Genomic DNA, 144,179 nt, shown 5'->3' with positions numbered 1-144,179 from the left:
TACCCCAGCAAAGAATTCTTCCAGAAAAAGAAAGTAGCAGCATAAATACAAATTTTACAGGTACTATAATTTGTAGAAGAAAACTCCCAGAAAGAACCTCCAGAATTTGCATCCTTTCAAGTAGGAAGATAGGGTTATTATTATAGGAGTGCAGAAGATAGGTATTTCTCATGAACAGATAAGAATACTGGGTAACACATGCCACCTGTTACATCCTTCAGTAATATACAATGACTAATTGAGCATTGTTTCTCATTTCATATGGCTGCTGCAATGTTCTTTGTTAGCTTCATTAGGTTATGAGAATTAAACACTTGTAAATAAATGCAGTAGGTTTCAATCCTCATTTCTTACTTCTCATAACACTCATTTAGATTCCAGATGAAAAATTTTCCATTAGTCATGAGAAGTAATAGGCTTATAAATTCATTAATTTTGGATAGGCTTTTTTTTTCCTAGTGAGTTAATAAACACAGTTTTCAGTTAGCTTCCTTTCTTTAAGTAGATAGGAAAGAGCTGGCTCCATTACATTTTGTCTCAATTTAATCCCTCACTGTTATGAGAAGTGGAAAATGCAATTAAATGCACTTCTGAAACCTTTCCCTAGAGTGCTGTTTACAATATTGCCTACATTAAGTAGTCCATGTGAGGTGACGCATCTGCTCTTCCATGCTGATGCTGGCCTTAAGAAACTTTAAAATCCCCCATTTTTTTGTCAAATAATAGGACCTCCCTCCCAAATAAACAGTAAAAACAGCCTCCACCCTTTAGTATAAAAAGATGCTTATCAAAAAGTGGTGATGTCATACATGGATTCCTGATGGATTTACAACAAACCACTGCCAAATGAGGCTGTATTTTTGTTCTCCCATTGTTTTCTCCCTTCCACATTACTGAGGGCTATAAACTTCCAGGGGACTTTAGCTGACCCCATACAAATTTCATATGCTTGCAATATTTCCTATCTATTTTTTCCTTCTACGCAACAAAAAGAAAGCTGTTAACTTTGGCATTAGGTATGCTCCAAATATGTTATTGCTTCATGCAAAGTGTGTCCAGATAAACAAGGTGGGATAAAGATGTAACCCTCTGCATCTGTATACTTCTGCTTCCAAGGTCATCATCTAAGCTCAGTTTTTAGTGGGGGAAAAAAATAGGATTTTTAATGATTGACTCATCTGAACTGTTCGAAGACTTGTAGCTTAGGATGAGTTACAACTATTTATTGAGGAGCTACCCTCTTAAATTGTCCTCTGTTTACAACCATGCAGTTAAGGATCCAAAATCACTAGTTGCTTTTTAAAATCTTGATCTTTTAATTGAAGACTGACATAAAATGGGTTTGGTGTTACACTGAGGTAAATATCCATTGCTCGAATAACTTTGCTAACACCAGAGGAAGTGAGAATGATCACAATAATAAATTACTACATACAATTAGTAAGGTTAAGAAAAAGAAAAAACACTCACCAGTAAAGCATCACAAATTATCTAGTACACTGCTTTTAAATTTTTACAAGAATTTTCATAAAGAGCTCCTAAAAAGAAAAATTCTAGGACAACAAGTGCTCTTACAGACTGGCAAATTATCTATAAATAGGAAACAAAGTACAGGAATACACATGCAGTTTCCAGAATGATGACATATATAAGGAACTTTACTTGACACCTGGCCTAGCATCTCCACAACCTGAAATAATCTTGAATATTCTGGGAAAAGTAAAACAAAGAAAAGGGGTGTAAAAGTTGCATATGACAAAAAATAATTTCAAAACTTGGGTATAAAATTTAAAATGAAGAATTAAAGAAGATTTCATAATACATGGGGAAGTAGGTAGCAAAATACCAAATGAAACTCAACATCAGTGAGAAGAAGGCACCTCGTGGAAAAGTATAGCCATAAAAATATCTTTGTAGTTGCAAGCTCTAAGTTTGCTATTAATACTCAGAAAAGCATAACGGTGTCGCAGTATATCACTCCCAAAAATATCAACCCAGTAGTCAGGAATAGTGTGGAAAAATGGTGGAACACAAAGAATTATGAGGGAAGGGATTGGAAACAAAGTAGAAGTTTTACAGTCATTATGCTATTGTATAAATCTGTGGTAAGTCCCCATCAATGAATACTGCATGAAATTCTTGCTGCTCTCTCTCAGAAACTTACAGAGAAATGGGAAAAGATACAAATAATGGAGATAACTTATTGGCAGAGGTTAGGAAGAGTAGGTGTTTTCTGCTTAGAAAAAAAAGCAAGTGATGGGGTAGGTATCAGTTAAATCAGGCATGGCAAGGAAAAATGACTAAGGCATGACTATTCACTGCTCTTCACAATACAAAACCAGAAGAGCACCTACTGGTACCATCATGCAGAGTTTAACACAGAGAAACAAACTTTCACAAGGAGGACAGTTAAGCTGTAGAGCTTATTAGAGGAGAGGGTGATGGAAATTGTAGCACAAGAACTTACCAAATAAGAATGAGTACATAATGGAAGAAGCCAAAAACAGTGATCAAAACTGAATTTCTGACTTAGTCTCTGTTTTTATCTGGAAAGTATAAAAATACACAAAAGAAGAATATTAGCTGGTTTCTTATACACTTTTCCCAAACTGGCCATCGCTTGAGTCAAGATACTGGGCTTCCCAGGTTCAGGTCCCAGTTAGTATAGTCATTCCCATGTCCTTAAAACTTAAGGTAAAATATTTAGAATTTAAGTGATATTTAACAATAGTTAAGACCAACAGTAAGACCTGGTATATTATTTAACAATTATACTCTCAGTCTCTTCATCCAAATGAAGTTTTTACCTCATTCTGGTTCACTGGCTAGGGAAAATTCACTCAGAGAAAAAAGTTGTCATAGCTTATGAATCAAAAATTTAATTTCGTACTGTAAGAGGAAGTCCTTTCTTGAAAAAGATGTATTTACTCTGAAATGTTAGGACTACATTTTCAACAAGATTTCTTTACTCCAATCTTTAAATTGTTAGGGCAAACACATTTCTCTGGCTACAGCTTGTTTTGTAGCCAAAAGTGGAATGAGGAAAGAAATAGAAAATTTAAAATTGTTCTATTTTGTACTGCAGGTTTCTAGTTTTGATGACAAAAATCTTAAAGTTGAATGTTTTCTATACCATGACAACTTACTTTCCTGAAGGTGTAATTTTAAGGCATAACCAAAGTTGTACAAATCAGTGTTCTTTGCTATGTTGCTCTCTTTCGAACATATATTTGAATCAAATAACAAGAATTTTTGAATTTAAATTAGTTCAAGTTGCAATCATGTGGAATCTCATACTGGCTTCCAGAAAGAGAGCTAGTAGTCATTCCTTTAATTTATTTTTTTTAATTATTTTTTATTTTTTTTACGGTATAGGAATACACGTGCCTGGTCTCCCAGACATTTATTATCTGCTTGTATTTAGCTTGTTTGGGCTAGGTTACCAAGCAACTTGTATAGTCTACTAGATAGACTTTTTATAGATTCAGGGTCACAGAGAGATATTTAATCCCTGACTCTTACAAGAAGTGGTTAAAAGCTATTAAACTCATTTCTGAGGTCCTTCATATAAGATGGAAGGAGATGGAGGATTTTTTAAACAGTCTGAGAGAGTGAAGCTTCTTATCTAGTAGTATGCAAATATGAAAGAGAAGAAAAATAAAACTGTACATATTTTCTCCCTGAAGGGACCCATATGCACAAAATTTCTGCCTTGGAATAGCTGTGTAAAGTTCATTTTTGCTCTTTTTTCTGGCATGTCGTATCCTTTGATCCATGAAATGTAACAGGGCATTAGGAAGACTGTTCAGGAGGAAGGTTTCTGTGAACCTTTAAGTGTGTTTTCAGGTTTTTCTGCTTTTCAGCCCAGACCACTTATATGTGTGAGTCTCTTCTGGTCCTAAGAGAGAAGAAGAAAAAATTACTTAGTATGACAATGCCAAAAATTTTAAAACATTTTTGTCTTCTCCTAAATTTCAAATGTCATTTCTGTGTTATATGTTGCAATATTTTGAATGTGGCTGGAGTACAAGTCTTCACAACAGCAAGTTAGTACTGTCTCATACACTGGATGGGAAATGGCACCTCAAAAGGCACCCTCACAAGGAAAGAAAACTGTACAATTTTAAGCTAGTGCAAACATAAGATCAGTTGGAAACTCTCAGAAAAAATAATTTTGGGTGGGCAGAAAATGAAAACACAGCAGGGTCATCTATCCTCCTGGCACTTGAGAAATACCTTGCAATATACAGTTCAATTCTCTTCCAATTGTTCAGCTGTCTACATCATTAACCCTGGAGCCAAGAAAGTAAACAGACCAGCAGTTCTAAGACTGCCATTCAACACCATGAGGAATTCAGACTCATGTCCTTACAATTATCTCCACTGCTGATGATTTGGAAGAGGAATGTTTTTACAAGTTTGGGTTGCTAGGACTTGAAGGAAGGATGATTGGCGGCCTTTACCTTGTTAGATTGGACTGTTTTCAGTTTTGTTCCTTTGCTAGCAACTCTTGCATCTACATTTGATTGCTTTGATATTAGTTTTATTTTCTTAGCAGTCTAAAAGCAGGCAGTTTGTTTTGCTTCCATTTCTGTGTATCTTTGTGCCAACTACCTTTTGATTTTCTTTGGTTTCCCTGTTTTTATCACAAGGTAAAATGATGATAAAAGTACGTTTATTGCTGTACAGAAAGAGGAAGCCTATAACATAGCTTTTGCCACAGGAAACATTGTTTGAAGAAGGATTAATTGACTCAATCTGTCAACATTTTGGCAGTAAAAAAAAAAAAAAAAGAGCAAAGAGCACCTCATCATTCCTACATAATAAGAGACCAGACAGACACATTTGTTTGGGATCAAGAGATCCTGGATGCAGATATTTACTCTACAGTTTGCAATTGTCTATTGAACAAGAAATCATACACCAATTGTTTCACGTCTAATTCTGGCATTATTCCTACAAATAAGGTTAAATATGTTCTAGGAATGTTTGTCACATCATCACCTTGTCACTCTGTACAAATTGTTCAATCTTCTGTTAATGAATGAATTCTTTGTACGGCTAGTGGGAAATCATGAAAAGGTTAAGGAGGAGGAAAGGAAAGATAAAACAAACACCACCCTGCTTTCCTTGCTACACAGTCACATATTTTGTTTGGTGTGTGGATGTTTCCTCCTCCCTCTGCCTGCATTAGCCTGCAGCCCGACTGTTAAGGCAGTTTCCTGAAGCATGAAAGTGTCAGCCTTGAGACTCAATTTTCCCATTCCCACGGGACTATTGTAACCCCTTGGTACTTAAACAGGATAAATCAACCTTTTCGGTGATGTTTAAAAAACTGTGGCAACTGCAAACAGATTCTGTGTGGAACTCAGTCTCACACACCGTACAGCATTCCCAGCAAAGCCCTACAAGGCACTAAGGCAGAACGGTATCTTGTTTCTGGATTCCTGTCTCAGGAAGGTGTTACAAATACAGGCATACATATAGTTTACACATACTTACCTTGAATAATTTAATGTAAAAAATAAGGTACCTCCACAATCAGGCAGGGGCTGAGACAGATATTGCAGGATCTGCAGTCTGGGTTTTGATGCATAGTTCTTCAACCAAATCAGTTTAAAGCTTGGATTCACTGCAGCTAACATTAGCTGGTTAAATTGTTGGCGTTTACTTTTCACAATTAGTGGGGAAAGGTAGGTAAGCCCCTCTAGAACAGTAATTAATTTCATTCAAAATTAAGCAGGGTGAATTGTCTTCTGGAAGCACTCATTTACCTACACTAGCTAGAGGAAGCAAATATATCTCAGCTTAGAAGCCTTGGATTTTGATGGATAAAATTAAGAGATAAGACCCCCCCTAGAAAATAAAGTTCTTTGGATTAGGAATAAACCAATAAAATGTATATTTTAAAAAGTACATAAACTTGATGAGAACATGAAAATTTTCACCATCTCAACATTTTGAGGCTCTGAAGACTTCTTGGCAGGTTGGAGCTCATTCTAGTCTGTGAACATCTAATGCAGATCAAAAGTTTAAATCCAGAAATACAGTCATAAAGAAAATTCCCATTTAATTTTTCAGCTAAGAAAAAATGTTTTTGCAAACTATTTCAAATTAATTTATTTTGATATCTATATTTATGTTTTATAGGTGTGCCAAGCCCTAAGCTTTTCACATGAGAATTTCTGGATTTCCAAGTTTCTGAATGTGGAGAGGTTCAGAAGTGTGAAGGCTCTCATAAAAGTGGTCTTTCCCACTTAGGTAGTGGGAGATGGAGGGTTGCGTGCCTGGCTAATGTGCATTGTGGTACACCTGGAGGTCCTGATTTAGTGTCCGCTAAGCCTCCCACAAAATCATTCTGGATTTCTTCTCTGTCACATTCAGGCTACACGGAGTCTGTTAGAGAGAAGAATGTTCTCAAAATATTTACCTCAAATGGCAGAGACATTGCACAAGCATGCCTGTGTGACTACGGCAGTTTAGATACAGCTATAAAATATCACAAGGGATATGCTCATCTTATCTTCCAGTTTTTAAGTGCTTGTTTCACTTCTACTTTTCATCTCTTCTTCCTTTGAATTATTTGCAACAATCTCCTCCCAGTTTCACTACCTTCATTTCTTTGCACTTTGTAAAGATCATTCATAATTCTTTTGCTTGTGCTTTCACTTTTCTTCTGACTCGAGCATTTTTACTAACTGCTGCCTACCACAGAGGCTGCTAAACAGACACTATTAGTGCCAGATGGCAGAAAATTGAGGAATGATGTGAAATGCATGGAATCCATTATTCTATCCTGCCCATGATTTTCCAGTGAACTTGACTAGAGCTTCAAGCAACAAAAATGCTGTGATTATCATTACTGCTTTATTATGGAAAAAGGATTTCTGGCGCTCTGTAAAATGTTTTCTTGACTAAGCTGTTACCCACACTTAAAAACTCAAATTCTCTTTCTGCACAGTTCTGCGGGTATTATAGGATATAATTTTTAACCTCAATCAGTTAATTTTCACTACCATTTTGAATTGCCCAGTATGGATTGCAAGACGTAAGAAGCTATTTCCTATCTGATGCCACTTTGAGGTAAGTGATCATCACAAGTAGTTGTTTCATATTTATATTCTTGATAGTGAAATCGTCTAACAGTGTAGCACTTAACTCCCACACTACGGCAAATTGGAGAAAAATAAAGGAGAAAAAAGCTAAGACCTTTCTTCCAAACCAGTATGAATGAGGGTTAAAATATACCACATCTCGCAGTACCTGACTTTTGGGTTTGTTAATGGAATCTAACCTCATCTCTCACACTGAACTTCACTCAGCCAGTGAAGGTATATGAGGGGGATGCAATTTCTCAGTTGCTTTAAATCAGCTTAAGAGCAAGTAGTCTTACCCTCCTGCCCTTGGTTATTGTCTCCAACAGCACTTCTTATACTGGTGCTAGCACTCGTGAGATTACACTGTTAGCTGAACAAGGACCTGATCTAGTGGCAAATTTAACACACACACACACACACATATACGGAGGTGTATGGGTAAGTTTCATAGTGATAATCTTCAGATGGGTTGGTTGTCTTATCTGGCTGACTGCATAGAATCATAGAATCATAGAACAGTTAGGGCTGGAAAGGACCTTAAGATCATCTAGTTCCAAACCCCCTGCCGTAGGCAGGGACACCTCAGAGGAAACCATGCCACCCAAGTCTCTGTCCAACCTGGCCTTGAACACTGCGAGGGATGGAGGATTCACAACTTCCCCAGGTGTCCTGGGTTCCGCAGTAGCAGTCATGTTTTTCCTTTGTGTTAACTGGTACAGTGCTGTGTTTTGACTTCCAGTTTGAGAACAGTGTTGGTGAAGCCGATGTTCTCGGTTGTTGCTAAGTGATGTTTACCCTGACCAAGGACTCTGTGAGGCTCATGCTCTGCCAGGGAGGAGGGGAGGCTGTGAGGAAGCAGAGACGGGGCGCCTGACCCGGGCTAGCCGGGGAGGTATTCCATACCACAGCACGTCATGCCCGGGGTGAGGGGTAACTGGGAGTGACCCGGAAGGACAGGGGTTTCCGGGTGGAGCTCGTTTCTCTTGGCCGGTGGTATCGTATTCTCTTCCCTTGTTATTTTCCCTTATCATTGTTGTAGCTGATAGTAGCGGTGGTGATTTGTTGCTGGACTGTTTTTGTCTCAACCCGTAGGAGTTGCACTCTCTCGATCCTCCTCCCCGTTCCTCCGGGAGCGGGGAAGGGGAGAGCCCCGGTGCGGGGAGGCAGGGGGGGAGACGGACACGGACCTCGATTGTTGTCAGCTCGGCACCACTCACTGGGAGTGAGTGAACAAGCTACCTGACTGGGTTTAAACCACGACAGTTCTTTTTGGCGCCCAACGTGGGGCACGAAGGGTTGAGATAAGAACAGATCTGACTGGATTGATAGTCACTCGTCACAATGCTGATTTATTGGCTCTCAAGGTTGTTCCTCTTGATCTCACAGTTTCAGTATATGATATCTCACGTCCATCCGGTACTTGCTGTATTAGTGTTTTTCAAGTATGGGGCTTGGGCTAAGGTTTTTATCCCATTGTACTTTATGGTAATGACTTGTAATACAATAGAATCATTGATCATGAAATTGATCTGGCTTATGTTCCCAGTGTGGTCACCACCTTTATACTTTGGGAGGTATATGATGGAGGTGCTTAGCAATTACACATCTTTTTTCTCCTTCTCAGGTGCTCAACCTGGGAAGGAGACATCCTTTTACCCTCCTAGTCGTCCCCCCAGACCATTTACATTTGAGAGTTTTGAATTTTTTGAATGGCCTTTTAATGCTGTTGAGACTTGTTTGCTGATGGTGATGGGAATCACCATGCTAACACGCATACAGAGTGTGTTTTACCCACTACTGATTTCAAGAGTTAAGCAGATTCAGGTTTGGGTCTTGTCTGGGGTCAAACGACGATGTAGGAGGACCGAGAGATTTTCCCTGAGGCTGGACAGCCATGAGTGGCAGGGTGTGTGGGATAGTATGGGCAAGTATCTAGGTCAGTGGGCCCCTCCAGTACTTTGGAATTTCACTACTGAACAACTGCAAAATCCAGAAGAATTAGTAAAACACTTAAATGAGGTGTGTGGTCATTCTGGCCATACCAGAGATGGACAAATCATGGCAACGTGCTGGGGCTTGGCCTATGCTTACAGGGCCTTGTTCAACACTATCCAGCACCTTCAAAAGGAAAAGAATGTCGGCGGATCTGAGGGCAAAGCAACAGTCGCTACTCAAACTTTGGCTGCAATGAACAGCACAGCTGTCCCAGTGGCAAGTACAGCAGCTGCTCAAACTTCAACTGCAACAGATAGCGCGGTTACCCCAGCTCCAAGCACAGTAGCTACACCACCCCCAGTAACAAGTACAGTTGCTACTCAAACCACAGTGATAATCACTGCAGCCAAACCAGAGGACCAATTCGTACCAATATCAGTTGCCCCTGTACGCAAGAGAACAAGCAAAAAGGAGGCAAAAAGGGTGAAGCGAGATGAAGAACCAATGAATTCACCACCCGGTCCAGAATCTGATCAGGAGTCATCATCACATGACGAAGAAGAAGAAGAAGAGGTAACTTCTCGACCTCGGACCTCAACCGAGCTGCGGAATATGCGAAAAGATTTTACCCGTCAACCAGGGGAGCACATCATCACCTGGTTACTCCGATGCTGGGACAATGGGGCTGATGGTCACGAACTAGAAGGTACAGAAGCCAAGCAGCTGGGATCACTTGCTAGAGAAGGGGGAATTGACAAAGCAATTGCAAGAGAGAAAAAGTCCCTCAGCCTTTGGAGGAGGCTCTTGGCAGCTGTGAAAGAAAGGTTTCCGTACAAGGACGATGTTACGAGTCGTTCGGCCAAGTGGAATACTATAGACAAAGGCATCCAGTCTCTGAGGGAATCGGCCATCGTGGAGATGATCTATCACATCAAGCCGAATAACGGGGATACACCTATAGATCCAGATGAAGTTGAATGTACACGACCCATGTGGCGAAAACTTACACGGAATGCACCGTCATCATATGCCCATTCATTGGCAACAGTAACCTGGAATGACATAGTACCACTAACAGTGGATGAAATGGTTCATAAACTCCGAGAGTTCGAAGACAATCTCACCCCTTCCATCATCTCAGCTGTGAAAAAACTGTCCCAGGACATCGAACAATTGAAGGACAATCTATCTGATTTATCCGGCTCCTCACGTGTACCAACACACGTCTCAGCTATTAACAAAAGGCGTCCTATTGTTCAAGAGAGGAGATACAGGAGGTATACGCCACGGGGTACCCTATGGTTTTACCTGCTGGATCACGGAGAAGACATGACAAAGTGGGATGGAAAACCTACTTCAGCTTTGGAGGAACGGGTGAGTGAACTGAAGAGGGGAGCAAGGGCCAAGACTGATCGTCCCATGAGAGCTACGGCTTCAGTCTCTGGTGATCAGTTTCCCAGATGGAGTGGAAGAGCTGATTTTACTCCAGCTCCTGTGATAAAGAAGAATAATCCCTTTCAACACGACTTAAGTGTCCAATGCTGTGACGACTGTTAGAGGGGCCCTGCCTCCAGCCAGGTGGAGGTAGGGGACAATCGGATTTACTGGACTGTGTGGATCAGATGGCCTGGCACATCAGTCCCACAGAAGTATAAGGCTCTAGTAGATACCGGTGCACAGTGTACCCTGATGCCATCAAGCTGTCAAGGGGTGGAACCCATCTATATTTCTGGAGTAACAGGAGGATCCCAAGAGTTGACTGTGCTGGAGGCTGAAATCAGCCTGACTGGGAGGGAATGGCAAAAGCACCCTATTGTGACTGGTCCAGAGGCTCCATGCATTCTCGGCATAGACTACCTCAAGAGAGGGTACTTCAAAGACCCAAAAGGGTACCGGTGGGCTTTTGGTATTGCTGCTTTGGAGACTGAGGAAATTGAGCAGCTGTCCACCTTGCCTGGTCTCTCAGAAGATCCCTCTGCTGTGGGGTTGCTGAAAGTTGAAGAACAACAAGTGCCAATTGCGACCACAACAGTGCACCGGCGGCAATATCGCACCAACCGAGACTCCCTGATTCCCATCCATCAGCTGATCCGTAGACTGGAGAGTCAGGGGGTGATCAGCAGGACCCGCTCACCCTTCAATAGCCCCATATGGCCAGTGCGAAAGTCTAATGGAGAATGGAGACTAACAGTAGACTATCGTGGCCTGAATGAAGTCACACCACCATTGAGTGCTGCCGTACCGGACATGCTAGAACTTCAGTATGAACTAGAGTCAAAGGCAGCCAAGTGGTATGCCACGATTGATATTGCCAATGCATTTTTCTCAATCCCTTTGGCAGCAGAGTGCAGGCCACAGTTTGCTTTTACTTGGAGGGGTGTCCAGTTCACTTGGAACCGACTGCCCCAGGGGTGGAAACACAGCCCTACCATCTGCCATGGACTGATCCAGACTGCACTGGAACAGGGGCAAGCTCCAGAACACCTGCAATACATTGATGACATTATTGTGTGGGGCGATACAGCGGAAGAAGTCTTTGAGAAAGGGAGGAAAATAATCCAAATCCTGCTGAAAGCCGGTTTTGCCATAAAACGGAGTAAGGTCAAGGGACCTGCACAGGAGATTCAATTTTTGGGAATAAAATGGCAAGATGGACGTAGACAGATCCCCACAGATGTGATCAACAAGATAACAGCAATGTCTCCGCCAACTAATAAGAAAGAAACGCAAGCTTTCTTGGGTGCAGTGGGGTTCTGGAGAATGCACATCCCAAATTACAGTTCGATTGTAAGCCCTCTCTATCATGTGACCCGGAAGAAGAATGATTTTAAATGGGGCCCTGAGCAGCAACAAGCCTTTGAGCAAATTAAACGCGAGATAGTTCATGCAGTAGCCCTTGGACCAGTCCGGACCGGACCAGATGTAAAAAATGTACTGTACACTGCAGCTGGGGAGAACGGTCCTACCTGGAGCCTCTGGCAGAAAGCTCCAGGGGAGACTCGAGGTCGACCCCTCGGCTTTTGGAGTCGGGGATATAAAGGATCTGAGGCCAGCTATACCCCAACTGAGAAAGAAATACTGGCAGCCTATGAAGGGGTTCGAGCTGCTTCGGAAGTGATTGGCACTGAAGCACAGCTCCTCCTGGCACCCCGGTTGCCCGTGCTGGGCTGGATGTTCAAAGGCAGGGTCTCCTCTACACATCATGCAACCGATGCTACATGGAGTAAATGGGCTGCACTAATTACACAACGAACTCGAATAGGAAATCCCAGTCGTCCAGGCATTCTAGAAGTCATCATGGACTGGCCAGAGGGCAAAGATTTCGGAATGTCACCAGAGGAGGAGGTGATGCGCGCTGAAGAGGCCCCACCATATAATAAACTGTCAGAAAGTGAAAAGCAGTATGCCTTGTTTACTGATGGCTCTTGCCGTATTGTGGGAAAACATCGGAGATGGAAGGCAGCTGTATGGAGTCCTGGACGACAAGTTGCAGAAACTGCTGACGGAGAGGGTGAATCGAGTCAGTTTGCCGAGGTGAAAGCCATCCAGCTGGCCCTGGACAATCCTGAACGAGAAAAGTGGCCAGTACTTTATCTCTATACTGACTCATGGATGGTGGCAAATGCCCTGTGGGGGTGGTTGAAGCAGTGGAAGCAGAGCAACTGGCAACGCAGAGGTAAACCCATCTGGGCTGCTGCACTGTGGAAAGATATTGCTGCCAGGGTGCAGAACCTGGTGGTGAAGGTACGTCATGTAGATGCCCATGTACCCAAGAGTCGGGCCACTGAGGAACACCAGAACAACCAACAAGTGGATAAAGCGGCTAAGATTGAAGTGGCTCAGATGGACTTAGATTGGCAACGTAAAGGTGAATTATTTTTGGCCCGGTGGGCCCATGACACTTCAGGCCATCAGGGCAGAGATGCAACATATAGATGGGCCCGTGACCGAGGGGTGGACTTAACAATGGACACTATTGCCCAGGTTATTCATGAGTGTGAAACATGTGCTGCAATTAAACAAGCCAAGCGGTTAAAGCCTCTTTGGTATGGAGGACGATGGTTGAAGTATAAATATGGGGAGGCCTGGCAGATTGACTATATCACACTGCCACCAACCCGCCAAGGCAAGCGCCATGTGCTTACCATGGTGGAAGCAACCACCGGGTGGCTGGAAACATACGCCGTGCCCCATGCCACTGCCCGGAACACCATCCTGGGCCTTGAGAAACAAATTTTGTGGCGACACGGCACCCCAGAGAGAATTGAGTCAGACAATGGGACTCATTTCCGGAATAACCTTATAGATATTTGGGCCAAAGAGCATGGCACTGAGTGGGTATATCACATCCCCTACCATGCACCAGCCTCTGGGAAAATCGAACGGTACAATGGGCTGTTAAAAACTACACTGAGAGCGATGGGTGGGGGAACTTTCAAGCATTGGGATACACACTTACCAAAGGCCACCTGGTTGGTCAACACCAGAGGATCTGCCAACAGGGCTGGCCCAGCCCAGTCAGAACTGTTACATATTGTAGAGGGGGACAAAGTTCCCGTGGTGCATATGAAGAATTTGTTGGGAAAGACAGTCTGGGTAATTCCTGCTTCAGGTAAAGGCAAACCCACTCGTGGGATTGCTTTTGCTCAGGGACCTGGATATACTTGGTGGGTAATGCGGGAAGATGGGGAAGTCCGATGTATACCTCAAGGGGATTTGATTTTAGGGGAAAACAGCCAGTGAACTCAATTGTATGCTGTTGCCTGCTGTGTAATGCTTTTATAGCCCATCAACTAGATGTCTCCAGGTCACCAGCGACTGGCCCTGACTTCCCTCCAGCCATCATCCCAACAGAGAATGAACTTTGAACATCATGGACCGAATGGACTCGGCAGCATTATAGGGATTGGTCCATGCACTAAGAAAATGATTTTTCCTCTTGGTCTGTATGTATATGGATGTATATATGTGGGAGAGCGATGGTGTATTGAAAAATGTGGGATCTGAGCACGACGTGAATGGTATGGAATAAGGGGTGGATAATGTCCTGGGTTCCGCAGTAGCAGTCATGTTTTTCCTTTGTGTTAACTGGTACAGTGCTGTGTTTTGACTTCCAGTTTGAGAACAGTGTTGGTGAAGCCGATGTTCTCGGTTGTTACTAAGTGATGTTTACCCTGACCAAGGACTCTGTGAGGCTCATGCTCTGCCAGGGAGGAGGGGAGGCTGTGAGGAAGCAGAGACGGGGCGCCTGACCCGGGCTAGCCGGGGAGGTATTCCATACCACAGCACGTCATGCCCGGGGTGAGGGGTAACTGGGAGTGACCCGGAAGGACAGGGGTTTCCGGGTGGAGCTCGTTTCTCTTGGCCGGTGGTATCGTATTCTCTTCCCTTGTTATTTTCCCTTATCATTGTTGTAGCTGATAGTAGCGGTGGTGATTTGTTGCTGGACTGTTTTTGTCTCAACCCGTAGGAGTTGCACTCTCTCGATCCTCCTCCCCGTTCCTCCGGGAGCGGGGAAGGGGAGAGCCCCGGTGCGGGGAGGCAGGGGGGGGGAGACGGACACGGACCTCGATTGTTGTCAGCTCGGCACCACTCACTGGGAGTGAGTGAACAAGCTACCTGACTGGGTTTAAACCACGACACCAGGCAACCCATTCCAGTGCCTCACCACCCTAACAATAAAGAACTTCTTCCTTATATCCAATCTAAACTTCCCCTGTTTAAGTTTTAACCCACTACCTCTTGTCCTATCACTACAGTCCCTAGTGAAGAGTCCATTCCCAGCAGCCTTGTAGACTCCCTTCAGATACTGGAAGGCTGCTATGAGGTCTCCACACAGCCTTCTCTTCTCCAGGCTGAACAGCCCCAACTTCCTCAGCCTGTCTTCATACGGGAGGTGCTCCAGTCCCCTGATCATCCTGGTGGCCCTCCTCTGGACTTGTTCCAACAGTTCCATGTCCTTTTTATGTTGAGGACACCAGAACTACACAGTGCTCCAAGTGAGGTCTCACGAGAGCAGAGTAGAGGGGCAGGATCACCTCCCTCAACCTGCTGGTCACGCTCCTCTTGATGCAGCCCAGGATATGGTTGGCTTTCCGGGCATAAATACTAGGGCTCATTTAAGAAAATGATTAAGAATGATGAAGCAAAAGAAAACTGCCCTTGATTGTCACAGAACAGAAATCAACATTGCACACTCAGTTATTCCATGAATATACAACAATTATAGCTATCACTGCTAGCTACCTTGATAATAAATCCTGTACCATCTTCTAGTACCGAGTCCTATGTAGTACGCAGCATTTAGATAGTTAAACTGGAAAACTATGGTTTAGAGCAAAAAGGTGATATTGTCTTCTTTCTACTTACTTACCAGGTTCAGTAATTCTCTTTTCACTGTTACCATAATTTTTGAGGAAAAATTGAAGGTTTTCAGTCAAAGAATGCAAAAGAAAGTGACAGCAAGATAGAATTTGCCCTAAAGATCTCTTGGTTCAGTGAAAGAATTATTATTCTTTTAGTGTGTATTTAAGAAATTAAGACAAGAAGACCTTTGCATAAAAGCCATCTTAATGAAACCAGTTATTTATTTCTGTGAATGAGTGGTATACCACATTAACACCAAAAAATAATTCTGTACATTATCAGTAATAGAAGTCTTTTTTTTTTCTTTTGTGCTTAGTCATAGAATCATTTAGGTTGGAAAATAATTTTACGATCTTTGGGTCCAACCTAACACTACAAGTCCACCACTAAACTATGTCTCTAAGACCCACATATACACATATTTTAAATACCTTCAGGTATGGTGACTCAACCACTTCCCTGAGCAGCCTGCTCCAATGCTTGACAAACTTTGTGGGGAAGTATTTTTTTCTAGTACCTAATATAAACTTCCCCTAATGCAACTCGAAGGCATTTCCTCTTCTTTCATTGGTCATTACTTGAGAGAGACTTGAGAAAGACAGACAGCCACCTTGCTCCAATCTTCTTTGAGGTAGTTGTAGAGAGTGACAAGGTCTCCCTGAGTCTTCTTTTCTCCAGACTAAACCCCAGTTCCCTCAGCTGCTCCTTATGAGACTTGTTCTCAAGACCCTTCACCAGCTTTGTTGTCCTTCTCTGGACCTACTCCAGCACCTCAATGTCTCTCTTGTACTGTGGAGCCCAGAACTGAACACAGTATTCGAGGTGATGACTAACCAGTGAAAAGTACAGGGGGACTATTACTTCCCTGGCCCTGCTAGCCACACTGTTTCTGACACATGCCAGGGTGCCATTGTCTTTCTTGGCTGCCTAGGCACACTGTTGGCTCATGTTCAGCCAGCCATCAGTCAGCACCCTCAAGCCCTTTTCCGCTGAATATTTTTTCCAGGCACTCTTCCCAAAGCCTGGAGCATTGCATGGGGTTGTTGTGGCCCAAGTGCAGGACCAGGTACTTTGCCTTGTTGAACCTCGTACAGGTGGCCTTGGCCCATCAGTCCAGCCTGTTCAAATCAGCCTTCCTACCTTCCAGCAGATCAACACTCCCACCCAGCTTAGTGTCATCTACAGACTTATACTTGGGAATAAATTCTAGCAGAAATGCAAATGCACATGCTGATTACAGCTAATTCCATGCATATAGATGTGCATATATACACACATACATGTACATACACATACCTGTATATGAGTTTTCAGTTCAATCAACTTGGCTAAAATAGAGGGTCTACCAGCTTTCAGGTCAAACATGGAGTTATTCCTAGACTGGGTCAGTTTCAAAAGAAAGTGAGAAGCAGGGTGTTTTTATTTCACTATATTTCTTTATCCACTGGTAAGTATTCCAATACTTGCCCATCTATAACCTTATCTTTTCTTTACAGAGCATGCTGTAAGGCCTGTAATTTATTACAGTATTATTTTCTAGACACAGTAAGTTATATTAGTCATCTCTTTCACCTGTGAAAGATCATTCAGAAGGTGAAAGACCTTAGAGATATGGCAAACATTATTCTAACAAATGGTGAGGAACAGCACAGTATAAATCGTGTTTGTGGGCTGGATGAAATGTTCAGTGATGAGTCTAAACATCATATATAAGAAGGGAAATTTTGTGAAACACCAAACTTCACTCCACAGGCAAAGTCTTTTCAGGTAACCTTTTGTGTCCAGTCTTGTAACTGTTCAATCTATTCTTGGCCAAAGTAATGTCTTCATGGTAACCATATTGCACATTAAATTATTTGCATCTTTCTGTCTATATATACAGTTTTGTCTGCCAACCTGTAATACTTCTAGGTTTTGCTGTTTAGTGATTATTGCCATAAAAGTAAGAAAAAGTAGTGTTGTATTAGTATGACAAATGGAGCAATTGATTGTCAATCACTTCATGGCTTCTGGTCATTTTCAGGAAAGAAAATAACAAAACTGGTGCACATAGTATGACTATTCTATATTCATACATTATACATATGATACAAATGCATAATGTAAAGTATATTATAGGGGATTTTGAATGTAAATGTGCATTCTGGTGGAAATGCAGCTCCACCAAAATCAACAACCAGTTCAGATATGTATTTAGGGAAATATTTATTAACAGCAACTCAATATTCTACTCAAAATACACATCAAATGTCATAGGGAGATATGACTGTAGCAGTTGTGTAGGTCCTGTTCCTATTGCCCCTATCCTACATATTATTTTGTGGACGTTTCTGACATGATTTAACTCTATGACAATTTATTCATCACCTGGAGAATTCCCAATTTCACCCTAGCAAGTTAAAAAGTAAAAAAAAAAACCAAAAAACAAACCTGCAATTTTTTTCTTAATTTTATCCATACACTCTAGGCTGAAGTCAGAAGTGAAAAACTGACTTAATAGATTTCTTTGGGTTATATCAGACATTCATATTTCATCATATTCTTTGTAGAAATAACTACAGTATTTAACTTCTTTTTAGTTGTATCTTAAGGTTGATTGTCATGTGCACTGTAAATATTTTTATTTCTCTGTGGAGACTTCTAATTCTTTGATAGGAATTTAAAAAATGAATCTTTGTCAACAAACCAAACCAAGGCTGGCATCTTGGAGCTGTGTGCTTTTCTTTCTGGGAAAAGACTACCTTCCTTATGATGAAATAGGGTCTTTTATGTTTAAGCTGTATGTTGAAAGAATTGGCTGCCAGTCATGAGTTTTCAGGTATAAGCACGATTCTCAATCAGTTTTCAAGTGATGTCAAAAAGTAAAATTTTAAAGATGTGGGGTTTTTCATGTCTTCTGGGAACAAGTCAATATTTTCCCCATGAAATACATTCTTTATGAATAATGCAATTTTACCTAAATTACAGTTGCTCCTTAAAGTTTCACCAGTTTATGTGGTGATGAAGACTCTTTCTTACCTTAGATGAGACCTGTTGATGAATATGAGGATCTGAAAAGGAATGGGAAGGAAATCAAGAGGAACCACTCTGAAGAAAATTTTGTTTCCTCACAAATCACTGGAACTAATGAAGTCTGTTGTGGTTTTTTTTTTGCCATTACCTGTCTCATGACTGATTATATTTGATGCCTAAAAAGCTGGTAGCTCTGATGAAAACCCTTCCTTTTGTTGGGGTGTTTATCTCTTCTATGTCTTGATACGTTATAGACTCAGGTGTCTAATGTGTGCTCATGTTGCTGTTTTACTCTCAACTAAGGTACCTTCATTGCTACCAATTTGCCTATTTGCAGAAAACCTGCATAATTTAATAGCCTGAGACCTCTACTCTTTTGTTAAATGTCACTGAAAAGAGCTGATTTTAAAGGCTCTTGGGCCAGAGAGCAAGAAACTCTCTCACACAAGCACACTTGAACATGGACATAAACTTCATTTCCATAGGAAAGCAGACAAGGAATACTACTGGCAAAATGTGGTGTTATAAGTCCAATCTATTGCAAAATCCCACAGCCGAAACACATATCAAATGAGGAAAAGGAATTCTTAAGAACTGATTGCATCTACTGAAAATTTCTCAGTGTTCATTTCCATTAACTACAAATGAATACTTGCTGTATTCTACAGTTTTTCTTGATGAGGTAGACTTGAGGAAGTTCTCATCTGTAATTTCTGTATCTGTTGTTGAGACTTACTCATGTTTGCCATTTGCCCTTTTCTAGTGCTGATGAGATCAAAGGCTTTATTAGCTGCATTACCTTGCTGATGAACTTGTCAAGCTTATTATTTGCAAAGACTCTGTATTTTTGCTTATCTTGCTTTTGCTACTTGAAAAAAAACCTTGGCATCATTTTGAAAAACCATAGTAATAATATTTTATTAAAGTAAAAGATTTCTGTGTAGGGATTTGTTCTTAGATGTTATTATGCTGTCATTCAATCACAGTCCCATTTCATTTCATTTCATTTCATGTCATTTCATTATTTCATTTAATTTCATTATTCCATTATTTCATTCATTAAAAACTATTATAATAGAAGCAAATGTAAAATGCATTCTGTATGTTTACAGTATTAGGCTGACACTTTCAAATCCTCAAGGCCTATTTCATGAACTGCGATATACACCCTACTAATTAACTTGATTCATCTGCTTTCAAAGCAATCCTCCCTCACTTGAGGGAGCTTTCACTGTCCAGGTTTGTAGCACTAGAGTAAATTATTTCCTCACTGTTCTGTTGTGCTTCAAGCATGCTAAAGTCTGCTTCCACACAGAACCTGGATTCAGTGAATGCCTACTGTTTGAATGAGCTGATTCTTTTGTTCCTTTTTATCATTCACATACAGGCACAGAGGGGTCTCTCTTGATGAAGTAGGCTCTTTAATGCAGAGGTTTAGTTGAGATAACCCACGTATTCAAGGCTATGCCCTTTGGAGAAGTCCTTCAGACTGTTTAATGAAGCAAAGAACTGGGAAAGTACTTTGTTCTTTCAGCTTCTTATCCATTCTTCAAAACCACAGTGTTTAACAACAAACTAATGAATCCGGTTTATTGGATGGAAATACACTGCTTTTCATTACAGATGTTTTAACAAATAGTATCAATTAACAAAATGTTACAGCAACTCAGGAGTGTAAGAAACTGATTTCCAATTACAAAATTGCACTTGTGCAAATGTCTATTGGATGTTGATAACTGTGTTGATATAACCTTTAAAGGGAAATTCTACACTGGCTGTGTGAAAGTAAAGTGAGATGGACTAGAAATAATAACACATTTACCTGAAAGGTTAAAGACTTGGAGATTGTTAGTCTTAAAGTTATATTATTGGAACACTTTTGAAGGAAAGCAGCTTTGGTGCATTGAAAACAGAAAAAGAGACATTCTGAATGCGTTTTAAAATTCTAGCATGAGAAAAAAACATAAGGTTCACCAGGTAAACACTTATTTTTTCAATATTTGGAAAAGGTTGTGAAGAAAAACTCTAGTCAAGCAAAATATAAGAGTTATATTCTAACCTATACATAGCATACTAAGTAGATGGTATTAGAGCTGGTTATTTCACTTCAGGAGTTTATTCTCTGTGTTTTTAGCAAAAATAATGTAGTTACTAGATTAATAGCATGGTATTTGTATTGATAAATCAGAGATTTATTTCAGTACTTCCATCTGAAGATATTTGAAGTTATTTGTGTACCTATGCATGTGCATGTAACTAACTATACATGCACATCTTATTTTCTCAGTAGACTGCAGCAGCTCCATCACTGTCTCTGGCTGTTGGTCAATTTGGCTATTAGCTTCCTTTGCTCTCAGCCTTTCATTTCTTATCTACCACTGATATGCAGGAAGATGGCTTTGAGGAGTTAATCAATGACTGTGAAATGATTAAATATATCTTATGTGCTTTTTTCTTTTCCCTTTTTTTAAAAAAAAACAACATGGAAATACCATGACTTAGTTACCAGGAGGGAAACTTTCAGATTCTGATAGTCTGTCTAGAATATTATCTTCTCTTTGATCATCAGAAATCTGCAGAATGTTTACAATACAATTTGTTTGAATGGACAAATATTGAAGAGTATTATTGACTTCTGGATTATATCCAAAGAAGTTACTGTAGAATCTTGGTGAATTTTAGACAATGACTGTATAAAGCTCAACTTATTGTCATAGCAGTAATGTTAACCCACAAGCCTGATCAAATTTATTTTCTATTTTCAAGCATCCCAATGGTTAGGTTTTCAGATGAGTTACTGAAGATGTGATCCATCTCACTGAACCTTATATATCTAAAAAGTAGACAGATACTTCCGAACAAGTCATCCAGACTCTCTTTAAAACTGATAAAGAACAGACAAAACAAAAAACTAAACCAAACGAAACCAAACAATAATTTTCTCTGCTTTGAGATAATTATTCATTGCACTTACAAGTAAATATTTAAAATATATCACATAGATCGTGCCCTAAAAATGCTTCTTCATTTTCATTGGCTATAGTGGATGCTCAGACAACTAGCTTAGGTGTTGACATTTAAACTGTAGATCCCTAGAAATATACCAACTTAAATACACACTAGAAGTCTGATAACATTAGAGAGTGGACAAATAATTTCTTTCCTCCATGGGGTAATTCTGAGAAAAAGGAGACCTGTATATAAGAAAATAAAGTTTATTTTAGTTAAAGAGGATTTGGATTCTGAAACTATCATCAAAAAAGTATTTAATGATGGAATATGAGATATGCATGTACTCAATTTTTATGTATAATATGAAAGCAAAGTAAGAAAAAAAGAAAATATCAGTCTGTTGTTACATGATCTGCATTCTGTAAGTTACTGCTTTTTGCTCTAAATCTTTTCAACTTTCATACTAACAAATGCTATTCTTAATGAAAGTAATCTTTATTCAGCATATAATAAACACATATTTGATCCTCAGTCTGAGATAATCATTCAGCAGCATGTATTTAAATAGAGACTGTTTCAGAGAAAAAAACCCTGTGTGCACAGAATTAATGACTTACACTGCCTTCACAGACAGGCCAAAACACTAATGCAGATGGTGCATCTTTAGATCCACTAATTCAATTAATTTCATATAGCCACATACCATAACTCAGATTTGAGCTTTTTATATATTTTTTAATAACTAACTTTATGCTTTAATTTTGTCTTAGTATTTTCGAGTGAGCTGTACAAAATGTCAGAGTATCAGAAATGTTCTTCTGTCCTGATGATACTTCTTTGACTGATTTAGAGCACGAACTTCACTAGAAGTCTGTAATCACACCTCCAAGTCATAGCTTGAGTGTTCCACCTTTGATCACTTTCAGTAACGTCAAGTAAAATCATTGCAATGTGTCTTTTTGTTAATTGTTTCATTTTCATTTATTTTCTGAGCTTTTGTAAAGCTACAAAACATTACTCCCCTGGTTGGCATATTGATATATGATTTGGGCTGGCAGTTAGACTACTTCTCTCTGCTAAAAGTAAGGCACCTAGTCCATGTTAGTAATCAAAGCTCCTTCTTCTGCCAACAGAAAGAGAAATTGCTTCCCACCATAGATTCATCCCAGCAATCTTAGGCACTTATTATTAAATGGAGCAAATCTTTCACCTTTAAATGTGTCTCTGCTTGTGTTGATAATGGAACCTAAATGACTAGCTCAGACTTGAAAAACTAGCATTGTTTCCCACTCCATGCAATTATTTAAACTGTACTTTAAACAAAAGATAGCTTATTTGTTACTTTCTCGTATCTTTTCACCCCAGTTCTTCTTTGTTGTTCCAAACTGGCAGACTATTAAATTCTTTGCCTCCAGATCAAAGCCCACCTCCCTGGTAACTATGCAATGCAGCTCTATTTAAGCTAAATTGAATAATAGTAACATTACAAAAATTACAGATTATGTATGTGAAAAATAATATTTTAGACTAAACTATGCATTCCAATACTCATGAGAGTTTAACCACCTTTTCATTCTGTTTTACTTAATTTTTTTTAGTCAACCTAATTTTCACTGTCTTTTTCCTCATATGAACATAACTGTTTAACAAACCAGAACAAAGTTAAATTGTACTAAGGAAGAGTTAACATAAAATTTTGGCAACGACCTTAGAAATACAGCACTCAAAAGTGTAATAGTGTTATATCCTTTAAAATAATGTATTTGAGTTTTCAATTTTTCATGGCATTTGACAATACTGCTAAGTGATTGATTCTAAAATATGTGTTTTGACAAAAGTAATTAAAGTGTGGACATTTTGAGTTATTCTGATATTTGAAACTAAAGATTGTCTGTGTTATTACTTCTCATCCATCAATTGTTTCATTCACAGTGACCTTAAAGTTACTCTGGCACAGTCACCTTGAAGATGAATTCTAAAACTTTGGTTAGCAGGCAGTTTTTGTTGTTTTTTTTTGCCTCTGCTACACTTTTGGCAGGTAAGCTAATATGGAGACATTACTCTTTTAGAGGATTTTAGAAAAATCTGGCAGAGATTTGATTCCTTAAGGAAAGGTAACGTCCCTGAAGGGTAGAAAGGAAACAAACTAGGAAAAATAGACTCTGGATTTCTTTAGAAAACAATACCTAGATGCTTTCTCAAGTAAAAAAAATTTTGGCAAACATAAAATCTGAGTACTATATCTAACTGCCTTCAGTTCATATTACATATTAATTGCCTGCAGAGTTCTCTTTTTCCTTTCTGTTCCAACGTGTTAGCCTGTTTTTGTGTGTTCTATTTATTTTTGCTTTGTTACAGGAATGCCTTCTAAAAATGAGTACATTTTGTATTTTTGTTCAGACATGTTAAGGATGTGGGCCAATTTATTCCTGTGGGAATTAATCCAATAGTTGAGATCTTCCTGTAGAAAACTATCTATCTGGAATTTTTTTTCACCTGAACTCTCAAGGTTCCTCTTGACCACGTAGCCCTTATGGGTCCTTGATGAAGCCTCATTCAAAATGCTTGCTAACAAATATTTTAACATGTTTTCCCTACATTTCAATATGTAATACGGTTTACTCAGTGTAAATTGCATCAGCTCAACTTGAAGGAACTAGAGGATGGTTCATAAGGTGGATTCATTCTTCAGTTTAGTCTTCACTCTGCCTTCTTCATAACAGTCTCCCCACACTTACAGGTATATAATTTCCTCTGCTTGCAATGTCTGCGATGTTACGCAGACATAGTCATTTTTGTTAAAACATGGAAATCTGTGCCCTGGAATATGTTGTGTGAGCCATTAGTTTACATGGAGATGTTTATAGGGATACTATGCATGAGGAAAGGACATCTACGTCATTGTTAGTTTAAAAAAAAATCATTGCATTGAAATTTGTTTCAGGTGTTTTACTGAAGTTGTTGTGAACTTTCTAAACCAAGTCTAATGTCAGTATTTGCCATTTCAGATAAAATAGATGCCTTTATTAATATATATCTATATAATAAAAGAAAAAGTGTAAAGAAACCCATATATTTTCATAATCCTACTTAAAATCTTAAAGGTCTTTTCCAACCTAGATAACTCTATGATTCTACGATTCTAAGAAATGTAATTAAAGATGAAATTTTGGGCAAACATGGAGAAAAAGAAATATAATTAATCATTCTATGATTCTATGATCATATGCCCTGAAAGAAAGTTTTGTTCTGTCTTTGTAAAGTCATAGATTAATGGGGTGAAAAACAGGTTTTCTTCTCCCGGTCGCCCATGCATTAAATTAGAGTTTATTTAACCATTTTGAAACATGATATATCATGATACCACTAAAAAGTGGGAAATTATGCATTTAGACTGAAAAGATTTGTTTTCCCAAGACCTCTGTTACATAACAAAGCTTTTGAAAAAAATCTGAAGCATTTATACTTCAAAAACTCCCACTTCTAGAGACTGTGATTGAACTTGTTGGCTTTGACAGCCTATGACCTTGAAAGGTGCTTGTCTTATCCTCCACCATGCTATTTCTGTTCCACAAGTCCTCTTCTAAAATGTGTTCTTTCTGAATGAAAAGTAATTTTAAGCACTTCACATCTTCAGCAGAGATCTGGTATTTTGTCATTTCAGCATGTCACATTGTTAAGCTACCTAATGCAATGGATCAAAATGATTCAACACTAGCTTCTGTGTTTATATTTATCCTGACGTACAACATATTAAAGCTAAATGGCAATTAAAATTCTCAGCCAATAGCTATCTTGCTAATGATTATAAATATAAAAGATATCTCATTTGGGTTGGATTATCTGTGTATTGTGTCAGCAGAACAATGGATGTAGGCACTGAAAATTGGTTCAGGTCTGACAATATTTATTACTACAGCACCATTCAAACCTAGTTAGGTTTCTTAAAGGTGTGTTTGCATCTTAATGCAGTATAGCCATTCTTTGCAAAGCAAGCTTGAGTTCTTCTGGGAGTCTGGAACTGAGAGAATTGGGAACAGCACATTTACCAGATGTGCTGGAATGAAGGTGGTGGAGCCAGAGTCTGCTCAGTAGTATCATGTGACAGGACAAGAGGCAAATGACACAAATCAAAGCACACAAGGTTCAATATGAACACAGGAAAACACATTTTTACTGTGTGAGACATCAAAACCAGGAACAGGTGGCTCAGAGTGGTAGTGGAATCTACATCCTTGGAGATATTCAAAGGCTGTCTGGACATGGTGCTGAGTAACCTACTATATCTGACCCTTCTTGAGCAGGGACAGGGGTGAACTAAGTGATCTCAAGAGGTTCTTTCTGACCTGAGCAATTCTGTGTTTCAGTGATTTTGTGTAAATAATCCAAAAGGTGAGTGGTAGCAGAGCACATGTATGCTGCTGAATAATCTGATAGGTGACAACACAGCTCAGATGAGCCAGTTTGAGTCAACAATCTTATTTCTAGCCTCCACCATCAGCACAAGTTCCAGGATTCATAGAAGGGCTTTGCAGAGCTCAGTAAATTCTAGTTTCTAAACAAAAATATCTGCTCATAATACCTTCTTCTTTTCTAGAAATCCAACTGTCAAAGTGGTTCCAATACTGAGGATTTCCCAACCTTTCTGGTACCTCAATAAATTGAGAGCCAATGCACTATGTATATGTATCAACCTTGTTCAGGGTCTAAGGATCTGCCAGTTTACAGCAAAACTGATCTTTCTCTTCAGGTCATCTTTTCATGCCTGTATTCTACAGCAGTACTCCAAGCAAGGCCAACTAACTGCCTTCTTTCCCTAGGGGTCCATAGTTCAGAATTCACATGTGCTCATCTGCTTCAATAATTTCTTGAGAACTTCTAGACAATTTAACAATTACACAGCAAGATATTGTTTACATCAATGTAAAAGACTTGTTTTATACTATTGCTATATTTCTAAGACTGTCTAAACTATTTCTAGATACATTCCTTAAGGCCTCTGCTATGTTATAAGTCTATGGTCTTGTCTGAAGTTTTTATAATAAATTTTAAGATTTTAAGTAAAATTTCTCAGATATATTCTTGCATTCTCATATACCTTATGTTTATTCTGAACAAACCTTCAAAATATGATAGTCTTTAAGACCACTTTTTAAATATACAGGGAGCAGAACTAAAATTCAACAAGCAATATATACCGTTCAACATTACTTTTTTCTGTGTTCATTTCCAGTGTGTAACAGCTATGCATTTTCTTTTTCTTTTAGCTTTTATAGAATAAAATAAAGGCAAATAACAAGCAAAGACTTATTTATTTATTTATGTGAGTGGGTTATTTTCAGCCAGGGTATCCCTTGAACTCTATGCCTGCAGAAATTTTCACACAATAAATTGATGTCCCTATCTGAGCTTGGGGAAGCCATGGAGAACTAAACAACTAATGAAATATTCCTAAAAAATTTTGTGACTTTTTACTCCTTCGTTCTCAGAATGCCTCATGTCAACTATAGCTCCATGTAAACTATAAGAGAATGAATAATTATTATAAAATAAGCACACTTGTCAGCTCTCTGAAATGTTCATCCACATTTTTGTGTTCACAGAAGTGGAAGGGTCCCTTGCAACACCTCCTTTTAGCTGACCACATATGAAGACATATGGGGAGAGTCACAGAGAGATGCTGCTATGGAGCGCTGTAGTCCCATGTCAGCTTGCAAACTGCTTTGAGCAAACAATTATATGTAAAGCAGATACATTGGTGGGAAAGGTTTGGATGAAGCAGACATTTCTGCATAGATTCATCTTAAATGGCTTTGTAGCTATGCCTCATCCGTGGGACATAGGACCATTCCTTCTTTACCTACCCACCTCAGAAAGAAGGGAACACACATTTAGTGGGTCCTCTGCTCTGGAAAGGCAGAAGCTGTCATAGAAAGATTATTTCATAATGTAGCTGTATCTTGCTAAAAATAGGTAGTTCGAAACAGAGAAACTTTATCATAGATACCTGGGCTGTAATGTCAGTGTGGTATTGCCTTTTCATTAGTGATTCTTTCAGTCATCATTTAGAGGCATTTCACTGCTTTTACCATTGATGAAAAAAGATCTGAGAATTTAAATAATGTTTATCTAAGTTTTTCAGTTGATGTCCCTCATAAACAAGGCACAATGAAGTCCTGGTATCTTATTAGCTGTTTGGGTTTTATGTGTATAATTTTAAGCTTTTAAACTATTTTTATTTATTGATCATTCTGTGTATATTTAACTACATCATCACTACATAATTTTTCAGAACTGCTAAAAAAAGTGGGATATAATTAAATATAAAAAAAGAATTTGAATGAGCATTTAGATCACATTCATGCTATCCTAAGACCAGTTCTGACTGTGAAAGTACAAACACTTCAAACAAAAATGTTCAATGCTATAGAATCATAGAATGGTTAGGGTTGGAAAGGACCTTAAGATCATCTAGTTCCAACACCCTACGTCCCATGCTAGGGAAGTCTTGTACTAGACCATGTCTCCCAAGGTTCTGTCCAACCTGGTCTTGAACGCTGCCAGGGATGGAGCATTTATCACTTCTTTGGGCAATCTGTGCCAGTGCCTTACAACCCTCACAACAAAGAACTTTCTTATACCTAACCTAAACTTCCCCTGTTTAAGTTTATACCCATTCCCTCTTGTCCTATCACTACATTCCCTGATGAAGAGACCCTCTCCAGCATCCTTGTAGGTCCCTTTCAGATACTAGGAGGCTGCTATGAGGTCTCCACGCAGCCTCCTCTTCTCCAGGTTAAATAGCCCCAATTGATGAGCAGTGCCATCTGCAGCAAGGGAAAATGAAATGTATATTGTATAGCTATGTGCAATCCTTTTCGTTTATGAATATCCTTGAAAGGATGCCCCAAGATAAGACACAAGTATGCCTCAATTCTAGATTATATCAACTACAGTTTTCTGAACCAAGAAGTTTACACTTCAGATTGAGTGCTTTTATTTGTAAAATAAAAGCTTTAAAATAATAATTACAAGATTTAGAGTACTAGAAAACACAAACATGTCCTGAAAAGCTACCTCAATACACCTCCATCAGAAGCAATGGGAAGCTCCTGATGTTTCCTAGTGACCCTGGAAAATGAACTGCTCTGCTATACTCTCAGTCAGGCAAACTAAAAAAAGGCTGTTGGACATTCCTAAATCCTTTCTTTATGTGGTTAGCAGATGCTTTATAAATTACATTCACTGTCTCTGAACATCAGAAAAATATTTGTCAAGATAAGCAACACTTTTCTTTGTGATACAGAACAGCAAGTGGTTACAAACATTTTAATTAACGCCATCCTTTCTGCCAATTCTGCCAGCTGCAGGGTTCATCCATTTCATCTCTAACCACTAAAATGAGAAAACTTGAAAAACTTATTGGTAAATGTCTCTGCAGTAAAGAAAGAACAGGTTGTCCTTGAAATAATTTACTGCAATACTCTTGAATTATCAGCAGTTTCTTTCTATACTCGACCAGTATGCTTAGTCTCTCATAATCATACCTGTGTGTACCCTCTTCTACTTTCAGTTTCTTAATACATTAAAGGAGGTTTATAGGTGCCATCTATAGTGCTTTACAAAACCAGCTAACTCCAGATTTCTTCTATAAGCACTTTCCTTAGGATGACAGTGCTCATGAGTTCCACAGTTTAACAAACGTAGTTATCTCCAACAACCACAGTTTTAGACAATTTTAACAATCAGATACATACTTGTGTCATGCAAAAAAACAAAAAGAAGTTTTACTTTGAGAACTTTTACTTTGTCTGTGTGGTTTTGCAACACTTCCAAACTCTTTCTCATTCTGAAAATGCCTTTAACTTTTCTAACAAGCTTAGACAGTGGGGAAAAAAAAAAAATAAATTCAGACTATGCCAGCCCTAAATCACATTTCCTGTAACACAAGTTTCTTGGTCTCAAACAAATGTTAACAAGCCCCTTAGGTTAACAGCACATAAACATTTCTTATCTAAAATGATTAAATGTCTGATTCACCCCTCAAAATGTAGAATCTTCTTCTGAGACTGGAATGTCTCAAAAAATCACCTTTTCTTTTTAAATAAGTGTCAATATACAAATATGGTATAGATGCTGTCTGTTGGTCACAACAGTTAAAAGTCCATGTTAAAAAAACACATGTTAAACACACAAAACCGCAATCAACAACTGTCAGTAAAAAGAAAACAGCTTCTCCAGGTGTGCAATTTAAATGGTAAGACAAAGGCCTTTTTAAACATGCATATTTGGTGCAGTCCCCTGCACATTCCATATTATACACCTACCATTACCCAGACCCATTAGAGAATATTCCAGCCACCTCCTTGCCTACGCAACTGACACATGACCTTTGGGCACAGATACCTTCTTTTTCAGGCCCACAGTTCATAAAGGTATGCAGTTTTGCTTCATACATAAAGAACTTGCTGCCTCAGAAAGAAATATAATCTGTGTTAATGAGAGCCAAAAAAAAATAAATAAATATATAGAGAGGATTAGGAAAAGTTATGGACATCAGGCACATCAGTAGCCGTTAAACACAGTGAATGAAATGCAATCTGCCTCCCCAAGTTCCAGGAAACTGGGAGTTTTTAATGGGAAAGGATCACTCTATACCTGTTCTAAATTCTTTTCTTTCAGCACAAGAAACTGAAAAGTATTGGAGACAGAATGTTCACGCAAATGTACTTTTGAATTGATGTATTAGAGAAATTCATACATTTTACTTATAAACCAGTTTTCAAAGACCCATAATAAATACCAAATGGCATAAAACATAATAAAAGATCCCTTGAATCCCCCAAAGGAGTACTATCTCATGATTCCACTGGATCTTAATTCTTTCTTGCCAGAAAATGAAACAATCTGTAGAGGTCTACATCAGGATAGGAAGGAAGTTCAAATATGTCCCATGTTAGTCAAAGATTTGACAGTTACCTTCCACTGTTATTACCCCACAGACCAGAGTTTTCTTCCATTTTTGCAAGTTGTCCTCCTCTTCAACTGGATAGTCTGTCATGCTGATTGATGGCTGTTAAACTGTATTAATTAACATTTCCTATATTAATTTCTTTCTTTCATTTCCAATTTTCCTTTGATTTTAATGCAGTAGCTATCTGAGTACGCATGCTCAGGAATTCACTAGAAGTGGTCATGCTCCAACCTGGAGCATTGTCATTTCCCATTTCCCTCTTCTTCTAACTAAGAAACTCCAGAACCTGTCTTACTGATTTATAGTTAGTCCACTCAAAATGTGACCATCACTAGTCTAACTGAAACTGCTATGAATCATAAAATAGTTAGGGTTGGAAAGGACCTTAAGATCATCTAGTTCCAACCCCCCTGCCGTGGGCAGGGACACCTTATGCTAAGTCTTCCAATGCGATGTTTTCTGTGATCGTGCTAAAGATCCTATGTCAAATCTTTCCTGACACAACCACCCCCACCCCAAATCCAAAGTACCACAGGAACAAGATTCGTAACCTTGATTCCAGGGCCACTCAGTTCAAATGTTCTATATAAATTTTAATAATTCACATCGAAGGTACTCAATTAAATCTTTTTTCTTTTTTTCTCCTGACTTACTTCCTGAATTTGTAGGTATGTCAGAAGCGTAAGGAAATGATACCTTGAACTTCTTGATAGCTTGAATGGGGATCCCGGATATTAGACTTTAAATATCAAGTTTCCGAAGTAATGCCACACACCATCTTCATTTCTTCAAGACAGCACTCAGTAATTCAGATCCTCACATGGCATGTCTGTGTGATTTCTTCAGAGAAGGAATGTGATTTCCTCAGAGACTCCACTTGCCTTTATTCCAAATTTGCTTATATTCATGAATTGAAAATATTTATGTACATATTCAAGGAAAACACAATCTATCTTCTCTCTTCAGTATCCCTTATCCATCATTGTCTCTCAGGATTTAAAGCAGTTTCAAAGTAAGGAAAAAAGAGGACAAAATGGAATAATTAAAATAATACACTCATATAGTCTAGTACTCATTTACTTTTCTGCATGTAGGAAGAATCTACATTTTCAGAGTTTGCCAAGTAGAAGATACAGATCTAAATTTTTCTTTGAATAGCATTTTAGTTAACAAATAGATGCTTAGTGGTGGAAATTTAAGTTAACCTGGAGGTTCTAAGCAAATATTTGGTAATTCTACTGTGCTTAACGCCTAATACAACAGACTCCACATAAGCAGTAATCTTGAAAAAAGGGTCTTTGGGTACAAAGAATTATTAAGCTACGTTTATAGATTTTTGTAAGTCCACATTATGCTGTTAAGCTTTTGAAAAACTGAAATGAACAGAATTTATTTTGTTAAAAAGGATTGCATTTTGTGAACCACCTGTTCACACATTGAAAAAGATATTATGCAGCAATTGCCTTCAGAAATTCAGGTCATATGGTCAGCCCCTGAATTAATTATTTGATCAAGACTGATTGGGGTGAGACCAAATAATTACTCATTAGCATTCAGCACCACTGTGGTGCTGCATTTTGCAGGCTACAGTGTATGCTGTCCTTTTACATTTTACTCAGTATCTTTTTTGGGTTACACCACATTGTTTGGCATGACTTGGAAATGAAATTAGAAACAGGAAAATAGAAGTTTGGAGAATAAAGCAGACATGACTTTCTATAGAAAAATGTGCCTTACACAGTTTTGCTTATTGAATGATCAAACTGCCTATGAACTGTTTCTATAAATCTGCCACATACTGGTCTCTCTGGGAAGCCAGTAGGAATTCTGGGCATAGAGAGTTTGCAGCATTATTCAAAAATTTGTTCAAGTTCTTCGAAACTGGTGAATCTAGTGTTCTACATTTAAGTGATGCATTTTGTAACGGGTTGAACTGTAGAGTAATATTTCCTCTTACCCTGTAGGCTTGTAACATTTTTTTGTGTGAGCAGTATTGTATTTCAGTAGTCATGCCATTTAGCACTGCATGGTGTAGCATTCACATTCTTGGACGTGTGAAAGAAGAATCGACAGCTCTAGCTGTCCCCAGATCTGTTTTGGCTATTGTACTTCATCAGGCTGTGCTATATATATATATATATATACAAAGCTACACTATAAGAAGCAAAATGGCATCTTGAAAGAATGATACACTGAATGTCCATGAAGGTCCTGTATGTTTTGTAGAAGACGATACACTAGATTTAAGCTGCAATGTTCTTCAAACTTGTGTCTATAGTGTTATGCCTAAACTAGTTAAATAAGTACACCCAGGAATCCAGTCTCACAATGATGCCAAATGGAGCAAAACAGCTGCACCCATGCTGCTAAACTACTTGCTCTCCAAAACAAGGTGTCTACACTAGGAATGTGCCTAATGGCACCTTAGGCCTCTGTGCTCCAGACCTTTGTTGGAGATTTGTTTTGGAGAATTCTGGATGGCATGAACCACAGCAATGCCAAATTCAAAAAATTTAACCACATAGACACTAACATTCCAGAGTCTGTGAAAGTTAAGTGGCCTTAGCTCTAATACAGACGTAAGTGTGTTTTCTTACAATAAGGAACCAGAAAATAATAAGTACAGATCAACTAAATTCATGGGAATAATGGTAAAATTTTGCATTGCCTGAACTCCAAAAAAAAAACTTTAACCATTAAAGTACCTTTTTTTACAATGTTCTACACTCTATCACCAATGCCAAGAAATTGCAGTCTCATTATTTATTAAAACTCTGATTGTAAAACATTATTTATTTCCCTACAGGTTCCAAAAGAACTTTGAGAAGGACTGTACATACATGTTTGTGTTTTCAAAAGCAAAACAGAATACTCTCTAGACCATTAATTCTTGACATATCCCTGGCTCGATCTGAAAGGTGTCATCTGCAGCAATCCACACACTTAAGTGCATCTGGCAGAGGCAGAATCCAAATTATTCAAAATTACTAACATCGTTTCAGAAGTCAAATGATAAAAGTTTTTATTTTAGACAAGTTTTGTTAAGGAATCTGGCTGAGTTTCTCCTCTTGGCAACAACTAACTGGTCATGGGGATGCACTGCTAAATTCACCACACATTTCAAGACCCTGAACCTGAAAAGCACTTCAGCATTCCTTACTTTATGGATTCTACATGGTTTGAGCACCATCAAAATAATAAAATCTGCTTGTGCTCCACTTTCTCTTTTCTGTAGTCAGTCTGAAGCACTGTGATGCTGGGGAAAGAGCCCTTTCCTTCTGGAAAGAATCATGACCTTCCACTTTGATTTCCTCTACAACTCAGAGTCTTTCTGCATTAGCTTGTCTTCTCTGATCTTGCACAAAAGTAATTCTCTCCTACCTTTGCTACAGAAGTCTACTGATCAACTGTAAGATGCTACTATTCCTTATGTGTACCCATCAGCCTCTCTGTTTATACCCCTCTCATAGCTTTTGTGGATTTTGGCAGCTTCTTGTTCTTTTGCAAAAAATTATTTTCAGAGATCTCATCTGAAAAATACATACAGGGTTCTGTATTGATCATTTTGGTATGCCCTTAGCTGATGTTACATAATCCCCAGCTCTGGATAGAGTTAAGAAGTTGGACTCCTGCAGTCTGCCTCAGAGACAGACAAACAGAGTTACAGTGCCTGTAGCCTGGCTGGAGCTACAGATCCCAAACCCATTGCAAAATTTCCAGGTTCTGAGCCCTAGTTTTGCAGCAGAAAGTCTGGAAGTGCTGGAACCTCTCACCTAAACTGGGTTTCATGAAGGCTTTCAGAAACCCTGCTGGTTTATGGGGCATCATTTTTAATAAGTTCAGGAAATTCCAGAGGAGTAGAATACTACTAATGCAGCACCAACGTCTTTGGAATTGCCTAACCAGCTACAGCTCAGTCATTCTGGCAGCATCCCAGGCCAAGTAGTAAGGAAAAAAAAATATCTATTTAACTGATTTACTGGTCTATTTAACTATTAACTGATACAAATTAAGACAAGATGTATTAATAATAGCTGTCAACAAGATTTTGAAAAAAAACCCACTGTGAGTCTTGGTGTCAGGTTTTAGAGAGATTAAAAGTTTGAGAAATGAAGTTAGATGAATGGAGGTAATATACGTGGTTTTGTAAGACATTTGAAAGTGTACAGTTTGAGATACTGTACTTCATAAAATAGCCTGATTAAAAATAGTGAGATGTAAGCCAACTAACATATTTACCATAAAGTAGCTAACAATAGTAAGCTGTCATCAGTCCAGGAAAGTTTTATATTGCACATGCATGTGGTAACAAACTTCATGCTTTTCTTAAGTAGTGTTAGTAGTGTATATTATTTACTTTCCTCCTTGTGCACCATGAGTCTGATTCAGAAATATATGCTGAGTTAAAGAGCATGAGAAGTCTCATCAAACCCAACTAGATTCCCAATGATAGGCTAAAGTACTTAACATTTAAACTGTTCAAATTACTAGAAGTAAATGCACGATTAAGAGTTTTGCAGAACCGGGGGCCTGCACACTTTTATCTTGGAGCATTTGGATATGACTGCCATGAGTAAAATATTCTGACTAATCATGTTATTCTCTGACAATTCATTATAGCCTTACTGTTAGCTGAATGTCTTTTTCCTCTTGACAAGTCTCCTGGGAAGCTGAGATGAAGTTAGTTTTTCATCATTATCTCAAGTCTATCTTTTCAAATGCTTTTATTATAGTGATTTTGGAAGTAAGCATATTAAGACAGAGATATTACAGAACTGCTGTACAAAAGAGTATTGTCAAATACCATGTAAGTGAATTTAGGTCTTGTCACAAATATCTCAGATATAATTTAGGACTAAATAAAAAGAAGTAAATCAGTTCTTGAGCCTTAAGGCACCTTTCAATAATAATACTAATAAATCAGAATGATAGCATAAAAGAGCCACTGACTTTTCCTGTTAATCAAATAAGATCAGAACCAAGTTATCATTCCAGCAGAAAAAGCAAAATTTAATTAGCTTATCTAACAGTGTCATTTAGTGAATCAAAAGCTTTGAAAGGTCAATGAATTTTGCCCTTATCATCTCATTATCTTCCATCACTAACAAGATATCATTAAGCAACTTCATGAGAGCAGTTAATGTAGCAGCAGCAAGCAGCACTGATATAATTTAAAGGGAAATTCCAGGCTGTTTTTAAAAAATGATTTTTATTTTTCATTCACAGACATTTCCTAAAGGCCATGGGAAAAAGGAAAACTAATACAGTCTTTTAAAATAATTTCCATATTTCATTTCTGGAAAATGTCAATAGAAAATTTTTATCATCCTTGTTCATACACACACATCACCACAAAATATGTCTGCCAGAATATACACAACAATACACATGCTTCATTCTAATACCAGAAGTAGAAGTAAAACCTCCAGAATTTATACATTATGAGCTGTCTCAACAAAATCAGTGCAGACCAGTGACAAGTGGTATTACTTAGTGGAGGAGGCAACTGGTGCTGTTCAACATCTTTGCTGTCAACCTAGATAATAGGATTGAGTGAGCCCTCAGCACGTTTGCAGATGATACCAAGCTGTGTGGTGCAGACAACATGCTGGAGGAAAAGGATGCCATCCAGGACCTTGATATGCTTGAGACGTGGGCCAATGCCAGGCTCATGAAGTTCAAGCAAGCCAAGTGCAAGGTCCTACACTTGGGTCAGGGGAAAACCAAACACAAATACGGGCTGGATAGAGACTGGATTGAGAGCAGCCCTGAGGAGAAGGACTTGGGAGTGATAGTGAGCAAGCAGCTCAGCATGACCCAGCAATGGGCACTTGCAGCCCAGAAAGTTAGCCATATGCTGGGTTGCATCAAAATGAGTGCAGCCAGAAGGTCCAGGGAGGTGATTCTCTCCTACTAAGCTCTTATGAAACTCCACTTGGAGTGCTGTGGCCAGCTCTGGGCCCCCAACACAAGAGGGACATGGACCCGTTAGAGTGCATACAGAGGAAGGCCATAAAGATGATCTGAGGGCTGGAGAACCTCTCCTACGAAGACAGGCTAAAGGAGTAGGGCTTGTTCAGCCTGGAGAAGAGAAGGCTCCAGAAAAATCTTAAAGCAGCCTTCCAGTACTTCAAGGGGGCCTATAAGAAATATGGAGAGGCACTTTTTACAAGGGCATGTAGTGATAGGGCAAGGGTGAATGGCTTTAAAATGCAAAAGGGTAGATTTAGATTAGCTATGAGAACGAAATTCTTCACTGTGTGGGTTGTAAGGCACTGGAACAGGTACCCAGAAATGGCTGCCCCATTTCTGGAAGCTTTCCAGGCCTAGTTGGATGGGTTTTGAGCAACCTGGTTTAATGGAAGGTGTCCCTGCCTGTGGCAGAAGGGTTGTAGATGATCTTGGAAGGTCTTTTCCAGCTCAAAATATTCTATTATTCCATGGAAACTATTTTAGAGGTCCTTGTCCCTCCCTTGCTCAGGCAAGCTCACCTCCTACTATGCATTACCTTACTATACAGCACCACACAGCCTGTTCTTTAAATGGGATCAGTCAAACCACCAGGGTTGAAAAAAAAACTACTGTGCACACCAAAGGTCATTTCATTGGTCTGCTTTAGAGTACAGATGTACAAACAGCTGAATGAATACATCTGAGAAGGCAGCAACCTGTGGTGAGGCAAAAGGCTGTGGTGGGGACTTTTCACTACAGATTTGCCTTCAGAGCAATTCTAACGAGGAACTGCATCCTGGAAAGTAATTTCATGGAGTTACATTGAACACTGCTGTGAGGCAAATAGTAGAGCATTAGTTAAAATAATTTGTTTACATTCTCTAAAATCAATGGGAATTTAAGATTTTCTCTTCTAAAAACACAGAGGGAAGGCAAATTAACTTGCTAAGGTTATCTCCATCAGATTGTGATCATTTTAACATAAGTCAATTCTGGACCCTAAACTACCTACTGCTGTCCCACTGAGAGGTCATCACAGTTTCTGAAAATACATGCTCTTAGCTGAAAAACCATATATGCTCACAGCTGAGACGCTTTCCCCCTTTTGTCCCCCCTTTATTTATTAGGCCTATCTGGTTTAAATTGATTTTGCTATCCTTTTCTTCAAAGAAGGCTAAAAAAAGACTAAGGGAATTCAAATATCTTACACTATGCTGCAACACAGTTTATATGGCAATCCTTCATTGTGAAAGGATGCAGGCTTTACAAAATCAGAAGTCTTAGCTACAATGGAAGTTCTCTCTTAAAAAAAAACAAGGTGAGCAGTTTTAGACTAGATAAGAACTTCTTAGATAGGAAACCAAATACCCTGGCTGATAGCAGCAGATGTCTGAGTCTCTGAGACAGATGAGGCAGAGAAGAGTGAGTAAACTTTCCTCTTGATCCAATTCCATGCTGTTGTTGCCACAGCCATCTCTGCTCACTTCCCATGTCCATTCCCCAGGAAGATTTCTCCTCTTAACCAGCCTTTCACAGTCCCTACACCCCGTAGAAAATGAAAACCATGCCTATTTCTGCAGGTGTGGGAGCAAGCGGCTTTCTTGCTAGCTTTGTGCTCTAGTAACCACTGCTGCTTCACCACCTGCTGCTCTTCTTTCTTGTCTCCAAGCAGCTGTAAGTAAAGCCACTGCATTCAGTTCACATTCCAAGTTTTATTTAGCAGCCACTAAGGCTAAAAAGAAAATCTTCTAATGAAAACTGAGATTCTGCAGTCATTGCAACAGTACTAGACTTATAACTTATCTGTATGAATTGGATCCATCCAAGGGTCTTGGATAAACCATGGTGAGAGGGAACTCAGCAAGAGGAAAAACAGATGATTGGAAATTTTATTTTTCTTTTGTTGAGAAATGATTATTTGCTGAAAATGCAAGACAAGTTTTCACAGGGAGATAAGCAGACAGCTCACTGCAGCTGTGTTCCAGCTGGGAATCCAAGCAATGTTAGAGCTTTGGATTCAGCCCTTTTGCTACCTAGCAGCCTGGGAGATGTGGTGCTTTTAGCCACTCTTCAGTCCATCAGTTTCCCACCCCAACCACCTATCACTGCAATACTACCAGGAATAGGCAAGAATGTAAGCTATGGGGATTTATGAGGTGAGATTTAGCCCTTTTATTACTTAGAGGTCAGAAATAGCTGAATGCCACTGGGCTACAATAAGAACTTTTCTAATAGTTAAACATTAAAAGGTTAATCACAAGACTACAAATCCATAGGGTCTAGGTTGATAACTTTAGGAATTTTAATAGAGAAATTGTGTGAGAAAGTCCATTTAAAAGCATTTATTACTAGTATGCATAAAAGAAATTAAACATGGGGTTTTCATGAATGTTTTTACCATCTCTGCCACTCAAAATGTAGTAATATCTGTGTTCACAGCGTAAAGGAGTCTCAGGGCTACAGTTGCAAGCCACAACACATATTTTTTCCTATGTCATTTTGTGCCTAATCTCACGAATAACAGAAGTAAAAGCTGAAATCCCATTTTACTAAGATGAATGTAAAATGCCATTTGAACACATGAACTTGTTTGTTTGCATAAGCAATTGATAATGCAGTAAAAGAAAGAAATGAAAACACAAGTTATTGAACTAAAGAATTATAGAGTCTAGAAGAGATGATGAGAGATCTCTCAACTGTGCAAGTTCTTTTGACAAAACAGATGGAAATACTTGTATCAATTATCTACTGATTATTGCTCACTGAATAGACATTAGTGGCATAGACCATAGCAGCCCAAAAGGAAGTATAATGATCAATTGTGACAATAATCCACAAATTAAAGTTCTCTAACAGTATGCATTTACTTGATAGACTGCAAGGGATTTGAAAGAGTGTTGCATTCTATCGTGCCAATGATCCATGGATTAAGGGATCACATTTATATAGCACACTGTAATAGCTTTGAGGGAGCCATTAGGGTCTATCATGTCAATGATCCGTGAATAATGAGAGTTGTTGGAGCAGTATCTTTCAGTCCATGCTGCAGTGTTTCAAGAATGTACCAACATGGTTTAGGGTTTAGCAAGTGTAATACACCTTGTGTAGCATTTCTTATACTTGTATTTACACAATGAATAATCACAGCATAGAAAGCAAAAGGAAGGAGTGCTGCTTGAAGGGGAAAATAATGTTTTATTTTCCTTCAGTGCCTGAGATCAGTTTCTGTCAGCAATAGTTTCTTATTCCCTGCTTGGTGCTAATTCACATAGCGTTCATAATATCACTATAAATCAAAAGCATGTAGGCTAGAAGCAGCCTTTGCAACATGTCAATAATCAAGGATGCCATCAAGGTAGAATCAACAGTTTGAGGGGTTAGGTAGCCTTCTAATAATGACTTAAATGTGGAGTATTCAGTGTTATGTGAAACCCATTTTGTTTTAGTTTTAAATATTACAATATTGTAATTGTAGGTGTAACAAACTTTCTGACCAAGTCTTCCCCAAAATATCTTGTCTGCAAAAAGTCATAATCAGCTTTAAAATAAGTCTTAGCACAAACACAAACTCTTCCCATAGGTGTCAAAATCTTGGAAAACTTCAAAGTTCATAATTTTGAGCATGGCTGAAGGAATGTGAGAAAGAAAAACTTTATACATTAAGAATATTTTCTGAAATGTCTATACTAATGTGATTCAGTGCACAGTTTATGTAGATGTTCATCTTAAGATTCATCCATCCGAAGTTGCCTCTTCCTTGGCAGTTACCTCCTACTGCTAAGGATCTCCTCAAGGACAAAGGGAACTCTTGGCCTTAAGAACATGTAAGTTGGGAGGAGGGAGACATGCTCTGTCATGCATAGCTTGACAACATCTGTCATATTTCTCTGATTGCCTGTCCCAGTGCCTATGGAAGCTTTTGGGAAAGAAGAGACATCTTTTCTGCAGGATACGGAAAGGGGACAGGAGGAAGGAGCTGTAGCCAGTATTCCCATTCCAGCTTGTTGCCACATCCAACATTTTTGGCAAGAAGAGAATGAGACGAAACATTTCCTGCTTTGGTTAATGCCTTTGCAGGCTACTGCAGTCTGGTTGCAGTCATGTACAGGCAGCTACACCCCACTAGATCATAACACTGGGAGCCAGCCACTGCATCTGCTAAGTTTGGACCAGACTTTGAGGGTAACTTTTTCAGACAGTGTGTAAGAAAATTTGAGTAGAGATCAAACAAAATGTAACACAAGTGTTGGCAAATTCACCAGCACAGCATATAGTGAGTCCTATCCCTGAGTCTTAGTTAAAGCTCCATTCAGAACAGTGGAAATGCTCCTGTTCCCATCAGAGAGTGTTTTTTCCAGATGGAAAATGATAGTTACAGCTCCAGAGGAGCTTGGCTTCTTTTACAGTCAGGAGTGGGAAACAGGAGATAACTTCAGCCAGTCCTCCTGGTGGACAGCCCATGTACTCTTTGCCAATAGCTGCAAAAGCAAAATTATACCTCTGGTTAACAACTGCCTCACTTTTCTCCCTCATCTTTGAGGCTTGATTTTTCATTCTATCTAGGGCAGATGGACCAGATGTAGTGGTATCACTATATGCGCTAAAGCTAATGAACTTCATGCAGAGCTGAGAATTTGGCCAGGTGACAGCTTCATACAAGGATCTGATTTCCCTTCACACCACAGCACACCTTTTTTTCCCCTTCTCTTTCCTATTTAAATGGAAGGGCATCGCAGCCAATGCCTTAAAATGCTGTTAAAATAAGCCCTGGTCTAGTGCTACCCAAAGTAACGCAAATGAAGTATATGACTTTATATGTGTCAAAGAATAAGAAAGACTTAAATAATTTAGCAATATTTAGAATGGCTTTTTGTTATCAAATCACATATTCATTTTCCTTTTTCAAATTATTTCTGCTGCTGAAATAGCAACCTTTCTCTTCAGTCTTTCTCTGCTTTGCCAGTTTGATCTTAAGTAAAGCCACAGCACTGAATCTGTGCTACTACAGATCGTTTCCATGGTTAGGACTGTGTAGCCATAAATACAGGATTGTGAATGCATTGCACTACCAAGCTGAGATGTGGGGTAATGAGGGAGAACAATCCTATTCAGACACTAGTATTTTTAGCAATATCAGTGTAGATTATTACAAGCAGAGAAAATTGCTCTTTGTGCAGGTATTCTGATTTTAAAGAAACTTAATTTGAGAATTTCAGAAAACCTTGAAAAAGATGCTGATCTTTGGCCACAGCTGTCAGCATAAGATTACATCCCAAAATACAGGGAACATGTGTATGAAGAGTACTGAAGTGCATTTTCAAATGTGGAAAAGGCAAAGAGGGAATTCAGAGAAACCTCAGCCTGCGTTGTCAGTTGTCACCTAGCCTCGTGGTTCAAGTGTAGAAGCTAGAACCAGCAACAGAACTGGGCTCTTTCAAAAACATGGGCAGGAATACATTTTAGCTTCCAAGGTCATTAGATGGAAAGCTTGAAATTTGTGTCATGGTGTGCAGGATTCCTTATAACTTCAGAAGAGAATCCAAAGTGACTGGTTCACTTGAGCACCTGAAATGAAAACACAACTGGATGAAATATAGAAACAGTCCACAGAGGAGAAAATGTCACTAGGTCCTCAATTTTTCTACTGAAGGGTCCTTACAACTAGGCTGGAATTAGACTTCCTACATTTTCTATAGATGAACACAATATCATCACTTTTTTTTTTCCAGGAGTGAGTGGGATTTTGCCAAAGAGAGGGAATGCTGGGTCAAAATTCATTCACACTGGAAGGGAGTTGAAGCTAGGTCACCTGCTGGTTGTGTCAGTGTGCTGTGCTACCGTGGAAAAGTTAAAAGGGGAATGAAATTTATCTTGTGAACAAAATGCTCCTGGGGTTATGCTTAAAGCATGACAAATGAAGCAGGGGATTTAGGCAGAGAAATCATTTCCTGATCTTGACTAAGCTTAGTCAACAGGATATTTGAACTAAAGTTTTGTCTGTATGCTTGCATACAGAATTGCATGTGTCTGGAAGATTTAAGGTCCAAAGAGGCTTACCTGGTGAAAATAGAAAGAGAGCTGAGTTATGGGGATCATTCATTTGGATTCAGATGTATTGGTAATTCACAGGGACCAAACTGAATCAGTTCCTGGATCCTCTTTAACATTCCATCCTTCCAGTTCTTGCTTTTTTAAGACAATAATGATACAAATGCATTCTTGCCTTTTAAGTAGAAAGTGTTGAAAATTATTCAGAGGGAAAAAGAATAAGATCTACTAATCACCAGCAAAAACCTCAAGATTCTGGTCCAGAAATGCTAAGACAAACAAACAAACAAACAAAAGTACTAAAAGAGAAAGATATCCTAAAAGTAATAACAAAAAAGGAAAAAGAAAAAAAAATGCAACTAGAAGTTGTATTTAATGAATGAGACAATACTGAGGAAATAGAAATAAGTCTTATAAAGTGATGTAGGTCTGCCAGCCTATTGATGGTTATTATTATTCAATCTATTTTAAAGCATTTAATTTTACATAACTTCAATTCCACATTAACATCTGAATAGCGTCTGTGCATATACTATAGCAGCAATTCATTCCAGTTAGACTTTTTTTGCAGAAATAAGACACAATACCCATGCAAATTATTGCGAAATAATGGGATTACCTCAACCAGTGTACAGGAAGTAGGTGCGGTGTGTTCATGGTGGTCAAAACATGGAAGAGGTCATTCATGTCAGCTGTCACTTCCCCTGCCCTCTTATTCCCTGTCATGCAGTTCTGCAATATAAAAACGTGCCACCAGAAACTGACAAAGGATGTGTATGTCAGTCTGTGTGTGGTGGGGGTGAGAGTAGAAGGTGTGCTTAGTCGAAGCACTCTATCTTGTTCCTTACCTCTGAAGTTTTACTGTGCCATCTGCAGTTACTATGGAAAGCTAAAAGTAGCAGGAGCTAGAAGTTTGACATGGATTGCTTGTAGATGAGTGATTTATAGTAGAGTGCTGAGTCACCTTAAGATGAGAAATTTAAGATTTTGTTTATATTAAAAGGTAAAAATGACATGACTTCACCCTCCATGAGAATTGAGGAGGTGATAGCAGTCATCTGTGTTCAGGTTTGCTGTAGATGAATGTGAGGCTAATAGCCATTTGCCTGTTAGATAAAAATAAAGAGTTGCAAAGGCACAGTTGAGAAAGAAAATTAATTCCTTCCTTTGGAGTTTCATCACTAGAAGGTGGCCTCTGGACAGCAGCTACATGTAATCAGACTTTTGCTTGCTACAGTTTGTGACACTTGCTTTTTGTCTTTTCTCTGTGGAAAGGAGTTTGGCTTATTGTTCTCTATAAACAGAATTTAAGTAGCAGAAGACTGCAGTTTGACTCTCCTTTTGCTTCTGTACTCCAGGCTAAAAAAAACATTCCTTCAGCTTCTCTTATTTTGCGCTCTGGCACCCTAACTGTCCGTAAGTATCCCTTCTCCAGACTCTGTCCAGGTTGTTGATATCTGTTCTGTCCCAGAACTGAATAGAACATTGCAGGCATGCCAAGTAGAGGTTAATTAGCTCCTATCTTAGGCTGCTGATTCTTCCTAATGCAGCTAATATGCAGATAGACTTTACAATATTCTATTAGACACACAGGACTTTAAAATTATTTGATAGGATGTTTTACAAGGCTAGGCTAATAAAGGACAAGGTGCAGTAGATGACAATTGAGAAGAAACTTGGTCTAATTGAGACAGTTTCATGAAATTGTTCAACTAAAAGGTTTGAACTGGGACAGGAGAGAAACCCTTTCTTGGTTGAAATACAGGCAATAAATGTGATGGTTTTGTCCTAAAACTGTTTTCCCATTTCTCATCCTCATTTCAACACTTTTCCAGCTGGATTTGGATTTTCTTGGTTTAATTTCTTAGTTGCATGGGTTTTCTTTTACTGTTTACCAGAAAAATCCGTATTCTGGAAATGCAAGAGTTTTGAGGTGGATATACAAGAACTGTATAACACTGTAGCCTTTTAGCATTTCTAGTGTAGAACATTCTTGTCATTATTCTAAGAGTCTAGAATATGACTGGATTGATGTGATATAAAAAAAAATAAAGGCTGGAAAGTTTAACAAATAATTGCAATTAAAAACCTTAAAATACTATGCATGCAGATTCTCTCTGGTCTTCCATTGCAATTCCTTTTAATTCATCAGGTAATGTTCCATAAAAATTAAAGGTTGCACAACAGTAAAAGAATTATGGCTCATTGCATAGAAAAATGAGCAGGGAGTACAGTTTCTTGATTGGTTAATAATAACAAAACATTAAGTTTCCCAAGGTCTTTGTCAACTCTGAAAGTACCTGCTATTGTATAATATCTGTTTATAAAAATGTACTTTCAATATGTACTCTGAAAGAAAGAGTATACAAAATGTGGATTTCCTGTTTCAACAAGGCTACCTAAAGTTCAGTTGTACTTAAGCAGTGTAGTGTGTCTCTTTTGTATTAAGTTCAACAAGTACAAGACAAACACAGAACCAAACTTGGCAACTGTTTCTCAAGTGTGCAATCCCTCTTCCTGGAGAAATTTCAGTGACATATAACTCCAAAAGGTAACTTCTATGAAAAATTCAATATTCCCCTGAGTATATGCTGTAGATGACAGCACGTAACCCTGAACATTTCCATCTGTATAATAATTCTAGTAGTAAGTAAATGAGCATAAAGCTCTTGAAGTCACCAAAATTTGTCTGAATTTGGTATTTTGGAGAATAAAAGATTGGGGAGAAACTTTTTGAAGCAAGAGACTACCATAATAAATCTCTTTCCTTTTATTTCCTTGATCTGTTAGATGAACGGCAAATTATTCGCAGACTAAATACTTTTCTTGCTAAAAAGGTATTTGTAGTTTCACTACAATTACTAACAAAATGGAATTATGTCCTACTGAACAGTTTTAGACAGGAAAAATTGGTTTGTAAAATGGAAGAAAGGGTAGTGGAGGGATGTCACCTCTTCACTACCCTTACTGCCCCCAATGGCCTACTAGTGACAGATTCATGCAAGACGCAGGCAGTTTAAGGTCCTGTTGATGACAGTGGTCTTTCTGAAAAGTCATTACTTATTAAAAGAAACAGTTACTGGAAGGAGCATATCCCACTTCTCACATATATTATGGTATTGGCTAATTGTCATACTATTTATATGCTTTTCCAGGTGAGCTGACAAAGCAGCAGCTGTCACTCATCTTCTCCTTGGGGAGAAAAAAATTATGAGAATGAAATGAGAGAACAACAATTGCAATGTAATAGGGAAAAAGAAAGTAAGTGAGAGCAAAGGAAGAAAAGCGAGTGAAGAGGCTTTTGATTCAACACTTTATTTTCCATGGCTAAAATGTATGTTTTTATAATCACTCATTTTCAGTTTTCCATAAGTATGACTTTATCTTTTCTGCACTGTATTGCCTTCTTAGCCAAGCTTATCACCATGATAGGAGATTACTTCATACGGCTTATAGGTGGCAGAGTGAAAGGAAGAGATGAATGTGATATCTGTCACTTATTTGGCACAAGATTCTCTTTGTTAAATCTAAGACTGTCTGTCCTGGGCTCAGCAGTAGCAGTCATTTTTCTCCTTCTTGGTAGCCAGTGCAGTGCTGTGTTTTGACTTTCGGCCTGATGTTTTGGTTTGACCAAGGACTTCGTGAGCCTCATGCTCTGCCAGGGAGGAGGGGAAGCCAGGAGGAAGCAGAGACAGGACACCTGACCCAAACTGACCAAAGAGGTATTCCATACCACAGCACGTCATGCCCAGGAGGTAACTGATAGTTACCCAGAAGGGCTGGGAGACTAGAGGGTTGGAGGAGGTATGGGTTGGTGCTTGGTCGGGCTGGGGGGGGGCGAGTTATCGGTTGGCTGGTGGTGAGGTGATATATTCTCTTCCTTTGTTATTTCCTTTATCATTGTTATTATTGGTGGTAGCAGCAGTGATCTGTGTTATACCTTAGTTACTAAACTGTTTTTATCTCAACCCGTGGGAGTTGCATTCTTTTTGATTCTCCTCTCCGTCCCTCTGGGAGTAGGGGGAGGAAAAGAAGGGGGGAAGTGAGTGAACAAGTTGCCTGACTAGGTTTAAACCATGACACTGTCCCACTGTGAGTGCTTAGAAAACAGTGGGCATCATTCCAAAAGAAAAGAACAGCACCCCCCAAGTCCTTTTACTGCAGATAATGGGGAACCCTGCCACCACAGATGACAATGCCCTATTTCAAATGCTGCACAGATATACCTGAACGTTGGCCTAATGATAAAGAACCTGCTTTAGATGAAGACTTAAAATTTCTAGATATCTAAAAATTCCAAATACTCTGAAATCTAAACTTTGGAAGTTATTTCACTTGAACAAGCTAGAGTGATATTCAGGGACAGGACAAGACTCAGGTTCGTAATTACTATGACTCAGGAATTTGGGCCACACATTTCAAGATATGAATATAAAACTGAAATATATAATAGATAGTTTGGATACAAGTATCCTGCAATGGAAATGTATGCCTTTAACTGTGAAAAGAAAGATGTCTTGCTTATTTTTAAGTCTATAAGGAGCTGTAGGGAAAAGTTTTGATGCAAGACTGTTTCTTCAGGTAAAATTTAATTTGGGATTGTTACGGATAGTTATGCATGAGCACCAAGCGAATACATTAATTTATCCTTGCACCAATAGGGAAAAAAATCACAGCAGACCAGTAAATATAAAGCCCGGAGGTGAGAAAGAAGCGTATCAACCATGAAATTGTGTTAATTCAATAATTAAAGTGAGACTCAGTTCCTATGTAGGCTCAGGTTGAGTAGCAAGTATGTGACAAAACAGCTGGGAATGACAGCCCATTACACTTGTATAAACCATCAGGAGAAAAGAGTTCCAGTAAATTGAACATTTTATGAACACTACAGCATATTTAGCCCTGGACCTGATATAATCTCATTAATCAAAGCAATACACTGGGAGTGAAATTTCCACCTGAGTTTAGTTTTGAGAAAGAGGCAGTGAGAAGTGGGAGTGCCTTGTCTTTGTTCCCAGACACTACACCAGAGCCAGGCTTTGTAGTTCTCTTCCCAGAAAGGGAATGAAAACAGTGCTGTAGGGGAAAATTAATTACTATCAGGGACATTCCAGCTGGAAATCTGTGTAGCTACAAAATCAACACATTTCAAGGAGTCAACTGTTTCCTGATGATCATGTTAGTTTCCCTTATGCTTTAATGGTTTCAAAACTTCTATGGAGAAGCAAGTTCCTATTAGGGCTAAGTGGAATAGAGTATTCAATTTTGCATTTTTAAATTTTCATTCTTTTTCCACGTGCAATCCCAGAGATGTGCAAGAAAGACTCACAGGCAAAACCAGGAGTCCAGTGACTGGAATCTTCATCTATAATTTGGAATTACTTCATGTCTCCACTTCCAATGTAAACCACCTGCTGAAACAGGCAGGTTTCCATTTACTATCATTTATTAAAAAAAACACAAATAGATGTTTTTGAGAGAGATTAAAGCAACCCACAGAGGTAGATACGATTTATGTTCTCCACTGAAATGTATTGTAGCAGAAGCAAAGAAGGTAGCGAACATCCCAAAAGATTGTCTTGGCCATTACTGTTTCTTGTCAACGTAAATTCTCTCCTTCACCTGAGAAGGCGTCCAAATAGAAGGCTTTTAGTTTTCTCAGCTCATAAATATTCTGATTAAGGAAACATCTCATTAAGAAGTTCCCAATCAGTTCCTGTTTCTTGTGTTCTTGGACAAAACCCTTCAAAATGTAATCAGCAATAAGATTAGATCTACAGCTACCCTATTACAAGAATATTACAGAATGTACACCCATGCTACTTTTTTTCTGTCTCTACACAACCATTTTCAATAACTGTTAGATATCTAGGTATACATAGAGAGTTGCTTTATATTCATTATTTGTATTCATTGTAAAAAATCAAAACAACTCTAGCATTTTAAAAATTGAAGCAAATGTGACCTTACAGTTACACACAGTTGGAAATTATTGCAGCTTGCTTTACAAGCTCCTTCAATATTTTTATACAACAGTGGGCTCACAATTTACACAATACCATTCAAGGTGAAACTGAATCTCACTCAATTTCACAATAAGACACCTAAGAAATAAAAGCTATATTACAGAAGGGGTAACTGAAGCATGGATACACAGAATACACTTAGAATAAGTCTTTCATTTCCTGATACTGTGCTTCCACAAATAGTTATATCCACCTTCTACTTATTCAATTTTAAAATATATATTTGTGAATACTTACACTATTTATATATACTCACATTCTAATTCAAGAATTGAAAATAGAAATTATTTTTAGAATTACAATTAAACAATAGCTGATGAAACGTAGTTTTTGAATGATAATGAATCAGGTATTTTGACCAACCTAAAACCTAATTAATTAATTATTTAAAATAGCTCTTTACCAAACCCTATGGCTGTGAAATAATTTTTGAGTTAAACTTTCATTAACTAGATGAATACACCTTTTCATATCACAAATAACTTTCTCTTCTTTCCCCTACTATATACAAATTTTCTCACTGATTTTAGAATAAACTTTCCTTTGAAGCTGATAACTAGTAACTCCAGTAAACTATCATATACCCACATGGATTTGCTGGTTTAGAGCAGGCAGCTATGCTGAAAATGCAACAGTGTATTTAAATAGCGGGTCATTTTCTCAAGACAGGCTCCAACTCTTGATGTTTTAATTTGTTTACTTATTTCTTGGGAAAAATTGATAGGACATAGGTATGTACCCTTATAAAAACAATTCAAAGCACTTAACGATGTCAGTAGGAATCTTTTTTTCTTTAAATATCATTTATTAGTGGCTTGAAATTCCTTTTCTTTCTGTGTTTTCCCAGGACTTAACACACAGCAAATAAGTTTTTATTTGGCTTGGTTTATTGAAAATATGCAGAGCCAGACAATCTTATTCCACTTAGAATTAAAAAATATTTAGTGTAAGGAATTTTAGACTCTAATATGGGGACCCTCAAAATGTCTACAAAGTATTTGCTGGAGGTCTAGTTTGTAAGTACCATATCTAACATTCTGCCGTTATCACCTTGTTCTTCACCAACAACAATAGATTTGAAAGGAGTAGAAAAGGTTAAACAAAAAGTCAGTTAAACAAGAAGTCAGCTAAACACTGTGGTTGAACCTACCTTTTGAAAAAAAAATGTTTCTGGCACCAGCAGGAAATTGCTTCTTCCTATTTCTCATAAAACTTGATTTTAATCAGAATTACATTTTTTTCACACTAAATTACTTTTCATGCCAAAATATCTTTATACAAAGTCAACAAAATTATTTTATTATTAAAAATAACTAACAATTGCAAAATACCTCCCTAAAAACTTCTCATATAATTATAAAAACATTTTTGTTCTTCTTAGTGCTATTTGATTATAATGAATAGGAATTCACAGATCTAGAGAATTCACTGAAGTTATTAGGCTTTTTAAAAATTTTAACACATTAAGTAACAATATTATATATTATAATTCTGCTAAGAAAATACGAAATAATAAGATATAACCTACATGGAGAAAATAGAACATAGCTGATGTTGCAAGACACACTGAGAACTGATTTGCTGTAGATAATATTAGCTGCAATTTACACTTCTTGTTCCAGAGCAGATGGAGAGTAAGGGTACTAGAAAAGCACAGATTATTAGCAACAGTTACAGTATTGTTCAGAACTTCAGAAATATGCACCTCTGCTTCTCAGCAAGTTAAGAAGACACTTTTTGCAGGAAAGTGATATCCTGGGAACAGAGGCATTCTGTCTGTATTTTACAACATATCCAAAAGATGTGCCTTTAACCTTCTTCATACTAATTTATAAGATTTGAAGCATGTGGTTCTTCCTCAGACATACATGTTTACAGTAGTTTTATTTTCAATTTTTTTTTTATTTTATCACCTGAAAGGCTCAGAAAGAAGTTTCTTATTCAAAAGAATAACATGAGGTCAGATGAAGTGAGATGAAATGAGATGAAACAAGATAATGAAAATTAGCCCTCTTTAAATAATAATCTGATACATCACTCTTACATATTTTAACACATGCATAATGTCAGTTCTATATAATTCCTCACTAAAAAGACCTTTCTTGTCTAGAAGAAATATCATCAAAATTATATTTTCCTCAAACAGCAAAATCATAACCCTTACTACAACTTTTACAATAAATTATCTTTATTTGGCATATTTTTCACAAAATACAATAGCATTTGGTGGCAATAAACATTACTGATATTTCCTGTTTCCACAAGTATGCAAGAGTTCAACACTAAGCACAACAAAAATTAGTATACTTAGTCATATTAAAACATATTTTTATAAATGTCCCATGAGCGAATGTATCACATGAAGCAATATTATCTCATTTCAAGAATAAAAGTAATTTCATATAGTATTGCCAACCATTATGGCTGGAGGCACAAAATATGTTTCAGAATGCCTTCCTTCTACTAGAAATTAAATGGGAGGTGGGAGAAGGGGACAAGAAAAGGAAAAAAATAAATCAAATCAAGGTCATATCAAATTTGGATGAGCATTTTTAATCTCTTCTGGATGCGATGTTTATACAAAAGGCTTGAACCCTGTGACTCTCAATATGGAGGAAACACTTTCTGTATCTCTTGATTTTATTGTCCCATGGAAGCTGCATTTCATGATACCTGGTTAAAGTAGTACACTTCAGAGTACTCCTCTAGAATAATTTATACCTGGGTATTTTTTAAAATTCAGTACATCAGCCATGAAAATCTTTCAATATATGATAAAAAAGCATTTAGTCTAATGTGTAATAATACCTCATAGGCTTCCCCTCCAGGATTAAACATTGGCTTCACAGAAGGTAAATTCCACCAGTCAGCTTGTTCTTTGTTGTCAAAGATAATAACTTAAGGTTTAGTTTTATAAGAAGTAGTCGTAAAATGAACAAACAAGAAACTTCATTAAATTTATAAACTTAAGATTTTCTCCATATAAAACACTGTAAAGTTAATGTTGCATGCGAATATAATTTTAAAGAAGAGATAAGCAACAAAAGCCTAAACCTGGGATTAAAATCTGACAAGAAGTTATATGTGTGCAATAATCACATTTAAACATTCCCAGAATTATTAAAAGGTGCTTTAACTGGTACTTTTCAAAAATAACACAGCAACACAGAACAACTTAAACCCCTGTAGATTTCCCAAGATTTGACCTTCCATAAATCAAATCCAAATTCGTCTTTGAAGCTTGATTTTGTGAGACTCTTTTAGACTAGAAACCCAAAATAAGAACCAGTGGTGCATGGTGTGATCTCTGACTATATGTGGTTTCATTTCAGTCTACACCAGCAAAGCTGATATTAGATCACAAAGAAGAAACCTGCCTGAGAAAACAAAGAAAAAGAGGAGAAATACAGAAATGAAAATACACATTTCTCTACCACCACCATCGTCCCTCCCTCCTTGAGAGGAAAAGCAAAAAAGGAGAGGCGGTAGGCAGAGGAAGAAGGGGAAACAAAGAAAAGAGAGCTGGTTTAGGAAGAAAGAAGCAAAAGGAGAAGAGGAGGAGGGAGGAAGAGATTAAGGAGAAGGAGAAGAAAAGGGGGAAAAGAAGAGAGGTAAGACAAAGGGGAAAGCGACAAAGAAGGGTGGGAAAAAGTTCACAGCAAACCTTACAAACCTCTCAATATGTCTGCACTAAGTATAGAATAATGACTCTACATTTCAGAAATGTAATTTGAATATTTAATCTCACCAGAGGTGATCGTTCCAGCACTTTCAGTGGCATTTTGTACACGAGAAACCAGACAAATGTCACTCACTCTCTTTTCCTAGCAACACCCTATGTCAGTTGAGATAAAGATTGTCATAGTATCTATTTAAGGCTCTCTTCAGGTCAATTTAAAATTATTCCTGAATATTCCACATCTCATTCTTAAAACTGACAATTTCCAGTTGTGCTTCAAACGACATGAGGCAGCAGCAAGGACTGGAAAATATAGATCTCTTTTAATAAATAATTAATATTTATTGAATATTTAGCTATAAATATTGCAGAATATTTTAATGAATACATCTACATGATAGCAAAAATATCATGGTGGGGATAGTGAACACACAGCAGCATTAACCTCCAAACAGTCATGCTCATTCACACTAACAATGACTTTTGCTATGTTATTTGCAATAAGACATTCCTGAGCACATTCTCTGATAGATGTGGACTCGGTTTGAAGGACACACTTGGCTTATTGCACCTTCTGTCTGGCAATGCACCAGTGGCCTACTGAATCTGACTGTGCACAGACAGTCACGTCGCCCGGCTTAAGCAAAGCTGTACTAGAATGTTGCAGGCTCTATATTTGTTGACCATCAGAGTTCAGCTAAGAGAGAATTTATCTTACTTAAATACTTGTTATCTTTGTTAGCTAACTCATCATCATTTAGGCAGCTTAAGTCCATACACAGGAAGGACACAATAGCCAATGCTGTCATGTCGGCTTTGAAATGATCCATGAAGGAGAATATATGGCCACTGCTTCACCATCAGATACTAAAAGTGATTTAGCTTTCTACACTTTTTACATGCATAAAACTTGAATGCTGCCAGTTCAAAATACTGTAGTTGTTTCCCCAGGTAGACTCAATTTAGACCCTGTATCTCCTCCCCAGAGAGTGTCTTCTTTACCTGCCTTTGCAGCTGGTTTGACTGAGGTCAAGTGAGTCATCTGAGGTCACAGAGGGAATGAATGACTCGGAAAGATGCTGAAACCAGGCCAGGACCTTTTCAAGTTCCCTGCTGCAACTACTGAAGCACAGTCTCCCTCGAATAATTCTGTCTGTTGATCCCCACTGAATATATACATTTCCTACTGCCAGAGGAAAGTAAAGTTTACATTCGAGCTGCTGTAAGAGCTTGCTTACAGTGGGAACAAAACAGGTTTTTTTTAGTGTTATATCAATAACATTACTTCCATTCCTACACTTCAGGATATCCTCACATCCTGAGAAAAGATGTGAAAAAAATACAAACCCATGTCCAAATACATACAGCTTCATATCACAATTCAAGATTCCACTTTTGTGGTTCTCAGATGTTTGCCTTTTCTTTGAATGGATTAAATTTGAAAGTTTTGTTTTAGGCATTTCCACAACAAAGACAGTTTGAGACACTTTAATTTTCTTTCAAAGAGAAGACATCATCGTATTTGTTAGACTCACAGTGGATCCTACTGAACAGCGTCTTACAGTTAACGGAGTTAACTCTCTGGGCCAGAGATAGCGAGCCCCATGTCAAGCATGTAACTCCATAAATTTCAGAGGAATTCTACAAAGATTTCACAAGTGAAAACCAACATAGTGTCAGGTGCAATGTCCTGAATTTGCTACACACCTTTCACACAGAAAGTTTGGGGTGAATAGCATGCAACTACAGCCCACTGGCTAGGTAGGCTCTGTAAGGCCTCCTAGAATCAAAGACACCAAAAAAAAAGTAGAAGAAACTACTTACCTGATTAAAATGGTAGGATCTGTATGTCACATATCTTTATGGAGTCAGTCTACACGTACTTAAAATGAAACAATTAGTTTTATATGGGCAGTAAGAAGGGGGATCGCTAACTAAAAAACCCCAAACAATGAAAAGCAAAATTTCAAACCTTCAGATCCCTATTTTTCAAAAACCTAACTCCCAGTCTCACATTTAAATTTTCTTTTATTCCATACACAATGATTCCAGATGTTTAACTAGCATATAAGTAGGACCAGTAGTCTTTTGCTTCTGCCTGCAGGGACCCAGTATGGCTGACATTCCATCACTTAAACAGAGAATCAGTCCATTAGTTAAAATAATAGTGATGGCAAAACTCCTCATCTCCTGCTGGCACAGCAAGTGTGAAAGTTTAAAAAAAGGCCTATGTACCAACCACATCTTAATGCCTGAACTCAGCTTGGGGCAGGTGACTTTTGATTGCTGGTAGCAAGTCCTTCTGGACATCTGCTCTAAATTTACTTTTCAAATAATATCTATATCTGAGTGGGGGGGTGGGGGTGTAATGTTGGGGTTAGGCTGAAACTGGCAGTCTGCAGGAGGGAAGGAAAGAGCATTATGATTTCTAGTAACAGCTACCTATCAAGCCCAGGGACCTTAACAGGTATCACTTTCCTTCCCAGTGATACGCAGCTCTCTCAGATGAGACTATCACAGCTGTTTTGTACAAGTAACACTGCACAACAGCAACAGTTTTAAAGAAATAAAATTAAACATATATTTATGTATAGCTAAAACTATAGGGCAATTCCAGGGATGCAGAGTGGAATCCACCTGTAATTGGGCCAGAACATGGAGGCCAACATCTCACTCTGGGGAAGGGGTGATGTGCACCATAGGTCATCAAGGCTTCAGCCTTTTTCTTGGCCATAGGGGCCAACAAATACGGCATAGCTCAAATTTGACCCTGAAGACAACGTTAGGGAAAAGTGATCCAGCTCTTCTGTACATCTTAGAGCACAGTGAATCACTGTTTATTTCTTGAACACCCTGCTTTACTCTAGGGACTAAGGTCACCTTATTTTCAGTTGTGAGATCTGATGGTATTTCAGCCTAAGTAGATAGTATGGCTATGATCTTGTGTCCTACAACTCAACCTGCTCTAAGAAATCTGTATTTATTGAGTGATGAATAATAGAATTGCTTAGCAGCTTCTTTTGGCCTTCAGAGAAGAGAACACAGTACTGTATGCACTGTTTCAAATGTTTTCCTTTATTTTCTCATGGGGGTATATTCTAAAAGAAAAAAAAAAGAAAAGAAAAAAAGACCTCACTGAGAAGTACAGTAGTTAATTCAGACAGTTTCAAGTTGCCTAGAGCTATTGACTGATATATGCAAAACCTTACCATTATGTTTTCAAAGAAACAACAAACAGAATTGGTAATGCAGTTCCTTTAATGATATTTTGAATTTATTTTTTTTTAATTACCTTCCATTATTGTCTGAGCTTGATCCTGTTCCATCAGAAACTAGTGGGAATTCTGCCACTGACTTCAGGGGAAAGAAGAATTGGGTTGTTTTCAGCACACATTTTAAAACAAAGGCTTAAAATTGGCAGGAACAAAACACTCTGCCATGAATCAAGACAGCAGATTGCCAGATGGCAACTTTTCAGAGTTATGTAAACAAATTTGGTTTACTCAGTACAAATATTTGAAGAAAATAGAAAGAAGAGGATAATTCTCAGTTACCAAAGGGTCAGATTTGAGTGTTTTAAATTTTAACTTGGTTCCAAGAAAAAAATAAATTCTACCAACACTGTTAAATTATTGTTTTATAAAGCTGAGCTTAGCTTTCCATGACAGTTTATACTACTACAAATATAGTCTGGGGTGAATGAAGAAAAATAACAATATTGGGGAAGGAAGGAATTCACACTGTTACTCGGGAAGGCAGTTTTGGACTAATTGGTAGACTCCCACTTGTGGAGCACATGTTCTTTATACAACCTAAAGAGAGAAGGAGACACCCTGAGAGGGACTTTTGAGCTTTCAAGTTGGATATTTGAAGTTAGGCACTATGAGTAGAGTAGTCCTGTAATTCGCAAGTGTAATCTTCAACATATGGCTAACCATCTAGATTCACTCAGAAGATAACAGCCAAGAGAACAGGCAGGTCAAGAATTCAAGAAGAGCACTGCTGCTGCACTTTTAGGTGCATTATGTTTTGTCTTAAATCAAGTAACACTCAGAAGAGAGCGAAAATTAATACAGTACAAACAACAGAAGGATTCCCTTTTTTCTTTGCAATTAACTTTGGATCTATTTAGAAAAATGACATGAGCAATAAAAATTTAATATTGCTGTACTCAGAAGACTTTTTTTTTTTAAATTTTACATGAAAAAGCTAAACAAGAAGAGGTATGTATGCAGGTTAAAGTACTAAGAAAGCTCTAAAAACTTTACCCCGCTGTGACAATCCTTTTCTCAACTACATTTAGCATTAAAAGAAAGAAAAAAGAAAAGGAAAGGAAAGGAAAGAAAAGAAAAGAAAAGAAAAGAAAAGAAAAGAAAAGAAAAGAAAAGAAAAGAAAAGAAAAGAAAAGAAAAGAAAAGAAAAGAAAAGAAAAGAAAAGAAAAGAAAAGAATAAAGGAAAAGAAAAGAAAAAAGAAAAGAAAAGAAAAAATAAAAGGAAAAGAAAAAGAAAAAAGAAAAGAAAAGAAAGGAAAGGAAAGGAAAGGAAAGGAAAGGAAAGGAAAAGAAAAGAAAAGAAAAGAAAAGAAAAGAAAAGAAAAGAAAAGAAAAGAAAAGAAAAGAAAAGAAAAGAAAAGAAAAGAAAAGAAAAGAAAAGAAAAGAAAAGAAAAAAGAAAAGAAAAAAGAAAAGAGAAGAAAAGCACATCTGCCCTGAATTCTCTGTTCAAATAATTTCCTTCCTCTTGTGGTGAGGGGTGTGCTTTTGGAATGGCAGAAGGCTTCACCTTTTAACAAATAATGAAATCCACATTCCAGTCAAATGTGATCAGCTCTGCCAGTGCAGAAGGATATTTTTACTGTTTGTATTTGCCTTCAGAGTGCCACTGCACATAACTAAGCGTGTTGGCTTTTTGCCACCTCTATTTTAAATTGTTCAAAAATCTGGGAACTAAAGAAATGTCTGCTTTTGGTTTTTAAGGGGAAAAGCATTATTTAAGTAAGCAAACATTTTAAATAACTTAGACTTAAAAACGTATGTGTTCTTCAACAGACACTCTTATTTTAGTAAGGCAGAACAGACCATATCTTTGAATTAACCTCTTGTCCCTTATACCCTACAAGTACTCACTGTACTGACCTCATGGGAAAGAAGATCAAATCAACTGTAAATTGCCTGAACAGATTTGTCTGAACTCATGGAGCAGTAAATCCTACATTTACATTACTTACTCAAGACAAGTTGGACTCACCGTACCTTCCACTCAAAAAGTCACACAGAATTTTTTATGCTTGCTAAAAAAAGAAGCAGTGGGCCACAAACTTGAATTAATTCACTGCATATGATTCCTAGAGGAAGGGAGAAGAGAATAAATGGCTAGCAGAAAAGATCAGAGGAGCAAGGTGAGATAGTGAGAAGGAACACTTTTAGGTTCTGATGAAAGAGTTTCATTTCAGATGGATCCTCTTCTCAGCTCACTTCAGGGACTGGCATATGGCATATGCTACAGATGGATAGGCAGCAATACACATACAGCTGTAAGGTTCTGGCACTCCAGGTCCTGGCCTACGCTGCCAGCTGGCCAGCAGAAAGCAGGTTTACAGGATGATTTGATTTTCCACAGCTGTCATACAAAGCATGAGGTCAGGGGAGGTGAGGAGAAGGAGGTGTTTCAGAGAGGGAGGGAGTCATAGCTGACTGATTCTTGCTTACAGCACAGAGGCAGGTTTCAACCCTGACAACTACAATAAGCCAGGCAGCAACCTTCTCCATCTGCAAGCCTTTCGTTTGAATTATGTGCAAATGTGAGTTTTAGGTCTTGATAGGACTGGGCAACTTTGGAATTGGTTATTTACACGTACTGTAAAAATAAGTGAGTATCTTGCAAGATGGGGGATTCTTGTCTGATGCCCTGTGAATACACAAAGTACGTTGAAGTACTTTTTTGTGAACTAAGGAAGTCTTTTGTTCATAGTTCTATTAGGGAAAATTCACTCTGACACAACTGTGTGTGTCGACAACAAATATTTTTTTAAGAGAAAGACAAATAAAACCTTTTTTTTTTGCTGGAACTTAAGTCAAATGCAAGGTCTTGAGGAACAAAACCTCTGTCTTCAGGTGTACAAGATGAGCTTTGATCTGTTCATTACTCTGCAGATAAAGGACCTTGAGGGCATGATAAGTAGTTCCACATAAGCATAAACTTATCATTCAGAGGCAGTAAAAAAAAATATTAAAAAAAATCCTAGAAATTATTAGAAAATAAGTAAGAGAATAAACCAGAAAATATTATTCTGGAATATATGTCTATTATTCACATTGACTTTTAATTCCGTATTCTAGTCATTTCATCTCAGAAAATGTATCAACAGGTTCAAAGACTACTAGGATGGTTGTATAGAAGTGGTACCTTACAAGGCATGACTTAATAGGCTGAAATCTTCAGCTCAGAAAAGAAATGGGCTTGGATCATAAGACAAAGGTCTACAGAACTACAAATGGCACAGTGGTCTACAGAATCGGAGACTCATACTTACTGCTTTTCTAGTGCAAGAAGCTAGATTTAAAGAAGACAGAAAAAATTAGCTTTCCATGCAACATGCAGTTAACCTTGCCAAAGTTAACCTGCCAAAGAACCTAGTCAATACAAGAGGTATATGTAGACTTAAGGGGGTACTTGAAAGGCAGATTTGTGAATGGTTACTAAGAGACAAGCCACAGACATCGAGGAAAATGCTTGACCTGAAAATAACTGAAGACTAGGAATGAATTAGGAAGAAGTGTCACATGCTGTTGCTCTTTTTCTCCTTCTCCCTAAGTATAAACTTGAATGCCAGTGTTGCTGATGTATCTGAATTGTGTGGCTGCTCTTTCATTCCTATTACGAACCTCTTATGTTATGAATTGTATCATGACTGCCTGAACAATTCTCCAACAAGGTAACAAACATTTATATTAACAAGTATTAAGAAAGGTATTCATATCTTGTTATTACAAGAGATGCTTAAGGAATGTTTTGGGGAGACAAAAGGCCATTTATTGGAACTCACAATCTAATATTTATTCCTCTGTGATGCTAGACAGAAAGCTAAAACTATATTTTAGAGAGATGAGTAAGCTAAGTGGGGAGGGACCAACAGTAGCAGCAGTAGGCAATGGGGTTGTCCTGCACGCTGCTCCACAGCCATCTTCAATTTGGGGTTTGTAAGAGCAACTCTTCTTCACAAGCCGAAAGTATTTTTTTCTCTTGTAAAAAACCCCGAGGTCCCTCTCTGCCTGTATAGCCAGTGTTTAGGAAAAAAACATTCTTACTTGGTCTGGAATACAGACTTACAAGTGCTGAAGCAGATGTCTTTCACAGCAAGTACAAAAAGCTTTTTTGTCCCTCTTACATTAATTTTTCATGAGGCCAGAGAGGTAGAGGATAAGATGGACTCTGGAATCCAGAAACTTAGAGATTTGCACCAAGCTGTTGTACAGGTAAATATTTCCGTATTCATGCTGTGAATAAGTGTGTAACCAGACTCTTTAGTAGGCAAGGCTGAAAGTGTCCCCTTGAAAATGGACCCTGCTAAGAAGGAAGTGACCAGATGTAGAAGCTGCTAGCCTTTGTAGTCGGTGTATAGCTTTTTTTCTTATTAAAATGGTGTAGGCTTTGCATAAGAGCAGCATTTACTTCCTTTTATGGCTATATTTTAAGCAAACTTAGGCTTCTGAGCTTTCACTCAGGTCTACATGTCTTGTTACAAGGAGGTAATTTGTCCCTCAAGTATCTTTCTGCTATGGTGATGCCTACAGGGAGAACTATGCCCTTAGCCTGTGTTGATATTTATAAAATCATGAGTTTGTTTACTGGTCAAGGATCACGTGTAATGTTTAGCTATAAATACATTCCCTCATATAATTTAGATCCATGTCAACTAACGCCCTCTCAAATGGCACAGGTGAAAATTCAGGCTACAACATATCCGCCAGTTTCCTACAGACAGTGTAAGGGTACAGTCACTCTATTTTGAGGGAAGAAATAACACGGGCGTAAAAGTATAAGTCTGCATCAGTTTGCCTCTTGACCAGGTAAGAGTCTACGGTCTTTTTTGTTTACTAATGTAGATGATTCTTGGGAAACCAGCATGCACTGGTGGCTGAGTGCCCCTGCTCAGGGGGACTCTGGAAGGTCTTACACAGATAAGGTGCAGAATAGGCTCCAGCATCCCTGGGCAATACAAAACACAAAGGAAGTGCAGCTGCAGCATGTACATAACTTGGAAAGCTTCATTAGTCAACAATGCAAGGGAATTATCCACCCTTTTCCCCTTTTTTTTTTTTTTGCATGCATATTGCTGATGGTGACTGGGGCTTCTATTTGCATAAGGATAACCCATTGTAATGTATATCTATTCAGGTCTATTTGTGCTGTTTTCTTCTTATTCCCTTTTAAAGGAAGAAAATGCTTTGGTCCTTTGAGAATAACATCAATCAATCCCAGAAACTATTTATTGTTCTATGTACTTAATGCACTTGTGCATAGCTCTTTTGAACAACAAATGATCTTCTCTCCTTGGAAGGGAAGACAAAATTTCATGATGAAGAGCATTAACTGCTGTTAAAACTTGACAGCCTACAAAATAAAACATTTGAAAAGGACTAGCCAGGTTCAAATATCTTCCAAACTGCATGTGGAATCTGTTGAGACTTCATGAAATGTTACTTCTCCAAGGACTGTGAAAGGATAGAATTTTCCATTCTAGAATGAATGAATGGTTTGAGCCATCAGAGAAAAAACTTCAATGATGCATTAACGTGGCCCTGACCCAGCTGGTTGGCACGCACTATCACTCCAAAATTCCATTAATAGGGTGCCTGAGGACATGAACTCAGTTTGATTTGAAAGATTCATGTATTTCAATTAAAAATGCATTTATTTAATTAATGTAGACATTAGAAAGAACACTAAAAAGGAAGTCTGAATTTGATAGACTTTGTCCCCTTTTTCTAAGACACTTGGGAAACGTTGCTTTTTGCAAGGGTAAGATATAGGAAAGGGAGGCACTGAAATCTTGCAAATTAATAGATAGGAGGCACTGAGGAAGATGTCAGACTCAAAATAGTAGTGTTCGGAAGTTGATGTTTTGTTTTTTTTAGGGGGCTGTTATTTATTTATTTATTTTGTACCACTGATAAGACAGCACTAATTTCATCTGGAGGTGCTAGAAACAAGAGGTCTTTTGGTCCCAATGGAAAAAATGTTTACTGGCAACTTTTCAAGTGGCATGGAACCAATATTTTTTGTAATACAATAAATGGGGCAAAATTCTAACCTGCTTACGCCTAACAGTTTCATTGAAAGGAATGTGAAGAGATGAAGGAAAAATATAGGGGGAAATTAGGGAAATTACACCAGGGATGTTCCTACTGTACCTAATCATTGTGGATCCTGCTTTCAATTTTAATAAAATGTTCTGCTCCCCTGACCAACTTAACTCACTTTAAAGATTGTTTGTGCTTCACAACAAAGTTAAAGACCTTTTTAAAGACTCAAAGTACAATTGCTTGCTCCTAACTCCCATAGGATCTCAGGAAGAAGATGCCATTTCTGTCCTGGTTTTATAGATGCAGTTTTCTGATGCAGTAATAGGAGATTTCAGTTTAAATAATTAGCTGTCATGTGGATTGCAGTCACAAATGGATACATCTTTCCTAAAACACTCTGTATGGCATCCATTCTTATCAACCTAACGTAAACAGAGCTTTAGTTACCCACAGACACACCACATAGATCTTATCTGGCATTGGAATACCAAATTAGCACTGACTCTTAGGTAGCTATCAGCTAGCTGGCAGCTGTGATTTTTCATATCCAGTACATTTGTTCAATACCATATGCCAAGGCTAGATCTAGGGATTCTGGCACCTTGCTCTGGTTGGACAAGTTCTTTGACATGTTTTCTCCTTGATGTGAGACCAAACAATGAATTGCTTCAATTGCATTTGCACTTAGTATTGTCTAGATTATTTATTTACTTTGAGCAGTTACACAAATGGGACAATTCTGCAACCTGATAAAAAGAGGGGAACTTTGATACATATCATAGAATAATGACGTGTCAGTGTGGACACAAAAGTATTGCTTTTTGAGCTGCTGTCACAAAGCTTGATCTTGCTTACTATAAAGAAAAGCTGGTAGTCCACAAAGATTTTGTAACCTGTTGAAAGAGATTCAAAATCCTAAGAACATAACAAGTATACAGAATATTTAAGATGTCATGTAAATAGAGCATGGTTATCCTGACTTAGTTCAGTCAAGCAACAGGACAAATCAGACGTTTTAATTTTACATATGTCTCTCCTGCTTGTATTGTATGCAAATCCATCTGAACACCAGGGATGTGATTATCTCTTCCCTCTTCTCAGCTGTTTTTTCCTCTTCACCTTTGCCAGTTCCAGAGTTTGTGGAGACACAGTAGCTCAGAGGAGAAGTTGATCCAGCTAAATTTCTCTCAGAGAGGAGACCAGGAGGAGCAGGAAGCTTACTCTTGGAGAAGACTGTTCCCAACAGTTTCATTATGTGGTGGCTAGGAGGCTAGATCTAACACTAGAGAGGAGATAGGGACAAGCACTGATGACCAACGACAGACAAGGGCAAAACTGATATCATGCTGCTTTTTTTTTCCACTTCAAAAAGATAAAGTAACCTTAGCTAAACTGGTTTCAAGAAATAGTCAACAAAAAAAAAAAAAGAAGGTCATTCTAGTTTTACTAGTTTTTCATATGCAAGTCTTCACCTTCACTGGAATTGTTACATGGAAATTCCAATTTTAATAGATTAAAAGCCACTGATTTCTGCTGGCTGGTCTCAGCTGTGGTTCTGACTGCACCTACAATATAACAGACCTTGCTTGCGAGACCAGTCAGCCTGCCAGAACCTGTGTGGGGACAGGAAAGGTCACAAACTCTTCTGTGGGCTGAAGCCCAAAGCATAATGCTGCTAAGGAGCCCAGTACTCCAGTTTGCTGATGTGGCCAGAAATGATACCTGACAATGACCTAATTACAAGCAGTATACAGGCACAGAATATTTCTAGTACTCCAGGACTAACCCTGCTAAGGAGTGGTTGCCTTTCCAAATGCTGCAGCCTGGCTTGGAGACATTCAGGAATGGCAAAGCTAAGTAAAGTATCTGAATATGGTGGTTGGGGTTTTTAAATTTATTCTCCACTTGTGGAAACACCATCAAAATTCAGCAAATCCTAATCAGTTCACTCAGCTTTTTTTGCATAAACCATTCCTATGAGAAAAATAAAACAACCAAGCAACATGGGCAGAGCCCCTCAGCCCTGGGAACATCACATTTTCTTTCCCTCGAGAATGCATACCTCAGGAAAACCACTGCTAAAAGTTATAGATATTACTATACACATTTCCTTCTCTTCCACATTTAGAGAGGATGAAATGGCACAGGGCTTTTATCTTTTTTTTTTTTTTTAATTATAGCTCTTTTTATTTATAAAGACTTCAGCTTGGAAAGCTGTTAAAAGTAATAAACCACATCTTTCTGAGAATACAATTCCATTATTTAATCATGCCCAGAGGCAGAAAAGACACTGAGAAATAATTGTCTTTTCGTCACTCAAGCATGAAATGCCCAACATTGTTTGAAACCTAATACTAACAAACCTTTAATATTCTATTTCAGAAATCCCTTGACCATGGGCAAATACAATCTTTTCTCAGTCTTTTAAAACAGTTTGATGAAGTATCCCAGAAGGCTTAAGTTATGTTTTCTTCTCTACATTATAAATATTTTTTTTGTCTGCAAGGTTTCACTTTTTACATCCATATACAAAATCACAATTCCAGTAATATAGTAGTATCTCTATAAGATATTTATTCATATGATTTCTTCAATCTAAAAATTCCTCTTTTAAGTTTGGAGAAAATCACATATGAAGACAATAGAACATGGTAAAAAATGTATCCAGAGCTACTGTAGTTAAAAAAGCATAGGAAGGTTGTTTTACTGCAGTGGCAATTGTTTTTGGCACAACTTGCCTTTCTCAGACTAATGCTAGTTTTTCTATTAATTAGTAAGTATTGCAGAGCCTTTTAGTATATATTTCCGCACCATGATCAAAAGATTTGTCACATATCACAGAATCACAAGATTCTGGCACTTAGGAATAAATTAGCTGGCTAACGTTAACAGTGGAGCTTATAATTACTAGCTCCAGTGTGTGAAGATGCACACTAAGACGATGCACACTAAGGTGATGCTCTTATAAGACCAGACATCTCATTCTGACTCTATAAGCACAGGATAATAGGTTGTAAACACTAGATATAGGGGATTGATATCTAGCACAGGTGGCCCACAAGTAGTAGACTTAGATTCAAATTCAGAGCTGAAAAGTACAGTTTGAATCTTAAAATAAAAAAAAAAAAAGTAATAATCTTTTCTTTTAAAATGTCAATCTGGGCATAAACATGTCAGGGACAGTCTACAGACAGTAGACTAGGAAAAGGAAAGTAGTATTGGGTACAAAATGGGAAAAGAAGATGAAGACTTCTTCAGCGTTTTGTGTGATAGCAATGTACATAGTGAATCCATATTTCAATTATCGCCTAATATGAATACAATGAAAGTCTGATCATTTGTCTCAAAGTGTTTTTCATATTTTTTAAATAAAAGGAATACGGGCAGTACAAGTTTAACCTGTGTAAACTTGAATAGCTGAAGACATTGATATTGTGCTTCTTTTAATATCTGCACAACCCTTGAAAAACAAATGACGCATATGTAAGTACTATACTTTGGGTGGACTTTTTCCACAGCTGATAACACCCATAAGGTGTTTCAAGTGCATCAATAAAAATGCTATTAAATAATAATTTCAAAATTAAAACCTTTGGGATATAGGCTACATCCAGTACTTTTTGTAAACTCTGACTAAATCAAAAGAAGTTGAACATGAATAAAATCAGGAATGCACTTCAGCTTGCAGTGTGAGCTACTCCTCATTTGCAGGAGGCCATTTCATGTTGCAATTGAAAGATTGGGACTAAAACAGTGCAGGGAGAATAGGGAATCCAAAATGACTTCTAACCCCTGCACATATAGGTATGGTACCTAAATCAATCAAGAAAACAGGTCACTGACTGCAGAAAAGGAAATGAAATAAAAACATGCTGAAGAACAGAAAACAGCCAGTTATTACAGTGCAGTAATTAGACAAAAATAATGAAGAAATAGTCAGGAGACAACAATTTATATTTAAGAATTTAATTGGTGGGGGAAAAGTTTTATTTCAATCAAGTGCCACCAAAAATAAATTGTTCCTGAGCATCAATCTAAAATGTGATGCAGTGCAGCATCTGAGAATAGGGCCTGGTCTCCCATCATAGACTGGTCTTTCTAAAAGCGAACACAGGTGAGAATACCAAACAGTTTGTCAAAAGCATTGCATTACATACCAAACAGAGCAAATGCAAAAAGGACGCTTAAGATTTTTGTATGTTTGGGCATATTGTTGTTCATTATAGTCATTAAAAGCTCAACCTGTCTGGCTTTCCCAAAAGATACTGACAGGAAACCAGAAAATGCATATGTCTCCATAAGGTAAATTCCAAGCTTTTATTTAGAAATGTCTGAACAATGTTTTTTTATTATTTCTTTATGGAGGCTCTTCTAATCTACTCATGTTTCTATTAATTAATCGTGTATGTTTTTCTATATAGACATATTTAACTCTCAATAATGTTATTTGACAAAAAAGGTATTACCGTGAATATGCATTTTCCACAAAGATTATGCCAACATTAAATACTATTAAGGTACTATGCAGCACAAAGTATAGCTAAACCCTCTATCCTCTGTCCTCTTGGTATGCTGTTTGCCTTGCCAAATACACAGTGAAACTGTAATAAAGGGACTTGGTAACTGGATTTTAAATTAACTGACAATTTGAACTTTGAGTGATCACTCTTTTGTGACTATTCGGGAAACATGACTGCTTGATTTAAAGATGGATAAAGACAAAAACTATTCTCCTCTGACAAACCATTCTTCTAAAGAAATTTAATTGTGTTGCGTTTTTTAGTTGTTTTTTTTTTTCCTCAGCAGAGAAATGATACTTAATCCACTGAGATGTAAAAACTCTATAAAAGAGACTCTTTACAGGAACACTTAGGTCACCAGGTTAAAGAAAGTGAATGCTATTCCTAACGGAAGATAAACGGTTGCCCTGTGGGGTTTTATCTGTCATAGTAATCTCAAAAAGCGTCTCTTGTAAGAGTATAAAGACTGTTAAAGCAAGCTTCACCACTGCAGTAAACTAATACCTGTGGCTTACCGCCTCTGCCCTACACATGTGAAATGTTTAAAATGTTTGGCAGGAAGCTTTTTCCCACATTTGGCTAGGCATACTCAGTGAACCCAATGTGAGATAATCCAAAACAATTCAGGTTCAAGAAAGGTTGGGAAAATATTACAGCGGACATAAAGCTTTGATGGAAAGCTTCTTTGATCTTGAGATTATAAAATACACAATTTCTAATCTGACAAATTTTTAGCTGCAAAGCAGAATATCTAAACATTCCTCTTTTGTCATAACAGTTTAATCCCTTAAGAATGTGATTTAAACTGCTGGGGAGCAAAGGTTACCACAAGATTTGTATGAAAGAGGAAACCTGCCTCAGACACCTAGATAGAAAAATGTGAAGGCCATTAAATTATATAACTAAATACTATCTGCAGATTGGCACTGCCAGGTCACCCTCAGTTCAAGCTGTGTCAAATATCCTTTGTTCCAAACACACTTGTTTGCTGAATGAATACTGAAGTGATTATGATTATTTTAAATTTCAGATTTCAGTTTAAAATGACTGCCTTTGCCATGCATGAAAAATAGCATTGGCACAATAACAGTTTAGGTGCCATGAGCTGGGAAGTTCAGAAGTTTATTTTGGGGGTGGTTTTTGAGGAGGGGGAGGCCACTGAGAATTTTTAATGTGTTTATTAATCTCACATATTGCTTCTTACTACTGGTCTTGCTCAAGCTCATAGACTATGACAACTCTATTACTAATGTAAAAATAATTATTTTAACACTTAAATCATCTTATAAAGCATTGACTACCTGTTAAAGTAAGACAGCAATTTCTGTAAGGAAACATGATCAGCAAAAGCAAATACAAAGTTGTTTCATTGATTATTCACACAACATGATTCAATACTCCAAGACAGGTGTAAATTGATAAGTTGGAGTTCATAAAATATGTTTTAGATGCTGATAAACTGCAAATCATTTAACACTAATGTGAAAGCCAAATATAATAGAACACTAAACAGCTTCTAATGGATTTAAAAGTCAGCTGGATCAGTTCTCAACTTTTCTATTTAAAACCTCAATTTTTTTCCTCCCTTAAGTTGAAAGCAAAGTTCATCCTTTTTACTTGAAAAGCCAGTAAGTAGAAATTAAATACCACAATGACTGGATTTCCATGGATCTTCACACTAGTGTTTGTCATTAATATTTGTAGCTAAATATCTTTATCCATACTCCATTCAGTTTTTGGCTTTTTAAACAGATTGTTCCCAACCCTATAATCATGCCTGATAAAAAGTCTGGGTGCAGAAGACAGGGTTTGAAATAATGACTAAAATAGGAGTTTTACAGCCATTATACAAATGAATATAAACAGTGATGATTAACACGTGGGGTTGCTGCTTGATGAGAAAATGAACATGAGCCGGCAGTGTGCGCTTGCAGCCCAGAAAGCCAACCGTATCCTGGGTTGCATCAAAAGGAACTTGACCAGCAGGTCAAAAGAGCTGATCCTGCCCCTCTACTCTGCTCTTGTGAGACCTCGCTTGGAGTATTGTGTACAGTTCTGGCGTCCTCAACATAAAAAGGACATGGAACTGTTGGAACAAGTCCCAAGGAAGGCCACGAGGATGATCAGGGGACGGGAGCACCTCCCGTATGAAGACAGGCTGAGAAAGTTGGGGCTGTTCAGCCTGGAGAAGAGAAGGCTGAGTGGAGACCTCATAGCAGCCTTCCAGTATCTGAAGGGGGCCTATGGGGATGCTGGGGAGGGACTATTCAGTAGGGACTGTAGTGACAGGACAAGGGGTAACGGGTTAAAACTTAAACAGGGGAAGTTTAGATTGGATATAAGGAGGAAATTCTTTACTGTGAGGGTGGTGAGGCACTGGAATAGGTTGCCCAGGGAGGTTGTGAATTCTCCATCCCTGGCAGTGTTTAAGGCCAGGTTGGATGAGGCCCTGTGTGATATGGTTTAGTGTGAGGTGTCCCTTACCATGGCAGGGGGTTTGGAACTTGATGATCTTAAGGTCCTTTCCAACCCTAACTATTCTATGATTCTATAACACAACCTAGTACAATGTTGTACTACAAAATGAGGAAAACATGGATCTTTGTGATAAGGATTTAAAAAAAGAAAAAGAGCTTTGGCTTATACTAAGCTCCCATTTGAAAGGACATAAAGCTTCCCATTCAGTGGGAAGAAAGCATCCATAAGGCTAAATCTCCATAATTCAAACTTAGACGATTTAGAAGACATCATATCAGAAGCAGGAGAATCACTTCCTGACATGGGGTTACTTTCTGGGTTTCTTGGCACTACGTGAATGATAAAAGTGTTTGTTTCTTTCTTGTCAAAATGTGCTTTTTTTAATAACTTAAACATTTTCACAGAAAACAAATCCACAAAAAAAAAAAAAATCACAAATTTTGGTCTATGCTTCTGTTAAATGCAGTGAAAAGCACCTAAAAGGTGCAAAAGTTCCTAAGGAACTAAGGCAAGACAGACACTAATTGCACAAACTCATTCATTTTAGAAACAAGTATCTATTTGATTAGAAACAGCATAAAATTAAAAAAAGAAAACAAACAACACCAAACAAACAAACCACAAAAAAAAAACAAACAAAAAAACCAAAACAAACCACACAAAAACCATCAAACAACAGTAGCTTCAACAAAAACGGCAGCCTTTATAGCCCTTCTGGGATCTGAAACAAGGGGGCACAAAATTACAAAATGGAATATAGAAACCTTTAGAATTAGATTTAAATAATGTTAAGTTTGATGGCTTTGTAACAGTAGCAATGGAAAATTACTGAGGTGCATGATACATAGAGAAAAAAAGTAGAGTACAGCTAGAGAACATACTGAGAATTCTCACAAGATAAAGTGTTATAGTTGACATAGTTTAAGAAAAACAGTCTAGAAGAACAGGACACAGGGATAAGGAGTATCTGGGAACCGCAGGTGTCCAGGATGGGCTACAGTTAAACTAACTGATAAGTAGGAGGATAGGAGGATTATTATGTCTCTGGTGCTAACGAACCAATTAAACTGGTATGAGCATCTACTGGGCATGCTTCAAAGGCTGCCAGAAGTGATGAAGATTGTTGGAAGAAGTAAACGACCCTCAGAGACCACCACCACAATTCTGTATGCATGCGGGGAACTTTCTGGAAAATGATGTAATCCATACGTAGCCTCATGAATATGTATGTATGCCCAGTGGCTATAAAAGGACGGCTTGTGTGGCAATGGGGAGATGCACGTTATGAGGAGCTACACCCCGTGTCTCCCGGCGCCACAATAAAGAACACCTGCTTGTCAGCTTGAAAACTTTGTTGGCAAGTTTGTGCCTGGAGTTTTCTCCGAATCAAATCATAGCTGATATTGTCCACATGTCCTTCAACCATAAAATTAGGTTTCTGACCCAGCAGGTCAAAGGGAGGCAGGGCCATGGCTCCTAGTCCACAAAAGATAAGCTGAGGACTGGATGTCCCTTAAGTTCCCTAGAATTTGCAGGATACGACTCTGACTTGCTCCTTACCTGCTCAGGCACAGATTACATCCAGGGATTATCAGGTCTTTTCCAAATGATTTCCCTAGGGTCCTTTCTGTTTCCCAGCAGTATACAGTTCTGACAATTAAACTACATAGACTTCTATATAAATTTAGGAAAGCGTTATAAGAGACAGAATTCATTTCAGAGGGCAGCACATTGACCATTAAATCCTCACTTACCGTCTTCTATGTCTCTGAAATGCTACCCATATTTCAAGACTACATGGTGTTCTTGGGAAGAACAATTTCAGACATGAATTTGTGCGCTGATACAGCACAATAAAAAAGCCCATAACATTAAAAAATTCTTTCAGCGCATTTCTGTCACTAAACCTTATCTATAGTTGAATGAAATTGACAGAATGAATGCTTTCTTCTAAAAATCAGAATGAATTTTTACACAACATATCCATTACATTTACAACTTCATTTCAGCCACAAAAATCATTTGCAGAGGCTTCATGAAGTATTTACATCGTGTTTTCATTAAATATGTTGTTATTTATACCCATCTGACTCAAAGAATAGACCTATGGAAAACGTGTGAGAGGGAAACAGAGAAATAAGAGAATACTCACACTGAAACAAGCTACATGCAGCCATGTGACTGACCACGAAACAATTCAGTTGTTGCCAGTAGAGCTGTCTTTGAAGTCAGACAAAAAAACATACTCTACTGCCAAAAAAAAAAATACCCTTCAGAGTTTGGCATCACGGCTTTGCAATTAGTTTGTCATGGTTTCAGAGCAGTTGTTTTAATTTTTAAAGGGATTCTTCTCAAATTTTTAGTTCTTAATCTTATCTGTTTAACACAGTGCTTTGAATAGTCACTACTTTCCTCACAGAAACTTCTCTATGAATCTTCCTTCAAAGTTGCTTTTGCCATCTGCAGTTTCTACTGCCCTTCCACTAACAAGGATGAGTTTTGTTGTCCAACTTTTGTCTCTGCTCTCAGGATAAAACAGTATAATAAAATAAACCCTCCTTACTTGTTAAATTCTGCCCTATCTGCAGTCTCAGAGTCTTATGAAAGATTTCTCAACATCCCATTATTTTGCTTGTGTTTTCTTGATATTGTCAGACCAGTTTTGACTGAATTTCTGCTAAATATTTCAGTACAAGGTCATAAAACCTTCCTTCTTGAAGAACATGCCTTTTTACTCTCAAATGCAGGCTATTATTCCCCTCATCTGAGAACTTATCATACTCCTAAAGCACATAATAATCTTTAATGACCTCCCCCTTCCTCTATCCCAAATCTTTCCTGTCTGTTTTATTGCCATGTAACTACAAATTATCACCAGGGTTTATCTTTACTTTTACTTTATTACTCTTGAAAGCTTTCTTTTTGTTTAAGTCCTTTCCAGTTTTCCTGTTGCTTTATTTATAATTTTCCCAATATGTCATCTCACTTGAGTATTGTGTCTTGAACCCAGACTAGTTCATACCAACAAATGAAAATAAAATGCCACATTCCTTTTCTAATATCTGTGCTGGACTATAAATAGTCTTCTTAGGTGTTAAGTTCTCTAAGAAGCTTCTCCTTGTCTGCCCCACTACAGCTCACTTTGTTCATCCATCCTCATCTAGTCCACCAGTTTTATATCCTTGCTGTAGGGCTAAGCTTGGAAATTTTAAACATCTTATTTAGGCAGCATTTCTTACACTATAACATTTAGCTGCTTATAACGGTCCAAAACATCTTGCACAGGACTGATAGAAATGATGCAGAATCTCTGAAAGATCTGTGCCAGAGAAAATTCCTTTAAGTATCTAAATCGACACCACATATCTACATTTAGGCCCCTGAATTATTCCCTATGTGTCCAGTCTAAATTTGTTGCTCAGGCTCCCTCTGTAGTCCAAAATAAGTGTTTAAAATAAGTGGGGTGGATTGCCCTCCAGAGGGGCATATTTCTGTTCATTGACTAGAGAGGAATCTACCCATCTCACTCGCAGAGAGGGCATCCTATCCTCAGTGATACATCCGTCTAATAATGGGAACAGTGGGTGTTACTTTCTTTTCTGTTTCCTGTGTTCCTGAAATATTGTTATATTCCTTTTATTTCAAATTTAAAATGAAAACTTCAACCTTCTGTCTAGCATATGGCTAGCTCTTACTAGTATGGCAAATCTCAAAGAAAAGAGATGTGGCTTCAGGTATAACCATAGAATATGTTCTCCTGCACTTCCTTACTTCGAAACAGGAATGGACTCTCATACTTCCAATTTAGCAGACTGAACAAAGATTAGATTTGTCTAGAAAAATATCACCGAAAGAAAGGTTTTTGAGATAGCATAAATAAAGCAAAATATATTAATATTTCCCAGCTCACTCTAGGTAGGAAACTCTAAGGAGACAGCATTGAATTCTTTTTTTTTTTTTAATATAGAATGTTAAATGAAGTCAAGAACATTAGCAAGAAGTCAAGAATGCCTGAATTTCAATTTGATGAGGTTGACATTCAATCATCTGAAAGATCAATATTTCAAACCTTTGACTGCTCTCTCACAGGGAGAATCAGAAACATAAAAGGCTGAGCATCATCCTTTCCTATTGACTTCAAATGGAAACAGAGGTGACTGCACCTCAAGTACTGAGCAACTTTCAGGACCAGGACTTCATTTAAGAGAGGAGAAAATGAAACTAGAGCTGTAAGATCAGTAGGCTGGAGATACAGTTAAGTGAAACAGTCCAGGCAATAGGATGCTAGGAAACAGATAATTTCCAGTAGATAGTATCTCTGCAGAGACCAGGACTTTCAGGAATCCCTGAATATGGTTTTCTTTATTTAATTATTTAATTATTAAATTGCATCATTAACTAAATGTAAAGATTTAAGTGGAGAATATGATTCCTGGAATATGAGAGTAATGTTTATTATTTCATCTGTTTTAAGGACTTCAGAGTCTCACAGGTTGATTCAACAGCATGTATACCCTAGCAGAATAAAGCTTGTTTTGGGGATGTTAAGAAGTGACTGACATTTTGTTGGGATATTTAAAATATAAAGAGGGTTTATAGCAATGATTATTGGGAAAAGGAGAGGGTATGGAGAGAATTCTGGGTTATTTAACTACAAATCATATATTCTCTATCAATCAACCTTATTTTTAACATACATATAAATACTTCTTTGTTTGGAATTCTTAGGCCCAGAACATAACCTGTTTTTGACATAAACGTCCTTCACATTTGTTTTCCTTCTTTGAAATGATGGCATCAGGGAAACTTGCCAGGAAAACTTGTAACAATAATACTGAATCCAAATCTGAGACAAAGTGCCCCACATGAAAAAAACAGCTTAGGGCTGGAAGAGGCTGGTCTCGGAGCTAGGCATGAGGAACATGAACAGAAGAAAGCAGCTGAGTAGGGTAGAAGCTTTATCTGGAAGGGAATTAGAAATTATTTGGGAATTAGAACAAAAGTAATTATTTGGGAATTATTAAAAAAGGGGTAGGAAACAGACTACACAGAACTACGTAGAAGGTTTAGTGTCAGAAAATAAGAAACTAATCAGATTAAGTATGCCAAGTACGCATTGTTCATGAAAAGAAAGACAAAAATTCAATACTAAGCAAGCAAATCTGAAGAACAGGTATGAAAAAGACATGAAAATGAAGACAGACAAATAGCATGGTCAGAACAAAAGCTGAAAGGGAAGGTGTACAAAAAGATCTTGGAATGTCTGCATAGCTCTTTGGTAAAGATAGGGCCCTCCTACTCAGGCTCAGTGTGCCAAGACTTAATAGATGTTCAGCCTCTTGAGAAGCTTCCTGGATCTTTAATGGAATATGGCTATCATTGACATAGGCATAAGGACCAAGAAATTTCTTGTAAAAATAAAAGATGAAACTCTACCTTTGGAAAACTTTTAGCCTTGGCTTCTTTGAAGAACAATGTGGATAATCAATACAGAAGTATAAAGAAATAGAATTACAAAGCCCTATCCAAAAATTAAGACAGGCTTATTTAAGTCAGAATAGAACCCTACCCTACTCAAAAATATTGGGGGAAAGTGATTTCTGCTCGATGTATCCACTCCAAAGCACTGCAAGGTTTTGTCTCAAAACTAAACTTTGGCCATTTCTCTTGAACAGGGTGAAGTAGATGACATCTGGAGAAGCTTATGACCAGTAGAAGGACACAATTAACTTATTTTTAAGCACTTGAAGACAATTTTTAATAAGCCTAATTCCTCATTTTGCTAAATCTTAAATTCCCAGTAAATTTTCTTTCAACTATACTGCTATGTTCAGAGGAGCAGTTTCCTGCTAGTGCTTTCTAGCAAGTGCTTTCTAGTGTTTAGTGTTTCTTGCTAAAAGGGTCTGCTTCTTGCAGCTTCTCATGTAAAAGATTCTGTCAGTTGGCAGAAAACCTAAGACTTAGACATTGTACTTCTGCATGCAAGGTCATTCTAGGAATTCAGTCTTTGGCTCCTCTTTTTGTGCTACTGGTCCAGAGTCTTTAAATTGCTTTTTAAAAGTAATTTAATGAACCAGCAATGTTTTATTTCAGCTTGATATGCGCTGGGTTAGTTTACTTGGGGTACAGTTACAAAACATGACTCATCCCCAGGATGATTATGTTTCTGTTTTGGCCAGGTGTAGCTAGGGCTTGGCAATCATCACCCTGAAGCTGGTGTCTGTGCTAATTCTGCACTTGATGACCTTCACGATGTGAGTTTTTGGAATGATTCTGTTGGCAAAAATACAAATTCTCTCATACAACCATCTGTTCCTTGTGGAGAGGAACTTTCAACAGGTATCTGGGACGTTTCATCTGCAACATTCAGTTTTCAGCACATCTCCTGTATTTATGGTAGCAAAAGACTGCCTTCACTGCCTTGAAGAAAGTAGGGCCACTTGTGATATTTAGAGATTGAGACCTTTACCAGTCTTAAATGGAAGGAGAACTTGCTGAGCACCTCCTCATGACACTTCAATTCAACCTCAAGACTGAAGGTCCAAAGACTGAGCTTCAACACCAAGGTCCTTATTTTTTCCATTCTCTTGTCATGTAACTCCACTTTCACAAACCGATTCTTCCTTCTGTTTCTCATCTTCCCCCATGCCCACATACCCTGACTGTCTGAAGAACAACTAGTACATAGCAGGTTGATGGGAAAGAGTGTTGTCTAAGTGTAACATGATGCACTTAATGATAGGCCTGATCGAGTGTTTTGATGCCCTGATTTAAGGAACTACAAATGTCATTCACAGAAATAGACACATTTTTTTTTCTTAACTTGACCTACATTACACAGCCAGGGCTGGAGGAAGGTTTTCAGTTTTCCCATTTAACTACTAAGCCTAACAGCTACTTCTTAACATAAACCTTACAGGACTCTTGTTACACTGAATCAAACAGCAGCATATGTGCAGCGCCTGTTTTAAGACAGATATGTCAGTATAAAACAACATTTTTGCTTGCTACATGCAAGTTAGTTTCCTCGAGGTCATTACCAATTTTATATACTCTTTGGAGACTTCCTGTTTTCAGAAATTCCAGCCCAGTTTATCTACCACTTAACTGTACTAAAAAAGGAAAGCCATATTTTGCATGTAGGTCAAAGTTTTTGCAAACTTCAAGCTGGAAAAAAAAAAAAAAAAGTTAAAAATAACTGTCATTTGACTATTAAAGAGTTCTGTCTGCAATAACAGATGTACTAGCTCTTAATGAAGCATATGTTTATGCACAGAAAATAAACAAAAATGCTATATGGGTGACCAGCACTACAGGTTACATGATGATTCTGAAACAAATAATGTCACTTACTTGGTGTAGAAGGTACCTTGCAGTAAGATACAATAATTACAGCAATTTATCTTTTGATAGTTCTGAGAGATTTTTTTTAGCAAGTTATCAGTCAGGGATACGTAGGTGTTTCATTTTAATCTTTCCCAAGATTCCAAGGTTAAACCAGGCTTTACTGGCAGGGAGGAAGAGGAATTATGCTGTTTTATAGACACAACATGTTTTCCTAATAAATTCAGTACAGTGCATGGAAATATTTTAAACATCTAGTTCAAATTACCTCACCTCATTTTAATTTGTGTTTCAGGGCTTCTACCCTCCAATTTACTGTGATACACTTTATACAATGACATAAAATTTTAGAGTTCAATCTAAAGTGACCACCAATGTCAAATTGTGTTGCTGTCAGGCCACTTGCAGGTTCTTAGTACTCTGCAGAAGAACAGTATCACAGCCATTTGGTACAGAATCATAGAATCTCTGCAGCCATCTGCTTCTTCAACTTAAATTTCATAGAATCACAGAATCATTTAGGTTGGAAGAGAACTTTAAGATCATCAAGTCCAACCATTAACCTAACACTGCCAAATCCACCATGTGTCACTAAGTGCCACAGGGACACAATTTTTAAGTACCTCCATGGATAATGACTCCACCACTTCCATGGGCAGCCTGTTCCAATGCTTGACAATCCTTTGGGGAAGTAATTTTTCCTAATACCCAACCTAAACCTCCCCTGGTGCAACTGAGTCCATTTCCTCCTTTCCTGAAGTTCTTATGTAATATATTAATTTGGATACAGTGGCATGAAGAATGATAAGCAACATAGGAGTCCAAATCAGGAAAGTCTCTCCAAGTAGTCAGTGGTGTTTTTACAGATAGATAGATAGATAGATAGATAGATGATAGATAGATAGATAGATAGATAGATAGATAGATAGATAGATAGATAGATAGATAGATAGATAGATAGGAGTTCTTGCTGCTTCTTCTTCTAACCAGTTGGATACAGGCCAGTTTCAAATTAAAAGCTGTGCATCTATGTCAAACAGTATTATGGTCAAACTATCAAAGCTTTTCAAAGCATATGGCCCATTCAGAGTTTCTCATTTTCTTACATTATTTGGCTCGTTAGGATAAGCACAGTTTTTAAAGCCAGAAAGGTGGGGAATCAAAATTAGTGTGATCTGCAGGCTGGAGTAACTAATGATGCACATGCTCCTTATGTCCATAGCACTTCATTCCAAGTGCAACAGTTAGAATAAAAATGTGCTGACAATATCTTGTGCAGACCAGTGCTTCATCAAAATTCCACAAGTGCTGGAATGTATTCTGCAAACAGTACTCTACTGGTGTAGAAAGCTGGGAGGTCACTGACGTGCTTCTCTTGGAAGCTGTGGATTTTTGAAAGCGTCAGCCTAAGCTGATTTTCTGCAAGATATTAAAAGAAATGCTATGTTTTGACTGTTTATGTTCAAGCTTATTTCTTTCAGTATCTGTCAGTGCCTTCTAACGGCATCAAGTTTGTTGCAGAGAGACAGAGGAGGACCTTTTTATTTTATTATTTCGGTCTGTAGAGAAAAAGATATTGCAGATAACTGAATAACAGGTGAAAGGACTGGTACAGATTATTATGTCTAACCATGATCATATGGAAGAAAGACTCCTAGAGTAAATACTATAAAGCCAGAAGAGTCATGGCACTCCCTCATGTTCCACAAATATGAGCATCATTTTTAGATTATTAAGATTTTCCTGCCTATTTGCTTTTTAGCTGATTCTGCAGCAATGCTGGTTTTTAGCTCTCTTCCACAAGGAAGCCTATTCCTTCTCCATTCAATGATTAAAGATGACCCAGAGGCTAGTCTTTTTCACAAGTACACTGCCTGTTATGGTTAGACACCCTGTTCTGAGCACTTGAACTTCTGAAACCTACAGAGGTAGAAGCAAGAGTGGAAAATGAATCCACAGTAAGCTGGCAAAGTGAAAGAGGAGAAGGAGAGAAGTTATCTATGGCAAACAAAAAAAAAAACAAAAAAACCCCACCCCAAAATATAAAAATTAAAAATCCAAGTAACATCAAAGGACTACTTGAGAATGGTGTGTAAAACACAGAGTGTAAAGAAAGGCTAAATGTACTAAGGTCTAGAAATATAAAAAACAGGAGTTCTGCCTTTCATAATTTCCTTGTTATAGTACTGTTACTTTCGAAGTCTAATCTGTTTAGCAGAAGTCACCAAAAATTTCATATCTCCAACCTAGATGGAAATTTCCTCATAGCATAATCAGGGAGTTCAGGGATGCAGGGGTATGCCATTGGAGAGGTTTTCAGTATAAATCATATTTTATCCCACCTAAAATATAAGCATGCAACTATAAAGTCTGTAAGCTAAACAAGCTATCAGCGTGGTCCTGGTCTGTGCATGGCTCAGGACAAACACTTAGACAAAATAAAATTAGTTCAACTAAATTGGCAACAACTGATTGCAAACAGATTGTATATTCTGAATTTTCACAATACAAGCATGAACTTGTAAGATAAGGACAATGAAGTACAATAGAAATTTAAAAAAAAAAAAAACAGTTACAGTAACAATCTTGAAAACTGCACTAAAGGCACTGTAACTTAGACACCTACCCCTGATATGCCTTATTGGCACTGTTGATCTATACAGCTTACCTACATGGATATCCAAACCTGTCTAACCACAGAACCACAGACAGCAGAGGTGTTACTGCCTAGCAATTTTTCAAGATATAGCAAGGAAAAATTCTGTGTCATTTGGATCATAATAATTTGAATAATCATTATCATTCCAGACAACTCAGTCTGTTGCCTCAGGCATCTGAGCAATTTCATGTGGTCATCTCAGCCCTGTAAAGTAAAGAAAAGCATTCTGTGAACTTAACGGGACTTACAGGGAAAAAAGTGTGCAACCGAGTGTTTTGGATTCCAGATATTCCAAATTTTCTATACATTTTCAGGATATATAGGGGTTTTATAGGGATGACTTTATAGTCATTACCCTTATGATTAGTAACAGGTAATAATCTTGCTGGAGATCCCATAAACACAGCCAGGCAATTAGAGAAGGTTCTGTCTGAAAAGAATCAAGAAGAAAGACAAGGAAGCAGAGTCACTTTGCATGTTTCATCATTCTAAGCTTACCAGGACAAGATTATAAGTTAAAAGAGAGGGTAGGAGGAAAGAAAAGAAACATAGTGACAAAGCTCAGCAGAAGAACAGACAGAAGGACAGTCAGAAAAAAAAAAAAAAAAAGCATGTTTCTAGAGATGCTTAGCAGCATCTCTGAGCAGGAGGTAACTGCCAGAGGATAAAAAGAGCAAACTAGATGCCAAGACAGAAAGCACTGATTGAGCACCAGCCACCTTGGTCAATATATCTGTAAATCTCCAGAAGGTTCTGGGAGGAAAAAAAAAACTCATCCAGCTTTCTATTTCTTGAGCTGATAATCTTCCCATGATATAGATTTTCACTATACTTCCTAAAAAAGAGAAGAAATGCAACCACTCCTAAAGGTTGCTAGACAAACAGAGAATTAGCTGAGCTTGATTTAAAACACACATGCAAATGTATGCAAATGAACAAACAAACATATATATAAAAAAATAGGCCAATTAAATTTCTTTCTCTAGTATGGTCAGTTAAAATTAATTCTGACACATGAGGCAGCCTGAAGCCAGATGGTTTGTCCTTGCTGTGCTTTGAAATGAGAATTTAGAAAGCAATGTCTTTGTCAGGCTGAGCATGATCTAACTAAACACATGGCTTTTTATTGAGGGAGACCTACCTATTATTATGGTGTTCTTGTCATGAGAGTCATATATTAGACAAAACAATAGTCTGACTTCTATAGGAGCAGAAACAGGAAAATGGAAAGCTGTGCAATGTTGGGTTTTGGCAGCAGGGAATTATTAGCAAATCAAAAAAAATCAGTTAACTTTCATTTAGAAATAATTTGTATTGAGCAGTCATGAGTCTGGCATGAACATTACAGTTTAACAGCTTAATTTATGGCATTTGACCATAAACTTTGCCAAAGTTTGTGTTACCCACATAAACACTTAAAGTCTCAAAATATTTCCAGATATATTCTTCTGGCAATTTCTTTTAAAAGGAACCCACTACTGAACTTTTAATACTTTCTTGATTTATATAAAATAGCATTTGTTGCGCTGGCACTGCTATTGCAACTATCTTGGCTGACAAATGAAAGCACCATACTACTTACAGAATCACAGCATGGTAGAGATGGGAAGCAAACTCTAGAGATTGTGTAGTCCAACCCACCTGCTCAGAGTTGTTCAGGGCAATCTCCAGTCAGACTTTAATATTTCCATGGATGGAGACTCCCCAGTCTCTCTGGGCAACCTGTGTTTGATCACCTTCATGGTAAAAAGGTGTTTTCCTGTGTTTAAATGCTGGCAGTGTGTTAGGCAGAACTGGGGGTCCTCAAACTGGGGCTACCAACAGCAGCTTTCCCAGCATCTGAGATGGAATCAGCATGCATTAGAAATGGCAAAGCCCTCACACACAGTGTGACCTTGTAAGGTCAAGAACTAGAACCTGCCCAAAACAGATTCAGTCAACCTTGACAAACCAAAAAAAAACAAAAAAACAAAAAAAAAACCCAAAAAACAAAACCCATGAGCAATACATTCTGAGGTAGAATGGTGACTAACCACCTGGACCAAGGGAGGTGGGTAGGCTCACAACTATTGTGCAGCATATCCTGGAGGAGGTGAGGCAGAGGGAGAGCTGCAGAAGGGAGTGAAGAGGGAAGGCAGCAGGAAAGGGTGATGACATAGTTTGATAGAATTGATTTATGAATCACTGACTTTGTGAAGTTAATTCTATATTCAACTTTCCCTCTGCTGCTCCCCCACTTCTAATAAAGTTGTCTCTGTTCTAAACCCTTGAAGTCATTGTTTGTTACTAGGGAAGTATTGCTCATGAGGCAGACACAATGTTCATTTAATTTCCCAGCTTTCCCAGGAGACTCTTGCAGGTATTATTTAAGGGGTGTTTTCAAAGGAACATAAGCATACTGCCCATCTTTACTACCACAGCACCTCCACCTAGACAGCTTAATACATCGGTCAACATTTGCAAGTCATCAGTTAATCAACAGTGAGGAAAGGTAAATTGACATAAATATCCTATCCTAACTGAATAATTTCATTAGCTTTGCTCCAATACAAACAGACGCCCTTGGAGACGTACATTCTCACTGGAGACTGGCAGTAAAAGTGTTAACTGCATGAAAAGAAAGCAACAGAATTATGAAAGCACACAGACAGGTAAAATTTTCCCAAAGGCTGCGTGGGAGCCTGTATAGTGGGAGAGTATGTAGTGAGATCTGACATAATTTGGCTACCGTGTGTGCTACCGTACATGGAAGGAAGGAAGTCTCCAAATGGTGGATTTAACATGACTCTCCACAGCCACATCACAAAGTGCCTGGGAGGGACTTGTCCCTCCCAGCCCCTGTGGGAATCAATCTGAGGAAGCTTGATGCTATAGAGATGTTTCCTGTATATTGTGTGGGAAACTCAACTAAGTGCAAACTACTGGCAACAATGAGACAATAAATTATAATAAACAGGAAAAATAGCATTGGCTCCTGAAATCAATGGCTGGAGCTCATGAGACTTTCACAGCATTGATAAATGAATAAATACAACAAAAAGCATTGGGTTTTAAAAGAATGGGGTTTTATCTGCACTGAAAGTCTCATTTTCTGCTAACTAAATACATGCAAAAAATAACCACCACTAAAGGACCTTGGCTGAGATTTTCAGTGCTGGAAAGGTGATTTAGAAAGCTGCACAAAACTCCAGATTCCGATTCCTTTGCTTGGCCCTGAAAACAGCAGCACAGTCTGAACAAACAGCCACCTTCTAGCATCATCCATCCCGGTCTGCTACTCAGCCTCCATGAAATGATCACATCTGAAACATGAGCCAGCCCCTTCCTTCTGAAAAGTTATTAAAAATAGCAACAAAAACTGAAAAAAAAATACTGGAAGAAACTTGCTGTCCAGTGAAGAAGAGCTGGAACACTCTGAGGATCAATCACTGTTCAACTTGGCACATATGCTACCTTACTGAATTCAAAGAAGCGATCAGTACGAGCTGAAATGGGTGGGAGTATGCAGTACTTCAGCGGAGGCACTGGAACACCTTGCAAGCACAAGCAAACTGCAGCATTAAGCACTTTTCATTTACCGCCCTTGTGATATTCAGGCTTTGCAAAAGAGCTTAAGAAAACGCTTAACTTCAGCTTAGGAGAGCAGTCCCACCAGAGACAAAATTAAGTCCAGTCTCCAGAAAGCTCAGGATCTCGTGGTGCCATGCCCTGAGTGAAAATGCCTAGCTGGGATAAAGCAGCAAGGTTTAGCTTGCATTAGACATCTCTTCAACAGTGAAAGATCTGACAGAAGCCAACCAAAGATTTTTGAGGGGACATGATTAAACTGTGCAGAGTGAAAAGTTACTCTTGGGGAAAAAAAGAAAGACAAAAAAAAAAAAAGCCCCAAACCAACAAAACCAAAACAACCCAGCAGCGGGAGTATATAAACACACTCCAATTGTTCCTGAGTTAATTTATTTCAATTAGTTTTAGCTGAATCATATATCAGTAGAAGACCATGACACAGGAGCAATAACGTGCACAGGTTTTTACAGAATATGCATTTTGAAAAATGAACTGGATGTCTTGTTTTCTAGTACTCCAGAATGACTTGCTGAAGAGAATGAAAGAAAATTGATACACTAGGACCTTTTATTCCAGACAGTAAAACTGCCCAGTGTAATGGAAACTGGCTAACTGACACATGGGAAGCAATGCTAGACAGTAACTTGGCTGTTGAATAGCTTCTTGTGAGAAGGCAGTCAGCACTATGAAGGCATTCAGTGCTATGGTCATTTAAATAATGACTGGAAGGAGGAAGACTCATTGTCTCAATTAAATTTAAAAAATATAAAAAACTGTAGACAACAAATAGTGTGGGAGGGTGCATAAAGTTTGATTTCATACGGACAGGCAGTCTTCAGTGGGAAGAGAACTGCACTGCTCTTGTCATTGCAGAATGCTGTGTTCATACCTGGGTACCTCATCACCGATACATGCAGCGTACTCTAAGAGAAGCATGGAAAACATTTAAGAACATGCAAGAAATGATTTAAAAAATATCAGAGTTAAGTATGCCTAAGCTTGGCTAAGGCTATAGAACACAATAGCAACCCCTAAATATTTGAACAAGTTAAAACTTAGCAACAAGGGAAATAACCAGATTAACAAGAAGATACAGAAAAGTGTTCTTACAGAGTGATCCATTAATATCTGGGCTATAAATGATAGAAAGCTTGTCAGCAAGCACATTCAAAGTTAGATTGGACAATATGCTGGTATAAGTACAATAAAGAGTTGTTCTGTGCTAACAGTTCAATGTACTTGATGCCTTCATGTTTTCCATTTCTTTCAAAGCAGATAAACATCAGGATAAAAAAAACACATCACCTACCTTTTACCTTATGAACGGTAAAGTTATTAATACAATATTTCTGAGAATTCCTCATTTTAGCATAAATCTTCACTTGTTCACTATGTATGAATAAATTGCTATAAGAGCTGAAAAGTTGTTGCGCTACATGCCAGCTTCATATTAAGCATCATCCTAAATAGTTCATTCATCTCTAAGTGCTTCTTATATTAAACTATATGAAGCAAATATGATACCATCTAAACAACAATCAACTGTAAATACAAAGGCAGCCGTTGCGGCTGTGAGACTGAGCTGAAGAGGGCAGCATAGACTAAGAGTAACTGCAGACATACAAGGTCCAGAAAGTACTATGGATTTGAAGGAGGTGGAGAGGGGGATCTTTAAGACTAAATGCACGCTGATCTGTCTTACGGGTGATGCTCAGTATATTTGAAACCACAGGAAGTTGTTACCAGCCCTTCATCAGAGTCCCCCCAGCCTCTCTCATGGCCAATCTGTGGCCAATCTGTGGTCACCTTTTCCAAGGTGACCTCACTTGATGTTGCAGCTAATGTTTGCACTGCAAGGATTGCAGCATATACGTACCTCATAGCTTCTCAGGTCACCGTCCTTTTGCACCCCAGGCCTCCCTCCCTACCGTCCTCCTGAACATAATGTTTAGCTAAAAATATCTTAGGCAGGATTTACTGGGGTAAAATATGAAAAACTCTTTTCCTGTGTAAAAGGTCAAGAAAAATGTGGAATTAAAAAAAGAAGAAAAAAAAAAGTTTATTTGGTGACAGTCTAGTGCAATTGTGCAGTTGCATTTTTTTATGTGATCCTTCCTTCTGTTCTAAGTCTTTCCACAGACTAAAGACACAAGATCTGGAAAATGTCCCCTCTGGAACTGCACCAAAATCTTACCTCAGTAGCTGTATCCTCGTGCCATCTTGTCTCCGATATTTTTCCTTTGATGGCCAGGGCCTGATTTTTGCCTACCTTTTGTTTTATCTTCTATAATGCTTTTGGCTCAGAACACAGTCTGTGTCCTATGGCCTTCAACTCTTTTCTTCCCACTCCATCTGGCTGGTTTTCAGTCATTTGCAGTTTTCCCTTTATAATATTTTTCTTTTCCTTCTAAAACTGAAGCAAACACAGGTTTTAAGAGGACATTATTTCTAAAAAATGTTTTGCAGTCCTCTATCCTAAACTTCATTCTTCTATTGTTATGTTATGCTCACTTCACATGCATGCACAAACACGCACACATACAATGAAAGAGTTTAACATAAACATTTTCCTAGGGTTACAGGGTGAAAGTGATCTCAGGCTGACTACGTATTTTCTATGAACTTAGCTATGTTCAGAAAACATAGAAACAGAAAAAAATAATTATTATTATTTGCATTGGTATATCAACTGGAAGATTTGTCATGAACTAGAACCATAGTTCACTAGGACCTTTAAAAGCACATGCAAAGCTAACTATCCCCCTGTTCCTAAACTGAAAAAACTTACCATAACAGTATATTGTGAAGTACGAGCTGAACTATTTATTTGCTTTTTTTGTAAAGCATGGATAACTGCGCACAGTAAAAGTGAACAGGTCTCTGCTGTCAACCTCATATGCTCTGAGGAAACAAGGAAACCCAGAGGCATAAATGAGTAACATAAAAGAAGTTAGCAACACAGGAATAGAAAGAAGCTCTCTCTACTCCAAGACCAGTGCTCAGTAAGGCTGGCTGTTCTTTCAACATTCTGTAGTTTAATCTTTTTAGAGATAATTAAAAATAATGACCTTCAGTAGTCACCTTTTCTTGGCTGTAGTGCATAGGATAAGGAAAAAGGCTTCCTTTTCATTTTTTGCTTTGTTCTGTACCCATCACCACTGTGCATATTCAAATATGAATTAAAAGCAAATTTTGATTTTAACATTGTGAGTTATTTAGCAATATTGTTTCAGATACTTGGACTGTTAACAAGTCATAACTGAGTCTAATTATTCTGCAAAATTCAGACTTCCTTTTCAGCATTAATTCATTCAATATCCCTAATACAAATATGCAAAAATGTATTTTTAAGAAAGGAAGCCCAAAAAGCCAAAAGTACAAGCCCAAAAATTTCTGAAAACAGACGTCTCAGATACACTAAATCTTTTTTTTTCTTTTACAACATAATTGAAGATCCTTAAAAGTAAAAACAAAAAACCAAAACACACACACAAAAGAAAAAACAACCAAAACAAAAAAACACAACCAACACCACCCCCAAAACAACAACCCAACTACAGAAGAAGTCCTGACCTTTTATTCTGATTCTTTAGGAGGAAGGAATTCAGTATCAAGGCAACAAAAGTGCCTACAGCCATATCTAAAGCAATGAATCACCACTTATTCTTAGGTTCACGAGGAAAGCTTGAAAGTCTGAAAATGGCATGTTTGTTAGTCCATTTTTTTCTGCAAAGCTGAAGAAAATCCATGACTTTTTCAGCAGAGGTAAGAGTGATCAGTTGCATATGTATACGTACGTGTGTCTATAGGTACACATGTAAGGGAAAAGCGTAAAATAAGTCTGCCACCCTCTTTCCTCTTACATCACCACTCTGCTGTGCTCCAATCTCTCTTGTAGCACATGTAGTAAATCTGCAAAACCTTGTTAAGTAATAAATGAACAGTAGTGGCAATTCAAATTCTGCTGAGAAGAGTACACAGCAGTTTCTGTAAAGTGTTGAAGACTGGCAGAACTCCATTGATCCGAATTATTTGGGAGCCACTAGTTTCAGGGTAAAAAGGCCATGCTGAAGAATTTTAGAGTTCAGGTAGACAGATGTCAGGAAGAGCAAAAATAGTTACCATGGGTATGAAGATGTTCCTCAAACACAGATGGTAAACCTGATGTGATACAGTCTCCACCTCCTCCCCCAGATCCCAAGAAACTGCCTCAAGCACAGCACAGCCGCCAATTTCAGCTACTGCCTGTGAATAAAGCTAAATGTAGCTTACCTATCAGTCACCACCTGAAGAAAAGAAGCCTCTTGCTACTCAAGGATGTTTGAGCAGATGACATGAGTACCTTCCTAATACCTTCAAAGTTTTCTGGCTGAGCTAGAATTTAGCTAAGGGAAGGATTCTGAGGAAGCATTACACATATTTCCTTCCCCTTCTCCCCAAAACTATGCTTTCGTCTGAGCTTTAGTTGTTACTGATGTTTTTCTGAGGGTGAGTTACCCTTAAAGACCAAAGGCCTGAGGACACTATCTAGAAGTGGTAGATTATGGGATCCTGGACTCTTCCACTGCGGAAAGAGTCTGAAGAAGTAAATGACCCGAGGTAAGCATTTTGCACTTCCTGTTACTGCATGAGAAGAATATCCTGTATTTAAAACAGGCATCCATTTCTCCTAGATTGCAATGGCTGTTCAAAATGGCCTAGAATCTCAGCCAAAGTTGAGACACTGCAAAGCCTGGAAAGAGGAATCGCTAAAACCCAAGAGGCTCCACTTTCAGCTGACATTATTCCACTTACATACCATCCTTCCAACATTACACTTAAGAAAATTAGTACTATCCAAACCTTGATAATGGAAAGACAATCAAGCAACACTGTAGATGCTATTACAAGGTCTTCAAGGCGTGATAAATACAGCTAAGGTCTATTTGTCTGACAGTTTGGCCTGTGAATACAAGTAATACCAAACAATATACATATAACAAAGAAACACTATAGAACCCAGAATATGTCCCTGAGGGATACCACATGACACTGAAGATACCAGAGATCAAAGCAATAAATTTTACAAAATAAGAAAAAGAGTACAATTATATCTGACAGCTGAAAGAGTCAAATGCCACATTGAAGTTCGAAAGCATCAGGCAAACACAGTAATAACCCTGCTGTCTATAAGTCCACATACACATTATTTGGATAGCTTTCAGAGAAAGAGAAAAATAAAACTGAAATTACATATATAGCTTATCTGCAGAGCTGTTTGCACTAAACTTTGACTGCAATGATAGTGCGAAGGAAAAGTTCTTGATTTTCAATGGACGTTACTTTTGCTGCCATAATTCCCTCCTACAGCAGCCGCCTTTCTTAAAAGATAAAAAGCATCTCCCACATTGGAGTAATAAAGTAGATAGGATGATCAGATAGACAATTAAAAGGAAAAAATGTGAAAGAAATAAAATCATGGAACAGACATAACAAGACAAGACATGACATTTGATGTAATCAAACCACAGTTATTCTGCTAGTTATTCCTCCACTTTACCTATCCTTCATCTGTGCACTGCCATCCTAGCTTATAAAATCTTTACCAAATGAAATTCATTTTCAGACTTGTCAAAAATGTCAGTAATAGACAAACGTCAATTTTATGAAGGTGTTGAAATGCACCTAAACATTCGAAATTTTCACAAAAGCTAGCTGGCAAATACAAAGGAATTTCCAATAAATTGGAGTTTGTAAAATTCAAGTTTAAAATACATTTTAATGTCCACATTTTATTAAGAGAACCAAATATGGTAAGTGATAGTGAAAATGGTAATTCTGAAGTATAACTGCAGAAACCCTCAGCAATCAAGTAACCCCTGCTTACAATGGCTGGTTTTGGTCAGGGGCTGCAAACACATTGTAATTATTAAACTCTTTGGGGTTTTGAATGTTGCCCAACATTGGAACAAAGACCTTTCTAAGCATTCTAGGCAAACACACAAGACAGAGAAATAAATTTGCAGGAAATCTGATCACCCAGAAAACAGACTTGTCACATGCGTTTGGCTAGAGAGAGCCTGAGATTGCATCCTGGAATCTCCTGGGTGCAGGAGGCCGAGTTAAGACTCTGTTCCAAATCAGATGGAATGGAGAGCTGACTCTGAATCTCTCACATCTTGGTGGTGGCAGTGTCTCTCCACCAGACAATCTGCCCAGAACATGAGAAGTCCCTGTCATGGAAAATTTTGGGTTGGAGAAATGTGTTTTTACAGGAAGATTTTATTTTTGGCAATTTAGCATTTTTGTGAGAAAATGACCAGTTAAAAATTAAACCCAAATAGCAGAAAAAAATTCTTCCATGGACACCATCTAATTATTATATGGAGAAAATTGATTAAAAGCTAATAACAATGCTAGCACTAAACAGAGTATTTAAATTTAGGGTAAAAAATAACAGATGGAGCAGAGATATATGCAGAGCTCTTACATTCATATATTCATCTACTTATGAATATATTAGCATCTGACTCACAAATAAAACATATTGAAATAGTCACAGCAACATTATCTACCAAAAAAGTCCATCATGAAATTTTTCACATGCTACTATTTATAAATGTAAGCTTGCTTAAAAATCAGGTTTTTAAAAAATTATTGATTCTTTCTGTGCAATTAGGAAAAGGGAAAGACTTTTCTGGTTAGCAGATTCAGTCATGTACCATTGCCATCAATAAGACTCTTGCCATCAACTTCAATGGGAAAAGAATTATACCCTGTGTTAGCTTTCAGCAATTACATTGACATTATCAGTGATTTACTGAGTGGTATTTCAAACATGATACCATATGTCAGCTGATACCAAGCAAGTCTGAGTGAGAAAGTTCTGATCATAACCACTTGGTTAATAAATATCACAGCTATTGAGCCTCTAGAGCATTTAAACTCTGACAGCCAGGGCATCACCATAAAAAAGATCCTTGAAAACCCCTAGGAGACTCAGCTCTAAGTTCAAATGACTTCCATTTAAGTTTCCACTTCTCAAGTTGATTAAGATTCAGTACATAGCTCTGATTTGAGATCGAGCAGTTCAGCTAACAGGCAGGCTGGACATTTTCTCTTGTTGATAGGTAGAAGTGGGAAATAGTATTGCTTCCACTTTGTGATTATGTTCAACACTTTCAGATGTGCCTACATCCTTATGAATTTAGGCTGCTGAAATATGTTTGCTTTTCTGATATACATTTCAGAGACCTTTTAGAACTGCCCCACAGATCCAGGAGGTTTTGTAGGCCACCAGCTGCAAATTACTGCTGTCCAAACAATAGTTTAAAAAATGTATGGAAATATTTTTGTTCATCATAATTAAACTACATGTTTTGAATAGCTATGTCATTTTTATCCTGTATTGGTCCAAAGAATCTCCAGGGAATTATTTTATCCTCTCTCTTTTACATCACTTAAATGACAATAATTACAGTTATTTCTAATTCGAAGACATTTGAGAGCAGAGTTGGGCCATCTGCTCTTTAAAGAACATACACTTTCTCTTCTTCTCTCGCTTTATTTTAGTTGCAAATTATGAACATCTAACTTTACTCTTATGGACTTCATATACAGACATCTTACAAGTTGTTCAGTATTATAAGAGGTATAGAGAGTTGGAGTTTTCTCTGTCTGTACATTAACTTCCAATAGATTTGAATTCTCTGTTAATTCCCATGAGCTCTCTTGCATTTTGACACTTTTTCCAGTATCTAAAAATATAATAACTCTTTAGCATTTAGGAAAGCAAGCTAAAAAACTCCAAAATTTCTGCCTCTTTTAAATTTAATTTTTCTTCAAATTCCCCAAATACCAAAACCAAAGTGAAAACAGGGGAAAAAAAAAGAAAACAATACCAAAGGAAAACTTAGCCAGTGTAGTATTGCTACTAGTGCACACAAAAATACTAGCTATTAACTTTCATTTTAAGCAGCTTTTCTGAGTTAAAGATCTTTCAAAAGACCCTAATTTCAAACACATTTTGTTAGAAAGGGCTGTTTAGATACGAACAATAACAAAAAACAAGCTACTAAACCCACAGAAGCAGTTTAAATCGTTATATTGTCTGTTTTGAATGATGTTCATGGAGAAGGACATCATTAAGGAAAGGGCAAGGTAAATAATGAGGAGCTATCAGCTGCAGAGAAATAAAAAAACAGGATTCTATAAGCCAGGAATCATGGTGCTGCATCATTCAGTTAATGGTCTAAGAGAGCCTGAATTAACATTAGAGCTCTGGACTGAGAGATCAGAAATGCAGGAAAAAAGAGAAACTAGAACATCCAGGATAAAATCAGCTGCTGTGTGTACGGGCCAGAGGATGTTATTTGGCTGCAGGGCAACTGGTGTGGATCATCAGTTTGTACATCAGCCCATCAGCCTCATGCTGCTTAACTGTATTTTTTCAGCTGGGAAGTATTTAAGGCCACATGCTAAAGCTATTTTTTCCCCTCCCTACTAGACCTACAAGGAGGAACAGGAAGAAATTTAAGGTAAATTAAGAGTAATAGCAAGGTATTGACTTGCTAAGCTAACTTATTGAAGTCTTTTAGATCATATGAGGCTTGAAATCAGAGAGGTAGAAAGAGGGAAATGACAGACAACATACTGAAAATGAAAGATTAACTCAGAACATGAGAAGTTTGCATGGATTTTGAAGTCAGCAGTAAAACCTGTTAAGATGAACAGGTGTTGCTTTCTGATTTAGCCATGGGCAATACCTGGAGTCAAGTCATGAAATCCCTAAATACTGACTCACACGATCGTGAGACGGATTCAGCGCTTGGTGGAGAACCTGAGGGTGTGGATGAGCAATGTAGCTCTGTGAGCCCTTGCCAGCTGTTGCTGAAGGGAGGGCCGGCTCCCTCCCACTGCCCTCTCCTCGCTCTTGCGCAGGCTCTGGTATTTATCTGGCAGTGATCTGGATCAAAGAGCTAAACTTGCAGAATCTTAACGCCCCCTTCCCCCGCAGCGTGAATTGTACCGAAGTGCTAGAGCACCCTTTTGGAGGAATTCTGAAAGCTGCATGTAGGCAGTAATGACATTTTTGAAATGTGCCTCTCCCCACCACTTGGAGCGTACAAATGCTGGACTTCCATACAAGACATCTTTCCAGCCTACATTTTCGGCCTAAACCCTCTGTGCTGCTGTAGTGTGAAACTGGAATGCGTGAACAGCATATTTAATTTTGCATGCCCTTCTGCTGGTTGCCCACCTTTCCAAACCTCACCCCCTGACATTTAGCAGTGCTGTAATCTGGATAGCATCTAGAAGTACACTTCCTTTGTGCTCCCCTTTTCTTTTCTCATTTATGGCTTCTATAAAGAAAATTCCTTGTCTCTGAAAAACATAACACTGAAGTGATGCAGCCAGAGTCTGTTTGGAGGGAATCCAGCACCTTCTATAAACAGTTCAATTTCACCATATTTAACACAGTGCCTCAAAATAACAGTAATATTTTGCTTTCAAATATTATTTTGGCCTTTGCTTGATGTTCCATTTTATGTCCAGTCTCTGTTACAATGATTTTGACCTGTTATGTTCTGATCTTTCTTTCAGAAGAGATAAACTTCCAAAAATAGCTCATCTTCCCAAGACTCATTTATAATTTTACAGCAGATTAAAATTTCCCTGATGAATGGGGAACTGCAGATGGAGCTAGGCCAAAACTAAAATACCCAATCTCACTTCGGTATCTTCCAAGTATTTTCTTCAACACAATGCTCTGATATTATTTCTGCCCAATGACCTCTATGTCATGATTCTGCAGTTAAAGACAATGAAATATCCAACAGTTGCATGTGACTGAAGTCAAAAGGATTACTGATATGTTTTTTGGGAACAGAATGCTGGAAGTGGCATGAAAAAAGAAAAGAGGGAAAAAAAAAACAACAAAAACCACATCCCAGAAATTCTGGCTTGTGGGCAAATAGCCTATCAGTTCCTATGGAACTGAACTGGACAGTGAATGATCTTTACAAAGCATGGCAGAGATCGTACTTCCCCCTAGCAATTCATAGTGACCTTATAGTAAAAGGTCTAGCTTGTAATTACGTTAACACTACTGCTTATTTGGAACAATCATTATTAGTTTGGGTACAGACACTTCCTTGCCCCACAGACATCTTCACTTGTCCTGCATGTTTGTGTACCTACAGATGCTTGTCTGCCAGGAGATGTCTTGCTTAATGAGAAGTTCATTTATATGTGCTTTATAATGATTCAACAATACTGGTGTAGGAAATTATCAGTGTCAAGTGAAAAAATTACCACAGGGTAAGTAAAGTTGCAAAGATAAATTAAATTTGTTATTTTGGTTTGGTAGCTATCTGTTTGGCTATCTTTTTGCACATTGGCCCCAGTGAAAGGATATGATGAAAGAAAACTTCAATAGAGAGAGTTGTGGCAGAACAAATGATGCAGTGTAAGGGCAGTGCTATTTCACCCTCTCGTGACATGTCCACTTGCATAAATACAACAATACGACTCACTTCTCTTACTCATTCTGTAAAAGAAATACAGGTTCTCTAATAATTTGAAATACAGAGAGGTATTTTTTCCTCGCTCAGTTCATCTTGATTGCACTGAGGCAGGAGCCAGCAACATGAACATCACAATCATCAGAGCTGATTGGGAAGCTGCGCGTGGTGGGGAATTGGTGAGGGGCAGTGGACGAGAGTACAATGTCTTCAGCCAGGCCAGCTGAAGCAAAAATGGACAAAGGACCTCAACCACAAACTCATGTAAAGGTTTCAGGAGAAATTTATTTTGATGCAAGACAAAATTGCACTCACTTTGCTTAGTACAGTCTTTTTTTGAAAGTTACAGAGTCTTATCATTAACACACTGCACTCAGGGTAAAGCTCCTCTTTATTCTTTTCCATATTTGCTCCTGCTCAGACAGGCAAATCCTTGCCTGTGGCCTCAAAACCATGGTCTGTGCCTTGACCCTGGAAGCACTTGCTAATCTGGCAGCACACCTTTGCCTGAATGCCTGAAAACCTCTCCCTACTTCGGTGTGCCATACTTCCAGCCTCTCTTCCAACCCCCTATAAAGCACTTGGTTGAGACAGAATTCGGAAATGAATGACTCTTGCATAAACTGCCAACCTCCATTAGCACGCAAAGAGTTTATAAAACTCCTGCTGCCTGAAACCTGACTAGCCCTGGCTAAGCTCAGGACTCCAGAGGTGAAATGTTACCATGTTTATGCACTGAATGACCTGTCTCCTAGAAATTGTACATGTGTAAAACGTCTATAGACTACACAAGTTGGGTTGAGAGAGAATACTGTGAAACATATTCTCATTTGACACAGGCAAGCAAACATCCATTGACTCCAGTAGAACTAAATCAATTTTCCTCAAGATATTTTTATTGTATTTTATACATTATGGGAGTTAAGGCCCTGTGTATGTCACCAGCAGTACTGTGGAACAGCGATTTCCTCTTCACCCACTTAAATAATTACCAACCATTTTTTCCCCCTACTTAAACATATATGCTCAGTTAGTGACTGAAAAAATTTCAAAGGTCATCTATCCTCTCCTTCCAAATTGGAACATTTGATTGGAATTGATTGCATTTTTTGCCCAGAAAAGTATATACTCCTTCCTTGCCACAGTAAAAATCATGTAAGTTTTAGAGGTAGTTGTTTAAAGGACAGATTTTCAAGAAAAGTTTTTTTTTCTTAAAAAAAAAAAAGAAACCACAGGTCATTCAAAAGCTTATTTTGGCAATTATAAGATCTGTTGCCAAGACCATTGCTCCATTGCTGTGTTCCCTTCTCTCTGCCTGACCTGATATAAATGCCTAAACAGTAAGCAGGTACTTGAAACTCGATCGACTACCAGCAGAGGTAGGCCCTTTAGGAAGCTAGAGAGGCTTTGCTAATGAGATCCTAGTTCAATCATTTACATTTCTTCGGTGATCATTTTCTTATGCAAATTAGCAGACTGCTCACCACATAGAAACAGGCAACAACTCTTAAATGCATTGCCTCTCTCTTAATGAAAACATCCAGCTTCTTCTTTCTTATGAGTTTATTTGTTTGGATTATTATAATTCACACTACTTTGATTTTCACACCACACTGGGGTTTAGAAAACAACCCTATTATCTGTAATTGCAACTGCAAAGTTCCTCCCTTCAGAGAACTACTACTACATTCTAATCAAAGCATGCAAAGACAAATTTGTTATATACGACATAATGAAAGCATATGCAATGGCTTTTTCTTCTTTTTTTTTTTTTTTTTTTAGTAAGGAAGCAAGACACCAGGGATTTCTTTATAGATATTCAAAGGAATCAGGTATGAAGTGTCTAATAAAATTGAAAGAGGAACAGTTTTCACATTTTCTATCGTTCAGTTAAGATGCTAACAAGATATAACCCTCACAGGAGTTAAGTGAAAGGGACAGGGTAACAGTATTTTAAACTCTGTATTTCTTTTTCAACGGGAAGCAGGCCTTCAGCCTCCGGTGGTGGTGATGGAGGGAATAAACCAAAGAAGTTAGATCAGTAGGGAGCTTTCATCATCTCTCCTGAATTAAACACAGGAAAGAAAATAATACCCTTCCCTTCTACATTTTAAAAGAATGACAGACAGTGAAAGACTGTGAGTTAACTACGGTGTGGTAAAAGCAAATGGTTAACTGCATGCAAATTAGTGTTAAGCCTTAATTTGCTTCTTTATCTCTGTTCTCACACTAACTGAAAGCTGCTGCTGCTGCTACCAGGCATCAGGAAGATGACTGTATTTTGTTTGATGTCATAAAAGATCAAGCTGAACTTTCCATAGCCTCTGGCTATGTTGTTCTGTAATGCAGAGTTAATCTATGCAGAACTTGAAGGTTGAAATTATACTTTCCTCTGTTCTCACTAAAGGTGTAAATCCTTGCAGATATTCTGACCCCCTGGGAGATCCCTCCTCAAAACACATCATAGTCTGCTGGGGATTATTTTTAGATTCTTTTTTTTTTAAACCAAAGCTCCTCAGAACTCTACAAATATTTACTGGTTAATGCTTGAACAAAGACGTCAACTGCTAGAACAGGGTAATTCTTCTCTCCAGTGTCATAAGGTGCTCATATGCCATAAAAATTTGACTTATTTTCTTCAAGCTTATTTATCATCCACCAATAACTATTTCTTGTGGTGCTTGTAATGACATCAAGCAGGACCAATTCTTGTTGTACTATGCATTGCATATTAGAAGTTAGCCTCCAGTCACAAAGCTATTTCAAACACTGTACTATAAAATCTCATGCATTTTCATTGGACCCTGTTTCTACTTTCATAGCTCAAGCATATTTTTAAATGTCTTTTCCACTTTGTCATCTCCTAACTTTTATTACAAACTGCTAAATATGCTTCTAACACTAAGTTGCTAAGTGTGCATTCCCATCAGCTGCAGAAGTGAGTAACTTGTCACTGTGCTTTACTGCCAGGATGGATATTGTGCAATATGTCAGTTTCGACTCCATTTTCAGTTACTTGTTTTACTTATTATTTATATGCTTAATTAAGAAAGACAACTTCTATGTATTTTAACTATTCTGTCCAAGAAAGTAATTCACTTTTTTAACTCTGAAAGTGTATCTGAAAGTAAAACTCTGTTTTAAACGGAGCATGAAAAAAGGGGCAAGCAGATCTTCTGCAATTATGTCTGTGCTGGCAAAAGCAATCATTAGTTTGAGCTAGTCCTGTAAAGGATATTAACTCCTGTTTGAGAAGCATACATTAACCTTAGCTAACAATGAGCACAAACTCTTCCTCTTACTAAGATTTTAAACAAAGAAATCCAAATTAGTTACCAGCATTTTAAAAATGAAGTTTAGAGAAATTATTGTGAAATACTGCACTGCAATAATGGATGAATATTGGAGAATTAATGGATAAGGTCATATTTGTGCATTGATTAGCACAAAGGAGTTCAAAGTCACTGGGTTTCATCCAAATACCAGCATTAAATAAGAATAATAATGAAAGATTCATTCAGTAAGATACATATCCATCTTTATCTGAACCTCTTGAACTCATTAAACTGTAATCAAAATAACAGTAAGACCTGACTTCATTTCTTACTTCTGATTGAACCAAAGTACTTACGAAAACTAACTTTCCACAGGAGTTTAGACAATATCTCTTCAGCACTGCTCACAGCTTGGAAGTGAAAAAAAATTCTCTCTAAAGTATCAGAAGTTTAAGTCAAGATAAATTACAAATTAAAAGGTTAAGTTTAGGTGCCGTTCAAATTTGGAACAATATTTTGGTGTAGATTCTCTACCTTGACTGAATTTGAACTGGATACAGACAACTATCAGCCAGATGACAAAAATTGTTTCAGAACCTTGAAAATACAAACATACATTCAGCTTCTCAAGTTGTTTCCACTTAGTGCACTTTTAAACAAAGTGGACTTACAGGCTGAATTTCACACAAATCAAAGTACCATTTTATTGCTGTTGTTAATGGAAACCCATTGGCCAAGAAGAATTTCAACTTCAGTTAGTTTTCAGATCATATATTTATATTGCAACACTCCCTCACAAATGTACATTGTAAATGTATTACATTCATGAACTAGTATTTATGAAGCAGCTGTTAAAATGCATGAGGTAAATTGCATCAAAAATTAGAGTTTTTCTTCTCTGCCATCGGGTCTACTTAGCTGACTGTCCATAGCATGAATGTCATTACACAGGCAACTACTGGAGTAAATGGGACTACTCAGCACATAGCAAAATTACAATGCTTTTAGTTTTATATGCATTCACTTGTTCAGGAGAACTACACAGATATCTGCACTCACTCTATTCATGAGTGTGTTATAGTCTGTTTTAGAGCTGCATCCTCTACTTTTCCCTAAAATGCTTGAACCCTCAAATCCTGGTGTTATAACCCACTGCCGCCAATGGCCCTGTATGCATCCAGGCACTTTCATGTCCTGCCAAAGAAGGAGGAGGCAGCCTAGTTTCAGGTGACTGGTCATACGAATACTCAGTATGCTCTGAGTCTTCTGAGGATTATCTTTCCCAGCCCAGGTGTGGGTCATGGACCTCTAACTGTCAGGGCCTGATATGAGCTTAAGACAAGGGAATTCAAACACAGCTGGAGAATGTGGGTTTCTGCGTGTTGGTGCAAGGAATGTGAATTTCCAAGAACTAACGATGGTGGGAGGAAAATAACAGGCATATTGACTGCTGACAGAAGCCACATTTATGCCAAAACTAAGAAAGAAATAGTCAAGAGCAGACATTCTTTTGAAGCTGTTACCCCTGTAAGACTGCCAGCTGAAAGGGAATACGTGATATCTAGGACACTGTAAAGCAGTGTCTCTATGGCATGCAGCTTTCAGCAAATTAACCATCTTCAATGTAGGCTATCTGTATGGTATGTGTCAACAGTGCATGTTTTTCCTCAGTCCTCCACTCTTTCAGAATTTGCATATTGTATCATCCTCCCTCTTCACAATTTAATAGCTTCATGTTGTGTGCTGATATATGTGGCAGACAGAAACAAAAATAAACAAAAAAAATTCTCTGTTTTGTTCCCTCTGGAAAACAACACAAAACAAACAAAAAACCCTATCTCAACTAATTCATTTATAAAAGTAGGTCTTTCTGGCTACACAATGATTCATGGTGTTAACAAAATAAAAGAGCCAGATTTTCAGACTGTGGCTGGATTCAGCCATGGAAGAATATAATGTGTTGACAAAAAAAAAAACCAAAAAAACAACAAAATTGCATGATATGATTTACATCTACAGAGACACATTTCTTGCCTTCTATCTTATCAGCTCTGGCATAGTTTGCTAAAATTTTACTATTTTAATCTGGTATTACTGCTAAATATATAAAACATGTTGCTCTTATTCATGAACCAACTCTGCACAAAGTCACAAGGATTCAAAAATGTAGATGAGTGCTAAAAAAAAACAACAACAACCCGAACTGGTAGGAAGAAAAAGGAGAGAAGAGGGGAAGAAGAAGGAATGAACAGTTATCCAAATTAGCATATGCAAATGAAACATATGGTTGAGCCGGCTTATTCCACGAGCAATATACTCATTGAGGATGACTCATAAACACATGAAGTGTAATACTTAGTGCAATCTAAAAAAACAGCAGCTCTTCAGACTGGTTTAAATGTAACATGCTTATACTGAAAAGAAAAAAACCAACTTAGAGTTCTTTGTATTTGTCATAAATATATACTACATACATATATGTGCTATATATGCTATCTTTTTCCTTCTCCCTTCCTTTTTAAGGAAAAGAAGCAGTAGCTGTAACCACACTGTGGTCCACTAACTCTTCTCTAGCCTGCAGAAACTTTGAGTTACTTCTTTAATTAAATATTAAATTTTAAAATGAGATGATGTATGAGTACATACACAAGTTCACAAAGTGGAAAGAGGTTTATATTGATAAAATCAGCATTACTGAGATAGAATAATATCAAAGATCTATGCAGAGTTCTTTAATCTGTCCAACAATCAAACCATCATGAAATTATCTGGTGAAACAGTAAAGTTTGGAAAATCTTCCCCCCTCTACAGAAAAACTCAATCTCTCAGCTGAATCTAAAAACCTGTGGTCCGTAACTGCCTATGTAAAGTCAACAAGATGCTAGGTATTAACTACTGGATTTTAGGCAATAGCTGTCATCCTAACATAATGCCAGGGATACGGTTAGGCTGTAAAACCAAAACTTGACATTAGGATATTTTTCTAAACCTCACAATGTAGACATATGTTTACACTTAAGTCACCAAAACACGGAGCAGAGAACACTTTCTACACTACAACAAAAGGCCCACAAGGGGAAAGAGGTTGCACCTGATTTCTGAGTGATATCTGGACCAAGTCCTTCCTTCTGTGGAAAAGGCAAACAAGGTCCATCAGATGGGCTTTTTTTTTGGGATGGACAGACTCTGGAGAACATCTGCCTCTCAGTCTTTATCCACTCATCTCCCATAGGCCAGATGGAAGGGGCTGGGACAGCATGCAGGGAGGGCATTCAGCTAGTTGCATTGTACTTGCTGATCAAGGAGCCATTCCCCCCTTTCCTCCATGTGGAAATGTCCACTGGGCCTATCAACTGTAATTGGAGTATCTGCTGGTTTGAATAATCTAATTAGCTACTCTTTTCACATTTCCTGCTAAGGAGAGCAAAGACCTTTGCTTAACCTTTCACTTTCAGAATTTAATCCATGATTAAAATAAAGCTACGCAGAGACTTCTCTACCCTTCACCACTCTCTTTTCTCCCTCCCCAAATGTTAATTTTATTCCATAATTGTTGGTATCTACCCTTACCTTGAAAGCTAAAAGGAATGCAGTCTCATTGATCATTTGTCTTGCTACCAGGAAGTGCACAGAGATAAAGGGAAAGAATAACAGAATAAACTCGTAGGATACAAACATATATCACCCCCAGAGAAGAGATTTAAATCACCCAGGTAGGTAAACTTCAACACAGTGTCCTTAGAATTGAGATGCAATACAAGGAATTATAAATTCTTGGAAAAATTATTGTATTCAAACTAAATACAAATTAAGGTCATTCTGCAAACTACTTATATTAAAAAACAATTACAAGCACTTGAAATGTTTATCACAAGACAGTGATGGTCCTTTTGATGCTCTCTTCAAATTACAGAATTAGAGGTCTGGGGACAGAGAATAGCCTTTCAAAGAGAAAGGGATTCAAAATTGCTGTTTTGTTCTAACTGCGAAGAAATCTTAGACCCAATTTTCAGCAAAAGACTGTAATAAAGGGAATAGAAGTGGAACGTAGGTGTGATAAAACTGCATTCTTATGACAAAACCATGTAGTCCTGTCTTCACAGTGAATAAAGAGCATTAAAAGATTAGTGCTTGATAGAACATTACAAATCCTCCATCCATGAAGCAAACTGTAGCATAGATACCACAATGCCGTGGCTTAAGAGAGATTGAACCCCTTTACATGTTATAATGCATCCTTACAGAGGTGAATTCAAATGAGATACTTTCCTTCAATGCTTTATGAAACCAGGCAGTATAAAGTATGAATAGTGGTATTATTAAATTAACATAGCAAAGTACTCAACAGCTCAACAGTAGCAACTATTTTTGTTATTAGAAACGGGTGTTTCAATATTCCATGGAAAGGTTGTTGAAACATCTTAAGCTACTGCCTACTACAGGGCCAAATTCTCTATTTGTTTGCAGCTACCATTATTTTCAGCAAGATGGAGAGTTGGCCCCTCTGAAGTTTGATAACTTTTTTCAAATCTCATGTCTGCCTGGTCCTTGGCACACACAGAAAACATAATTAGTATTTTTAATTCTCGGTTGGCTGGCAGACTTTGGAGACCACAAACAAATAAAAAATGTTTTCAATAAAATACATTCTCCTAGCCAATTCTTGATCTTCCATAAGTTTCTGACCACTATCTTACTTTTTTCAAGGTGTGGAAAGGTTACTTTAAATATAGTTACGTGCATACCCATTTGTGCACAAAAATTCACTATCTTTCTCTTTTTTTTTTTTTTTTTTTATCCCTGTCTGCCATTTGTCTTATTATGAAGCAGAAGAAGGAACCAGTTTGTCTCAGCATATCTCAGAAACAGTGCTTCATTTTTGCACCCAGGAGTAAGTGAAGACTGTTAGTATTCCATAACAAAAGTGTTGATAAGTCTCTTGCAGCAATCTAGATTTGTGAGACTAAATTATTCTGTGTTGGTACTTAAAAATACTTATGACAGTTTGGCAGCTGCTTGATTTGGCCAATAACCAAACTCCAGTAGTGTGTAACATCAGAATAAAGTGATGTTTGCAATTCCTGTCAAGGTCACTGAAGCTCTACAGGATTTATAGAAAAAACTCTCCATATACCTGCTTTAATCTTTACTAATTGTAGGGCTGCTCAGCTGCTTACAATATGTGCTAAGAAGAAGAGGCAGAGAGTCCATAATGAGATCTACAGGAAAAGAATGCTGTTCTTAACATGTCTGTTTGCCATTACTGGCCCTTTAATTTGTTAAAAACAAGTTTGTTTGGATCCTTCTTGGGTATATGATCATGTCTGAGGAACAAAGAATATAGGAAAACCCCATGTGTGGGTCCACGCATTGTTTCTTCTCCACCAGCTGTAGAACTTAAAGTCTTAAATCCATCTTGAGCTAGACAAGGAGCAGTGGGAAGGAGCATGGACCACAGTATTGCTGTTTCCACTGGCCAGCTGCAGAGGAGAACAGGACGCATGCTGCCCTGGACACTGAAGAGCTTATGGGTGGCTGGTGCATTGAGAAACACACCAATCCAGCTCCTTAGAAAAAGCCAGGAGTTAGCACTACGTGCCATACAGAGTATTTGTTGAAAGGCACAATCTTCTACTTTTTTTACATTCTTGACATTTCCTCAAGAAACACTGAACAATAAACTCTGTAAATTACAGACACATCCAGAATCATGCCAAAGGTAAGAGATTCCCAAGCCTATTTTCTCTGACTCACAAATCTGCACACGTGTAATGAGCACCTCTGGTGCTACAAGGCATTTATCTCTATCTACTCTACCCCTGCCATCTGATTATTTCCTAAATATTTCAAACTACAAATAAGAGTCTATTGTTTACTCTCTTTATCCCTTTTTCTTTTTCTACAGCAGGCAGTAAGAGAAATGGCTTAATTAGAAGAAATATTTTGTATTGTATTGGTGTATGCATGTGCCAATTTATACATCCAAAAAATGCAGTTTATTGATTCAGGTAAAAATACATGCATACTTCACATAGATTCAAATTTATAGATTATATAGATATAGACAGATATAGAATACATATACATGTATGGGGAAAGTGAATTTAAAAAAAAAAACAACTGTAAATTCATGTGAATTTGTTACAGAAAATTGAATCAGTTCTGCATTTAGAGCAGGTATGCATGGGACAAAGCAGCACTATGTACATATACCTCAGCAAGGACAGTACATGGCATAGAGCCAGTAGTGAGACTCTACAGGGATGTTAGCCTGTGTTTGAGAAACAGGGTAGTAATTTTGCTGCAGTGATTTTCCTAGGCTGAGCTGACTATGAGTCACAGGAACTCCTACCCCAAAGGTAGTTGTCATGAAACAGCTACAGTTTTCTAACCCTGAACTGGTTTTGCATGTGCATACACCATGGATATACTCCAGTACTGGAGTCCACAGATATTTTTATATGGGTTAAAAGTAAATTCAGCAGCCCAGCTCTCATAAAAGCTCTTGGTTTAGTGGTTAAATCAACACTGGTGATGCCAAAGCACTTCACTGATGATTCCAGTGGAGGGATGTTGCAGTGTTGCAAGGAGTGCTTCCTGTATGGGGCAAATATGCAGTGAGGCAGGACCTATGCCACATCTTTCTACCTCAGTGTCTGATCTAAAGCAGTTTGAAAGACATGAATAAAAAGATAGGTTTTATCTTAAGACAGGAGTTTTATAGCAGTGCGACCTGAAGACAAATAAATCTTTAAATATGAATAAGGCTTCAAATGAAAGTATAGGAATACAAATCAGAAAACAAAAGTATGGACAAAGTACCTGGAAACCTTCCTGCTTTGAAAAGCCAAATACATGATATAAGCCTTTTTTTAGAATTCTCCCTAGCTTAAAACTTACAAAAACTACTTCTGCATTGCAAATGAGGGAGTAGGCTAGGTTGAACTGTAGATTCAGACTTGAATAAATTTATATCACTTTATCTATTTGCTGTATTGAACACAAATGTATGTTGCCTCATTTGTCCTGCCTTCAGTAAGGGCTGAGTCAACCTGTGTTCTCAGTCCAAACATGATTAGGCTATTGCCATTCACATTACTGCCAAATGAACTCAAATTTCTCTGGCTCATCTGAATTGATATAAATTTGAGGAGTTTTAGCATTAAAAAAAGAAAGAAAAAAAGGGAAAGGGAAAGGGAAAGAAGGAAAGGAAAGGAAAGGAAAGGAAAGGAAAGGAAGGGAAGGGAAGGGAAGGGAAGGGAAGGGAAGGGAAGGGAAGGGAAGGGAAGGGAAGGGAAGGGAAGGGAAGGGAAGGGAAGGGAAGGGAAGGGAAGGGAAGGGAAGGGAAGGGAAGGGAAGGGAAGGGAAGGGAAGGGAAGGGAAAGGGAAAGGGAAAGGGAAAGGGAAGGGAAGGGAAGGGAAAGGGAAAGGGAAAGGGAAAGGGAAAGGGAAAGGCAAAAAAGAAAAGAGAAAAGGAAAGAAAAGAATAAAGAAAAGGAAAGAAAAGAATAAAGAAAAGAAAAGATTAGCTGCTGTTTTGTGACCTAGGCATGGTTTCCTTTACGTTTCTGGGTGAATGTGTGCGATTGTGGCAAGGACTAAACAGTCATCTTCCATCATATTAGCTTAGTGGGTCAGACTTGTATCTGATCCTGAAACACGGCTGTTCTGATTGCACATGGTGTGGTGTTTCTAACGCATGACTGAATGCCCGCTTTGTTCATCTTTTCCCTGTTAGCAGCCTGTTTTGTTGTTAACTCTTTCCCAATAAGATATGTGTCAAGTCCTATCTTAGAGGAAAGGGTGAAGTCAACCAGATAGTTATTGCAGTTACAGTTCAGTCACATTTAGGTGTTCAGCACCTTGTTGACTCAGTTGCAGTAGTATAGATTTTCCCACACCATTTACTTGACACTTGTGAGTCCAGTCTGTACCAACTTCTATTGTATTAAGCAAACACTCCTCCTGCACTAAAATTCCACTCATTGTTAGCACTAAAGCAACAGGATTTTCTCCAGTTTGCAGACAGCAGAACCTATTGTTATAAGAAAACTCTCTCAAGATGGAATCTGAAAAGAATCATATGACCCAGAAAAGGATTAGCCTTCAGGAAGTCTTTGGGCTTTACCATTTTGTGAAGGCATCCCCAGAGAGAGGAGAAAATAATAAAGTAAAACATATTTCTGGACTGAAGCCTGTTCCAAAATAGATTATAGGCACTTTCAATTGTGTGAAAAAAGAACATGTAGTGGTTACTAAATCAGACTATAACTTAGCAAGGGAGATTGTGGTGTTTTGACACAAGTGAGGTCAATAAACTTTAATAAAAGAACATTTTTACTAAGGGGAGGAAACAAAATCATCTTTGTGAAAATTACTGTAGTTTTTAAAATACAAGGCAGTTACATCACATACTGTTACACACTCAACCACTGCTCTTAAATGGTCATTGGCAATTCCTTTTCAGAGATTTTAGTTGTTTTAAGTTAGTTTCCATTTTCTCCAGCACATAAAGTGGATGTGTTGTCATTCAATTTTTTGTAGTCATACTCCTGAATCTGAAGTCTGATCAAAGTATCTACATACTTTGGCAGACTGTTCTGGTAAGGCAAAGATAAGATGTCTTTATACTGTAAGGATATTTTTCTCACTGATAGAGATCAATACTGGAAGTTAAACAGCTCTATATTGACTAATATATTTTAAATATGAATTATAAGTATAAATAAACAAAGCTATATCAGCAATTGTGGAGAAAGAAAAGTCTACCTTTGTGTAAAGAAAATACATACTTTTTCTTGGGTAGAGACAAAAAATCATATGTGTCTACAACACAGAGCATCTGTTGTACCTCCAATATAATTAACTTTATATCAACATCAGTACTTCCTGGAAGCAGCTACTGGTAGCCATAAGAAGCACAAAAGTAAAAAATGTGGCACCCAGGAATTTCCATGAGCTAAAGGCTTGGGATGGAGCATGCTGCCCCAAAGAGAAACCTAGAGACCAGCCACCAGCCTCCTTCACTGTCACCCCAGCAGGCAGCACTACCCACCACAGAGACATGTGCTGGAAAGAGGAGAGGCAGCACCAGCTGTATGTAGTAAAAAGGCTCATCATCTAGAGCTCCAGCATGGCTTTTCCTCCTCATTCAGCATCTACAGACAGCTCTTTGCCTGCCTTTGTGCCTGGCTTTGTGCCAGGCTCTCGTGCTGGCCAGCCCTCCCGGAGCAGGTGGCACAGTGGCAGGTCCTTGGCCACTCTTTTGCTGAGCCCTGGTAGAAGGAACCATGCAGAGCTCCTCAGCACCAGCAAATTGGATGTTATTGTCCCATTGAGGCTGTCAAAACAACTCAAAGAAACCAAGCCAAGCTAAACAGGAGCATGGGGAGCTGAGGAGTGCAGCCCTCTTCACGCTGCTGGTTCTTTCTTCCACCCACATGGCTTTTCCTAAGTCAGGTACCGTACCAAAAGCTGCTCCTCCAGGAGCTCTTTAAGCTGAGAAATAGGCAATAACCAGAAGTATTGTTATGGCTCTCCACCTAGTAAGTTAACACAAGCAAAGATAAAATTATTTAAGGGAAGAAGCAAAGGTCAGATTGTACTCTCTCTCTCTCTCTCTCTCACTTCCCTAGGTTTAACGCCGATTTCCACCACTGTGCATGTGCAGTAACATCTTACAGTGGGAAAATGTTCTTTGACTTATTTTTTTTTTCCTCTGAGAATCTACTTAGAGAATCAGCTAACACATGCCAGAGGAAAGTTGCTGCACTTGTATGTGTACTCTCACTTATCTTGTGCATGCATGTGCCCCCAGCTTCTGGTCACCCTTTCAGGCAGAAGAGGTGTGTGGTGTGAAGTCCCCAGGCCCCATCTGGCCCATGTGCAGCCTCCTTTTTTTCCCAGTGGCCAAGGAGGAGGACACACTTTGCACCTACCAGTTAGAACAGCTTTGGCTGGTACTTAAACTTCTAGATATAAATGATACTTTGTCTTTTACTCTTTGAAATCCTACCTGAAGCCTGAAGCCTCTTTTAGAGCAACTGTGTTCATTTTTAACCTTATAAATAATTTTATATTACTCACCAAAAGGTAGGAATCCAATTTTCTTATACCACTATTCTGAAGGTATTCAAAATGATTCACATAATAAATCTTGTTGAAGGATACATGCGTGGGGTGTGGTGAAGATACACAGGAGCCAACAGAGTGAAAGGAAATGTAGCTAAAATAAGCAGATGGGTGGACAGATGGGCATGAAATAAAGAAATAATATTATTCTGCAAAATAGATAATAAAAGTCCCAGGAAGAAAAAAAGATGAAAAATGATGGTCAAAATACAAAGAATGAGATGATTTACTCAGTATGCTAGCAGGGATTCAAGGTTTCTCCTGCATTGAAAAAAGAAAGGGGGGGAAGGAAAGAGTCTTGATCCCCAATTTTACTGTTACTCAAATTTGTTAATGTAAAAAAACATATTTCCAGGCTACAACAGTTGTGAATGGATACATTTTTTGCTAATTAAGGATTAGACAAATCTGTCTGATATTAATGAAAAGCTTTGACTTCTCTAGGCATAGGTTGTGGTCTTGAAGGGACTGAGACATTGAACTCAGTGTGGGGGTTCATATATTCAACAGCTGTAAAATTCACATGATTTATTACAGTGCCCCAATGTGAAAAATAGGTCCCCTATCCATATAGTGGAGGGGTTGTATCCTACCTGGATTTGCAGCTATCTGTGGGCACAGACTTGCCTCTTTCTGTGGAAGCTCACATGACAGATTTGATGCCCCGAAAGGATCAGCTAAGTTTAGCTAAAGAATTTGAGAGTAGCTATAATTCTTTAATAAGAATACATTAAATATAGTCTAAGAATATATAATCTAAGTATTTTTATGGACAAAGAGGTCCATTTTTCATCCTTTTAAATACAACATTAGGTAAAGAAAGAAACTTCCACAGAAACACTGGGATTTATGAAAAAATGGTGGATCCCTTATGTATGATATAGAGTTACTTTAAATGAAAAATACATTCATAACTCTTCTTGATCTAATTTTCACTTTTGCTGGCCAAAGGAGCTCAAGGACTTTTCAAATCAGCGTATAAAATATATTTCAAAATAAAATAGACTTGCTTATGACAAATGGGAATAAATTTGGGAAGCTCTTGGGATCTCTGAAAGAACGTAATAACTGTGTCCATTTCTACCTGATTCCATTGTTTGGGTTTTATGGTGTGGTTATGCAACAACTCATAATCTAAAATCACCAACAGTAATGAATGGTACGTTTAAATGAAGCAACCCAAAACCCTTACCCCACCCAAAAACATCTAAGAAATTTGAACATTACAGAATATTGCTAGACTCATGCCTGTACACTCTTCTGTTTAAATCACAGGGCAAATGGATGTACAGCCAAGGTAGTATTTAGCAAGCTTGCATATGTTATTAGTGCTTTGCTGAGCCACAGCTTAATAAGTACTCACCTTAGGATCGCTGGCACCTTACCCTCATATTATTTCCTCTAATAATAGATAAAAAGAGGAGCAGCTCTTTTGTTTGACACTACTAAGCATGTTGCTGCATTTCCTCTCATTTAACTAATATTTTGGAGAATAAAACTGATGAAAATTTGCCTTATTTTCCTCCATTCAGGCAGGACGAAGTATATGAGTGGAGTTAAATACAAGTATTGTAAATGCAAGAAATGTACTAAACGTATGTGGGGAATATGGTAAATTAAATAATGTATTTAGTTACATATTTTTTTAATTTTGTTTAAGTTGTTTGGACCTGAAGTAGCGCTTTTGCCTAAAAGCTTGCCTAATTTTTCCAATTACACAATATTACTTAAGAGAATATATTATCTCTCTCCATAAGTCTTACCCAGGCAGTGTTTATGGCTACAGCAACCTATTCCTTCCTGGTGCAAATGTGTTTTAACAATCCAGCCTTAACTGGAACACACATGTCCATCAAAAAATTTATCATAACAAAAACTATGAAACTGCCTGCAGGACACAGGAGATGTCATGTCTCCTGGCAGTTAATTTCTCATGTCATTCACAATGACATATAGAGTAGCAGTGAGTCCAGCTAAAATCTTTCCAAGCCCCTTCTTATGGAGTAAATCAAACATTTTCATTCAAATAAACTCCTGAAATTTATTTTTTGATTTTGGATTACAAAGCTCCTAGTGCTCCTAAATATGATCAGAAACAAAGTGGCCAGATGAAAGAGATGCCTAAGCTTTGCTGGAAATCAGAGGTCTACAGAAAGTCACCTACAAAGTGTTCTTACAATGTAGGTATGAGCTTATACTCGCTTATATAACATTACGTTTGTACAGTTGTGGTGCCTTTTGTGTGTTATCTTCGTGATTACAGCATTTACCCAGAGAAGAGGAAAACAACTTGAAAAAGGTTTGAGCATGCACCCCAGCATACTAACCAAACCATCAGCAGTGAAGTACACTGTGTGAGAACTAATTCATCTTCACAGCTGTTGTGGAAGCAACCTGTGGATTACTGTAACATATGAGAAAATGTTTTGGTTCTTTTGAAATACACAGATTCTGTGCGCAAGATTTCTAAACTAATACCCTGCTGAATAAAAATAATTAATAAAAAATAATAAAACAAAAAAGCAGTGAAGTTGAATTTTCTGTAACATGTCTTATATTTGGGATGTTTACCAAAATAAGAATAGAATCCAACTCAGCCTATGGTTTTGCAAGACTGATCTCTGCTCTGCCTACAATGTAAAACCATGACCCTGCAAAGAAGAGGTCTGCATGCTTACTATTAGGTCCATAAATGTCAAAGGTTTTATTCGTGGTGTGCATAGATATGCAAATGCACAGTCCTTTTCAGGCTTAGAGACTAAACTAGTAACATTCATGGTTATCTTTGTATTTATTTTTGCACTTCAATTAGATTACTTATAACTTTTTTTTCCTTTTTTTTTCTTTTTTTTTTCTTTTTTTAATAATTTTGCATCAGATAATTTCCGTCTGTCTTGGCAGATATACAGATCTGTCAGGTATTATCCAGAGGCTTGAGGGAGATTTGCATAGAGCTGGAAGGAGACAAGGAAAAGATAGGCTAGCTTTTTTTGTTCTCTCATTTTACATTCTGCACATTTTCATCTTTTGTTTTTTTCTTAATGACTTCTTTTGCTTTTCCATTCTTTCAGCCACTGCTTGTGGAACTTGATTTCTTCATTTTCCCAGTCACCCCTGTCCTTCTATGCAATCAACACTCTTTGCTCTCTCTGTAGCATATGGTCAGAGACAGATACATATGGTGATAAGGAACTCTCAAGGAAACAGTCATATAATAAAGGGGGGAATGAACAATTCATTGCTAAACTTCCATCTAGGCTAAATCACTTCAAAAGCAAGAGGAATGGACCAGTAGAAAATGACATAATGATGTAATCTGTCACAGTGTGTTATGAAAATAAGGTTGGACTGGGGGAGATAAGTAGGCTGCATGTAAGGTGCATAATAGTGCTCCCTTTGAGCAGGCACATGGATAGGTTTTGTTCCTTGGACAAAGAAAAGGAAGAAAGATCATGCTCAGCATCATCGAAATCCTAAATGTGCGGGATTGCTACCCAAGGCAAAGGATTGACCATACAAAATATGTCTTGAGAAATATTTCCCTTAACAAATGCTTTCCTGCTTTCACTTCCAGCAATCTATGCTGCTATAGAAATCTTTTGTTTGATAACAACAGCTTGTGCTACACTGTCCCACAAGTTTGACTTCCTCAAGGCTAAATTTCCCTTACATCCTGGCTTAGCTCTGAACCGTTCACAAGGAACCAAAAGGCCTAACAGATCTGTACTCCAAAAAAAATCCTTACTAAAATGGTGAAGGGACAACATAATAGATGAGTATACACATGCACATTATAATCTATGTTTTTTTAAACTTTAGCTGTAACAGTATAAAGTCTTATCCCAGTAATGATAGTGGTGTAAAACTAGTGCTTGTCATTCTTCCATTAAGGCGATTTTCTTCTGTAAAAATGGCTGTAAAACCAAAATGTAAAATCAAAGCTCAGTGGTTTGCTTATGTTATCATGCAAAAACTTTTACCACTTCATGGTACTATTTACAATTGTGCACCTTTACTAATGCACAGAATTTATTGATATATGATTTACCTAAAGATGGATATGTCCTCACTCCTTCCTCTGACTCACCCAGCTACATCAGTGAACACCTCTGAAAATACCATATTTATGTGACCTATTTACCGCAATATGGGAGAATGGTATGGTGTTCTGCTATTCACATGATTTTACTTTTCTGTGCTGATTTACAGACAAGAAACATGTTACCATGTAATTTTCACAATCAAGAGTAATCTTCTCTGTCTGAACCGTTTCTTCTACCCAAAATAGTGGGTCTTTTTCTCATCTATTGCATCTCTTGTGAGACTGTTTTCAATGTAGATGAGCTTTAGGAATTTCAAAATAGGAGACTGGCACAGTCTCTTTTTGTAAAACTAAAATAATTCAGATTAATTTTCCCTTAGTGGCCCTGGAATTCCTCTTTTGTTACCAACTGGATGAGAGATGTTGAATTCTTCTGCTTTTAATGTCCACCACTGAATTGAGTAAGACACCTTTCATGTTTGCTTAGGGTCTGCTATTTATGTTTACTGTAAATTTACAAAGCAGTAACTACTGCAAAGACCAGAAGTGCATACTACAGATTAATGTCCACTGCCTGGATATAATGCATCCAACGAAAGACAGATGTGTGCAAAGAACAACTAAATGATGAGCTCTAACAGAAATCTGCTTTTTAGTCTTTTATAGGTCATGAACGTGATCTGTTTCTTGTGTGGAAACATCTACACTTCTTCCTGAAAGACACTATTTTTCATCTAATTATGAGTGCAGTTAATGATGGTATAAGAGAACAGAAGCTTTCTTTCTGGAGTCACTTTTCTGGGTGAAGGAGAAGGAAAAGGGTGGAAGGCAAGATGAATAGTAGATAAGATCAAGCATATTGTTTCTGTTACTTTTCACATGTAAATAATTATGAAATTCACAAAGGGCTAAGGAAAGCTACACACAGATAGGAATATAGCTGAAAAAATAGCAATTAACTCGGGGACAAACTTTCACTTTATAGACAAATCCTGAACTGTTTAAAGGAAACTGTATAGTTTTAAATAACATTATAAGAAACATCGTGTCATAAAAAAAACTTCACTGGGAACTACTCCATCATTATGAGCAATATGTTCCATATTTTAATGAGATTAACAAGAAAAAAGATCAGTGCTTTTATACTATAGAAGTATATATATATAATATTATATATACAATTCTACACCCTTTACTATAACACCTATTACAGTTGATTTTCACACATTTCCAAAGGATCTTCAAAGGCCTCCAAAACGTATGTCTTTAAAATAGAATTTCATTCAGTATTTTGTTAAAGAAATTGTTCCTTCTTCAGCAGTTATTTCAGTGGGAACTAAGTGCTCTCAGTGTCTCAGAGAAATCTTCCAGAAACATTAATTCACTTGAGAGGATGAACATACATTTCCTTTAATTTTCCATAGATTTTCTCCAAGTCACATGTATGTAACTTTAATTTTATGTAACTGACCTAGTGATAGGAACCTTCATTTTCAAAAATGGTGCTTTTAGCCCTGTGGGACATTTCTGAATGCTGTTCCACGTGTATGTTTCACAACATTGAAATTCAGAAGGATCTGGATATTTGGTGATGTCAGTAACAAGCTTGGGAATAATTATATCTTTAATACATCTAGTTTTGAAAGCTTGTTTACCACACATACCATGCTAACTGGAAGATTTATTGTGTAAAATGGTTGCATTCTAGTCACTAATCCAACAAAATGCTTAATCTTTACACTTTAATTTGACTTGTAAACAAAGATGACCTGGGCCGCTGGTTCAACAAAGCAAGGTCTTTTAGAACACTGAGATCTTGAGAAGTCCTATTGTGGAAAAGCAATATAACTTGCACATACTCCAGGTTGAACATAAATCAAAGTGGATCAGGTCAAAAGTGCTGGACACATTGGAAAATTACTTTAATATTCAACTTGTAAAATTATCAATGTTAATTTTACAGTCGCACATGATCATTTTACAAATACAGCAATCAATAACAGAAGTAAGAGACTGTAGAACACAGGCATATTGCAAAATGAATTCACTCAATACATATACTGCTTTAGGTGACCAAACCAGCTGTTGGATGTTTTAAAACATGCATTTAATGCCACATTTTTGAGTAAGAAAGTTAGAGCAACAAAACTGGATCATATCAATGGCTTAGTTATTCTGTCTCCAATAGTGACCACTAGTAGAAAATATCGTGTTTAGGATAACAAAATCCTTTCCTTTTCATCACAGTTTCTAACAGTCCAAGGGTTAGGAATTTTTTGAGGCAGTCTCTATAGAATTGTATCTGGCAGCCTTTAATTTTGGGTGTTTCTTTTCATCAATTTATTTTTATTTATTTTTGACATATTAAATTTTGACAGCTGCTTGCTATTGTTATCAAAGCAGTTCAGGAAAACCCTATTATCGAGATGATTAGCACAACACTTGAAAAGAAATGAAGTACAGCAGTACTGTAATTTCTGTAAAGAGGTGCAAGCTGCAGCACAGAAACATTCATTCCTTTGAGGCAGCTTCATAAATTTGCATAGTTATTTAATTCCTTTGTAGTTCACATGAAAATGACAGGAGAGCTTGTTGCCAAACAAAAAAATTTCTTTGAAGGAAAGACACGATTTTTCACACATTTTTGTTATAAGAATGTCACACCTGAAAGGATTACATGTGTCAGCCAAATACAGCTACTTTTCTTTTTCTTAGCATCTCTATAATGATTTTTTCCACCCTGCCATTTGCAGTTGAAACAATCACCATGTCACACCTTGATGTCTGCAGCACCATGTTCTTCCTAAGGTAAGTATTTCTCAACTCAGTCCATGCTGAGATCAGGTTATCAGCTGGGCAGCACACCCATCTCCTTGAAAGGGTGTCACAGTTTTTTCTTTCCACTATGCTAGACTTACCACTGTTACTATCAAAAGCTTGTACAATTTTACCTCTCCCTACTGATCTACCTTCATCTTATTCTCCACTGGTCTGTCAATGATAACAACTTCACCTTGTCACTATCTGTTTTCTGGATGTGTTCAGTCTACCCTCCTTGCTATTCAGGATGATCTTTCCAGACCTCAGGCAGAAATATGCTTCATAGTTAGACTTCTCCATACATAAACTCTTATTGAAGACCCCAAGGTCTTCTGATGTCCCTGAATAGAACTGGTTAAGAGAGTGGACTACGTTGGAGGACTAGTCAAGGCAGAATTCACAAGTCTGATAGAAAATAGGAATTTTGTCCCTGTTTAACATGCCCTGCTTCTGTAAGTTGTGTGTTCAGTCATCTATGTCATGTACTTATTGAGTTCCAGAGTTTCCGGAAGTGGTTTAGAAATGATAAAAAAGACCTAATGACAATATATAGAATTTGAGTTGACAAGAGCAGGAGACATTACAATCTTGCATTTTGGACTTCAGAAGAACCATCCTGGGATTGATCTCTAGAGATATTCTTTCTGAAGACTTTTAATATACTCAAACTAAGAACTTCTGATAGTTTAAAAATTTCTGACAAAATACTTTTGGTCAAAACCAGAGTTCTGGGAAAAAAAAAATCAACAAAAAACGGAAAGTCTACTCCTCCCAGTGCTCCCAAACAGTTTATTTTCATTTCTAAAATACAAAATCTGAAAAACGAAATAGTTCCCCCTTTTTCCTTTCTTTTTTTTTTAAAAAAAAAAAAAAAGAAAATGTGAAAGAATTTTAATGTAAAAGCAAAACAGTGCTAAACAAAAGCCATTTTGAAAATATCAGAAAAAATAAACCACTGTGACAAGTGATGGTACAAAGTTATGTGGGGTAAAAAAGTACAGGCTGTCTGTGCCAGGTGCATAATGTTGCCATCCAAAGGTTGAAGAAAATTTGCAAGAGTAGGGCTAATACAAGTCAGTTTAGAAACTTTTAATATATGCCTTTTAAAAGCTACATCTCTCAATACCATGTCTACTTGCCTTGGAGGTGAAAGGCCAGGGGATAATCTTCTGTACTGTGCCCTGGTTTGAGTTTCTCAAAACATCTTAAAGTCCTGACAGGATTATCTCTGTTTAGCCCTAACCCTACCCCATGTAGAACACAGCTTTGTAGAGACCTCAGCAAAACTCATGTGATGAGACCAGTGAAGCCTCCTTGGATCTTTGCTAGTTTTTGAAAAAGTGATAGATTTGCTAATATGTCATATTATAGCACCATAGAATATTAGCAATATGGGAGCAAGTTGTTATATAAATCATCACTGACCAGAGCTGTAATATCCCAATCAAATATATGATCTATGCTATATTATTTCTGGTTTTCATAGTAAGCAGGTAGATAGGTAGGTATGTAAGTGATGCCATTCTCTTCCTTACTCTAGATTCCACTTTCATCAGGGCTCCTGTCTAGTTCCTCCTGTCAGTTGCACCAGAGAAATAGCAGTTTTTAAATGCAGCTTTGAAAAAGCTTTTAAAAAGTAACAATAACAATACTTTTACATTGAGAAAACTTCACAACAGTCAGTTTTTCACTGAAAAAAATACAGCCTGGTAGTAGATTTATCACAAGAACTGTGTGTCTTATGCATGTATCACATACATATATATGTGTGTGTTTTCAATTTGCACTCAACAGTGACAACAATAACGGACAATGGACTTAGCACTGACATCTTTGTCCTTGCAAAAAGGACACTTCTGCTAACTATCTCCTCTGTGTTTCAGGTTAGCAAAGTCTATTGACAAAGTTTTCTATTTGGATGGGCTGTTTACATTAAAGGGGAAAAAACTGTCAAAGAAGAAGTCTTAACAGAGATGCAAAACTAAAAAAAAAAAAAAAAGCTTATCATGGATTAACGTTTGTATCACTTTGTCTGATGTAAAAAAGAGATAATAGGAGACATAGGGATATATGCAATGAAGAGAAACAATACAAAGCTTCTTAGGGGTTAATCCAGGTCTGCAGCTGAATACAACAGAGTTAATCTGACCAGAAGAAGCTTTAGGCTAAATTCTAGGGGAAAACTTGTCACTTTATGATCCAGTTGTACTAAATGAAAGGCTCTGTTTACAAAGAAGATTTTGGATCTGGGATCCATTGGAGCAGAAGTTACCTCCATGATTTCTTCCTTGTTCAACACACCAGGAGACTTGTAGTCTGATAAATGATTTTTCAGACATCTTCATTATTACCTTATTCCTTCTTTCTGAAAAAGAACAAGTGTTACAAAAAACATACTTAAGAAAGCACACAATTTTGACCTAAGGGCAAGAAGCCTTTGATGATAAAGACTTTGCAGCTTGCTTGCCAGTTTTTGAACTAAACAACAGTAATTATCTTGTTTATTTCAACAACAGAAAACAAAGTAAAATGATAAATTCTCATAACTTGATAATTATGCATTTAGCAGATTCAGGTTTTAGTGATACTCCAAAATGAAAATGTGGTAAGCAGATACATTAGACTACAGCATATATTAGCCACTGAGGAGGCAAATTCTAAAATAGAAGTTAAAGGATAAAAAAAAAATAATATCCCCACAATCTTTTCATTAGAGAATCTTCTACAGTACTTTAAACTCAGTGGTATATGAAGGATCATCAAAATTAACATATGTCCTCACTGTCACACTGTATTTTTTATCATGTAAATAATTAACATTTTCATATGCTGTAACTTTTTAATACAATGTTACACAGATGGTAATACAAAAGTACAGCTGTGGCACTTTAATTGAAAAAAGTCTTAGAGATATTAGTCTAAAATTAATAGACTTTTGTGTGTAACATATTTTTGTGCTTTTGCAATCAGACATTAATTAGGATATTATTTTCTAAAAATACTTCTTATCCTGTACTTAGCTAATGAGAATAAAGAATTGAGATTTCATGTACTCATAAAATATGAGTTCTGGGGACTGAAATCTCTGATTTTGTAAGCAGCATGAAAAGTGTAAAGGACTTCAAAAGAGCAAATGGTTGATTATTCTTGATCTAAATATACATATGTGAGTAACACACTCTTCCCAATTTGGGCAGTAGTTGTCACAAAGATAAACACTTCTATCTTTTGGCAAGTCTTTTGAGTACAGGAGTATAAAAGTATATTTTGTAATTACAAAGCATTATCTTGTCTTCAACACAAAATCCATTTTTTAAAGAACTGAAAATCTTTAGAAAATATTGTATAATATTTAGGACATGATCAGCATTCAGGTATGTAACAAAAAGTAAAGAAAGAAACATCAGGGTTAGTTAGTTTTGCTCCTATGTAAGTAGTTGGGGTATTTTATCTTGCTAGAAATCAGAAAGCATTTTTTCTTAACAAAAAGACATTTTATAGAAATCTTGATAGAATTAAGCATGTCACACTCACTAACAGGAATGTCCCTAATACAGCAAGAGGTAGGGAAAGAGCCCTCCTTGCGATACCCCTATGCCAATGCTGCAGGCAGTCTTCTCCTCAACTCATGAGTCCTCTTTTTTGGGACAAAGACAATAAAGGATGAGGACTATAGCCTGACTATGACTGTGCTGTTTTTTCTATAGTTAATGAAATTCTCATTCTCTACAGTCACTTTATGATCCTGAACTGTGAGACTTTATGTCTGAACTGTGCTTTCAACCAGTCGGTAACTGAGACACCACACATGGACATTAACATTGATATAATCTCTAAACACAAAGGTAGTAAACTGAGCTGTATCAAGGACTTTAAATAACTCACCAGAGCAAAAAGATATGGTCTAAAGCAGATAGCAAAGAAAAAATAGCTGGTATGTCTTGGGTATCCAGCTCTAGCATTAAGTTCATAGTTCAAGAGCCTAGTGGAATGGGAGTGGAGGAAGCAGGGTGGAGGGGCATGAAGGGGATAGGAACCTATTTCTAGCCTGTTGGAAAGATCAGTTGATAAAGCCATAAAAAGAAATAAATAATTATTTCCTTACTTTTTAATTTATCTGCCCAGCCTTCCACCAAAAGGCAAGATTTCATTGCACCTGCAATTGCAGAAGATATTCAGTCTTGCAAGTCAGTGAAGCAAAAGTACGTACAGAATTATTTTGTGAATCAGTAAGTGGTCAGAACAATTGCTTCAGTGTGTTAACTATGTACTCTATTTATCTCAGTGCTTGGATAGCTAATTCTGACCCCTTTTTAGACACTTGCTTTCCCTGTTTACTTAAGAGACACCTATGTGACCAATAAGTGAGGTCTGATAATTTCACTAAGATGTTAAATGAGTTAAACTTTGTTCTGCCATTAGACCAACATCTAAATATTTTTGGAAATTCTTATGTCTTCCTCAGCTGCAAGACAAAGAGAATGTTAAAGAAAATCACTGGGGGCAAGGATGTAAAAAACAGAGTCCACAGTAATGAAGAGTGCAGCATTATTATAGATTCACTGCTACTATATAGCCATAATATTTTGCCACTTCTGATTACTTCTGACTTCTGTGTAACTGGCCTAGATACAGTAGAAAAAATAATTTAAAGACAATTAAACAACAACAGAAAATAAAACCACATGAAATACTGGTGTTTTGTTTATGTGCAAGTAACATAAAAGAGTTTTCTATTACAGCCATGGATAAAATACAGTTTGTTGTACAATCTGTTGTCTCATTTTCTCTCTATTTTTCTTTACCTTCTTCCTCTACAAACCTCCTTCATGACATTGCCATCTGTCCAGTATCCATTGCACCCTCTATTCCTTATGGAACCTGGACTCTATGGGAAAAATGGCCATGGTACAGCCAGAGATATAGCGGTTTGTCTTCCAGGATAGACTTAGTGGTGTCTAGAGGAATGGAGATGGAAAATGTGACAGAGAACTGGGGAGGTATCAGAATGGACAGGAGAGCTGTGCACACCAGCATCAGGTCTATGTTACATACTAACACTTCTGTTAAGGCATTTACGATCCTACAGTATGCCCACCTTCCAGTCAGAGAGCACACACTGCCAGTTTCAGGTTGCTGGCACAACAGGTCGCTAGCACAACCAAGGAAAAGGAACTCTGTGAGCTGGCTACTGACAACAGGAGAAGTTCAAAACACCTCAACATGTTCGGATGAGCCAGTAAAATACATATTTTTTGCCTGTGGAAATTCTCTAGCCCAAGATTGTCTGCTTTTTCTCATGCCCTACACAAATACCAACCCTGAAACTCCTCTTGGAAGACTCATACTGGTGCTCAGGGAAGGACAGTATGCTGGGACAACAGTAAAGGGTTGTTCTAGGTAATGGTGAAGGCCCTGAATTGCTTGCTAGTCAGCTGGGCAAGGAAAAGATTCTAGGATTGAAAATACGCTTGATCTTAAGGAGCATGTTTTGCAACAGCCTTTGATCCTGGCAGCCAGGTGATATTTAGAAAGACAACCCAGTTACTTGGTCACTAAAGAAGCTTTGTTCCAGCCATCTGAAATCATACCTAAGGAAACCATCCACACACACAAAAAATCCCAGTTTCTAAAGTGAGCATAGGTTTCTGTGGTGACACAACCAATGCCAGGGCAGATAAAGCAGGTTCATTGTGTAGATGAACTCACAAAGCTTACCGGAATACCTTGGAGGCCTGTGATAAATGTACCTAGAGACATACTGGTCCCTGTCATGTCCACACAAGGCAGGCGCAGAACTTAAATACCAGTTTTCTTTCAACTAATGACCTTTCTGTGAGCTTGAGTTGTAACATAAACAAACTCATATCTCGTATCTTTATAAATCCTACTTGTCTGCAATATCAGTAGACTAAATAGGTGCCATGCCTTTTGTTCAACTCCATCACCATACAGTATCTGCTTCAGTAATGTATGTCCCACCAGAAAGGACACTGACTGAGCATGCCATGTTATTTAAAGGGTTAAATAACATCTGATACATGTCTCAGTATTTCATGGAGGGCTTTTGGCTTGATTACTTCATGCTTTATATTTTGGTAAAGGCATTTACAGATATGCATAGAAGGTGGATAACAAACAGTGAAAATGGTAAAGTATTGCATTCACTTCACTGACATGTGAACAATCTTCTGGAATTTGAAGCAGAACAGAATCGTGTCCCTAGAGATCCCAAGGCAGGCTCTGAAAGGACTAATAGTAAGAAATATATTCTGCTTAGGGCTTCTGGGAAGCTATCGATAGGAACTTAGCAAAAAGGCATAAAGCTTTTCTACCTTCTGCCATTCAGGGAGCTGTTTATCTGTCACGTTCTAGCAGCCTCCAGTATCTCTACAAAGGCTTGGTTAGAAAAGATTTTTCTGGTTGAGATGTAAGACTGTTATACAAAAGATACAAAAGGCTTGATTCTCTTTTGCCTGCTAACTTTACCGAATGTCAAAGAAATTACCCCAATTTGCATCAGCATACACAAACGTGGAATCAAAGAATTCTGATCTGACCAGGAATCAATTAGCAGAAAAAAAAATCAACAAAACATACAGAGAGAAAAAACACAAACAAATGTGCAGACCAGAGTGTTGCATATCTATCTCAAAACATATAATTTCCATTTGGAGGTTTATTGTGTTTTGTCGGTTTTTTTTTAGCAATGCATGAGTGAGCAAACCAAAAGCCTTGATGGGCAGATAAAAGTTGAAATGGAAAAGGACAGTAATGTTAAGATGAGTTAAAAGCTCTTTTTGACCCTGTCCTTAACACCATCTCCCAAATGCTTCCCCTGTGAACTTTTTGTGTTGTATTCAGTTTGCTGAAACAGGGGATAGAGAGGCCAAACCAAGGATCTATCCCGCTTCATTGAGTAAAGCTAGCCTACCAGGGAAGGTGATGGGTTAGAAGTTAATACAAATGACAGTTCTAAGGCAAAGTTAGCCATTGCCTTCCTGTGGAGCCCAGTGCCAAGAAGGGGACCTCCTGCTGATCCCACTTCTTTACACTTCCTTTTGCTCTCCTTCCCCTTATCTTTGGGCCCTGCCGTGCCAGGCCAGGGGTTCCTTATTAAAATACAATGCATTGTCACTAATAGAAGTGAGCAAAGACTCATTAGCACAAGGGTTAGAAGAGGACTAGCTCTAATTACAACTCACTTAGAAAAGGCAATCAAATGAATAGATAAACTCTTCAAGAGAGAAGTCAAATTTTTCTTGCATTTGGCCAAGAGTGGATTTCTTTAATATGTTCCTTTAAAAGGAATCAAATTCATCTATTGACATTTTTTTCCTACAGAAATTCTTTCATCATATAGTTTCCATCAGAGGACATTTGAGTTGGCTGGGTGGGTGGCTAAGGGGCTGCTTGTGTTATTTATGCCTGTATTGGACAGCAAAAGCACACAGCACACTCTACAGCACTTACTACATCCCATCAAAGATACAGATGGGGAGGGGTAGGCTGTTCATTCAGATCCATCACATAGGAACTCTTCTTTCCCTGAGCACATAGTTGGTAATCGAATGGTCCATTGCAGTGTTTAGAGTGCAGTTGTCACAAAACAGGCAGATTACTGCTTCTCCTTTGGGCAGACATAGCAGGATTAAAAAAAAAAAAAAGGGAAGAAATATAATAAACACTGTGAGTCAAAAATGTCCCTTAAACACAGGTATTACAATTTTTACATCTTTGGTTTCACCTTCTAGCCTCCCTGAAAGGCTGGAGTAAAGATTACAGACATAAAGTGATTAGAAATCAAAAAAATTATGAGGTAAGATTTTTATTTTTTTTTTTATAATTCATTTTGTGAGGAATCCCTCAGATTTTGCAAAGGTCTACAGAATTTTCCTATTTTGATATGCACTTTAGTCCAATCCTTTAAAATTACTTTTTTACAAGTAGTCTCCCCACGGTAGGTCCCAGATGACCTGGTTCTGTCTGAGTTGCTGACCAAAGACATCCAAATTCTCCCACTTTCTGCCTTTTAGGATTTTTCCCTGTGTTTGCAGGTTCTCTCATCCTCACAGAAATACTCATCAGACATCTGTATAACAATTGCCATAATATATATATTTGGAAAATAATTTTAGACATACAGTTTGTTACTTTGTTATGACTCATTGTTATCAATCTTATTTAGTCTTAAAAGTCTTTATAACAGAAGTAATTTGCAAGGATGTGCAAGTTCTATGCCATGCCATCAGTAGGTGAATTTGACGTAGTAACTTGTAACGTCGGCTCTGGCAGAGACATAGTGCAAGCTATTTGGAAGTTTCTGGATTAAACTAGTGATCCATCTAACCCATCTCTTTGACAGTGCACTTTACTGTTTTTAAATGTGAAATGCAAGAGGACTTTTTCTAAGTCTGACCCATTACTCAAGTTTTGGTTTATGCTGTTCTATCACATCCTCTGTGCATGGGGTCAGACTACCTTCTTTCACCTAACTTAGGAAGCCTATAAACTGGTTTTCCTAAGTGCAGCTAAAAAAAGCATTGCAGCAAAAAGACTGAAATATGATGGCCGCAGCCCCCTTTCACTGATTTGTAAACTGCTTGCTATGTGAAAGGAAGAGGACATGTTTTTCTTTTGAAGACCTGCTTTGACATATAGAGGAATCTCTCCTGTGTTGCCACCACTGCACCAGTATTAGCCACTAACTTTGCTGCTAAAATACAGCATAGAGTTATGAGAGGCAAAATGTTTGGGTTTTTTATTTCCCAATGTAAAAACTTATGAAACTTTCTTCCCAAGAGGACTAAACCTCTTCAGGAGACCCAAATATTCTGAGTGTCCATCGAAAACAAATGATATTCTACCAAAAACTGTTCCTTATTACAGTTTTTTTATAGAAAATAGTTTTTTCCTTAATGAAAATGCTACAAATACTAATTAGTTATAGAATATTTTTTGTGGGTAATAATATTTCTTTCATTACAAAAGTTGTCTTTTGGACTATTCTTGTCTTTAAGGTATTCAGTGGTTCTCAAAGTCAGTGGGCACAACACATCTAAATTTTTGAGTGGATCTGAAGCAAAAAACATCAGACTGATTACACATGCCTATCAAGCACCACCTTACTAACAAACAAAGTTTTCTGTCTGAATAACTGATTGCACTAGGACTTTAATCAAGAGACCTAACATTATTTCTAAAGAAAATAGAAATAATGGCCCCTTTTTCCAATAAGAAATTTGAATATTTGTATAACATGGTCACAATTTATAGGGCTTTTCCCCTACTTATTTTGTGTGTTTGTAATGAATTCTTTCTTTGTGTTAAGGCTTAATGAAGAAAAAAAATTCAAAACCAAATCTATGAAAGTTAAGCTTAATGCAACAAATAATCAATACTGGCTGTGCAAAAAAAACCCATGGATAACTGCATCAGCTGGAACCATTAGATGGCAAATTGTTCATAATGAAAGAGTCTGTGATTAAATTATAATTCTTTAATTATATTATATTAAATTCTGCTGTACAGGATACCAACCAAATCAAATGAATTATGTCTGAAAACTAAAGTCTGAACACAACTGGTCTTGAAAAAAGGGAGAGATAGGTCGAAAAAGGATTCATTCTTGTTCAAGTAATGAGAACCTTCTTTTAAGTGCTTATCAATATGGAAGTTAATTTGCACAGCATATTATCCATTGGAAGTCAGCATATGATTCAAACAAAGGGTTTTGTCTATCATTCCATATTGTTCTGCAGAAAACTTAATTTTGTAGTGGGTTTTTCTTTTGTATTTCATAGGAGATTCTCACCTGGTGTATATTAGCCTCGTACTGTTGATATGAGAGGATCTAAGATGGTTTTCACAGCTTTGAAGAGTAGATTCCAGACATCTAGCTGAGACAGTTGATATTTTTCATTACAATGTTCAGATAAAAGACATTTCCTACTTCATGTATTGTTTTTAAATCCTTATTTGCTCTTTAATTTTCTTCAGGTCTCCCTGATATTTTTGTTGCCATCAAGAATAAAGAACTGAAGCAGAATGTTAGCACTTCTGAATCAGTATCACTCTACAATGGTCTTTAGAGGTGTAAAAGACAGAGCTTGCTTAAATACCCTAAATTCCATTAGATATCAATAAAAACTTAGAAACTTTCAACATATTTCTAAGGAAACCCAGCACTGCAGAACTTGAGCTGAAATGCAGAAACTTTGTCGCTGTTAATGTATTTTGTATTATTCTTACTAACTTTTAAAGACACCAAAAGACCTCCACTCTCCAAACTGAAGGTAGCATCACACATTTGGATTTATAGTTGCACAAAGTATAAAGAAGAACAAATGATACCTTTCTATGTTTATAAGAATCTTCCAAAATCTCAGCTAGGTTATAATGTTTCTATATCTTACTATTTTTCTCTACACTGTTATCAAAATAGATAACTGCAGGAATATGCTGACCTTATCTTGCAAAAACTTTAAAACTGGGAGTGAAAAGAAGTCAAAACTCTTTGTAACACAGTCTAAAACATCATGTCTGAGCAACAGGAATCATGACACAGGAAGAAAGCCAGCAGTTCAGTGCCTAAAAATATCTTTCCTCTTCCACTTTGCTGTGGTCCTATTATAGCTTAAGCAACAGTTACAATTTTTCTTCTCTATAACCTTTAGCTTAATAGCTGTCTGTAAAAACTTCCTTTAAATGCAAATATACTCTTTACAGTAAAAGTCATGACCCTATACTATATTACCCTCTGTAAATGCAGAAGAAAGCTATCATAATCTATGAAAATATGTCTGTAAAAATAGTTTTTACTATTTACTATTTTACAGTAAATAAATGAAAAACCAGGCTGAGTAATATTTTAATGGCTTTCATTTTGTACTATTAATAAAGTGGAATACACAAATTTTATTTTTCAGTAAAGTCTTATAAGTTGTGTCAGATTGCTTCAATCTCCTTGGGAAAGGACATATATTCTTTCTGGTTTGATTAGTCACTATAGATATGTGGTAGAGAGTGCAAAATTCACACACCACCTCACTTTTGCAGGGGATCTTGTAAAGCTGACAAAATTAATATCTCCTTTACTTATCGAAGTATAAGGATCTGCTTTACTGAGCAGATCTGTAACATGCTTGCAGATTGTTTTACGTGCAGAGGTAAATTACACCATAAACAAAGTTAAGCATGAAGTTATCCACAGAGGTATCCACAGCTAGATGTAACTATTGGGTACATTTGAAAGGGACATACAACAGGGATGCAGGAACATCCTGGCCTTCTCTAGTTGTTAGCAGCATACAGCTTTTGCTGGCATGCAGCAAAAATGTAAACCCCCCTTTCAGCCAGACACAGAGGTGGAACAGTGCAAAGGTTATGATTTCTTGTGCAACTCATGCCATTCTCCAGTTACGTTAAATCCTGCTCAGCTGTCATTAACTGTTTATCAAGGGCCGACTCACACTGAAAAAGAAGGCAGGATAAGTGAAAGTACAAGAGCAATTACAATTTAAACTACGTATAAGAAAGATGAGTTGAACTACTGTACTTCAGCAGTCCTAGTGTGAAAAATATTGTCCTTATCATAGTGGTTTTCTAACAATCCCAAATAAATAGAGGCCCTAATTTATATTTTTCAAGTCTTAAGTGCAGAGAATGGGATTAGGCAGAAATATTCTGTTTGGTTACTTTCAAAATGGGATGAAAAATTATGACACAGACATACAGATATAAGGAAAAGACAATTTTTCAAGCTTAGTAACTCAACCAGGCTTCCTGAAAGCACAGTGGGCCCTATCTGGAGAATTACTGTGATCTCTGAGATCCCATAAAACTCCTGTGAGCCTTTCCTCACCCCTTTCCCAAAGATTTTACACGGTATTTGACTGCCAAGAAGGTCAGCTTCCTGAGCAGCCTCTGCAGAGCTGCAAGACCTGGGCACAGTTGCTGTCCATACTTGCTGCCCCCCAGGAGCTGCATATTTGCTTGCAAAGAGACAAATGTGATGGCTAGCTTGTCGGTTTTCTGCTCTGAGCATGGTCTTCCCACCAACTGCTGCATTTGCTTTCCATGATAAGTATTGTTGTGCAAGGACTTGCAACAGGTGCAGAGAAAGGTAATCTAAAAGAGAGAGGTTTTCTTTTTCTTTCATATTTTTTGTATTTGTTTTTCTTTTTTATCACCCTAAGTAAATTTTTGTCTTTACTGCATGGAAGGGAGGAGAGACTTTATCAAAATAAGCTAAACTTTTAGTTTTACCTGGACACTAAAACAACTCAGTCATTATCTTTAACCTTATCAATATCCTGAATGTCAAACGAACAAGGCAGCTAGAAAATTTCAGTAAACAGAACAGGGAACAACAGGGAGGATGTGGTAATCTAAATCAGAAATCAATCATCCACAAAGCTTTTTCAAATGGAAAAGAAAAAAAAAAAAAAGAGGCAATCAACTGCCAGCCATTCTCCCCCAACCAAAAAAAAAGGGTTTTTTTTCCTCTCTTTCATGTGCACCACAGTGTTTCTGCAAACAAAAATAATAAGGGCTCTCAGGTCCTTCAAACAAAGTGAAACATAATCCCTTCATGGAGAGTGCATCAATAAATGAATGGAGTTCCTTGGTCTGTTTCGAAGAACAGTATCAACAATGCTTCGGGATCTTAATAATACTCTGATTAAGAACCAGAGCAGTTGAGCTGAGTTGTTTTTCCTGTAGCACCTGAAGTAACAAAAGTCTAATGAGAGCACAAGAAATGTTTTTTCTTAGGTCAGACTTTGAAAATCATTTTCCCCTCCTTGGCAACACCCTGTCAATCAAACTCCGCAGGAGAAGAAAGGGTCTTCTTGCCAATGTATTTTCTGAGAGGAGAGAAATGGAGTTGCATGTCACAGAGAAATTAATATTCCTCTGAAAGCAACCTCCAAGAAAAAAAAAATCTGATTTATTAGTTTCCAAAATTACCTTTTTATGCTGGGAATTTAATTTTCTTAGCAAAGCCACGGCCTGTACTCTAGTGGGTGTAAAATCCAGATGCTTAGGTTTTGTACTTTTTAAATCTTTCTTGCTTATCTAGATGTACAGATTTTTAAGGCAGGAACATTATATAACCAATTGTTTTGAGCTGTTCTCACACAACTGGCACTTGCTTGAGCCAGCAGACATTATTACAATACAAGAAAAAAAACACAGACCAGACCTCTAGCAGGTTAAACAAATACAGCTTCATTAAAAACAATCAGTACTCACCAACATCTACTAGCTAAGCAACAGGGTCCTGATTTTCAAAACACTGAAAATTATGGCATTATCACTAATTTCTTCTTTATTTTATTATAGTTAAATTATAATGCAAGTTTGCACCTACTTCCAACCTCCTCTCCTTCAAAAGCAGTCATGTAGACTCAGAGCTCAAGTCCAGTCTTTCACTACAAAATAAAGTTACGCATCAAACCAAATAAACTGGAGAAAGCTTACTGCCTGGCATCAGATATTAAAAAATACAAAATCTTAGAAACTTACAGGTGAAAAGTATTTTGAAATTTAACGCTTAGAAACTCAAAGACAATACTGCAACACCAAGCCATTGAAACCTTGGATGTTCCCTCACTCTTCAGATACCTTTCTTTGACTCTATAAAATATTTGCACAGTAAATTTAATGCTGACTTAATGCTGACTAAAGGTATGTCTCTTAGTTATCAATTTGGTGCAATAAAAGAAAAATCGGTAGTTCGAGTCTGTTGTTGCTGAGGCCACTCCATCTACTCAGGGGATTTGCTTCAGATCAGCCTAGTCCCAATATCTCTGGACAGACATAATTCAAAGATGTACAAAAAAGCAGTCATTGGTCTAAAATCTTATGTCTTGTTTGGGATATGATCAACAATAGAGAAGAGCACAGACTGGTGTTTCCAGTTCATTCTCTTTAAATACAAAGAATCATAGAATCATAGAATGTTTTGGTCTGGAAAGGACCTTAAGATCATCTAGTTCCAATGCCCCTGCCATGGGCAGGGATGCCTCACACTAAAGCCAAGGTTCTGTTCAACCTGGCCTTGAACATTGCCAGGGATGGAGCATTTACCACTCCTTTGGGCAACCTGTTCCAGTGCCTCACCACCCTCACACTAAAGAACTTCTTCCTTATATCTAACTTTAACTTCCCCTATTTAAGTTTAAACCCGTTACCCCTTGTCCTATTGCTATTAGTCCCTAATGAAGAGTCCAGCATCCGTATAGGTCCCCTTCAGACACTGGAAGGCTGCTATGAGGTCTGCATGCAGTCTTCTCCAGGCTGAACAGTCCCAACTTTCTCAGCCTGTCTTCATATGGGAGGTGCCCCTGTCCCCTGATCATCCTTGTGGCCCTCCTCTGGACTTGTTCTAACAGTTCCATATCCTTTTTATGTTGAGGATACCAGAACTGTACACACTACTCCAAGCAGGGTCTCACCAGCGCAAAGGGCAGGATCACCTCCTTTGACCTGCTGCTTATGCTTCTTTTGATGCAGTCCAGGATGCAGTTGGCTTTCTGGGCTGTGAGTAGACACTGAAGCTCATGTTCAATTTCCCATCAACCAACAGCCAATGCCCCCAAGTCCTTCTCCACAGGGCTGCACTGAATTACTTCTCCACCCAACCTGCAGCTATGCCTGGAATTGCCCTGATCCAGGTGTAGGACCTTGCACTTGGCTTGGTTGAACTTCATGAGCTTGGCATTGGCCCACCTTTCAAGTGTGTCAAAGTCCCTCTGGATGGCATTCCTTCCCTCCAGTGTACCAGCCAAACCACACAGCTTGGTGTCACCAGTAAACTTGCTGAGTGCTGACTCAATCCTACTGTCCATGTTGCCAACAATGATGTTGAACAGTATCAGTCCCAACAGTGACCCCTGAGGGACACTGCTTATTACAGGTTTCCATTTGGACATTGAGCCATTGACTGCAACTCTCTGCATGCAGCCATATGCCCAATTCTATATTCACCGAGTGGTTCATCCATCAGATTTACGTCTCTCCAGTTTAGAGACAAGGATGTTTTGCTGGACATGCAATATGTGGACCACTATCAAGTTATTTGTCTTTCCCCACACTGCAAAATCAATTATTGTATTTTAACATCTAGAAACTGTGGGTTATTTGCAAAGATAACTTGATTCGGTCTCAAATTCATGTTACACTCCTGCATGGAAAAGTACACCCCACAAGTTTCTTTTCATCCAACAGCTTTACATTATCTGAATCTTCACACCTTGTTCCCAGTAATTTCTTACGCTACTGTTTCACCAGACTGTGGTGATTGAAGATTTGAATTCAAGGAACAGCACTTCTGAAGGAGGAAAGTTATCTACAATTTGGGTAGTATATATATAAAGCTATGGTACATAACTGTGGAGATCCCATATGTTCCTCAGTAAATATTTTCTGAGAGTTCATTGCCAAAGCTACTATTTGCTGAAAGCAAAATATGTTTTTCTGGGTATGGATAGATATCTTTCACAGTCACAGGTAACATAATGCTATGCCTGTGGTCAGTTTGAATATACAAAATGTAATGTGTTTTCACAAATACTAATTTGTCGTTATTGTTTCTACACAGATAAATAGAACATTATTAATATCTAGTTGCTGTTTACTGGTCACTACATCATACAACACTAGTTTTAGATTTGCAGCTGAGAGTAAGGAAAACAATAAAATTGTTATGATGCTCACTTCTTTAGCATAGGTATTTTATGACTTGCAGTTTGTAGGATATAGTCAGAATAAAAGTCAGAGTTTAGTTTGTTTTGATTTTTAAAAAATTTTGTTTCTGGAATTTCAGAGGAATAAAAAAGAGACTGGGGATTTGATTAAAAATACACAACTTAAATTATTTTATCATAATACCTCAAAACACAACAACTCTCTTCCACACAAAAACTCTATAACCCCCCAAAACTTTCGTATTAAAATAAATAAGATATATAATTGTTCTCATCAATAACCATTGACAGAGCTAATTACAGTGCAGCACACCCAGCCTTTGGTATATCTGAGAAATCTCACTTAAATTAATGAAATTACATGGATCTAAATTACCACAGAATTCTGCATTTACTATCAGTAGTCCTGAATTTTTCAGTCCTTGGCTGCTCATTGCCACTTGCAAAACTAACGAACTGTCAAAATGTTTGAATCTGAAAAATAGATCATGGGCATGGCAATTTTTTACCTATGAAATCTTTGAAAAGAAATCATCACTTAAGATGAGTATGCTGTATCTTCAGCAAATACCTGAGAACCCAAAAGACTGTAATTGTTGTACTGCAAAAAGAAAGAGGTTGTACACTTACTAATACCTGTCCGATTTTTCTAACCCTGTCATTTTGAGCTCTACCAATTGTATATTACAAATTTAACAAGTGAAGAAATCTGCACCACCCTTAGTATAACTCTTTGGGAACATTTTATACTTGGTAAGTACACATTATTTCCCAAGCTATCTGTGTCAGCAATTGTACATACCTTCTGTAATTACCATGTTAATAATTTTGAGTCCAGAGATGCAGTATTTGATTGAAGCATTCCTCCTCTTTGGCTATCATTTATCACAGAGTCACATTGCTTCCTCCTTTTGTGGTATGCATACAAAGGACTATAATGTAAAATTTAAAGGTGAGACAAGAACTGCTAATCCAGTAGTAAAATTTGTACTTCTTTTGTGGTGGGTTAATCTTGGCTGGACACCAGGTGCCCACCAATCCGCCCTATTACCCAGCTCCTTAGCAGGCCACGACGGGGGGGAAATTAAGATGGAAAAAACCTTGTGGGGTCAAGAAAAAGACAGGTTAATAATGAAAAACAAATGCCACACACACAGAAGCAAAGGAAACCAAAATATTTCTTCTCTACTTCCCATCAGCAGGCAATGTCCAGCTACTTCCCAGGAAGTAGGGCTTCCATACACATAGCAATTTCTCCAGAAGACAATATGAATGCCCCACACTGGGTGACAAGAAGGACTGTGATGGTTGACCCTGAATGGATGCCAGGTGCCCAGCAAAACCACTCTGTCACTCCCCTCCTCAGCTAGACAGGGGAGAGAAAATATGATGGAAAGCTCATGGGTCAAGATAAGGACAGAGACAGATCAGTCACCAATTACCCACCTGGGCAAATCAGACTCAAATCAGAGAAATTAGTTTAATTTATTACAAATCAAATCAGAGTGGGATAATGGAAGCAAAACCAAACCTTAAAAACACCTCCCCCCCCCCCCTTTCTTCCCAGGTTCAACTTCACTCCTGATTTTCTCTACCTCCTGCCATCCAGTGGCACAGGGGGAAGGGGAATGGCAGTTGTGGTCAGTTGATCACACGTTGTCACTGCTGCTCCTTCCCCCTCAAGGCAAAGGGAAGACCCTCACACTTTTCCCCTGCTCAAGGATGGGGTCCCTCCCATGGGAGACAGTTCTCCATTAACTTCTCCAACATGAGTTCTTCCCATAGGTTACAGTACAGGCTGGCATTGCCTCTGTTGGACATAGGGGAAGTTTCTAGAAACTTCTCACAGAAACCAACCCTGTAGGCCCCCTCCCCAAAACCTTGCCATGCAAACCAAATACAGCTTTGCATTCCCCACACATGACCATATGGACACACAAAAGCCTGAAGCAAAAATGATCAACTGCTATTGGAGATGTAACACTGATTGCTAGCAATGAAAGTGTGCTCCCTGGACAGACAGCAGTAATAAAAACAGGCCACCATTCAGGGCCCTTCTAGCTATTACTTTTAAAGGTAATTGCTGCATCTGCTTCTTGATGTAATTTTGAACCAGTGTAAAGATCTTTCTTCTGTCCCACTGAATGGCAAGCAGCACCAAGCAAAGAATGAAAGGGTGCTGAACACAGCTATACTGGAGTGCACTATCAGGTCAGAAGTGAAGTCAGAAACAGCTGCTTTTTCAATAGACTCATCAGAGCTTTTCCATGCTCACTGCACTTGCCCACAAGACTCCAGCACAGATTATTGTGTTGTACTTTTTTTTTGCTGTGGCAACTTCACTCTTAAGAAACAAATGGCCTGGCTTAACTATTAAGTGTTAACCAAATTGACTATAAGGTCGGGAGAAAACAATTTAAAAAATTTAATTAGCTTTCATCCTATGATAGTTCTGTGCATGGTTCAGATTGCTTCATTTAAGTCAATGAAATTCTGATGAGGAGAGATGTATTTTTCCACCTTAGCAGCTTATTCATAGAGTAGCGCTAGCAACAATCTCTGCTTTTGCATGATTTATAGTCTTCTGACAGCCTCTTCTATACAGAATGTGCTGTTATAATCTGCAGTGCTATATACATATCCACTGATTTTACATCAAACTACTGTTTGGAGTCTGGATGAAACAAAACAATTGGGGTTTTTTGTTCATCCATACAGATGTTCAGTAACACTTCTTGGATGTAAATAAGAATATAAAGCACTGGGTAGTCCTTCATTTTTCCTCTATTATTCAGACAGTAACATTGGTCTTAATAAATACCTTTTGCTCTGTGTTTATCTCCTTACCCTAATGCCCCGGGAATAAGATTGCCTTACCCAGAGATAGAGGAAACATCCAAGATTCTCACCTAACCATGCAACCTATTTCACATTTCATTGGCTGTGTGAATGAGCTGTGAAAATTGCTTCCTGTTTCTCTAAAGTACCAGGACAGTGGTTTGCATGGCAGAGGCTACCTCTGGTTACATAAAATAAAACTTACCCACTGAGTTAATTTCAAAGTTTTAAAACTCCCACGTATCTTGTTAAATTTGAACAAATCTTTTCTGCTCTGTGAATACTTGTTCCCAAATCAGAGGCATTACAGATACCTCTTCTTTACAGGAAGCTATCTAAAGAAAGGAAGAAAGAAAGAAAGAAAATGAAAAAAAAAACAAAACCCCCAAAACAGAAACAACAGCAACAACAAAACCAAACCCAAACAATCAAAAAAACCTACAACAAGAAAACACACAGCTTTACTCCTTTCTGATAAGTGTAGGCTTGGCTTTCCCAGATTGAGAGGAAGCTGCTTTCAGTGTATTAGAGGACACTTGATCAAGGACAATCTATTTTAGTAAGAAGCTGTTTTTGTCTAACATTAAATGCACATAAAAATAATACCTTAAATAACAGTACTGGAAACCTAATTTTGAAAGCTGTAAGGCACTTCTCATCCTTTTCTCTACTAATATCCTTCCACCTCACTGAGATATTAATCAAATTTGAAAGCATATAGTAAGTCTGACAATATTTAAAACCCATGAAATGTAAAAATCACAGATTCTACTTAAGTCCAAGAAACTATATCTGTTTCCACTAAGACTAGAGTACATATGGACTGTGTATTTACCTGAGAGTATTCAGGTTTAGGACTTTCAAAAAAAAAAAATACAAAACCCCAAAATAAAGAAAGTCAAATAATATGGAGCTCAATTCTGTACAATGGAGTGGCTGAGAGCAGTGAGATTTGGGAAAATATTTATATGGAGATTAGGTTCAGTTTAATCCCATAAAAGCCAAAGGAACTTAAAGCAACTGTGAGTCCAGTCCTTCATTCAAAGGTATGTGTACAGCCCTGAATGACCAAAACCATACCTGCAAATTGGTGTTAAGGCTGCAGCAGCCTTAATGACTTCTGACTAACTTTAGTTCTGAGGGGTTTACTCCTTACTTGCTCAGGTGGGCTTGTTGTGGGTTTTCTTTTCCTGTTGAAAACTAGCTGATTTTATTTTCTAATGAAACCCGTTAGAGACAGGGAAGTAAGTGCTGTAATAGTTCATCCTGGTTATTTATTTTGTAGCCTGAGAGACGGCAAGATAGCTGGAGGAATAACGCTGGCATAACACTTGCACAGAGGAATATCAGAAATTCTGTAGTCCAAGCTTTGAACTGACAAACCATGTAATTTACAAATAAAAGTGGGGGGAGGGGGTGAGGAGGAGGAGGAAGAGAGGAATGGGGTTGAGGCTGCGGATTTAAATAATCTGTATCAAAAATATAGTTACACCATCTCTCCATGACGCGTCACATTGTCAGGAGAGACTCCAGCTAAAAAGGGAAGAGAAATTCTATTCTATTTCAAATATGAAATCCTGCATCATTGACAATATGAATAATAAAACAGTATTTGAATGTTTTAATCTAATACCAAGCAAATTAATATTTTAACCAATGGGTTAACCAGCAATTGAGTGGAAAAAAAAATCTCAGCTCTACAAAATTAAATTATGAGGTAAAATTCTTTTTTGACCTTTCTACCTGTCCTTAACTGTCAGTAAGGCATAAATTTTGTGTTGTGATTAAGATTTGCCCACTTTTTATTTCCTTCTTTGCAATCCTAGATACAAAAAAAAAACCTGCTTAAAATACAATAGTCATAGAGATGGAACTTATAATTTTAGTGGTAGAAATTAAGGTAGCCTGTACATTTTTCAGGAAGAAAGTAGAGATTTCTCTCCATGCCACTCAAACTAGCTTTCCCTTGGCATGAAGCCTGGTGCTCACCATGTCAACAGAGCACTGGGAACCAGCACTAACTTGACTTCAGCCAATTTCCAGACAAAACACCTATCATTATAGGTGGTAAGGTTCAGTGATTTTGAAACATATGTCTTTAAGCCTAAAGATCCAATTCTTCAGATGTGACATGTAGAGAAGGGGCTTCCAAAGAAGGGTCTTCCAGTGGTGGCTACTGCAGTATTCTGATTCTGAGTAAATCTAATAATACAGCCAAAAAGCAACATGCTGCTAGATGCATGTCGCTAAGTGTGAAAGCAAGATGTAGGTACTAGGGAGTGGAAAGGTACTATTCTGTTTCTTTAACTGAGGAAAGGAATCTAACAGTCTAACTCCCCAGTGAGCAAGGCTTATTTGATTCTAGTGGAAACAACTGAAATTTCAGCATCAGCAGAGGTACTGTTTTTCTTTCAGAATTGCTGAGAATATCTAGCAATGAATAACTCTTAATCAGATTGTTTATTCACATTAAAAGTCAGCGCAGGTCACATTGTTTGCTCGGTGCCATTTGGTCTGCACTTAGCCCTTCCTGAACAGGAAGTCCTTAAGATTAAAGATTGTATTTTTATGGTCCCATGCCTGCTTACCCCTAGCTATTACCTGAACAGCAATGCAACCAGGACTCAGTCTCTAGCAAGGATATTAACAACCATTAGTGTGTGTGTATGTCAGGATGAAAAATAGGAGGAAATCAAAGCAAAGCAATATGGTGAAAGCAAAATTGTAAGAAACAGCAAAGTGATTGTTCACAATATTGGGAATAAAGTGCATTCAGAGGTATTTTCTCTCCAGAGGTCAACAGAGTGCTAGGTCACTAGAATTTATTTAAATTCAAGCAGCAAATGTGATTTAAATGTCCCAAAGCTATTTGCCACTGGACATATATTTATGTCCGTTTTATAAGCTATAAGGGATCTAACTAAGATGCTTGTAGTTCAGATAAGCTGCACTTTTTCCTCAGTGTTGCAGAAACCTTGTAGTGGCACAAGAATGAAAAAGAGAACTAATCAGAGTGAAAGATATGTCTAGAAAACCATTCTGGCAGCTCTATTATTATATGGAGATTCATATTTTGATTTCATATTTCTCTTTCTATAGCTTACTCAAAGACTTAAATAGTTAACATCTTCAATGTATTGGCATTTGAAATTAAAACAGCTACATACTGTTTCAGTTTTGTCACGAAATCAAAAAGATCTTTCTGAAGATTGATACTGTGGCCAGTATTTGCACAAGAAAACTGAACTTGAATACCTATGTTCTGTATTGAATATGTGTATCAGGTGTCATTAACACACTGTTTGAATCAATGCAACAGCATGAGATGCATAAATGGAACTGCAGGCTGGATACTTAGCTCATCCAATGTCCAGTGCATGCAGTATGTGAGACAGAGGTTACTGCCAGGTGGACAGTTATAGCTCCTGATCTCTCAGCACACTGGCTGCAAAAGAAGTCTGAGGCTGCAAACCCGCCTATACCAGCCCTGTGCATTGGCAGATCCTGATAGCAATTGCTATCAGGAGTAGATACATGAACACAGTTCTGTTAAATTAGCTAGCATATGTTTATACAGGGCTTTATTATGCCAGATTTGCAGTGACTGTGGGAGGACAGCCAATATTCAATCCAGAATAAAGCTACATTGTAATTCAACTATCATTTTCAGCCAGCATTTCCACCAAATTAAGTAGTTCCCACTTCCCATCACTGCAGTCACCACTTTTCACTCCCACAGTTTTATTCCTTGTGGCAACACCATGTTTATTCAGACAGCCATTAAGTCCTAGGCTAAATTAACTTTTTCTTTCTTTCTTTCTTTCTTTCAACTGTACTGGTTTTCACATAGGTGAAGAGAGGGTGTAAAGAAGGGGACGAGCAGGTGGAGAGTGCAGGTCTAACTGCATGAATTTAGAGCAACCCTGTTTGAGTGGTGCAGGCAGACAATCCACCTAACATGAAACCTGCTGGTATGGAGATAAACTATTGATGAGAGATGTATTTTATTTGTTGTAAAACTCTGCACGGTGGAAAAATTCTCTGCTAAGATGATCAGGTGGTTTTCTGTTTCCCAGTGCTTTTGGAATAATGCAAATTATAAGAAATAGATGGATTTAGTACTGTGGTATTCAATTTTACAGGCACGTTTCAAAATAATTTCTGTCACAGTCCGCAAGTCATCTGCTAGAAGACAGAACAATGCCTTGATGAGTACTGGAATCTCATATTTATATATTAAGGCAGTTAGGAGCTAGAGTAGGAACAAGAAGTCTGGAGGCAGGGCTAAAAACCTCAGTCTTCCCCAGAGAAGACATCATGCTAGGAGTATGTATCATTCATTATACAAGAATAATCTCCAGCTCCAGTAGATACACAGAAACATTATAGACCAAGATAGAAGAATCCTGTCTTCCTTTAAACTTCTTGCAAATGTTCAGCTCAAAATAATAGTTTGTTCTTAAGTAGTGGTAAAGGTTTAAATTCTACAGATATTTATTTGCACTTAAGCACCTCAGACTCCCTCTTCTATCAGATGTTTGCAAAGTAATGGCTTCACTAAACCAATGGGTGAGATGAGACTTTAATAAATTAAGTCTAAAATAAAAGGGTTATTTAACTGCATAAGTTGTTTATGGGAGTAAAAGGTTTTAATCAAACTTGCCATCAACATTTTCAAAAGGAAACCCCAGTTGTGGTTTGGTCAAATTCTTTGAAGTATTAATGTAACCCTGAGAAAATGGCTATTAGTCTTAACCAATTGCTGGACATTAGACACAACAAAAACAGGAAAAGTTCAAGAGTCTCTTTGACTTTCCGCTTGATTGTAAAAAAAATACTCACTTTCTGGGTTTTCTTTTTTGAAGTGGAATTTTATACAGCAGGGCCAGGCTTTGTTTTGTTGGGCTTTTTTTTTTTTTCTTTCTTGATACACAAAATTCCCACCAACCTGTGCTCTTTCTTTCAGATCTAACATGAAAGACTGCTGTTTGTATTTAATGCACACACTGCCAATTCTGTTTAATTTAAAGACACAGCTCCACTGTACCTGAAAGAAAGACCTGGAACATCAGTGCATGGGTCAAAAGCAAATCTCACTGGTAACTACAAGATGCTGTCAAATACCATGGCAATTAAATATTGTATACCTACCTAGAAAGAGAAAACTACCAGAAGTTCCTACCACAAACATTCGTAAAGTGCAGTACATTGCTGAACTGCCAGCACTTAGATGATGCTTAAATAAGGAGCACTCAGATAGCCTTTTCCACTATTGCCATGGAAAAAAAAATGAATATAATATTTTCCCGTAGATCTAGAAATGCTAGGGGGTAATCCACTAATGTTAGTAAACTTGAACAGCAAAACAGAGAAAAAGAGAGAGGTGCATTAGCACCAGGATATTCCACACTGGGGTAGTCTGACTAAGAAAAAGCATCCCATAAAGCAGACACACACTTCACACAGTATTAATATACTTGAGGAGTGCTCTTTTATGAGTGCTTTAATAGCTTGGGATTATGTGTGTTGTTTTAGAGTTGCATTAGACACACCCTGGGGAAATGTGAGCTTCCATTCCTGCCCATTTCAGTGCTGCGCTAGCTTGACCAACATAATTTACCACATTAAGAGAGGATTTAAATCTTGATTATTTTCACCTGTTCACTTTCGATCTTTTTTTTTCCTTTCACCTAAGAGGCCTGCCCTTTTAGCATTATACAGTTCATAAAACTGATGACCTTTGCCTGGCTTTTTGATTTAAGCAGAAAGGGGGGCACATGCACTGTTAAGAGCCTAAAAAACATAAAGCAAAACTGCTGCCCATTCTTTTTGAGGTGAAAGGGATGATAAAAGCTCTTTCTTTTCCATTCTTGTTGTAAGGGTGGCACAACTGCTCCCTGTGCTTTCCTGCACCATCCAGCTGCCTACTCCAACCCTGGGAGTCGTGAGGAAGCAGGACTCTGCGTGGTCATACCAGCCTGTTGCACATATATCCAACATCTTGCTGGTTTAGGGGTTCGTACTGATTTTGTGCTGCCCTGCATATACAGAAATCTCAGTTGCTCCTCTGTTTTATGTCCAGAGACAGAAGGAAGGAAGAAGAAAAACTCCCAAACATCTGTTCTACATTTTTATTCCTAAACAAAACAATCCTTAAATTTTCAAGAATAGTTAAAGCTTCAGATGGTTATTTGGAAGAGAAAGTTGATCACCACATGCCAAAGAGATAACCCAAAATCCCTTTGCTGCATGGAAAAACTCTGTTGTTCAATTCTGGGAGTAGTGCAATGCACTTACCTGATAAGATCTGGATTCCTAACCTCATAGCCTACCGAAAAGTGATACATCACTTCATACATATTTTCTGTGGCAGGGAAAAAAAAAAAAAAATGGTGTGGAAAGACTGAGTGGACATGGGAAAAAGACAGAAAAGTGAAAGAAGATAAAATAATAAAAATGTGTCCAATTAAATGAAAGTCCTTCTGCTTTCACTTCTTTACCTTAGAAAATTGATCACATTTTCCCCTCTTAACATTTTTTATTCCAAATTCTATATAAAGCCATATACAAAAATTGGAAAAAAAAAATCCAAACAACCATTCTCGCTTTCTCACATCATCACTACAAAATACACTTTCAAAGGACTAAAGAACTTTTGAAGGTTAATTAAAATGAAATTTTCAGGTTTACTGTTCATCACCTGACACCTAGCAGAGGTTTGGTTAAATTCAGTTAAAATCAGATCAGGTAGAAATAAACAGGGAAGGAGGTTTTGACAGTCCAAAAGACAGAGGACTTGTGGAGAAGGTGAAGGTCAGTGTTCAGAAGAGAGGAGGGATGGTAATATGAGAGCACAGTAAAGGACAGGATAAATGGTCCTGCTGCCGTAAGGCTGATAATGATGTAGTTAGTAGAAATGGGGAGAGGATATTTAACAATCAGCATAAATGAATAGATTTTGGAGGGTAATCAAGAATGCAATTGAACTGGGAGAAGTACAGGAGGAAGAGAGAAGCTCTTGAGGTTTTGGAGATTTATTTGAACTGAAAATTCACTTGATTTCCATCTCAAAAGAGAAATATAGCTTAATAATTCAAAATACGCCTCTTCTTTAATATTGCAGAATACATTGATAAATGTTATTACACAAACTTCTCCTTAAACGATTGTCTCAAGATATCTTTAATGTAGTTCACAATATTAAATTACCTATATTAAGTGATAACATCCCCAGCTCAGGCCTGCAGCAACATAGAGTGGTACTCTTCCATTTGAGATCCACTGAACCTCTGCAAATCAGAACCTATAAAACAATCAAGTAATACAAGAGATTTTCTGTATCCTTCTTTTAGTTTTTTATTTTAGCTAAAATATGTCAGATGTGAAATACCGATATCAAGCCGATTTTCTTTTTAACCTCTGAAGAGTTGACTTGACTAGATGTGTAATACAAGTTTAATTGAACATGATATTGGATTCTTTCCATGCCCAGCACTTCCTTTTCCTTCTAATGATCTGCTTTTTTTCATAACTGTTCCCATTTCCTCTTGATGTCATTGCCACTGATGTTATTCTCTCAAGCAAACATCTACTATTTCAGATCTCCCAGATGCCTTTGCTATTGTTTTCCTCCCCCCTGTATTGCTGTCCTTATGAATCTTATGACCTTATTCCTGTGCAACTGCTAACCTTTTCTTTTGGCAACCATTTCCAGGAACATGAAGGTACTGAACTGACCAGCAAGGAGGTAAATGTCTTAACTCTGATTACTGACAGCTAGTGTCTGAACTATAGGATTTTTATGGTAACAGTGAGGGGAGAGCAAATACAGTAAACAAAGCTTAATGATAAATGACAATGTGTTAGTCTGTAGAGACCTGTCCAGTGGCTTACAGCAGGGATCACTGTTCCATTGAGTTTTATTTAAGGTTTTAAATTATGAGCTGGAAGATAGCATGCTTAATTCAGCTCACAGGTATAGCATAAAGGCAGTCTAAGAACTATTAGACTAGAATAGGATCAAGGTATACCAAATTCTGACATCAGTGCAGCAGGATGAGAATATGGAGAGAGAGTGGAGACAGAAAAGACAAATAAGTAAGATTTTTTTTTTTTTTTTAAAGGCAGAGAACAGATTTTCTCTGAAACATCTTCTTATGGAATTTCCTACAAGTGATAAAGGGCAAACAAAGTGCAAAAAACCCCTTCTCTGTTCTGTCCCATCCACATCCTTGCTGTGTGGTTTTGAACAAGCCATTTCATTTCTGTGGTCCAGAATCCCTTCAATACTACTATGATTCTTCCCCTGGTTAGGAACCATATCAGTGAACTCAATCTATTCTATGATGGCACAGAAACAAAGCAGGATCTACAAAATTAGAGTCTTCAGAAAGACCAAGTTATGCACTCTTCTCTAGAAGGCTAAAACAACATTTGCTCTACAAAAGGTTTGACTAAATGTAAAAGTGCACGCATAGAATATCATCTACCCATAACTGCCCTCTACCTTGCAAAAACAAATGAAAAGTTAGATTGGTTCCTTCAGTATGCAAGGACTTTTGACAGCCCCCAAAGTCATGGACTATTTAAAAATATTTGAAGTCTATATTCTACAGTCTATATTGGAGTACAGGGTACCACATACATACCAAAGGGAAGTTGTTAGTGAACAGAAAGAATCTGTGTCAAAGTACCTACCTACAGTGAAGCTCAGAGATTATGTCAAAATTCATGCAGGCTTACCTGAAACATTTCTATCCAAGCTAGGCTGATGATTAATAAAGATGGACTGACATCAGTATGGTTCCCAGGTTGGCACAGCATCCTGCGTGAGTTTTGCAGATGCTGCCAAAACCCAGGCTTAGCAGCTGCAGAACTTAAATTTTGACATGCAGGTTTCTATGACTTGCAATCACACCTCTGAGTTTCAAGATGGGTACAACTGTTTGTGTAAGTGTTTATTAGAGAGATGAAAAGTGAACAAAAGTTGTAAAAAGTCCACAGTCAGGACAAATAACAGAAACTCAGTCTGGTGAAAACAACATCTCTTCAGTAGAAACGTATGAGAACAGTAATTTCAGCAATTTTGTGGGTAATGAGGCTTTTTCTTCCTGTCCTGCTGTCATGGTTGCATGCTTGCACATTCATTAGCTTGTCCTTTGCTAAAAATCACTGGCAAAAGACAGAAAATACTCCTCCATCTCCACAGGACCTTCCCTCTTTCTCAGCTCACTTCCTCCCCTCACAGAAAAAAAAGACCCCGAGGCTAACCTTGAAGTCACTGAAGTCTAATAAGAGGTAAAGAAAAATAAAATCAGTATTTATTGTGATACTACCCACTTTAATATTCTGAAGTTGTTCTATAACAAGTGAACAATTTTCTTTCAGTAGTTGGTTCATTTAACTTAAGAAAAGTTAGGAAAATATTTTTGGTAATTATTGCTCAGGCATTCTGCCAAGTTCATCTGCAGAAGCAAAACCAGCTGCATATCAGGCACTACACAGACTCATAGAATCATAGAATAGTTAGGGTTGGAAAAGACCTTGAGATCATTTAGTTCCAACCCCCCTGCCATGGGCAGAGACATCTCACGAAGCTATGTTATTTATTTTGCCTCATTTTAAAGTTGTTTAAAAAGCACCCAAGAAGGCAGACCTTGAGAAGGAGAAAAGTAGTTTTCACTGGGAAAAGAAATTGTAGAACAGAGTAAAAAATAGAGGGAAGGAAGTGTGAAGGCTTTGAAGTTGAGCCTCAACTCAGCCAAAACTCTGATTTATACACACAGTCTTTCTTATTCGTTCCCACAATAAATCACTATTGCAGGAGAGGTTCTGGTGTCTAATGCCATGGAATTCTCATGATATTTTGCTTTTGTACAAGGTAAGCCTCCCTTCTACCTTTTTCCCCTCCAAAATCCCACATATTTGAATTATATGCAAAGTTTGCAGGCACAAAATAGACTTAACAAATTCACCCAGAAATATCTCTGCAGAGCGATCTCATTCTGAGTGTTAGCTCCAGATTGTTTTCTATTTTGTTTGCTGAATCAGATCCTTAATTACTGCAAAATTGGCATATTTCAATTGTATTTTCAGGTCTAATTTATCAAGTCAATATAGAAAAATAGGCAAGTATCTATGTTGATAGTAGGAATGTTGAGGGGGAGAGTGAAAGCAGTAACTGTAGTTTTACAAATATGAAGTCTAACACAAATGTTCCATGTTTAGAAATGATAAGTATCTCCTGCATTCACTGACATCACTGTAAATTTCTCCACATCACCAAAAATCAGTCAACCAGAGCAGAGTTAATTCAGTAAATAAATTACCACTGTCATATATGTAACCTGAAAAAATGCTGTAATTCAGAACTGAGGCCTGAGGGTACACAGAACTATTACAGTCTTGCTGGTACAGTATTTGATTTTGCTAAACTTTATGTAGCACCCATTACAGGTATTCACTGTCTATAGTGGGTTAGTTCATTTACCTGGGAATTAATGTGCTGGGAGATGATTATGCAACAACAAACTATGTGAAGCCAGTGGTGCTTTTGAAGAATCTGAGTGAGACTGTGGAGAAAAGTATAATGGTGTCAAACGTTAAAGCTTATTAATGCAACAGTCATAACATCTCTGCTTTGCATGTTGAGTATCTGGATTGCATACAAGGTCACTGCACTGGTTTTGGCTGGGATGGAGCTAATTATCTTCATAGTAGCTGGTATGGGGCTATGTTTCATATTTGTGCTGGAAACACAGGGTTCAGCTCTTGCTGAGGAGGGCTTGAACAGAGTCAAGGCCTTTTCTGCCCCTCACCCCATCAGTGAGCAGGCTGGGGGTGCACAGGAGATTGGGAGGGGACAGAGCCAGAACAATTGACCCCAGCTGACCCAAGGGATATTCCAAACTCTATGACATTATGCTCAGTAATAAAACTGGGGGGAAGCTTGGGAAGGGTGAAGGTACATCTCCTGGGCTGTGTGGGCATCAGTCAGCTGGGGGTGAGCAATTTTTTTCTTTTGCATCACTTGTCTTTCATTGGTTTTATTTTTCTCTCTTTTTCCTCTTTTTCCCTAGTATTCTTATTATTGTTGTTGATATTAATAATTATTATTATTTCTTTTTCATTATTAAACTGTTTTCATCTTCACCCACAGGTGTTCTCTCTTTTACTCTTTCAATTCTCTCCCCCATCCCACTGAGGGGGGGAGTGACTGAGGATTTGTGTGGTGCTTAGCTGCCAGCTGGGGTTAAACCAGGACAGCCATGTTCAGAACCATGTTAGGAAACTCAGCTTGTGTCATCTAAACTGTCACAGAAAGGTAATGGAAATGTACAGGAGCCATTATACATGAGACATAAGACACTAGACACTGAAATCCTAAAATCAAGAAATTAACCAGGCAGTCAGGCAAGGATAGAAACAAAACAATGTGGCTACTCAGTCCAGTGCCTAATGTTAGACAAATAGCCTAGGAAAGCAACCTTTCATTAATCAAAAATTTACAATGCTCATTGTCAGCCTAGGAGTCAATGATAGCCAAAAGTCAGTTAAAAAAAAAAGAGGAACTTCTACTAGCACAAAGAAACATTTTGCTTCTGACAGAAAAAACAATGGGAGAAGATGGTTTACGATACTTTACTTACACTTGAAATAACTTTCATCTAACTACCTTAATAAGCGAGACTCCGAAGGCAGTGTAGGACAATATGATGTTCTATCAATTTGACATTTGTTTTTCTAATTGCGGAAGAACAGTGCAAGAAAAAAAAATGCAAGTACAGTTGAACATATATATATGTATATTTTTATATGTGCTTAGGTGTGTATATGCACAAACATTGCTGATGAGGAGGATTTAAAATCATTCCACAAACTGGAACAGAAATGCAGTACTTCATTTTGCTTCTGAGCCTTTCCTCCAATGGCATTACACTTTCACAGGTGTGCACGCTTAGGTGTATTCTACTGTACAGACCCCTAGTATAAGTAGAGTGACAAGGAAAGGCATCATCAGGAGCCACAGCCACTACATACCGAGACACTTGATGACCTCCCTAGCTGCAGCCTAGGACAGAGCACAGACTGTACCTTCTTCCTCCCCATGTCATTCACACAGGTCACTGAGCAGGGATGGACTTCTGCACCAGATGTTGCTCTACTGTAACCTAGCTCAGTTCAAATCCTGTTGTTGCCTTTCTCGTTGCTGCAGCAGTAATGGGGAAACAAAGAATTTGTTTCAGATACCTTCTCTTACCTGAATTAATGGATTGTCATAGATTTCCAAACCCTATGTAAACTGAACAAAAATCTGCACCATTGTAGAATCAGTCCTAGCTCTCACAAGCTACTGTTAGTATACAGGAAAATTTAGTCCAGAATCACATTATTGCAGTCATTTCCGGGTAGAGAGGGTCATCACTCAGGATCCTGCTCCTGTTCACTGGAGAAGACACTTTCATTTTGATCCCAGAATAGTCAAATTACAACAGTGTAAATTCATTGATAAATTTATCATATTATTGCAATTTAGGGTAGGTGAACCAGCTGAATCATAATAAATCATTGCATACTCCTATCTCAAAAAGATCTGACAAAACATGCTCACTTAATTTTTTTTAATCTGAACTTTAAAGGAATACATTCTTCTACTTTGCCTTGAAAGCCACATAAATTTATTCATAAGGCCAAATCCTTAGCATGTAGCCACATCATTAAAGGAGGAGCAGCACTCAACATCTTACAAAAATATGCACATACGTGGTGTGAGTAGTATCTTAAAATGTACTTCTACCTAATAAGCACCGCTGCTGATTCAGGTCTGTGCATGATTTGAACATAATTCTCAACTGAAAGTATTTACTAGGTATTAGCACAGCTGACAAAAGTAAGAGAAAACTGGTTTTCTGGAGACAGTACTGCTCTGGGACATCAGACCTAGTTTT

At 37.8% G+C, this 144,179-nt stretch overlaps 1 long non-coding RNA gene across 2 annotated transcripts; it reads right to left on the bottom strand.

The window, feature by feature from the left end:
- Nucleotides 1-82,795: 82,795 nt before the first annotated feature.
- Nucleotides 82,796-138,909, bottom strand: LOC134166756 (uncharacterized). 2 transcript variants are annotated; one of them, XR_009965978.1, is made up of 6 exons: nt 138,442-138,909; nt 137,530-137,596; nt 114,957-115,049; nt 85,488-85,607; nt 83,736-84,327; nt 82,796-83,662 (listed from the first exon to the last, which is right to left on the bottom strand). It is a non-coding gene; the product is annotated as an uncharacterized LOC134166756 (long non-coding RNA). The 2 variants fall into 2 exon arrangements; XR_009965979.1 differs by lacking the exon at nt 85,488-85,607.
- Between the last annotated feature and the right edge of the window lie 5,270 nt (nt 138,910-144,179).

The sequence above is a fragment of the Pezoporus occidentalis genome, unplaced genomic scaffold, assembly GCF_034315485.1.
Source record: "Pezoporus occidentalis ecotype Australia unplaced genomic scaffold, CSIRO_AGI_Poc_V1 ctg27, whole genome shotgun sequence".
In the NCBI taxonomy this organism is placed as follows: Eukaryota; Metazoa; Chordata; class Aves; order Psittaciformes; family Psittacidae; genus Pezoporus; species Pezoporus occidentalis.
The sequence above is the reverse complement of the archived record's forward strand: the minus strand, read 5'-3'. Positions and strand labels throughout refer to the sequence as shown.